Here is a 144179-nt window from a genome sequence, read left to right as displayed (position 1 = left end):
CCCCTCGGAGCATGTGCGTAGTACTTCATTTTGATAACTAATAGATTTTTGCAATAAGTATGTGAGTTATTTATGACTAATGTTGAGTCCATGGATTATACGCACTCTCACCCTTCCACCATTGCTAGCCTCTCTAGTACCACGCAACTTTCGCCGGTACCGTAAACCCACCATATACCTTCCTCAAAACAGCCACCATACCTACCTACTATGGCATTTCCATAGCCATTCCGAGATATATTGCCACGCAACTTTCCACCATTCTATTTATTATGACACACTCCATCATTGTCATATTGCTTTGCATGATCATGTAGTTGACATCGTATTTGTGGCAAAGCCACCGTTCATAATTCTTTCATACATGTCACTCATGAGTCATTGCACATCCCGGTACACCGCCGGAGGCATTCATATAGAGTCATATTTTGTTCTAAGTATCGAGTTGTAATTCTTGAGTTGTAAATAAATAAAAGTGTGATGGTCATCATTATTAGAGCATTGTCCCATGTGAGGAAAGGATGATGGAGACTATGATTCCCTCACAAGTCGGGATGAGACTCCGGATGAAAAAAAAAGAAAAAGAAAAAAAAGAGGCCATAAAAAAGAAGGAGAAAAGGCCCAAACAAAAAAAATAAAAAATGAGAGAAAAAGAGAGAAGGGGCAATGCTACTATCCTTCTACCACACTTGTGCTTCAAAGTAGCACCATGATCTTCATGATAGAGAGTATCCTATGTTGTCACTTTCATATACTAGTGGGAATCTTTCATTATAGAACTTGGCTTGTATATTCCAACGATGGGCTTCCTCAAAATGCCCTAGGTCTTCGTGAGCAAGCAAGTTGGATGCACACCCACTTAGTTTTCTTTTTGAGCTTTCATACACTTATAGCTCTAGTGCATCCGTTGCATGGCAATCCCTACTCACTCACATTGATATCTATTGATGGTTATCTCCATAGCCCGTTGATACGCCTAGTTGATGTGAGACTGTCTTCTCCTTTTTGTCTTCTCCACAACCACCATTCTATTCCACCTATAGTGCTATGTCCATGGCTCACGCTCATGTATTGCGTGAAGATTGAAAAAGTTTGAGAACATCAAAAGTATAAAACAATTTCTTGGCTTGTCATCGGGGTTGTGCATGATTTAAATATTTTTTGTGATGAAGATAGAGCATAGCCAGACTATATGATTTTCTAGGGATAGCTTTCTTTGGCCATGTTATTTTGAGAAGACATGATTACTTTGTTAGTATGCTTGAAGTATTATTATTTTATGTTAATATTAAACTTTTGTATTGAATCTTATGGATCTGAATATTCATGCCACAATAAAGAGAATTACATGGATAAATATGTTAGGTAGCATTCCACATCAAAAATTATCTTTTTATCATTACCTACTCGAGGACGAGCAAGAATTAAGCTTGGGGATGCTTGATACGTCTCCAACATATCTATAATTTTTTGTTCCATGCTATTATATTATCAACCTTGGATGTTTTATATGCATTTATATGCTATTTTATATGATTTTTGGGACTAACCTATTAACCTAGAGCCCAGTGCCAGTTTCTCTTTTTTCGTTGTTTTTGAGTATCGCAGAAAAGGAAAACCAAACGGAGTCCAATTGACCTGAAATTTTACGAAGATCATTTTTTGGACCAGAAGGAGCCCACGGAGTACCGGAGCTGGGCCAGAAGAGTCCCGAGGCCACCACGAGGGTGGGGGCGCGCCCTACCCCCTGGGCGCGCCCCCCTGCCTCGTGGCCGCCTCGAGGACTACTACCTCTTGAGCACTGCGTTGGTTTTCCCTTGAAGAGGAAAGGGTGGTGTAGTAAAGTAGCGTAAGTATTTCCCTCAGTTTTTGAGAACCAAGGTATCAATCCAGTAAGAGACCACGCGCAAGTCACCTCATACCTACACACACAAATAAGAACCTCGCAACCAACATGATAAAGGGGTTGTCAATCCCTTCACGACCACTTGCAAGAGTGAGATCTGATAGAGATGATAATAATAAGATCAATATTTTTGGTATTTTTATGATATAGATTGAAAGTAAAAGATATCAAAATAAAGTAGTTTGGAAACTTGTATGATGGAAAATAGACCCGGGGGCCATAGGTTTCACTAGTGGCTTCTCTCAAGATAGCATAAGTATTACGGTGGGTGAGCAAATTACTATCGAGCAATTGATAGAAAAGCGAATAATTATGAGAATATCTAGGCATGATCATGTATATAGGCATCATGTCCAAGACAAGTAGACCGAAACGATTCTGCATCTACTACTATTACTCCACACATCGACCGGTATCCAGCATGCATCTAGAGTATTAAGTTCATAAGAACAGAGTAACGCCTTAAGCAAGATGACATGATGTAGAGGGATAAACTCATGCAATATGATGCAAACCCCATCTTTTTATCCTCGATGGCAAAAATACAATACGTGTCGTTTCCCTTTCTGTCACTGGGATCGAGCACCGCAAGATTGAACCCAAAGCTAAGTACTTCTCCCATTGCAAGAAAGATCAATCTAGTAGGCCAAACCAAAATGATAACTCGAAGAGACTTGCAAAGATAAACCAATCATACATAAAAGAATTCAGAGAAGATTCAAATATTTTCATAGATAGACTTGATCATAAACCCACAATTCATCGGATCTCGACAAACACGCCGCAAAATAAGATTACATCGAATAGATCTCCAAGAGAATCGAGGAGAACTTTGTATTGAGATCCAGAGAGAAAGAAGAAGCCATCTAGCTACTAGCTATGGACCCGAAGGTCTGAAGTAAACTACTCACACATCATCGGAGGGGACATGGAGTTGATGTAGAGGCCCTCCGTGATCAATGCCCCCTCCGGCGGATCTCCGGAAAAGGCCCCAAGATGGGATCTCTTGGGTACAGAAGGTTGCGGTGGTGGAATTAGGATTTTGTGGTGCTCCTGAATGTTTGCGGGGTATATGGATATATATAGGAGGAAGAAGTAGGTCGGTGGAGCAATGAGGGGTCCACGAGGGTGGAGGGCGCGCCCAGGTCCCCCTGCCTCGTGGGCTCCTCGATTATTTCTTGATGTCCACTCCAAGTCTCCTGGATCATGTTTGTTCCAAAAATAACTCTCCCGAAGGTTTCATTCCGTTTGGACTCTGTTTGATATTCTTTTTCGGCAAAACTCTAAAATAGGCAAAGAACACAGCAATTTTGGCTGGGCCTCCGGTTAATAGGTTAGTCCGAAAAATAATATAAAAGTGTAAAAATAAGCCCATTAACATCCAAAATAGATAATATAATAGCATGGAACAATAAAAAATTATAGATATGTTGGAGACGTATCAAGCATCCCCAAGCTTAATTCCTGCTCGTCCTCGAGAAGGTAAATGATAAAAACAGAATTTTTGATGTGGAATTCTTCCTAACATATTTCTCAATGTAATTTTTCTTTATTGTGACATGAATGTTCAGATCCGAAAGATTCAAGATAAAAGTTTAATATTGACATAGAAATAATAATACTTCAAGCATACTAACTAAGCAATCATGTCTTCTCAAAATAACATGGCCAAAGAAAGTTATCCCGACAAAATCATATAGTCTGGCTATGCTCTATCTTCATCACACAAATATTAAATCATGCACAACCCCGATGACAAGCCAAGCAATTGTTTCATACTTTTGATGTTCTCAAACTTTTTCAATCTTCACGCAATATATGAGCGTGAGCCATGGATATAGCACTATGGTGGAATAGAATGGTGGTTGTGGAGAAGACAAAAAAGGAGAAGATAGTCTCACATCAACTAGGCGTATCAACGGGCTATGGAGATGCCCATTAATAGATATCAATGTGAGTGAGTAGGGATTGCCATGCAACGGATGCACTAGAGCTATAAGTGTATGAAAGCTTAACAAAAGAAACTAAGTGGGTGTGCATCCAACTTGCTTGCTCACGAAGGCCTAGGGCAATTTGAGGAAGCCCATCATTGGAATATATAAGCCAAGTTCTATAATGTAAAATTCCCACTAGTTTATGAAAGTGACAACATAAGAGACTCTCTATCATGAAGATCATGGTGCTACTTTGAAGCACAAGTGTGGAAAAAGGATAGTAACATTGTCCCTTCTCTCTTTTTCTCTCATTTTTTATTTGGGCCTTCTTCTTTTTTCTTTTGGCCTCTTTTATCTTCTTTTTTATTTTTTGTTCGGAGTCTCATACCGACTTGTGGGGGAATCATAGTCTCCATCATCCTTTCCTCACTGGGACAATGCTCCAATAATGATGATCATGACACTTCTTTTTACTTACAACTCAATACTTAGAACAAAATATGACTCTATGTGAATGCCTCCGGCGGTGTACCGGGATATGCAATGAATCAAGAGTGACATATATGAAAAAATATATGAACAGTGGCTTTGCCACAAATACGATGTCAACTACATGATCATGCAAACAATATGACAATGATGAAGCGTGTCATAGCAAACGGAACGGTGGAAAGTTTCATGGCAATATATCTCGAAATGGCTATGGAAATGCCATAATAGGTAGGTATGGTGGCTATTTTGAGTAAGGTATATGGTGGGTTTATGGTACCGATGAAAGTTGCGCGGTACTAGTGAGGCTAGAAATTATGGAAGGGTGAGGGTGCGTATAATCCATGGACTCGACATACTTATTGCAAAAATCTATTAGTTATCGAAACAAAGTACTACGTGCATGCTCGTAGGGGGATAGATTGGTAGGAAAAGACCATCGCTCGTCTCCGACCGCCACTCATAAGGAAGGCAATCAATAAATAAATCATGCTCCGACTTCATCACATAACGGTTCACCATACGTGCATGCTATGGGAATCACAAACTTCAACACAATATTTCTCAAATTCACAACTACTCAACTAGCATGACTCTAATATCACCATCTCCAAATCTCAAAACAATCATCTAGTATCAAACTTCTCTTAGTATTCAATGCACTTATATGAAAGTTTTTATTATGCCTAAAAGAAAATTTCCATGTTGTTCTAAAGGACTCTCAAAATAATATAAGTGAAGCATTAGATATCAATTATTTCTATAAAATAGAACCACCACCGTGCTCTAAAAGATATAAGTGAAGCACTAGAGCAAAAACTATATAGCTCAAAAGATATAAGTGAAGCACATAGAGTATTCTAATCAATTCCAATTCATGTGTGTGTCTCTCAAAAGGTGTGTACAGCAAGGATGATTGTGTTAAACTAAAAAGCAAAGACTCAAATCAGACGCTCCAATCAAAATACATATCATGTGGCGAATAAAAATATAGCTCCAAGTAAAGTTACCGATGAACGAAGACAAAAGAGGGGATGCCTTCCGGGGCATCCCCAAGCTTAGGATTTTTGGTGTCCCTGTATTTTACCTTGGGGTGCCATGGGCATCCCCAAGCTTATGCTCTTGCCACTCCTTGTTCCATAATCCATCAAATCTTTACCCAAAACTTGAAAACTTTGCAACACAAAACTTAACAAGAGAATCTCGTGAGCTCCGTTAGCGAAAGAAAACAAAACACCACTTCAAGGTACTGTAATGAACTCATTATTTATTTATATTGGTGTTAAACCTACTTTATTAAAACTTCTCTATGGTTTATAAACTCTTTTACTAGCCATAGATTCATTAAAATAAGCAAACAACACACAAAAAACAGAATCTGTCAAAAACAGAACAGTCTGTAGTAATCTGTAACTAATGCAAACTTCTGGAACCCCAAAAATTCTAAAATAAATTTATGGACGTTAGTAATTTATCTATTAATCATCTTCAAGAAGAATTAACTAAATATCACTCTCCAATAGAAAATGGCAGCAATTCTCGTGAGCGCTAAAGTTTCTGTTTTTTACAGCAAGATCAAAAAGACTTTCCCCAAGTCTTCCCGACGGTTCTACTTGGCACAAATACTAATTAAACACAAAAAAACACAACCAAAACAGAGGCTATATAAATTATTTATTACTAAACAGGAGCAAAAAGCAAGGAATAAAAATAAAATTGGGTTGCCTCTCAACAAGCGCTATCGTTTAACGCCCCTAGCTAGGCATAAAAGCGAAGATAGATCTAGGTATTGACATCTTTGGTAGGCAATCCATAAGTGGCTCTCATAATAGATTCATGTTGTAATTTAAATTTATTTCTAGGTAAGTGTTCCATGCCTTTCCTTAATGGAAATTGGAATTTAATACTCCCTTCCTTCATATCAATAATTGCACCAATCGTTCTAAGGAAAGGTCTACCAAGAATAATAGGACACGAAGGATTGCAATCTATATCAAGAACAATGAAATCTACGGGCACATAATTCCTATTTGCAACAATAAGAACATTATTAATCTTTCCCATAGGTTTCTTAATAGTGGAATCCACAAGGTGCAAGTTTAGAGAACAATCATCAAATTCACGGAAACCTAGCAAGTCACACAAAGTTTTTGGAATCGTGGAAACACTAGCACCCAAATCACACAAAGCACAGCACTCATGATCTTTAATTTTTATTTTAATAGTAGGTTCCCACTCATCATAAAGTTTTCTAGGGATAGAAACTTCCAACTCAAGTTTTTCTTCATAAGATTGCATCAAAGCATCAACGATATGTTTAGTAAAAGCTTTATTTTGACTATAAGCATGAGGAGAATTTAGCACGGATTGCAACAAGGAAATAAAATCTATCAAAGAGAAATTATCATAATTAAATTCCTTGAAATCCAAGATAGTGGGTTCGTTGCTATTTAAAGTTTTAACCTCTTCAATCCCACTTTTAACAATTTTTGCATCAAGATCTAAAAACTCCGAATTTTTGGGACGCCTTCTAACTAAGGTTGACTCATCTCCAGTCACATCATTATCAAGATTCATATTGCAAAGCAAAGATTTAATAGGGGACACATCAATAACTTTTAGATCTTCATCTTTATTATCATGAAAAGTAGAAGAACACACTTTTACAAAACAATCTTTCTTAGCACGCATCCTAGCGGTTCTTTCTTTGCACTCATCAATGGAAATTCTCATGGCTTTGAGAGACTCATTGATATCATGCTTAGGTGGAATAGATCTAAGTTTCAAAGAATCAACATCAAGAGAAATTATATCCACGTTCCTAACCAACTCATCAATCTTAAGCAATTTTTCTTCAATCAAAGCATTGAAACTCTTTTGCGAAGTAATAAATTCTTTAATACCATATTCAAAATCAGAGGGCATCTTATTATAATTTCCATAATAATTGTTGTAAGAATTACCATAATTATTAGAGTAATTACTAGGAAACAGCCTACAATTAAAATTACCTCTATACGCGTTATTACCAAAATTGTTCCTAGCAACAAAATTCACATCCATAGATTCATTATTATTCTCAATCAAAGTAGACAAAGGCATATCATTAGGATCAGCAGGAGCACTCTTATTAGCAAACAATTTCATAAGTTCATCCATCTTTCCACTCAAAACATTAATCTCTTCAATTGCATGCACCTTTGTAGATCTTTCAGTGTGCCATTGAGAATAATTAACCATAATATTATCTAGGAGTTTGGTAGCTTATCCTAAAGTTATTTCCATAAAAGTGCCTCCCGCGGCCAAATCTAAAAGATTTCTAGAAGCAAAATTCAATCCGGCATAAAATATTTGTATAATTATCCATAAATTCAATCCATGTGTAGGGCAATTACGTATCATTAGTTTCATCCTCTCCCATGCTTGTGCAACATGTTCATGATCATGTTGCTTAAAATTCATAATATCGTTTCTAAGAGAGATTATCTTAGCGGGAGGAAAATACTTAGAGATAAAAGCATCTTTGCACTTATTCCATGAATCAATACTATTTTTAGGCAAAGACGAAAACCAAGCTTTAGAATGATCTCTAAGTGAAAACGGAAATAGTTTAAGTTTAACAATATCATTATCCACATATTTCTTCTTTTGCATATCACACAAATCAACAAAGTTGTTTAGATGGGAAGCGGCATCTTCACTAGGAAGGCCAGAAAACAGATCTTTCATGACAAGATTCAGCAAAGCAGTATTAATTTCACAAGATTTAGCATCGGTGAGAGGAGCAATCGGAGTGCTAATAAAATCATTATTGTTGGTATTGGCAAAGTCACACAATTTAGTATTATCTTGAGCCATCGTTACAAGCAAGCAATCCCACACACAAGCAAACAAGAAATAGGCAAAAGAGGCAAATTGAAAAAAAAGAGAAGGGGAACGGAAAAAGAGGGCGAATAAAATGGCAAGGGTGAAGTGGGGGAGAGGAAAACGAGAGGCAAATGGAAAATAATGTAATGCGAAGGATAAGAGTTGTGATGGGTACTTGGTATGTCTTAACTTGGCGTAGATATCCCCGGTAATGGCGCCAGAAACTGCATGTTGGCGGGCAATCGAATCTTGACTTGACTTGGTGTAAGCCTCCCTGGCAATGACGCCAGAAATCCTTCTTGCTACCTCTTGAGCACTGTGTTGGTTTTCCCTTGAAGAGGAAAGGGTGGTGCAGTAAAGCAGCGTAAGTATTTCCCTCGGTTTTTGAGAACCAAGGTATCAATCTAGTAGGAGACCATGCGCAAGTCACCTCGTACCTACACACACAAATATGAACCTCGCAACCAACGTGATGAAGGGGTTGTCAATCCCTTCACGACCACTTGCAAGAGTGAGATCTGATAGAGATGATAATAATAAGATAAATATTTTTGGTATTTTTATGATATAGATTGAAAGTAAAAGATAGCAAAATGAAGTAGATTGGAAACTTGTATGATGGAAAATAGACCCGAGGGCCATAGGTTTCACTAGTGGCTTCTCTCAAGATAGCATAAGTATTACAGTGGGTGAACAAATTACTGTCGAGCAATTGATAGAAAAGCGAATAATTATGAGAATATCTAGGCATGATCATGTATATAGGCATCACGTCCAAGACAAGTAGACCGAAACGATTCTGCATCTACTACTATTACTCCACACATCGACCGCTATCCAGCATGCATCCAGAGTATTAAGTTCATAAGAACAGAGTAATGCCTTAAGCAAGATGACATGATGTAGAGGGATAAACTCATGCAATATGATGTAAACCCCACCTTTTTATCCTCAATGGCAACAATACAATACATGTCGTTTCCCTTTCTGTCACTGGGATCGAGCACCACAAGATTGAACCCAAAGCTAAGCACTTCTCCCATTGCAAGAAAGATCAATCTAGTAGGCCAAACCAAAATGATAATTCAAATAGACATGCAAAGATAAACCAATCATACATAAAAGAATTCAGAGAACATTCAAATATTTTCATAGATAGACTTGATCATAAACCCACAATTCATCGGATCTCGACAAACACACCACAAAAGAAGATTACATCGAATAGATCTCCAAGAGAATCAAGGAGAACTTTGTATTGAGATCCAAAGAGAAAGAAGAAGCCATCTAGCTACTAGCTATGGACCCGAAGGTCTGAAGTAAACTACTCACACATCATCGGAGGGGCAATGGAGTTGATGTAGAGGCCCTCCGTGATCAATGCCCCCTCCGGCGAAGCTCCAGAAAAGGCCCCAAGATGGGATCTCTTGGGTACAAAAGGTTGCGGTGGTGGAATTAGGTTTTCGTGGTGCTCCTGGATGTTTGCGGGGTATATGGATATATATAGGAGGAAGAAGTAGGTCGGTGGAGCAACGAGGGGCCCACGAGGGTGGAGGGCGCGCCCAGGGGTGGGCGCGCCCCCTGCCTCGTGGGCTCCTCGATTGTTTCTTGACGTCCACTCCAAGTCTCCTGGATCACGTTTGTTCCAAAAATAATGCTCCCGTAGGTTTCATTCCATTTGGACTCTGTTTGATATTCCTTTTCGGTGAAACTCTAAAATAGGCAAAAAACAACCATTTGGGTTGGGTCTCCGGTTAATAGGTTAGTCCCAAAAATAATATAAAAGTGTAAAAATAAGCCCATTAACATCCAAAATAGATAATATAATAGCATGGAATAATAAAAAATTATAGATACATTGGAGACGTATCAGGGACCCCCCCTGACTTGTCCCTGACTCCAACACATCTTATATAACTCAAAACTTCCAGAAAGAAACCTAGATCGGGAGTTCCGCCGCCAGAAGCCTCTGTAGCCACCGAAAACCAATCTAGACCCGTTCCGGCACCCTTCCGGAGGGGGATCCCTCTCCGGTGGCCATCTTCATCATCCCGGCGCTCTCCATGACGAGGGAGTAGTTCACCCTCAGGGCTGAGGGTATGTACCAGTAGCTATGTGTTTGATCTCTCTCTCTCTCTCGTGTTCTTGATTCGACACGACCTTGATGTATCGCAAGCTTTGCTATTATAGTTAGATCTTATGATGTTTCTCCCCCTCTACTCTCTTGTGATGGATTGAGTTTTCCTTTTGAAGTTATCTTATCGGATTGAGTCTTTAAGGATTTGAGAACACTTGATGTATGTCTTGCATGTGCTTATCTGTGGCGACAATGGGATATCACGTGATCCACTTGATGTATGTTTTGGTGATCAACTTGCTAGTTCCGTGACCTCGTGAACTTATGCATAGGGGTTGGCACACGTTTTCGTATTGACTCTCCGGTAGAAACTTCGGGGCACTCTTTGAAGTTCTTTGTGTTGGTTGAATAGATGAATCTGAGATTGTGTGATGCATATCGTATAATCATACCAACGGATACTTGAGGTGACATTGGAGTATCTAGGTGACATTCGGGTTTTGGTTGATTTGTGTCTTAAGGTGTTATTCTAGTACGAACTCTATGATAGATCGAACGGAAAGAATAGCTTTGTGTTATTTTACTATGGACTCTTGAATAGATCGATCAGAAAGGATAACTTTGAGGTGGTTTCGTACCCTACCATAATCTCTTCGTTTGTTCTCCGCTATTAGTGACTTTGGAGTGACTCTTTGTCGCATGTTGAGGGATAGTTATATGATCCAATTATGTTATTATTATTGAGAGAACTTGCACTAGTGAAAGTATGAACCCTAGGCCTTGTTTCCTAGCATTGCAATACCGCTTGTGCTCACTTTTACCACTTGCTACTTTGCTGTTTTTATATTTTCAGATTACAAAAACCGTTATCTACCATCCATATTGCACTTGTATCACCATCTCTTCGCCGAACTAGTGCACCTATACAATTTACCATTGTATTGGGTGTGTTGGGGACACAAGAGACTCTTTGCTATTTGGTTGCAGGGTTGTTTGAGAGAGACCATCTTCATTCTACGCCTCCCACGGATTGATAAACCTTAGGTCATCCACTTGAGGGAAATTTGCTACTGTCCTACAAACCTCTGCACTTGGAGGCCCAACAACGTCTACAAGAAGAAGGTTGTGTAGTAGACATCAGTTTCAAAGGGAAGGGGTGTTGTATCTGTGGACTAAACTTTTGGAATGCCAGAATAGAGGGGTAGGCCTAGCCTATCGAAGACTAGCATCTTGCAGCGTCTTGCAGCAACAGAAGAGAGTAGAAAATAACATAACATATAGTAACAAATATATATATTGCAAATGCCCAGAGATCCTTCCTCAACTCCCTGCGAGAAAGTGATCCCGGAGCCATCATATTTGTTTAGTATCACAAGTATCCAGATCTAGTTGTAGTAGATCGGGATACAACTCCAAGCGTCTGTTACCATGGCCACGGCTATTTGAATAGATAACTTCCCTTCAGGGGTGCACCAACTTACGCAACACGCTAGATTAACTCTGGACGCGCACACTTTTCTTGGTCATGCCCGGCCTCGGCTGATCGACACGTTGTAGTCCTACCTAGGCTCCGCAGAGAGGTCTCTATCGGTCTACATCCTAAGCGCTCAGGGGTATTGGGCCCATCGCCCTTTGCACTCTGGGTCGTTATTTGCAGGATGGATACCAACTCACCTCTCTCTTGGATGGAGCGATCCAACCATTCCACAATGCTGAACTGGACGTCTGACAGAGCTTTTGAAAGAAACGTACGATGTCGAGTGCCTAAAAATTATCCCGCATGGTGGTTAGTGCGAAAAGGACAAAGGCCTACTCAGATCTCATCTTCAAACTGTTAGTGTATTGGGAGCTCGCGGTGACGATCAGTGCTCATGTCGCCCTGTCTCAATGACTTACGGCAAGGGCCAGGACCTCCCCCTCCTGGGTAATTATCTTGCGGGTACCCTCACGGTCAACCCGACTTCACATCTCTTGCCGGTACCCCTCGAGGTCAACTTGTCTTCAACAAGGGACTGAAGGAAAAATATGGTTACCATGTGTCCATAACATCAAGGGGGAATCTGAGGAATCACCCTCGTTGGATTTCCACTTGATGTAACCGTCAAGGTGAACGTGGAGGAATCACCCTCGATGGGTTCACACGTGTGGGATTGCACAACAGAGGCATCATCGGAGGTGGTGAAAGAGGTATCACCCTCAGTAACCCAGAACCGACTGGCTACGCTACACAGATATCATCGGGAATGAGATAGGAGGTATCACCCTCGAAACTCAATAGTAGCTCTACAGATTCGTACAGCTAAGGGGGTGTGCGGTGATGTGTCGGTCTCAGCACATCGATCACATTGATCAAGCCATCGGTAACAAAGTAGGGCAATGAGGACAAGGGCGAGGGGTCACTGATGGATCACTAACCATCCTATACTAAGCATATAGGATAACAGGTAAAGTAATAATAGCATGTTACAAAAGCAGGCTATGCATCAGAATAGGAGGTATCGAACAACAGTAGCAAAATCTAATGCAAACTTGAGAGAGAAAGAATGGGCGATATAGGAATGATCAAGGGGTTTTGCTTTCCTGGAAGCTCTACTGAGAGGGGCTGGACGTCAGGGGCTTAGCCGTACTCGGGAGCAGCGTCAATGTCGGTCTCGGGGTCTATCGGAGAAGAAGAAGGGGAAGAAACAATAAATACAATGCACACAAATGCAGCACAATGCATGAAGTAACAATAAGATGTGCTAGAGGTGACCTAATGCAGTGCTACGCGTTATAGACGGAGCGGAAAAATATACGGGAATATTTTCCTGGCTCCACGCATTTATCAGCCAGACGATCTAGAGGGGAATGTTCCATGTTTGCTATGCTGGGGGCATGTGGTGTCGTGGATCTAAGACTGACAGTAGAATAGGGGTAGGTATGAGGAGGAAAGATCCTAGCTATGGAGTAGTTGTACACACGAGTTTTACGAGTTCAGGCCCTTCTCGGAGGAAGTAACAGCCCTACGTCTCGGTGCCCTGAGGCGATCGACTGGATTATATGTGTGTGTGTGTTTACAAAAGTGCGAACCCTTGTCCCGGAGGAGGGGGGTGGCTTATATAGAGTGCGCCAGGACCCCAGCTCCCCTCCATTACACAGGGTTCAATGTTCATAAAGGTGGGGCGTTACTGGTAACGTCTACAATAAAGTGTTATAAATGCCCATAATGCTATGGTTTAAGTCACGACCGTTGCAGAGTGGAGGGCTTCTCGTCTTCTGGTGGTCGAGTGTCTTCAAGGTGGTCGAGTGTCTTCAAGGAAGTCGAGTGAGCACATCTTCAAGGTCGAGTGGATGATGTTTTCTCTTCGACTGCTTCTGATTCTTTGTAAAGATGTCCTCGGGGAGGGTATGCTGGACAGGTCCATGACCCTACCCTAGGTACATAGCTTCATCATTAGCCCCCGAATGGATCAGGGTTCGAGTGAGGAAGGGGTTGAGAACACTTCTGACCCACTCTTTGTGCTATGAATATGCCTTGTCCTGAAACAATGAGTTGAGGAGACGACGTCGACTCCTTTCTCAGTCGCCTTGGTCCATTCTTGGTTGTTGTCGAGTGAACTTTCATGGTTGAATTCCGAATGAGGATGTAGAGGGTGTTTGTCTTCAGTCTGACAGGTTGTTCCGCTCTCCGCGGATCTCGCGGGATTTGAATTTTGGGAAGCGCGCCAGACGGGAGGAAACGAGGTTATCGGGACAGATTAGGTAATTCTCCTCGATCCCCGCGCCACCTTTTTTGCCACGTACTGCGCGCGCGACTGTTGCGGGATTTGTTTAGATTGATTGGGTCCACTAGTCAGCCACTCGGCGGAAGGTCTTATAAAAGGTCTCGGGCTAGGCCTCTGCTCCACACGCCCCCATTCTCTCTTCTCTTTCTCCCGATCTCTCCGCCACTCTCGCTTCCGCCTCGCCGCCGGACCTCCGCTCAAGCTCGATCTGCCACCATGGGGAAGGATAAGACGGCTGCGCTGGAACGCGCGAAGAAGGAGACCGCGAAGGCGAAGGGCAAGCGGACCAGCCGGGGCGAATCCTCGTCGAGGTCCGGCCTGCCGGCGGGCTAGATCCAGGGCGACTGGATCCGCTCGGCAATCACGCAGGACGACCTCAACGACCTGGTGGAGGGGGGATTGATCCCCCACAAGTCGGCTCGGCTCCCGGGGGATGAAACCGAGCCGCAGCCTAGAGAGGGTGAGTGTGTCCTCCTAGCAACCCACGTAGATCGCGGATTTTCGCTGCCTCCCCACCCTTTCTTCCGGGGTTTTTTGAACTTCTTTGGGGCTCAGCTCCACCATTTCACTCCGAACACCATAGTCTATCTGGCCGCTTTCGTGTCCATGTGCGAAAACTTCTTGGGCTGTCGACCGCATTGGGGGCTTTTCAAACACATCTTCACTTGCCGTTTCCAGTCGGTCAAAAAGGCCAAGTCAAGTGATGAGAGGACGCAGGTGATCCAGATGTGCGGTGGTCTGGGGATCCAGATGAGGAGCAAGAGTACTTTCCCAGCGATGATCCTTCCTGATTCGGTCCGGGGCTGGCAGTCGACTTGGTTTTACTGCAAGGATCAGCCAACCCCTGGCCAGTCGACTGGACTTCCTCCTTTCTCCTTGGCTCGAGTGGAGAAGCCTGCTCCCCTAAAGGTAGTTCCAGAAGAGAAGGCGCAGGTCAAGGAGCTGGTTGAACGGGTCGTCCAGCTTGTCCGCGACGGAGTGACCGGGATGGATCTGCTGGAGGTCTTTCTCGGTCGACGCATCCAACCTCTTCAGGCGCGCGATCATCCGATGTGGATGTACTCTTGGCTTGAAGATACCACTCGGATCCACCCGGAGGAGGTCAGCGAGGATATCTTGGAGAACTGGTTGAGGGGTGAGGGAGTCCTGGATTAGGGGGTGTTCGGGTAGCCGGACTCCAGGACTATGAAGATACAAGATTGAAGACTACGTCCTGTGTCCGGATGGGACTTTCCTTGGCGTGGAAGGCAAGCTTGGCGATGCGGATATTCAAGATCTCCTACCATTGTAACCGACTCTATTTAACCGTAACCCTATCCGGTGTCTATATAAACCGGAGGGTTTTAGTCCGTAGGACAACTTCATCAACTCCATAGACAACAATCATACCATAGGCTAGCTTCTAGGGTTTAGCCTCCTTGATCTCGTGGTAGATCTACTCTTGTACTACCCATATCATCAATATTAATCAAGCAGGACGTAGGGTTTTACCTCCATCAAGAGGGCCCGAACCTGGGTAAAACATCATGTTCCCTGCCTCCTGTTACCATCCGGCCTAGACGCACAGTTCGGGACCCCCTACCCGAGATCCGCCGGTTTTGACACCGACATTGGTGGTTTCATTGAGAGTTCCTCTGTGTCGTCGTCGTTAGGTCCGATGGCTCCTTTGATCATCAACAACGATGCGGTCCAGGGTGAGACCTTTCTCCCCGGACAGATCTTCGTCTTCGGCGGCTTCGCTCTGCGGGCCAATTCTCTTGGCCACTTGGAGCAGATCGAAAGCTACGCCCCTGGCCATCAAGTCAGGTTTGGAAGCTTAAACTACACGGCTGACATCCGCGGAGACCTGATCTTCGACGGGTTCGAGCCACGGCCAAGCGCGCCGCACTATCTCGAGGGGCATGATCTAGCTCTGCCTCCGGACAGTGTCCTGGAGGCGCGCACGCATCGGTTCCGACGTCTAACTCGGAGCCTATTGCACCAATCGAGGACGAGCGGTTGGACACCACCTCGGGGGCTACGATCTCAAAGGCGATCGAGCCGAACGCTAGCCCCGCACTCTGCATGACCCGAGGATCCGGACTCCGAACCCCCCGCGCCCCTGCCGATCGAATCCTATTGGGCGCCGATAATGGAGTTCACCGCTGCAGACATCTTTCAACACTCGCCTTTGGGCATCATCCTGAATTCTCTTAAGTCTCTCTCTTTATCAGGAGAGCCCTGGCTGGATTACGGTCAGCGAGGATGGGATGCAGACGATGAAGAAATTCAAGGCCCACCCACCACCCACTTTGTAGCCACTGTCGACGATTTAACCGACATGCTTGACTTCGGCTCCGAAGACATCGACGGTATGGACGACGATGTAGGAGATGAACAGGAACCAGCACCTGTAGGTCACTGGAAGGCCACCTCGTCATATGACATATATATGGTGGACACTCCAAAAGATGGAGATGGCGATGGAACAGTGGGGGATGACACCCCCAAGAAACAGCCAAAGCGCCGGCGCCAGCGGCGCCGCTCTAAATCCCGCCAAAGCAAAAACGGTGATTCCGGCACGGGAGATAATACTACCCCGGATAGCGCCGAAGAACACCCACCTCAGCAAGATTCAGCACAGGAAGATGGAGAAGCCAGCCCTCATGAGAGAGCGGCAGACCAAGAGGTTGAGGATGATAACTATATGCCTCCCTCCGAAGACGAGGCAAGCCTCGATGACGACGAATTCGTCATACCATCAGACCCCGCCGAACAAGAGCGTTTTAGACGCAGGCTTTTAGCCATGGCAAGCAGCCTCAAGAAAAAGCAGCAGCAGCTTAGAGCTGCCCAAGATTTGCTAGCTGACAGATGGACTGAAGTCCTTGCGGCCGAAGAGTATGAACTCGAACGCCCCTCCAAGAGTTACCCAAAGCGCAGGCCGCTACCCCGATCAGAGGAGGAAGCACCTACATCACCAGCGCATCACATGGCAGACCGGCCACCTCGCGGCCGCGACAGAGAGGCCTCTCGGCCCTCCACCCAAGCCATGCCCCGACGCCGCTCAACTAAGGCACGGGAAAATGCGCCAGACCTGCGAGACGTACTGGAGGACAAGGCAATACAAACAAGATCGATCTACGGATCGCGCAGGCGCCCTACGGCACGTGACGATGATCTTCACTCCGGATACAACAAATCCGGCTGGGCCGAACACAACAGACATAGCTCTTCCGAGCTATGTCGTGATATAGCCCAGTACAGAGGCGCCGCACACCCGCTATGCTTCACGAATGAAGTAATGGAGCATAAAATCCCAGAGGGTTTCAAACCCGTAAACATCGAATCATACGATGGCACAACAGATCCGGCGGTATGGATCGAGGATTATCTCCTTCACATCCACATGGCACGCGGAGATGATCTACACGCCATCAAATACCTCCCGCTCAAACTTAAAGGACCGGCCCGGCATTGGCTTAACAGCTTGCCAGCAGACTCAATCAGTTCTTGGGAGGACCTGGAAGCCGTATTCCTCGACAACTTCCAGGGCACTCACGTGCGACCACCGGATGCCGACGACTTAAGCCACATAATTCAGCAGCCAGAGGAATCAGCCAGACAATTCTGGACACGGTTCCTAACAAAGAAAAACCAGATAGTCTACTGTCCGGATGCAGAGGCCCTAGCAGCCTTCAAGCATAACATCCGCGACGAATGGCTTGCCCGGCACCTGGGACAGGAAAAGCCGAAATCTATGGCAGCCCTCACGACACTCATGACCCGCTTTTGTGCGGGAGAAGACAGCTGGCTAGCTCGTAGTAACAACTTATCAAAGAACCCTGGTAATTCGGATACCAAGGACAAAAGTGGCAGGACACGTCAGAATAAGAAAAAACGCCGCGTTAGCAGCGACAGCAATGAAGACACGGCAGTCAATGCCGGATTCAAAGGCTATAAATCCGGTCGGCGGAAAAAGCCATTCAAAAAGAATACTCAGGGCCCGTCCAGTTTGGACCGAATACTCGACCGCTTGTGCCAGATACATGGCACCCCCAAAAGGCCAGCCAATCACACTAACAGAGATTGTTGGGTGTTCAAGCAGGCAGGCAAGTTAAGAGCCGAAAACAAAGACAAGGGGCTGCACAGCGACGACGAGGAGGATCCCAAGCCACCGAACAACAATGGACAGAAGGGTTTTCCCCCACAAGTGCGGACGGTGAACATGATATACGCAACCCACATTCCCAAGAGGGAGCGGAAGCGTGCGCTACGGGACGTATACGCGATGGAGCCAGTCGCCCCGAAGTTCAACCCATGGTCCTCCTGCCCGATCACTTTTGATCGAAGAGACCATCCCACTAGCATCCGTCATGGCGGCTTCGTCGCATTGGTTCTCGACCCAATCATCGACGGATTTCATCTCACAAGAGTCCTCATGGACGGCGGCAGCAGCCTGAACCTGCTTTATCAGGATACGGTGTGGAAAATGGGCATAGATCCCTCAAGGATTAAGCCCACAAAAACGACCTTTAAAGGCGTTATACCAGGTGTAGAAGCCAACTGTACAGGCTCAGTAACACTTGACGTGGTCTTCGGATCCCCGGACAATTTCCGAAGCGAAGAGTTAATCTTCGATATAGTCCCGTTTCGCAGTGGCTATCACGCCCTGCTCGGACAAACCGCATTCGCAAAGTTCAATGCGGTGCCGCACTACGCATATCTCAAGCTCAAGATGCCAGGCCCTCGAGGAGTAATCACGGTCAACGGAAACACCGAACGCTCCCTCCGTACGGAGGAGCACACGGCGGCTCTCGCAGCAGAAGTGCAAAGTAGTCTTCTTAGGCAATTCTCCAGTCCGGCCGTTAAAAAGCCAGACACTGCCAAGCGCGCCCGGAGTAACTGACAGCAGGACCGCCTGGCACACTCTGAACAAGCGTAGCAATACGGCCCCAACCCCATCTCTCGCGACATAGCGAAACCAGTACCTCGCGTACATAACTACGCCCTTGAAATACCATGGGCACAGGGGAAGGGGCACAATAACGGCACGCCCAAAATACGGATTAAAACGTACAAGGGGCTGCCGGATTCTTTTTTTAATTTTTTCTTACTTTTAGGACTCCTTACTTCAGACGACCTGTTCGGCAATTCGACTGCCGCACAAACGATGCAAGATCCAGGGAGGCAGACAAGCCATGCCGCATTATGGAACTCCTAGGTGGTCTCTGTTACGAGCGGTATACCTGTTTTAAATACAATTCCGCGGCCTCCCCTTGTCAGGACATACTAAATAGTCCAATATCTTTTGCTTACCGCACTATTTGTATCATTCGGCTTTGATAAATAGCCTCTCTATAAACAATGCATAGCTTTCTGTCTATTTTTTGCATTATCATCTTTTCATATATATGTTTATGACATGTTGCACCCGTACACTGTGGTACGGCAAAATACGCCAGGGGCTTTGGTACCCATTAATATGGCGTGAGAAGTCCGTACACTTTCACAAGTGCGGCACCCCGAACTTATAGCACTATATGCATTGGCTCCGAATCATGATTTGGGTCAATAGTTGGGTTTGCCCGGCTCCTATGTTTTGGTGCCTTACGTTCCGCTATATCGGCTAAGGTAGCACTAGGAGAACCACTGCGATTGTGCCCCGGTTGAGCTGGGCTAAGCACCTTAGTGGAGAAAGCTAAAACTGACTGTCATGATGTGGCGAGAGACCGGTCACTGTTCGAGAGGTTTTTCGAGTCCCTAAAGGCTTATGCCGCTTCGAGCGAGGAGCTGGCTCCGTCCGACCAAGGCATGGATAGCGCCCCGAACTCGGTCTTCCGAACTAGGGGCTTCGCCGAAATTTAAAATTATAGAGTTCTATGGCTAAGTGAGAGTGTTCAAGCATTATAGTCTGATTGCCTGGTTCATTGTGCTGAGCGCCTCCCTCGAAGGACCCAACTATGGGAAAAAGAGCGCTCAGGTTTATCCCGAACACCCCAGCACTAGTGGCATGGGGGCAGAAGCCGACGACTGGCCATCTCTCATTTTTTGATAAACGGCCGCACAGAAAGTAATATTTTAAATTCAATAAGCATTGCTTAGCGCATATGAACAAGTTTTCAGCGCACAGGATAAACACGAGCGAGTTCATTCAAAAATTACATCCTTGGTACATTCATCCGGCACAAGGCGGGCACCCGCAAGAACATCCTTATAGTAGTTCTCGGGCTTGCGATGCTCCTTCCCCGGCGGCGGCCCGTCCCTCACAAGCTTCTCACCGTCCAGCTTACCCCAGTGCACCTTTGCACGGGCAAGGGCCCTACGGGCACCTTCGATGCAGACGGAGCGCTTGATAACCTCGAGCCTTGGACAGGCCTCCACCAGTCGTCGCACCAGCCCGAAGTAGCTCCCAGGCAGGGCCTCTCCGGGCCACAGCCGAACTATGAAGCCCTTCATGGCCTGTTTGGCCGCCTTGTGGAGCTCACCCAGCTGTTTCAGCTGGTCGCTCAAGGGCACAGGGTGTCCGGCCTCAGTATACTGAGACCAGAACACCTTCTCCGTCGAGCTGCCCTCTTCCGATCAGTAGAATGCGGCAGCGTCGGATATGCTGCGGGGAAGATCTACGAATGCCCCTGGAGAGCTCCGGATTCGGGTAAGTAACAAGTACTTTACTTTTATACTTCTGCTTTGCATAAAGAATGCCTTACCCGCCGCTATCTTTTTCATATCCTCCAACTCTTAGAGGGCCTTTTGGGCTTCGGCCTTGGCGGACTTGGCAGTCTCAAGGGCCGCCACGAGCTCGGACGCTTGCGTCTTGGACTCAAGCTCCAAACTCTCATGTTTTTTCATGAGAGCCTGAAGCTCCTGCTGCACCTCGCCAACCTGGCCCTCAAGTTTCTCTCACTCGGAGCACTCCGCGGCCGTTTTCTTTTTGGCCTCGGACAGCGCCTGCTTGAGGGTCGCCACCTCAGTCGTGGCCCCTACAATAAGCAGTACAATCCTGTTATTTTTTGCAATCAAGCCTTTCTATAGGCACTTTTTCTGTAAGGTATTTCTTACCTTCTTTCTCCTCGAGCTGCCGTTTGGCAAGGCCGAGCTCTTGCTCGGTCCGCTCGAGGCCCTGTTTCAGGGCACCCACCTCTGTAGTCAGTGCGGCGGTGGCTAGCAGCGAAGCCTGCATACGCATATTAACTCTTTGTTGTTAGACTCCTGCGAAATTTAATAGATCCTCTATTCGGCTTTTCTTTCCGAACGCCAAACAGAGCATCAGGGGCTACTGTCTATGTGGTTATATATTTACATATTTTTTTACTTACCTCGAAGCCTGTTAGAAGGCTAGCGCAAGCTTCACTCGGTCCGCTCTTGGCGGACTGAACCTTCTGGATCACCGTACTCATAATAGTACGGTGCTCCTCGTCGATGGAGGCGCCGTCAAGCACCTCCAGCAGATTGTCCGGCACCTCCGGTTGGACGGAGGCTGCCGGCTCAGAAGGCTTACTCCTCTTGGAAGGAGTTCGCCTACCGCGGACCGGAACTGTTGTAGATTCCGGTGCGGTGTCCGGCTCAAAGCCGGACTTGGAGCCCTGGGGGCCTTGTCCCCTTCACTCCGGGAGTCCGGGAGGTTGCCTTGCGGCTCCTCCGGGACCACCTCCTCCTGCCCCGGATCTCATCGCGACGCCACTTCGGCGTCATCCGCGGTGCGGGGGGAGACAGCGGGCGGAACTGAGTTCATGTCCAATGAATTCAGGGAGCCGCTCGACGACTCGTCGAGTCCGGTCCGGGGTGGGCTGCATAATTATATTCGACATTAGGGAAAGCTGTGCAACAAAGGAACGTCATGAGTTACTCTGATATCCGAACTTACAATTTTGCCGGACGCTTGGCCCTGTCTGGCCACTCCTCTTCGTCCTCTTCGGCGTCGGGGAGGTAGTCCGGCGGAGGGGTCTTCCTCTTCTTGGACCCTTCAGCCTCCCCCATTGGGGCGGCCTTCCTTTTCTTTCCTTCCCCCGCTGGAGGGGGAGAGGTTTCTTCTTCCTCCTCCTTGTTTTCACGGGAGGAGTACGTCTCGGACTCGTCAGATGACGAGTCCGACACCACCATATTACGAGCACTCTTTCGAGTCCCCGTGGTCTTCTTCTTCTTGGCCTTCTTCTCCGGCACCACATAAGGCGCCGGAACCAGCAGCTTCATTAGGAGAGCTGGGGCTGGGTCTTCGGGCAGCGGAGCCGGACAGTTAATCGGTCCGGATATCGCCCGCCAAGCCTGTCAAAGGTAAGGGAGTTTAGATCCCGCATAGAGTCAAACTATGGAAAAAGCTTAAACATCCTGTAAAAGGTGTAGATGGCTTACCTCGTTAGCATGACGCTGCGAGCTGTATCCGCGGTCCTCGGAAGCGGATGCAGGAGCCTCGGCACCCTTAAAAAGCAGCCTCCAAGCGTCTTCGTACATCGTGTCGAAGAGCCTGCTGAGGGTTTGATGCTGCGCCGGGTTGAAGTCCCATAGATTAAAATCCTGTTGTTGGCACGGGAGGATCCGGCGGACGAGCATAACCTGGATTACATTGACAAGCCGGACTGGCTTCTTCACCAGGGACTGGATGCATGTTTGCAATCCGGGTCACCTCTTTTTCGTTACCCCACGACAGGCCCGTCTCTTTCCAGGACATAAGCCGTGTGGGGGGTCCGGATCGGAACTCGGGGGCTGCGGTCCATTTCGGATCGCGTGGCTCGGTGATGTAAAACCACCCGGATTGCCATCCCTTCAGGGTCTCCACAAAAGAGCCCTCGAACCATACGACGTTGGCCATCTTGCCCGCCATGGCGCCTCCGCACTCCGCCTGGTTGCCGCGCACCACCTTGGGCTTGACATTGAAGGTCTTGAGCCAGAGGCCGAAATGGGGGCGGACGCGGAGAAAAGCCTCACACACGACGATAAACGCCGAGATGTTGAGGATGAAGTTCGGGGCCAGATCGTGGAAATCCAGGCCGTAGTAGAACATGAGCCCTCGGACAAATGGGTGAAGTGGAAAACCCAGTCCGTGGAGGAAGTGGGGAAGGAATACTACCCTCTCATGGGGCTTTGGGGTGGGGATAAGCTGCCCCTCCTCCGGAAGCCGGTGCGCGATGTCCTTGGACAGGTATCCGGCCTTCCTTAGCTTCTTAACTTGGCCCTTCGTAACGGAGGAGGCCTTCCACTTGCCTCCCGCTCTGGACATTGCTGGAGAAGGTTGAGGTGGGAAGTGCGGGCTTGGGCGCTGGAGCTCGAGAGCACAGGAGATGGATAGGCAAAGGAGGAAGAGGGTGTAGGTAAAAAGGTGGATCCTTATCCCCTTATATGGGCGGATGCGGTTGTGCGTCCCCACCAGCCTAGTAAAACTCGCTTGCCTCCCAAGCGCCGTGATAAGTGGCGCGGTTGGGTTACCCACGTCCGTATTGATGAGAATCCCGTAAAAGGGGGTACACGATCTCTGCTTCGACTAGACGTGCCAAGGAAACCGCCTCGCAAAACACGCTGAGGTGGAAAAGTAAAAAACGATTCGGGTAAAGGACTTGGCCGTAGTGTGATGGCGCACTGCGGAATACGTCAGCAGATTTGATTTGTGTTAATATTATTCTCTCTATGGCAATATGTGGAAGCTTATTTTGTAGAGCCGGACACTACTCTTGGTGTTTACAATCTTCTATGAAGGACTTGGAGGAGGAACCCGCCTTGCAATGCCGAAGACAATTTGCGCGCCGGACTCGTCGTCACTGAAGCCTGGTTCAGGGGCTACTGAGGGACTCCTGGATTAGGGGGTGTTCGGGTAGCCGGACTATACCTTCAGCCGGACTCCAGGACTATGAAGATACAAGATTGAAGACTACGTCCCGTGTCCGGATGGGACTTTCCTTGGCGTGGAAGGCAAGCTTGGTGATGCGGATATTCAAGATCTCCTACCATTGTAACCGACTCTATGTAACCCTAACCCTATCCGGTGTCTATATAAACCGGAGGGTTTTAGTCCGTAGGACAACTTCATCAACTCCATAGACAACAATCATACCATAGGCTAGCTTCTAGGGTTTAGCCTCCTTGATCTCGTGGTAGATCTACTCTTGTACTACCCATATCATCAATATTAATCAAGAAGGACGTAGGGTTTTACCTCCATCAAGAGGGTCCGAACCTGGGTAAAACATCGTGTTCCCTGCCTCCTGTTACCATCCGGCCTAGACGCACAGTTCGGGACCCCCTACCCGAGATCCGCCAGTTTTGACACCGACAAGGGGAATCACTGGCAACAAAGACAACCCTCGGGGATCCAGGAGGATGATTCCATTCGATAACTCGCGCCAGCCGGAGCAGGTATATTTCTGTTTTATCAAGTATCTTTCCGATTCACCACGTGATGTCCCATTTGTGGTCGACTGAATGTCTTTTGATTGTTATCCTTTCAGGCCCTCATTGAAATGTACTCGATTCCCAACGGAGTGCAGGACCCCGGCGCTGAAGAAGAAGGGAGCGGGGGCGAGAGCGGCAAGGAGCATTCGGAAGCCGAGGAGGACGAGGAGAGCGATGAATCGACCGATGAGGAAGAAGTCGACTTGCTTCCTCGCAGGGAGAGGAGGTCCAAGCACACTCATGACCCGGCACGCGCTCCGGACTTGGTGGCTGCGCCGATCGAGCAATCCTCGAAGCGCCCCATGACATCTTCCCCGACGCCGACTGAGAAGCCTCCAAAGCAATCCAAGGTCGCGCCGCTTCCAGCACCGAAAGTGCCGAAATCCATCTCTCAACCGCCCAAAGCTTTGCCTCGGATCAACGTGACCGTTCCTACTATCTCCGGGTAACCATCTGACTTGTCTTTTATGTGGATTCAATTAACTGGGTGTAACCGATTGAATGTGGGCCTTTGCAATGCTGCTACGTCAGGGACCTCTTCATACCAGTACCGGGACGAGGAAATGGAGGATGCGGTAACCTCTAACCCAGGTATGAACTCTTGAGATTTCGATTCTTGATCCTTTTAGGGTCGAGTGGTTCACTTGGGGTCGAATGTTCTGTCTTGCAGCTCCACCCAACATCATTGACCTTCCGGACGACGACGAAGATGTGGCTCCTAAGCCTAGGAAGAGCAAGAAGGTAACAGCTGGCAGGGTGGCTCGGCAGGAACCAACTGCAACGCCTCCCGTCTGTCAAGCTGAAGATGCGGGCAGGGCCGCTGTGACGTTCGCTGCACCCTTGCCGAGTGGGCATCCCACGCGTTCGACCGCGCCTGTGGTTCCTTCAACTATCCAACTCCACACCACGGAGCCTCAAGCAGCTGCACCTGGGTCGTCTGCACATTTTTTCACTAGCTACCCCGTCCCAGACAACCAATCGGAAGCGGCTGCGGAAGCCATCCAATAGGCTGATATGATGATGGAGCGGGTGAAGATAGTGCACGAGAGCAGTCAGGCTGCCTATGACGCTAGTGCTGCTCTTCGGGCCAACTTCCAGGTGAGTAGACTTTCCGACTATTTTTGTTCTCGAAAAATCTTCTTTTGCACAATCTCCTATTGTTCGCGTTGAATTAGAGCACCCACTGGGTGTTGCTATCATTTTTGTTAGTTTTGCTCTTCCACTCGATCTGGGCGAGTGGGATCAGAACCGGTGGGGGCACGCCAAGTGCACCCACTGTGTGTAGTCCCCGAGACCGTGGTCGACTGCTGGCAGTCGACTGTGGTCTGAGTTCTTCTTTTCTTGGCGACGCAATTGTTCTTTCTCTCTCTTTTTTTACTCCTTGCACTTGACTCCGGCGGGCCGGGCGAGTGGGATCAGAACTGGTGGGGGAACGCCAAGTGCACCCACTGGGTGCAGTCCCCGAGACCGCGGTCGACTGCTGGCAGTCGACTGGGGTCTGAACAGCTTGTTGTCCACTTCTTTAGGTTTTATTCACTCGAAAATGAACTGCTTTCGAACCTATGGATTGACCTGTCTCTTGCCTCCTGCAGAAGTCTTGTACTCTTATCTCCAAGTTTGCCGAACTCAAAGAGAAAGCAGAGGCAACTCAACTTAGACTTGGAATTGGCTCAGCAAAATCTGAAAAAAGCTCAAGACGAGGCCGCTGGTATGGAAGGTAACTGATTGCCGACTGAATTTCAATATATCTCTTTGATCTCTTTTTTGATTCGATTATTTCTTTTGCAGAGAAAATGAAGTTGGCTCTGGACAAGTAGGACTCGGACCTCGCCGCCGCGCAAAAAGCAGCCCAAGACAAAACCGCTCTCGCAGACAAGAAGCTTGCTTCAATTGGAACGCTTGAAGGAGAGGTGACTAGACTGACATCTTGTCTTAATGAAGCTAACCGCGAAGTGACCAGCCTGAAGAAGGATAAGGTTGCCCTGGATGAAAAGTTGGAGTCTGTGATCCGCAAGAGGAACGACACAGAAGCTTATCTGAGGACCCTCGCCAAGAAGCTTTATCTCGTGCTGGGAGGTATTTCTTTTAATCTGACTGTGTTGATGCTTGCCATCGGATTTTGCTCGGTTGATTGAACTGACTTTTGGCTGCAGAACTTTGTCAAGACTTTGCCGAAGAAACTGGAAGGGTCGAGACGGGTCTGGACCCTATCACTTCCCTGGTCTGCGACGAAACTGTGATGAACGTGCTCTGACTGGAGTCCTGTATCGCCAGCGCCACAAGCTACCTCGCACGCCTGAAGGAGGTTGTCTCTCGAATCGATTCGAGGCTTTGGCCGGAGGCGACGCTTCAGAATGATCTGGAATCTCTGATGACTCGACTGAACGAGATCCCTGACCGAGTGCAAGAATGGAAGAAATCCTCCGCCCAGTGTGGTGCTGACGTGGCGCTGTCCCTGGTGCGAGTCCATTGCAATGAGGTTTGTGAAGACAAGCTGGCTGCGATCAAAGTCGCTAACACCAAAAAGCACGACTTCCAGTCCTTCATGGAGACTTTCATTGCTGCCGCCACTCGGATCGTTGATGGGATCGATCTGGACTCATACGTGGAGCCTGCCAGTCCTCCTCCGGCTGAGCGAACAATCTTATGAAACTTGGATACGCTTTAAATTTGCCTCGGAACATCGAGTGGTTTCTGTAACCGTTAAACTCCTTCGGGCTTGGTGCCCGAGTACTTTTGATTCGCTGCTTGGAACCTTTTAGTATTTATCTGAATTTGGTTTATCTCCGAATGTGCTTGTGTTTGCCTTAGGATGGACTTTGCTTGCTGCACCTCTTCGTCCTTGCGGATAGGGATGGAGCGGACGTTGTATTTGTGCCATAGCTCTGAAGGAGAAGGTGGCAGTCGACCTGCACCTCGTCGTCCTTGCGGATAAGGATGGAGCGGACGTTGTATTTGTGGCGCAGCTCCGAAGGAGAAGGTTGCAGTCGACCTGCACCTCGTCCTCCTTGCGGATAGGGATGGAGCGGACGTTGTATTTGTGCCGCAGCTCCGAAGAAGAAGGTTGCAGTCGACCTGCACCTCGTCGTCCTTGCGGATAGGGATGGAGCGGATGTTGTATTTGTGCCGCAGCTCCGAAGAAGAAGGTTGCAGTCGACCTGAACCTCGTCGTCCTTGCGGATAGGGATGGAGCGGATGTTGTATTTGTGCCGCAGCTCCGAAGAAGAAGGTTGCAGTCGACCTGCACCTCGTCGTTCTTGCAGATAGGGATGGGTCTCAAACTTAGGCGAGTACTGGACTACGGCTAAGCCCTCGAGTGGGAGGATTGCTCTCCAGTCGGTAGGATTTTTCCAAACTTAGGCGAGTGCTGGACTGCCGTTAAGCCTCTTAGTGAGAGAACTTAGGCGAGTGCTCGACTACAGCTAAGCCTCCGAGTGGGAGGATTTCTCTCCACTCGGTAGGATTTTTTCAAACTTAGGCGAGTGTTGGACTGCCGTTAAGCCTCTTAGTGAGAGAACTTAGGCGAGTGCTCGACTGCAGCTAAGCCCCCCGAGTGGGAGGACTGCTCTCCACTCGGTAGGATTTTTTCAAACTTAGGCGAGTGCTGGACTGCCGTTAAGCCTCTTAGTGAGAGAACTTAGGCGAGTGCTCGACTGCAGCTAAGCCCCCCGAGTGGGAGGACTGCTCTCCACTCGGTAGGATTTTTTCAAACTTAGGCGAGTGCTGGACTGCCGTTAAGTCTCTTAGTGAGAGAACTTAGGCAAGTGCTCAACTGTAGCTAAGCCCCCGAGTGGGAGGATTGCTCTTCACTCGGTAGGATTTTTTCAAACTTAGGCGAGTGCTGGACTGCCGTTAAGCCTCTTAGTGAGAGAACTCAGGCGAGTGCTCGACTACAGCTAAGCCCCCCGAGTGGGAGGACTGCTCTCCACTCAGTAGGATTTTTTCAAACTTAGGCGAGTGCTGGACTGTCGTTAAGCCTCTTAGTGAGAGAACTTAGGCGAGTGCTCGACTACAGCTAAGCCCCCCCCCCCCCCCGAGTGGGAGGACTGCTCTCCACTCGGTAGGATTTTTTCAAACTTAGGCGAGTGCTGGACTGCCGTTAAGCCTCTTAGTGAGAGAACTTAGGCGAGTGCTCGACTGCAGCTAAGCCCCCGAGTGGGAGGACTGCTCTCCACTCGATAGGATTTTTTCAAGCTTAGGCGAGTGCTGGACTGCCGTTAAGCCTCATAGTGAGAGACCTTAGGCGAGTGCCTGACTGCAGCTAAGCCCCTGAGTGGGAGGACTGCTCTCCACTTGGTAGGATTTTTTCAAACTTAGGCGAGTGCTGGACTGCCGTTAAGCCTCTTAGTGAGAGACCTTAGGCGAGTGCCCGACTGGAGCTAAGCCCCCGAGTGGGAGGACTGCTCTCCACTCGGTAGGATTTTTTTCAAACTTAGGCGAGTGCTGGACTGCCGTTAAGCCTCTTAGTGAGAGACCTTAGGCGAGTGCCCGACTGCAGCTAAGCCCCCGAGTGGGAGGACTGCTCTCCACTCGGTAGGATTTTTTCAAACTTAGGCGAGTGCTGGACTGCCGTTAAGCCTCTTAGTGAGAGAGCTTAGGCGAGTGCTCGACTGCAGCTAAGCCCCCGAGTGGAAGGATTTCTCTTCACTCTGTAGGATTTTTTCAAACTTAGGCGAGTGCTGGACTGCCGTTAAGCCTCTTAGTGAGAGACCTTAGGCGAGTGCCCGACTAGAGCTAAGCCCCCGAGTGGGAGGACTGCTCTCCACTCGGTAGGATTTTTTTCAAACTTAGGCGAGTGCTGGACTGCCGTTAAGCCTCTTAGTGAGAGACCTTAGGCGAGTGCCCGACTGCAGCTAAGCCCCCGAGTGGGAGGACTGCTCTCCACTCGGTAGGATTTTTTCAAACTTAGGCGAGTGCTGGACTGCCGTTAAGCCTCTTAGTGAGAGAGCTTAGGCGAGTGCTCGACTGCAGCTAAGCCCCCGAGTGGAAGGATTTCTCTTCACTCTGTAGGATTTTTTCAAACTTAGGCGGAACGAATTCGCGACTAAGCCCACCCACTGGGGGATTTCAGGAGTAAATAAGAACAACACAATCGAATGAGAGAACCATAAGCTCTTGTCTTTGATAAGCGAATTACAAAAGGTGTTGCTTATTACATTTTATTCGAATGAGTGTTTAAGTATAAAAGGGGCGGAGCAGCTCCGTGTTCCAAGCTCGTGGCTTGTCTTTCTGATGCTCGATACTGTAAAGATGGTATGCTCCGTTGTGGAGAACTTTGGTGACGATGAAGGGGCCTTCCCAAGTTGGAGCAAGCTTGTGTGGTTTCTGTTGATCCACTCGAAGAACCAAGTCTCCTTCTTGAAAGGCCCGACCCCTCACATTCCTGGCGTGGAATCGACGCAAATCTTGCTGATAAATGGTCGAGCGGATCAAGGCCATCCCTCTTTCCTCCTCTAAGAGATCGACTGAATCTTGTCGGGCCTGCTCTGCTTCTGCTTCGGAGAAGAGTTCAACTCGGGGTGCGTTGTGGAGCAAGTCACTTGGCAGAACAGCTTCGGCTCCATAGACTAAGAAGAAAGGAGTTCTTCCAGTCGAACGATTAGGAGTTGTCCTTAAACCCCACAAAACTGACAGAAGTTCATCAACCCAAACACCTACTGCATGTTTGAGATCATGCATCAGTCGGGGCTTCAGTCCTTTGAGAATTAGGCCATTGGCTCATTCTGCTTGTCCGTTCGACTGCGGGTGAGCAACAGAAGCATAGTCGACTCGAGTGCCCTGAGAGGCGCAGAAAATTTTGAACTCATCGGAATCGAAGTTCGATCCGTTGTCCGTGATGATGCTGTGTGGGACTCCATATCTGAACGTCAATTCTCTGATAAAACTGGCAGCGGTGCTAGCGTCAAGGTTCTTGATGGGTTTGGCTTCGATCCATTTGGTAAACTTGTCGACTGCAATGAGCACGTGAGTGAAGCCGCTTCTACTGGTCCTCAGCGGTCCAACCATATCTAGTCCCCAAACAGCGAAGGGCCAGATGAGGGGAATGGTCTTCAGGGCTGACGCTGGCTTGTGAGACATATCGGAGTAAAATTGACAGCCTTCACATCTGTCGACTATATCTTTCACCATCTCATTTGCTCGTGGCCAGTAGAATCCAGCTCGGTATGCTTTAGCCACGATGGCCCGAGAGGACGCATGGTGGCCACAGGTCCTCGAGTGGATGTCATTGAGGATCATTCAACCTTCTTCTGGTGTTATGCACTTCTGACCGACTCCAGTCACACTTTCTCTGAACAACTGCCCTCTTATCACAGTAAAAGCTTTAGATCGGCGGACGATCTGTCGAGCTTCTTCTTCATCCTCTGGGAGCTCTTTCCTAAGGATGTACGCAATGTAGGGCACCGTGCAATCGGGAGTAATGGCCAGAACCTCCATGATTAGGTCGACCACAGCTGGGACCTCAAATTCAGTCGGATCCGTGGCGCTCTTGGGTTGTGGGGGCTCTTCAGTGAAAGGGTCTTCCTGAACTATCGGCGTGTGAATATGCTCCAAGAACACATTGCTGGGAATGGCTTCTCTCTTGGAACCTATCTTTGCCAATTCATCGGCTGCTTGATTTTTCAATCGGGGGATGTGGTGGAGTTCTAACCCCTCGAACTTCTTCTCAAGCTTTCTCACCGCGTTGCAGTAACCAGTCATGGCTGGGCTTCTGACGTCCCACTCCTTCATCACTTGATTAACTACCAAATCTGAGTCGTCGTAGACCATGAGGCGACGGACGCCGAGTGAGATGGCCATGCGCAACCCATATAGGAGTGCTTCGTATTCTGCTTCATTGTTGGAGGAATCGAAGTGAATCTAGAGGACATATCTGAGCTTGTCTCCTCGGGGGGATACCAGAACTACTCCAGCACCAGAACCGCTCAACATCTTGGATCTGTCAAAGAACATGGTCCAATGCTCAGAGTGAACTTGAGTCGGCAGTTGCCGTTCGATCCACTCGGCGAGGAAATCTTCTATTGCTTGGGACTTGATAGCTTTCTTTGCCTCAAACTTGATATCCAAGGGAAGGAGTTCAATCGCCCATTTTGCCACTCGACCAGTTGCATCCCTGTTGTGCAGAATCTCTGACAGTGGAGCGTTGCTGACGACTTTAACAGAGTGATCTGAGAAGTAGTGTGCAACCTTCTTCGTGGTCATGTAAATTCCATAGACAAGCTTCTGATAGTGAGGATATCTCTGCTTTGACGGGGTCAGGACTTCAGAAATATAATAAACTGGGCATTGAACCTTGTACGCTTTTCCTTCTTCTTCCCGCTCGACCGTAAGTACTGTACTGACGACTTGTCCAGTGGCTGCTATATAAAGCAAAATAGGCTCTTTGCTGATTAGAGCAGCAAGCACCGGCTGGGTGGAAAGCAGGGCTTTTAACTCTGCAAATGCTATATCAGCTTATGGAGTCCACTCGAATGTATCTGATTTCTTCATCAGTCGGTAAAGGGGCAGCGCCTTTTCACTGAGGCGAGAAATGAATCAACTTAGGGCAGCCAAGCAACCAGTAAGCTTCTGGACATCATGCACACGCACAGGGCGTTTCATTCGGAGTATAGCGCCTACTTTCCCTGGGTTAGCATCGATTCCTCATTCGGAAACAAGAAAACCGAGTAACTTTCCGCCTGGAACTCTGGACGTACACTTTGCTGGATTGAGCTTGATATCATACCTTCTGAGGTTGGCAAAGGTTTCAGCGAGGTCGGTCAGCAGGTCGGAACCTTTACGTGACTTGACCACAATGTCATCCATGTATGCTTCCACATTCCGACTGATCTGAGTGAGCAGGCACTCCTGAATCATTCGCATAAATGTGGCTCCGGCGTTCTTCAAGCCGAATGGCATTGTGACATAACAGAAGCACTCGAACGGGGTGATAAAAGTTGTCTTTATTTCGTCGGGTCCGTACAGATGGATCTGGTGGTACCCGGAGTAGGCATCCAAAAAGGACAAACGCTCGCACCCAGCAGTCGAGTCGACTATCTGATCGATGCGAGGGAGAGGGAAGTGATCTTTCGGGCAGGCCTGATTGATTTGCTTGAAATCAATGCACATGCGGAGTGAGTCATCTTTCTTTGGGACCATGAAAACATTGGCTAACCACTCGGAGTGGTAAATCTCTCAGATAAACTCAGCTGCCAAAAGCCGAGCCACCTCTTCGCCGATTGCCTTTCTTTTCTGGACGGCGGACCGTCGAAGATGCTCTTTGACTGGTTTCACTTTGGTCGACTCGCAAACGATGCTCAGCCAGTCCCCTAGGAACACCTGGCATGTCAGAAGGCTTCCATGCAAAGATGTCCCAGCTCTCACGGAGGAACTAGATGAGCGCTTCTTCCTATTTGGAGTCGAGTGTGGTCGAAATGTGGGTCAGAGCTGCATTGGGGTCCGTCGGGTGAATGTGAACAGACTTCGTCTCGCCAGACGACTGGAATGCTGAATCCGTGGCTGGCTTCTTGGCTCGCAACAAGTCACTTGGGTCTGCATTTTTCTGGTATTCTTGCAATTCTGCCACGGGCATCTGGGCATCGGCGATCTTTGAGCCCTTCTGGAAACACTCTTCCACCTTTTTCTAATTACCAGAGATAGTGATCACTCCTCTGGGACCAGGCATCTTCAGTTTGAGGTACACGTAACAAGGTCGAGCCATGAATCATGCATAAGCTGGCCTGCCCAGAATTGCATGATACGCACTCTGAAAATCCACGACTTCAAACGTCAACTTTTCTTTGCGGTAATTTTTGGCATCACCGAAAACCACGTCGAGTGCGATCTGACCGAGGGACGCAACCTTCTTGCCTGGGATGACCCCATGGAAACTCATATGGCTTTCACTGAGTCTGGACATCGGAATGCCCATTCCTTTCAACGTTTCTGCGTACAGAATGTTCAGGCCACTGCCATCGTCCATCAGGAACTTTGTCAGTCGAGTGCCTTCGACCACCGGGTCGACCACCAGCGCTTGCCTCCCAGGGGTGGCGATGTGCGCTGGGTGATCAGACTGGTCGAACGTAATGGCAGTCTGCGACCATTTCAAGTAATTGGGTGTCGCCGGAGCGACCATGTTCACTTCTCTGTTGATGACTTTCAATCGACTCTTGTTTTCAACATCAGCAAAAATCATCAGAGTGGAATTCATGTGAGGATAACCATCATCATCTTCCCCTTCACTCTCAGCCTTGTCTGCCTCCTTCTCCTTTTCCTTGTGTTGTTTCTCTCGGAACTGCTGGATCAGGAGCCGACACTGTCGAGTGGTATGCTTCAGGTAAATGAAATTACCTTCTTCATCTTTTTTGGTGTGGATATGGCACAGCAGATCCAACACGTCATTTCCATCTTGATCTTTTACTTTCTTGGGGTTCCACGGCCCTTTGGGCCTCCCCTTGAACTTTCCTTGAACCACAACCAAGGCCTCACCCGGAGCAGCTGGTTCGGCCTTGCGTTTTTGTTTTTGACTGGAGTTTCCTCCTCCGGCTTCGTGGGCGACTGCTTTGTGCTTGCCGCTCCGCAGTCGCTCCTCCTCTTCACCATTGGCATACTTGGTGGTGATTTCCAACATCTGAGTCAAAGTCATGTTCCCTGTCCGACCGAATTTCAGATTCAACTCCCGGTACCCGACGCCTTCCTTGAAAGCACAAATTGCCTGATGATCAGACACATCTTCCACCGTGTGGTGCAGGGTGATCCACCTCTGGATATAATCTCTCAAAATTTCATTCGGTTTCTAGACGCAACACTGTAATTCTGTCAAACCTGCTGGCCGCTTGCAAGTACCCTCAAACATTCTGACAAACACTCGGGCGAGATCTTCCCAAGTATAGATGCTGCCCGGCGCCAACTGATTCAGCCACACCCTAGCCGACCCTCCAACATCAGAGGAAGGTGTTTCATGGCCACCTCATCATTGCCGCCACCAGTCTGGACAGCCACTCGGTAGTCTTCGAGCCAGGTGTCAGGCTTGGACTCTCCGGTGAACTTACTGACTCCAGTCGCCAACCTGAAGTTGGGGGGAATCACTGCAGCTCTGATAGCTCTGCTGAAGCACTCTGGGCCAGATACATGCACCCTGTTGCTGGTTTGCGGGCCTCTGTCATGGCCATCTCGGTGAGCTCTGTTTCTGTCGACTAAGCCTTGTACGAGAATAGATCTCACATCAAAGCCTGGCTCCCTGGGGTCGACTGGAATACCTCTTCCGACGCTGTTAGGGCGCCTGTCCTCATGTGGCCGCGGCACGTACGACCCACTCCTTGGAGGAGGCGTGGGCACTCGACGGCGACCATCGCGATCGGCTCGACGATCATACTGCTCCTGGTTTCTGTACTGATCATGCCGCTCTCCACGTCCCTCATGCCTCGGGGGTGATCTCGGGCTATGGGCCAACTGGACCGTATCTGCGACCATAGATCTGCTATGGATCCTATCCCATGATTGAGACACGGCCGTATTCTGCTCTCCTGCTGCCCGGAGCAAGGCCCTGATCTGCGCCAGACCTCGGCCAGCTTCTGACTGGGAAGGTTGAATCGACTCTGCTATCCGGGCCGCAGCTGCCAGGTTTTGGATCGGTGTCCGGTATACCTGAGCCGGAGGTGGAAAACGTGGGCGTCGGCTGGACTCAGGAGCACGTTGACGAGCGCGATCGTCGAGTGCGCGCTGTAGGTTCTCCAGCGAGTGCGCTCAGCCAGATTGGCCAAGCGAGCCTGTTCCAAGGCCTGGGCCTCGGGCGTTTCTCCAACTATAGGAGTATGCAGGGCATCCATGTTTCGGCGACGAAGTTCTTCTCTCTACTGCGAGGAGAGAGGCTCGGGGCGGTACTCCTCGTGAACGCGCGACGGATCGCTGTTCCCGTCACCTCCGTCTTCACGATCGAAGCCAGGAGGACCGCGTGGTCCATTGACCATCAGGACTTCCGCTGCGGAGTCATTGCTGCCGCACTTGGATGCAGTGTCTACGGAGCCCATCGACAGATCGAACAGGCCGTAGAGAGACTCGTCGGGCTCGAGCGCCGTGACTTGAGGGGTGGCCGACTGGCGGGCCACCGCATGCTTCACCCACCGTTGAACCCTCGATCGACCGGTGCGCTTGTTCCGGCGGGTGGCATGAAGGGGGAAAGCCATTGGAGTCGACTGGTACTGGGTCGATGGTTGCCGCAGGAGGACGCCGCGGACGCACGCGTGAAAGTGCGTCGCCCCGCGGGCGGGGAGCGCATCGACGTCGAGTCGTGCCTCCTGAAGCCAAGCGGAGTCGTCGGCGACAAACACGAGCGCGCCGAGACGGATCTCGCGGCCCTCAGCCAAACCTCCGCCTGGAACCATGATGATGGGGATCGGAAAAATTGCAACTTCTCCAATAAGTCGCTAAGACACCTGCCCCACGGTGGGCGCCAACTGTCGTGGATCTAAGACTGACAGTAGAAGGGGGGTAGGTATGAGGAGGCAAGATCCTAGCTATGGAGTAGTTGTACACACGAGTTTTACGAGTTCGGGCCCTTCTCGGAGGAAGTAACAGTCCTACGTCTTGGTGCCCTGAGGCGGTCGACTGGATTATATGTGTGTGTGTGTTTACAAAAGTGCGAACCCTTGTCCTAGAGGAGGGGGGTGGCTTATATAGAGTGCGCCAGGACCTCGTTGGAATTGAACTGTTGCCTGTTCCATTTGAGGAGTTCTATCAGTTTTTCAATCAATTGGCCCTCGATAAAACAACGGTCGCCTGCTACTGTCTGTAAGTAGTACTACTTCTGTCATTAAGTCTCTCTATATAGCTCAGCTCTTTCATTGCATATATTTATAATCATCCTCACTATATTATGCAGATTGAAGATCGCCGAATTGAAGAAAAGACAAGTCGGTGATATTGGGTTCATTAACACATATCTCATAGATGCAACTCAGGTTAAATTTCATGCCGCAGCTACCGAGGCCAACTTGCTACGATCGTTGGTAATAAATGAAAACAAAGATATAATACTCTTTCCTTACAACTTCAAGTGAGTGTTATTGTCTTGTGCGTATTCGGTTTCCCTTATATATTAGTCAAGGTTATAGTAATGTAATTGATGAGTTATGCATGCGTGTGTAGTTTCCACTATATTCTCCTAGAGATTAAGCTTGAGCAGGGACTAGTAACCGTCTTAGACTCAAGACGAAAAGATCCCCAGGACTATGCAGACATGACTCAAATACTCGAGAAGTAAGTTAAATCGATCATTATCCACCATATCATCAACTTTGTTCATTTCCTGATATATCAAGTAATTGTTTTCTTTGTCCGGCAGGGTTTGGAGAAAATTCACCAGAAAAGCTCTGAGACTGCCGAAGGAGCTGCAATTTAGACACCCGAAAGTAAGTACTATAGTAGCATATTCTGCGCATCTACTAGTCATTCAAGCGCTAGTTTCATCAATACCATTTGGCATTCTTGCTTATCAGTTTGATTGACCTCTATTTCTTGTAAAGTGGTTGTGGCAGGAACAAGGGAATGATTTCTATGGATACTACGTTTGCGAGTCCATCTGCCACACGACCTGTGAGCGGGGCTACACTGACGAACAATATGAAGTACGTAAATAACAACATTCACAATTTTATTTTATTACCATCATTTGTGTTGAGTTTCATTCATGCATATATATATGTATTGACCCCCTTCTTTAAATTAGATATTTCGGAAGCGGGATGAACTCCTAGCACCAGCTCGCATGCGAGCAATTCAAGAGGAATTGGCGGCATTCTTTCTTGACCACGTGATCCCTGAAGACGGAGAATACTATGTGGACCCTGAGTCCGTATGATTATATTTGTAAGAGATAATTATTGTATATATGTAGCTGGTAGTGTCGGATAGATATACGAGAACTTGTTGTTCGACCAATCTCTCGGAGAAGGAGAGGTGGTCGATATCACTTCTCTCTGTATGCATATATGTTCATGACGATCTTCTGTTTCCTTCGTTTGCTTACTAGCTAGCTAGCGTGTCTAGTCCTCTCTATACGTATGTATAGTACGTAGCGTCGACCAAGCACGGACATAAGAGAGGACACTTCTCTCTATTAATTATAGCTAGCTAACACAATATATGAAACACCTAAATTAACCCCCCAAAACCCCCAAACCCCCCTCCTTCAAAAAAAAAACAAAAACCCCAACCACAGAAATGCTGACGCGTGGATGCCTATTGGTCCTGGTTGGTGCCACCAACCGGGACCAAAGGGTCTCCTACCTGGGCTCCGCGCACAGGCCACGTGGAGGCCCATCTGTCCCGGTTCTGGATTGAACCGGGACTAAAGGGACAGGGCATTAGTACCGACCCTTTAGTCCCGATTCCAGAACCGGGACAAAAGGCCCTTACGAACCGGGACAACAGACCCTTTTTCTACCCGTGCAACTAACCATGATGTACATGTCTATGCCGATTCTGATAGTATTCCGAGCCCAACATAATAGGTTGGTTACAGAAAAAAAAGAAACGAAAAAATTATAAACGTGTGCAGGCGCTAAATGGGCCAGCTAACTTTGATTATATTTGATGGGTTGGTAATATTTGATTTGATTTGGGTATGAGTAGTGAAAGGAAAGGAATTTTTTGGATTTAGTTGATATTTTTTAAGATTTGATTTGAATGAGTTAATGCACGACATTGTTTTGGGAAAGTGCCGATTTGATTGAGTTAATTCATGCGTTAAATGGGCCGGCTGTAAGACGCTCGCGGGCGTAATATAGTGTTTGTGGGAGTGATGCGAGACTATCAACTCCCCCTTTAAGAGTAGAGATTATTGGAAAAAGAAACGAAAAAAGGAGTAACAACATTTTTCCCGCGGGAATGACCCCAGGTCATATATTAAACAACACCAGTGGTACATGCACCCCAAATAAAATGTAAATTACAACCGGGTCCTTGGGGCTCCAACCCACCACAAACTCTGATGTGGGATGAAGGCGCGCCGCCACGCCACCGCCACTCCCACGTGGAGCCGGCAAGACCTTGTATACTGTGGGCGGGTTCTTAACGACTGGGAAGTCGTCAACCTCAATCCAGTAGGACAAGCACACTGGAGATGCAACAAGACGAAGAACCACCAGGGACGAGACATGGCCTCCCAACAAGGGAGATCTGGCGCCACTCCAACTCCTCAACTAGATTCTTAGGATTCACGGCGAGGACAAAGCACGCCCCGCCGCCATGGGGACGAAGCTAGGAAACAAAATTTCCCCATCATGGCTACCTTCTCCACCGCGATTACCATGCCCAGAGAGATCAAAGCTCAGCAGATCCAATAGATCCCGAGCACACAAATTTGCACGCACCTCACTGAGGTCCCAGAGTACGATGACGCAGAGGGGATGGAACGACAACAACTTTATTTGCATTGGCAGCACGTCCGCCTCCTTTGTAGAAAAGTTGGCACCGAGCATCCACATGGTTTTCCAAACAAAAAGGAAAAGAAAATCATACGTTGGTAGTAGTTGTGCCTTTTTGGTGTTGGTCTTTGGAATGTTGTATGTCAACTTGATCTTGAGGACGACATTTTTCTTATATCTTCTAGACATGAACCTTGCCATGTGATTTCGTTCTTCAATGAAAAATGGTAACCCTTTAGTTTTTCTCAAGATCATGTTTTAACAAGAATTCATATGATAATATGATACAATAATGTTCAAGTGATTTGTTAATCATCTCCCTTTCTTTGCCAAGGACTGAATCTTGGTGAACATGCTATATCACTGCAAGGTTAAGTACTGACACGTCAATCGTGCCACGCTCACTGGTAGGCTAGGTTCATGAGGCTTCCTATTGGTCGCTCCATGCTGCAGTATTTCGACCAAATTCACAAGGTCATGTCTTCATGGGCCTGCCTAGTCAGCGTCTTTATTATTGGGCGCACCTTTCCTCCAATTTTTCCAGCAAATTTTTCAGGTTTCTTTGATTTTTCAGCCACTTTCATTCTTTTCTCAATAAAGATATGAAAATTTTGTAAACTAAATTAATTTATTTTTAAATGAATATTTTTAAAAACATGAACATATCAAAATATACAAGAATACTTATAAAAATATGGGGACACTTTTTAATTACAAGAATATTATCATTTTCTAATTATATAAGTACATTATTTAATTAGATGAACATGTTTTCGAAAAACATGAATATTTTCATAGTATATAAACACTTTTCTCATTCGCATGAACATTTTTTAAGAATGTGTAGACATTTATCGAAAAGTTTATCGTGTAGTGAAAAAAATATGCACCATGTATAAGAAAATGTTTGTCCTGTATTTAAGAAATGTCTTGTATACACACAAAATAAAAAATAATTTTTTTAATAAAATAAACAAATGGGAAAGGGAGAAAACGTGGAGGAAACCCAGAAAGAAAACCCTAAGAACGATACCAGCCGGGACAGTAAAAGCAGACAAAAAAGCGGGAATAGAAAATTGGCAAAATGTGCCGATCCATTGGGCGCCCCTATGTCTCGCTTACAACTAGACAAAGGGAACCCGCGCCTCAAGGGAAGCGCGACATGCACCGGCACATGCGCGCTGGAGGCCACAATCTCATTTTTCTTTTTTAACTTTTGTTTGTATTTCCAAATATTATAAATAAAATATATTACAAAAAGCGCTTTACATAAAATATTTTGAAAAAAGTGTTAACCAAGCGTTTAGAAAATGTGAAATATGCCTAGCGAAAAAGTTTCTCATGTATATTAAAAACTATACAATGTTTATGAATATGTTGATCATGTATTTAATTTTTTAATCAAGCATTTGAAAAAACACTAAACATGTATTTGAAAAATATTAGTCAACTATTTGAAAAATATTAAATGTGTGTAGGAAAAATGTTGAACATGTATTCGAAAAGCATTTAATCTTGGATTTGACAAAATGTTTGTCAAGAATTTAAAAATGATGATTGTGTATCAAGAAATGTTGACCATGTATTCCAAAAGATTAATCTCATATTTGAAAAGTATTAATCAAGCATTCGAAAAATGCTCAAATGCGTACAGAAAACATGTTGACTATGCATTCAGAAAATATTAATCTTGTATTTGAAAAATGTTAGTCGTTTGAAAAATGCTTTAAATGTGTATAGAAAAATCTTGACCATGTACTAAGAAAATTAAACTTATATTTGAATAATGGTAAATGTCTACTAGAAAAATATATTTTATATCTACCAATAATGTACACTGTGTATGGGAAAAAGTTCGCATAAAAATTATATTCTCAAAAATTGTTAATCATTTATTTAAAAAATGTTAACCGTGTATATAAAAAATGTTCCAGATGTATATGATAAATTTTGAATGTGTACTTAAAAAAGTTAACATGTGTTGAACCAAAAAAGAAACCGATGAAAAAGACAAAATAAAATAAAATGAAGAAGGCCCAATAAAAACCAAATAGATAATCGAAGAAAAACAAGACAAATACAATTCAAAACCCCCGAAGAAACCAATTGAAAAGAATGGAAAGAGAGGAAGCTGAGAAAAAACAAAGAAAAACATAGCAAAAACTGACAAAGACCAAGAAACAAAAAAACTAAAGAAATATAGAAATAAAAGCAATAAAAAACAAGAAATAAATAAATAGAAATGAAAAAAGCTGGAAAACTGGTGAAAACCATTGAGCGAAACAAAGAATAATGATGAAAACATAAAAAATAGAAAAAACAAAAAAAGCAAAGAAACGAAAAAAAGACAAAAAGAAAAAAACGAACAAGAAACAAAACCCAGCGAAGGAAAAAAACAACGAAATCGGGTCGGCACAGTAGCCACAACGTGGTGGTAAAACCTTTAGCCAGACCTATTGTAGAGGAAGCCCCTATTTGGCGCTCTTTGCGTCAAATTGGCAGTGCCACGCACAGGTGATAGGCCGACTGCGCCGTAGCATCGAGCTATACCGCTCATGAAAAAGATAGCAAAAAACGAGGGACCGAAACAATTTGAGGTTTCGAAAGGGGATCTACTGCTTGCACTCCCGTGCTCATGGCCATCCCACTAAGTTAGTACTGCCGTCTATGTCCTGTCAAAAAAAAAACTACTGCCATCTGTAAAGAACTAAACCGGACTGGAGTATTGGTAGAGAACCAGAACCAGAACCGAATTATTGAGCATAGTGAACGTAAGTTTACTTTCTTTATGTGTAAATGTGGAAAAAGCGAGAACATTTTTTTAATGACTAAACAATTTATCAGAGAATTCAAAATAATATTATAAAATAGGAACATATTATGGAATCCACGAACATTTTTTAATACACGTTCCATCTTTTAAATCTGTGAACAACTTCTGATCTATGAGCAATTTCTTAAAAATGAGAATTTTTGTATTGGAAACACTAACAATCTTTCAAATTTTAGAACGCATTTTGGAATTCTAAAAAAATTATGAAAATGATATAAAAAATATCATTCCAAATAAATTTACAAAATACCAATTTTTTCAAAACTCTGAACTTTTTGAGAACTTGAACGAATTTTGTAATAGTGATTTTTAAATTGGAACGAATTCTGAACTCTGAACTTTTTTTTTGAAAAGCTGAAGAAAACATGAATATTTTTTGAAATGCAAGAAGCATTTTGTTAATAAACTACATTTTTTGTATGGGCGAACAATTTTTGAAAAGTGAGAACATTTTTCTAAACACGAATAATCGTTTATAAGATCGGAACACATTTTGAAATTCCCAAACATTTTTTTATTTGTGAACAGATTTTCCAAATGATGACATATCTTGAATTTCGCATTTTTTTATTTGTGAACTAATTTCGGAAACGGGAACATTTTTTGAAATTCGGTAACATTTTTCGTATTTATGAACAATTTTTTTTAAATGAGAACATTTTCCTAATTTCGAAAACTTTTTATGGCTCTGGAACAACTTTTTTAAATGCCCACATTTTTTGGAAAAGATAAAAACCAAAACAAAGATGAAAGAAAGAAAAGAAACAGAAACAGAAAAAAGTGAGAAAAGAAAAGGAAACAGAAACCAAAAGAGAAAAGTTTATGAGGAACCTTCTAGACGGCTCCCAAAACCGGCTAGAAACCTTCTAGAAGTTTTGGGAAATCGGAACTGACAAGCGATGTAAACAGTGGTTGATGGACCGGCCCAATTTGTCGGACACCTGTGCGGTTGCCCGACCCTTTGTTAAATATGGTTTCCCTTTGTTAGCACCCAACCTTGAAATAGGAATAGGAATCACCCAACCTTGAAATGGGAGCTCCTATATGCCGCTCTTTGCGGCAAGTAGTCGCCCAATCGCACAGAGCCAGTCTACTTGGGCCAGCCCATTGTGGTGCGGGGTAAAAATCGGAAAAATGGTTCGCGGTATGTGGGGTTCGAACCAGCGACAACGCGCTGCAGTGTGCTCGATCAAAGCCACTACGACCAGACTACTCTTGCGCCTAATAAGCATAGCGAAGGTAGAAGAACAAACTTAAATCTCGTTGAAAAAAAATCACAAACAAAATTTTAAATTTTCTGAAATCGTGAACTCCTCTTGAAATTCCAGCACTTTTTCCAGAAACATGAACATTTTTCAATTTTGAACAAATCTGACCACGGGAAGAATTTTTTGAGAAAAATAATTTTTGAGAGCACCAACACTTTAAAGAATTTAAGAACAAATTTTGATATTGAGAACAATTTTGAAATTCCCGAGAAAATTGGAAATTGCAAACATTTTTTAATATGTGAAGAAACATCTGAAAACCGGACATTTTTAGAAAACTTTGAACATTTTTTACAAAATGCGAACAATTTTTGGAACTTAAAAATCCGACCATTGTTTTGAGACACAAACAAATTATGAATTTTTGAATTAGTGAACAAAATTTGAGAACCAGAACGAACTTCTTAAAGAACGAACATTTTTTTGAATTTAAGAACAAATTTTGAAACTGAGAACAATTTTGAAAATCCCAGATAACTTGGAAACGTGAACAATTTTTGAATACATGCACAATTATTTTTGAAAACCGTAAAATTTTTGAAATCTTTGCACATTTTTTTATAAAACTGGATCAATTTTTTGAACTTCAAAATTACCGAGAAAAATTGAAATCGCGAACATTTTTTAATACGTGAACAAAGTTCTGAAAACTGGATATTTTTTTGAAAACGTTGAACATTTTTTACAAAACGTGAACATTTTTTTGAACTTCAAAATCGGAACATTGTTTGGAGACACAAACAAAATATGAAAATATTTTGAATTTGTGAAAAAAAATCAGAACTAGAACAAATCTCTAAAAGCATGAATTGTTTTTTGAATTTAAGAATTTTTTTGAAACTGAGAACAATTTTGAAACTCCCAGACGACTTTGCAAATGTGAACAATTTTTTAATACATGAACAATTATTTTTGAAAATCCTAACATTTTTTGATAGTTTGAACTTTTGTAAAATTTTGAAACTTTTGTTAATTTTTGAAATGAAAAAACGAAGATAAAATATTAAAAATAAACGGAAAAATAATGAAAATAAAACTACAGAAAAGAGACAAGGGAAAAAGGAAAGGAGAGTGAAGAAGAAAGAAATAGGAAAAAGGAAAGAAAAAACAAAGAAGAAACATAGAAAGGTTTCTAGAACCTTCTAGAAGGTTCCAAAACTAGAAGAAGAAAACACGGCTGGAAACCACCACGAAGTTTCCCAAAACCGTAATCGTAGAAACGTTTCATGGCCGGCTCACCCCCGCACGCTTGTCGATCTCCTATGCGGCAGCCCGACAACTTGCCGCAACGAGCGGCAAAGAGGGATTTCCAGAACTCCTATTCGCCGCGTTCTACGGCAAGTAGTCGTCCCTTCACACAGGGCGCGCGGCAACTGGGCCGGCCATGAAATTCTAGACCAGCTGCTTGTGCATGTATTGAGTTAACCAGTACACCAGGAGAATCTTCTTAACATACTGAGCAGAAGTAACTTAAAAGAACTTTCTTCAGTGGCGAAAACTGAACATTACTTAGAAAATTGCAAATAATGTTAGAAATTTCGAATGTTTTATTGAAGTTACGAATAAATTAAGAAACATGAATAAATTTATAAATGTCTCATCATCTTTTTAAACTACAAAGAATATTTCAAATTCTGGAACATTTTTCAAATTTGTAAACAAAACTGGAAAAAATGGAACATCTTCCAATAGTTTGAACAATTCATTTAAAACTCGATCATTTTCCAAATAACATGTTTGGAAACATGAACATTTCCCAGAACATTTTTTGAAAACTTAATTTTTTGGAACTGGTGAACAAAATTTTAAAATGGGGACAACTTTTTAAATTCAGAACAAGTTTTTTTTAACTGAGAACAATTTTGAAAAGGAGAACATTTTTTATATACATGACCAAACAGTTGAAACGGAAACTTTTTTCTAATGCTTCGAACATTTTTTGAAAGTGCAAACATTTTTTATATAGGTGAACATTTTTCGGCTGCGTAAACTGAACATGATTTAAAAAACTAAGAAATTTTTTTGAAAAATTTGAAAAACAAGAACATTTTTTCATACATGAATTTTTTTTGAAAATAAGAACATTTTTTGAAATTTGTGAACAATTGTTTTGGAATTGGTGAACAAAATTTTAAAATGGGGACAACTTTTTAAATTCAGAACAAATTTTTTTTAACTGAGAACAATTTTGAAAAGGAGAAGATTTTTTATATACATGACCAAACAGTTGAAACGGAAACTTTTTTCTAGTGCTTCGAACATTTTTTGAAAGTGCGAACATTTTTTATATAGGTGAACATTTTTCAGCTGCGTAAACTGAACATGATTTAAAAAATAAGAACATTTTTTGAAAAATTTGAAAAACAAGAACATTTTTTAATACATGAACAAAAATTTGAAAAATAAGAACATTTTTTGAAATTTGTGAACAATTTTTGAAAACAGGCATTTTTTTAAATCCATGCCATTAATTTTCAAATTTCAAAAAAATGAACAAATATAATTTGAACAATTTTTGAAAAAACAGGAACATTTTCTGAAAATTCGGAACAAAAATTTGAAAGCAGGAACATTTTTTGAATTTATGAAAAAATTTTGTGAAATGGGAACATTTTTTGAATTTTTGAACAAAATCTGAAAAACAGGAAAAAAATTGAAATTCGGATTTTTTTTGAAAATAAACTTGAAAAGAAAAAAAGGAAAAGAAAAAGGAAACAGAAAAAAATAAAAAATAAAAAGACGAGAAATAGAAAAACGAAAAACGAAAAAGAAACTGAAAAAGAAAAGGCCTGTTCAGGATTCTTCTAGAAGGTTCCCAAAACTGGAAAAAACTGGCTGGAAACATCATAGAAGGTTCCAAAAACCGGGGTCTGTAACGCTAAACGGGCCGGCCCACTCGGTCGCTCCCTCGCACCTGTCCTGTGCAAAGCGTCGACTACTTGCGGCAATGAGCGGCAAGTAGGATTTTCTCACGTCTTGGGGATGGTGCAGAGCACAAAACAGGTTGCGAGTTTGGGCGTGTATGGCTTTGACAATGACGGAGGCCGACCTGCGGAGAAGCAGCCCAATTATAGTGGGCTGAGCAGGTCATGCGACTAAGAGGTTAAAAATTAGCTACATGCTAGTGATGGAAGGACCATAAATCTGAATTGTGTGTAAATATATTCGGATGGCTGAGGACACACTAAATCACTATCTATATCTATATCTATATCTATACCTATACCTACTAATAAAGTAAGGTGCATTTCGCCAATTTTTTCATTCGTTCACCATCAAAAAAATAAAATTTCTATTCGAGTTGGTACTAAATTCTTATGTGTTCGTCTGCTAGAAAAAAAGGCTTTTCCAGAATTTCATACGTGGGCCGCGTGTTGTGGCCCAGCGAAGCCAGCCCACTTATTTTTCTGCCCACGTAGCTGGGAAAAATTCTACTTTCCGCACAAGCCGACAAATAGTCGGAGCTTCGCAAAGGACAACCAATAGTGGGCTGGTCCATTTTTCTTCATTTCAGTGTTTTACTTCTATTTTTATTCTCCTTCCCCTATCTCTTTTTTCACTTCCAAGTTTACTTTTCTTATAAAATTAATTTCATAGATTCAATATTCTCAAAAAACATTCAGAATTTCAAAGAAATCAGATTATAGAAAATGTTCATAATTCCAAAATTTTGTTGCTATTTTGAAAAATATTCAGAATTTTAAAAAAGTTTCCCGTTTTTTGAAAATGTTTTATTGTTTTCAATTCTTTTGAGATTTATAAAAAGGAAATTTCAATTTAAAAATGCTCCAAATTCGGAAAATATTCTTGTTTTAGTGAAATTTTCACAAGTCAAAATAATGTTAAAAGATACACATTTTCGAGAAATGTTATGAATTTTCAACACATGTTCCTGTTCTAAAAAAAGTCCAAAAAATCTAATGATGTTCATGATTTTATGAAAAAAGTTGGTGTTTCCAAAAAAATGTTTGCGAATTTTAAAAGATGTTCCTGTATCAAATTTTTTAAAAATTGATCGGAATTTAAAAGATATTCATGTTTCCTACAATATTTAAAAAGTTAATACCTTAAAATCTCCTCGATTGAAATGAAAAGTAGATTAAATAATTAATGGGCCTTCTCTGCCATACGATGACATAACAAAACTCTTAAATGCCCTTGATGAGTGACTGGAAAAATAGTGAATTGATTACTTCACACCTGGCGAAACCGAGAAGCTAAATGTTTTTTTTCACGTGCACACATGATTTTTCTTGCACATATAATTCTCACTAACTTTAAATACATACTATTTTTTCTCCCGTTATAGCACACGGGCATATGTGCTAGTGAAGGCTCATAGGAGGTTGAGTTTTCAAAAAATATATGAATCACTATATATCAAGTCGTCTATATAAAGTAAATATCGGAACAAAGAGGTATTTGTGTGTAACTACAGAAGTACTACTCTGTCCCAAAATAAGTGTGTCACGTTTAGTACAACTTTGTAATAAATTACTAAATTTAGTATAAAGTTGAGACATTTATTTTGGGATGGAGGGAGTATTTACATACTTAGGGCAAATGGAAACCTGTAAATTTCCTCCCGCATCCGTCCACGGACAAGGGGACTAGTCTACAGACATGGACGCGGGAGGGCACCATACAAGCATAGTGTAACGACCAGACCTCAAACAGTCTGATCTCTGTGCTCCGGTGTCATCCCTGGATCAGTAATGCTGACACCACACAGTACTCAAAGGATTTATAGCAGAGTAGCAATCACACACTTATTACATCGAGTGTCTCAAAAGAGAACTTATTACAATAAATATGCCTTAAGGCCATCTAATAACGATAACAACGGAAGGCTTGGAAGATAAGTGAGTCCATCAACTCCAACGGCATCACTGAGTATAGAACCACGACCTAAAAACTCCTTAATCGTCGTCTGAAAAGTCTGCAACATTAATGTTGCAGCCCGAAAACGGGTCAGCACATTAAATATGCTGGCAAGGTAACACATAGAGGGTAATGGAATGAAACAGCTATACTATATGCATATTTGGCTGGTGGAAAGCTCTATGGTTACAGTTTTTGCGTAAAGCCAATTTTTCCCTACTTCAAAGGAATAAATTTTATTTAACTATTATGGTGGTTGTTAAACATTGAGAATGGTTGACATCATTTTCAATCCCAATTAAGCATCATCATTAAACATCCCAACAAAATTAATTTAGAGTAACATGTTGAGATTCACATGATAATCCAGATACTAGATACTCAAGATGTCCATAACCGGGGACACGACTAACCATGATTAGTTTATTACACTCTGCAGAGGTTTGCGCACTTTTCCCCACAAGACTCGATCGCCCCCGTTGGATTTCTCGCACTACATGGTGTTTGAGAAACGGATGACCGAGACACAGTCTTTCAGAAGCACTAGCACCTTACGATGGATAGACCGGTGCACCTACTTTCCCCTACATCTGCTAGTCTACCCTGTAAGAGTTTGCACGACTTATTCAACTATGCCAGAGCCCATAATGGCTTGTGGCTGCACACGAAAGTTTCTAGTATGAATAATCTCATGATCCCTTTGAGCCTGGGTGGCGGTCCAAAAGAAAACAGGCATGTCCTGGAATACCCAGGTGCATCAATCCATCCAGATGTGTGTTTAAGTTGCCACCTTAGATAAACCATTAGTTATCAATCTCACATCTGTCATGGATATCACTCAGCCAATCCACGTCTACTAGCATAGCATGGCATAATAAGCAAACGTAGAAGTAACTCTCAAAGGTTTGACAATAAACAGGTAATAGGTACTACCTCATATACTTCCCATCCCACAGTTTAATTAGATCCTAATCATGCAATGTGTGAAGATTGATCTAATGCACAAAAAAACTAGGTTGTAGAAAAGGTATGATCAAAGTGTTACTTGCCTTGCTGATGATCCGCGAAACCTAATGATTCGAAGTAACAGGCGGCGCACTCTGGGTACTCTATCGCAAACAGACAAACAAGCATACAATAAGTACTCATGTAATGCACAGGTAAAACTCAAATAAGAGATTTAACCAAAAGGTTCAACTTATGAACTCCGGTTGGCAAAAGAAATCAAATCGAACGAAGCAAAGAAAGTTAAACGGCGAAAGAAAACAACTTCGTTCTAGTAATCTGAATCTAAGTCAAATTTTACAGTAGCAAAAACTTGTTTAAGTTGATTATTCGGATAGAGGGTTTCGAGACGAAACTCCAGGCGCTTGAATCGCCTGATTCCGATAAACAAGCGAAAAGATAAACTAAAACGAAAATCGGATCCGAAATCGCGATTAGAGAATAACCGCGGAAAATCCGACAAAAAAGAAAAATGATGAACGGAATTTTTTTTTAAAAAAACAGCACGGAAAACGAGGCGGCGACGAACCTCGGGCGGCGGGTCGCGGCGGCGACGGCGCTGGGGCTGGGGCGCGGCTAGGGTTTGGGGCGGGCTACTCGGGCCTCGGGCGCGCCTTATAAAGGCCCCGGCCAGGCGGAGTCCTGGCCGAGTACGGCCCAAAGTCGGTTCCTTTTTTTAAAATAATTACGCTCAGAAAAAAAAAGAAATACTAAACGGACTCCAAAAATCCCGAAATAAATTTTCCCAGGCTTCTAAAATCAAGCCCGACAAAGTGAACATTTATTTGGGCCCTAAATGCAATTTTGAAAAACGCGCATTTTTCCTAAATTCAAATAAAAATATCCAAAAACTCCGAAATAAATCTTATTTGATTTTATTATTAAATCCTCAATATTTCTATATTTTTGGGAAAATCATTTTATTCCCTCTCTCATATTTTTGTAATAGAAATAATTGATGATAAAATAAATAAAATCAATTGATCCTATTCTCAAAATTTGAGAAAACTCAAATATGAAAATAACGAAATCCCCAACTCTCTCCGTGGGTCCTTGAGTTGCTTAGAATTTTCTAAGATCAAAACCCAAAAGCAAATAAAATATGATATGCATGATGATCTAATGTATAACATTCCAAAATGAAAATTTGGGATGTTACAAACCTACCCCCCTTAAAATGAATCTCGCCCTCGAGATTCGGGTTGGCTAGAAAATAGGTGAGGGTGGTCTTTGAGAAAATCTTCCTCTCGTTCCCAGGTGGCTTCATCCTCCGTGTGGTGACTCCACTGAACCTTGCAAAACTTGATAACTTTGCTACGGGTAACTCGGCTGGCAAACTCGAGGATCTTAACTGGTTTCTCCTCGTAGGTCAAATCGTTATCCAACTGAAGGGTTTCCAAAGGCACCGTGTCTCTCAATGGTATGTCAGCTATCTCTGCGTGACACTTCTTTAACTGGGAAACGTGGAACACATCATTAACTCCTGACAATCCTTCGGACAATTCCAACTTGTAGGCCACTTCTCCCATACGCTCCAAAATTCGATATGGTCCTATAAATCGTGGCGCTAACTTCCCTTTAACTCCAAAACGCTTTGTTCCCCGAAGTGGAGATACTCGAAGATAAGCTCTATCTCCAACTTCATAAACTATCTCCTTGCGTTTAGAATCTGCATAACTCTTTTGTCTGGACTGGGCTACCTTGAGCCTATCGCGAATCAACTTCACTTTCTGTTCAGACTCCTTAATCAAGTCAGGTCCAAACAACTGACGGTCTCCAACTTCGTCTCACGACAATGGTGTCCTGCACCTCTTTCCGTACAAAGCTTCGAAAGGGGCCATCTTCAAACTGGTTTGGTAACTGTTGTTGTAAGAGAACTCTGCATATGGAAAATTATCGTCCCAACTAGATCCATAATCTAGCGCACAAGCTCTTAGCATATCTTCCAAAATCTGATTGACTCTCTCGGTCTGTCCATCTGTCTGCGGATGAAAAGCTGTACTGAATTCTAGCCTGGTTCCCAAAGTTTCGTGCAACTGCTTCCAGAACTTTGAGGTAAACTGGGTTCTTCTATCTGATACGATACTCCTCGGAACTCCATGCAGACATACTATTCTGGTCATGTATATTTTTGCCAACTTAGCACTGGTATAAGTGGTCTTTACTGGGATGAAATGAGCTACTTTCGTCAATCGATCGACTACAACCCAAATCGAGTCATAGCCTGAACGAGTCCTGGGCAATCCCGTGATAAAATCCATGCCTATCTTATCCCACTTCCATTCGGGTATCGGCAATGGTTGTAACAATCCTATTGGCTTCTGATCACTAGTAGAAAAAGGGCCTTTAGTCCCGGTTCATAAGGGCCTTTAGTCCCGGTTCTGAAACCGGGACTAAAATGTCGGTACTAATGCCTCTCCCTTTAGTCCCGGTTCAATCCAGAACCGGGACTAAAGGAAATTTTATGATTTTTTTTTTGAATTTTTTTTGAATTTTTTTTATTTTCAAATTTCTGAATTATTTTAACCTCTAGTCTGTAATCACCACCCCTTATCACTTCTCAATTTATCCTCTAATCACCCCTCATCATTCCAAATCATCTAACTTCCCGAACAGTCACCCATCCTCCCACTCCCCCAGCCTGAGCACGCTTAACTTCCGGGTTCTATTCTCCCTCGTTCCAAGTCTGCACTTGTTGTTTTCCTGACAATACTAAGATGTCAATCCTATTAACCTTCAGGAATTTTGCTTGAGCATGAAGTGACACATTTCATAGTTTTATTTTGAAACTATTGTTTTAAAAAACAATAATTATTTAGTAACACTAATATTTCTTGAATAATTAGTTTGACCATTGTTTGACCACAGTTTGACCAGATTTGACCAAATTTGAAATAACTGAAATAATTATTTAGTAACACTAATATTCTAGAATAATTAGTTTGACAATTGTTTGACCACAGTTTGCCCACTGTTTGAATTTTTTTTTATTTTTTTCACTCTAGATCTTAAAAGCCCCGTAACTTTTTTTCTATTAGGTTTTTGAGGATTTTGAAAATGTTTAACGGGGTTCCCCCGGTTAAATTCGGATGTAACTTTTCGAGTGGATGATTTTTCATATAAAAAACTTTTTCATTCGAGTTAGTATGCAAAAGTTATGCCCATTTTTACAAATTTCAGAGAGATTTTGCAAATAAAGTCAAAATTCACATTTGCAAATTTTCCCAACAACTAGACCACATATCACATGGGAAACTTATTTTCTTTTATTTTTTTGACATTTCCATCATTTTCTTTTATTTTTTTTAAAACTGAAAAGGCGATCCACAGGGGGGGTATAGTTTGAAAATGGGACCTTTAGTACCGGTTCGTGGCACGAACCGGGACTAAAGGTCTCATCCCCATTAGTCCCGGTTCGTGCCTCAAACCGGGACTAAAGGTCTAATCTTTAGTCCCGGTTTGAGGCACGAACCGGGACCAATGGTTGTGGGCCAGGAGCGAGGCCCATTGGTCCCGATTCATCCCACCAACCGGGACCAAAAGGTCTAGATGAACCGGGACCAATGGCCCACGTGGCCCGGCCGGCCCCCTGGGCTCACGAACCGGGACCAATACCCCCATTGGTCCCGGTTCTGGACTGAACCGGGACTAATGGGGTTACCCGGCCTGGACCAAAGCCCCCTTTTCTACTAGTGGATGCTCTGCCTTTACTCTCTAGCATACATCACAAACTGCTACATACTCCGCTATGTCTTTCTTCATTCCGGTCCACCAGAAAATATCCTTCAAATCCAGATACATCTTGGTATTCCCTGGGTGAATCGAATAGGGTGAATCATGTGCCTCTTGCAGAATTAACTTCCTGATCTCTGGGTCATTGGGCACATAGACACGGTCTTCAAACCATAGGGTATCGTGCTCATCCTCGCGAAATCCTTTAGCTTTTCCTTCTTTTATTTTCTCCTTTATGGAAGCAATCTCCTTGTCAGTCTTCTGAGCTTCCCTGATTCTGTCCATCAAAGTTGACTGAATTTCCAACGCTGCTACATAGCCTCTCGGAACTATTTCCAAACATAGTTCACGAAGATTTTCTGCTAACTCCTTGGGTATTTCGCCCGTCATTAACGTATTGACATGGCTCTTACGGCTTAATGCGTTAGCTACTACATTAGCCTTTCCGGGGTGATAATGCAATTTCATATCATAATCCTTGATGAGCTCCAACCATCTCCTTTGTCTGAGATTCAACTCCTTCTGTGTGAAAATGTACTTCAAACTCTTATGATCTGTGTACACCTCACAATGATTTCCAATGAGGAAATGTCTCCATGTCTTCAAAGCATGCACTACGGCTGCTAACTCCAAGTCATGCGTAGCATAATTCAACTCATGGGGCTTCAGTTGTCTTGAGGCATATGAAACGACTCTCCCTTCCTGCATAAGCACTGCTCCAAGTCCTCGACGTGAAGCGTCGCAATACACCTCATAATCCTTGGTCTGGTCTGGCAAAATCAACATTGGTGAGGTAACCAAGCGTTTCTTCAACTCCTGGAAACTAGCCTCACACTGCTCAGTCCATATGAACTTGGTATATTTCTTCAACAACTCCGTCATAGGCTTCGCAATCTTTGAAAAATTCTCAATAAACCTCCGGTAGTATCCTGCGAGTCCAAGAAAACTCCGGATCTCTCCAACTGTTGTTGGGGCTTCCCACTTGGTCACGGTTTCAACTTTAGCGGGATCTACTGCTATACCTTCTCCTGATATAACGTGTCCGAGGAATCCTACTTCCTTCAACCAAAACTCACATTTGCTGAACTTGGCATATAATTGATGTTCTCTGAGCTTTCCAAGTACCAAACGCAAATGCTCCTTATGCTCCTTTTCATTCTTCGAATAAACCAGGATATCATCAATGAACACTACGATGAACTTATCCAAAAACTCCATAAACACTTTGTTCATCATGTTCATAAAATAGGCAGGCGCGTTAGTCAGACCAAATGACATAACGGTATACTCATACAGCCCATACCTGGTGGTAAAAGCTGTCTTCGGAATATCCTGTTCTCGAATCTTCAACTGGTGGTACCCTGATCGCAAATCGATCTTGGAAAATACCTTAGCTCCTTGCAGTCGATCAAACAGATCATTGATCATTGGTAGTGGGTACTTGTTCTTGATTGTTACTTCATTCAATCCTCGATAATCAACAACCATCCTTAACGATCCATCCTTCTTCTCCACTAGTAGTACTGGTGATCCCCAAGGTGAAGAACTTGGGCGAATATATCCCTTATCCAGTAATTCTTTAATCTGTTTCTTAATTTCCACCAAATCCTTTGCTGGCATCCTATATGGTCTCTTTGATATTGGCCCTGTGCCTGGCAATAGCTCAATCAAGAACTCAATATCTCTATCCGGTGGCATGCCTGGCAACTCCTCTGGAAATACATCAGGGAATTCCCTTACCACTGGTACTTCCTCCTGCACAATTCCTGTTAATGAATTTACTTGTGTCTTGTTTGGCGCATGCCGGGATACATACTTGATCCTTCTCCCTTCTGGGGTGGTAAGAAAAATTGACTTACTAGCACAATCGATGTTTCCTCCATACATCGACAGCCAATCCATACCAAGAATCACATCCAGACCTTGAGATTCCAGAATAATTAAATTTGTTGGGAAAACATGCCGTCCTATACTTAATGGCACTTGAAAGCATCCTTGACTGGCCATGTACTCTGCTCCTAGTGAGCTTACTAGCATAGGTGTTTTGAGAACCCTAGTGGGTAGGCTATACTTTTCCACAAATCCCCTTGATATGTATGAATGCGATGCACCAGTATCAAAAAGAACGAGGGCAGTAAATGACTTAACCAAAAACTTATCTATTACTGCATCGGGCTAACGTGGTTCACCTGTTCCCTGTTGAAAGGGTTCGGCTTCTTTCCAGAGCTTCCATTGCCGTTTTGGCCTTCAGGACATTCATTGGCATAATGTCCGGTCTTGGAACACTTGAAACAGGTGACTTGACTCAGATCTCTCTTGGCTGGGGTTGATGGGGTGTTGCGGTTCTGGCCATTGCTTCCTCCATTCCCATTACCATTCTTGGTGCCATTGTGATTGTGCGAGCTACCTACTCCATGGATATGCTAAAAATGTCCTTCCGGGCTAGGGGTAAAACGTGGCTTCTGCTGAGCTCCTGAATTATACTTTCCTTGTCCATACTTCCTCTTGCGGTTCTCAATTTGCTGCTGCTTCCCTTCAATCATAAGAGCACGATCTACCAACTCCTGGTAGTTGTTGAAGGTGGCTACCATCAACTGCATACTCAACTCATCATTCAGTCCTTCCAAGAACTTCTCCCGCTTAGCTGCATCTATAGCAACGTCATCTGGGGCATAACGTGCTAGCTTACTAAACTCCTCCACATACTGGCCAACTGTCCGTCCTCCTTGGCGCAAGTTACGAAACTCACGCTTCTTCATGGCCATTGCTCCTGATGAAACATGGGCAGTACAGAAAGCCTGCTGAAACTGGTCCCATGTGACAGTGTCGACTGGGAAGGTGGCTGTAAAATTCTCCCACCATGATGCTGCGGGTCCTTCTAACTGATGTGCGGAAAACTTCACCTTCTCCGCATCTGTGCATCCTGCTGTGGTCAACTCCCTAGCTGTCTTGCGGAGCCAATCATCTGCTACTATCGGCTCGGTGCTACTGGAAAACACTGGCGGATTTAGCCTAAGAAAACGGGCTAAGTGATCAACGGGTGGTGGTGGTGGTGGGTTGTTGTTGTTGTTGTTGTTCCCCTGATTCTGATTCTGGACTAGCAACTGCATCAAGGTGTTCTGCTGCTGGATCAACTGGGTGAGCTCCGGCGGAAAGGCAAATCCGGGGTTACGTCTCGGAGGCATCTGAGGGTTTAGAAAAGATGAGATATAAGATTAGAGGGGGTCTAAAGAGGAAACACTACCCATATGCACATGAGGCAAAAGCAAACAATTCACTTCATTCAATCAAACAAAGGCATACAATCGATCTAGCTATCGCAAAGTGCTCGGACTACTATATTTACATGGTGGACTACTACTACTGATGAGGTGGTCTACTAGAAATATTCTACGGTTGTAGACTCCATGATATCTGCTCCTGCTTCATCAACATAGTCATCATCGCTACTATCTGCTTCCGAGTCGGTGCCGTCGATGATGATGTAGTCTTCCGGGCTAATCTCCTTGGGTTCTTCGTCTTCATCTACTGGTGTTGGGCCTCCCATAAATATTCCAATCTTCTTGATCAGGTCGTCATTCTTCTCCACCAATACTTCAATTTCTTCTTCATAATCTTCACGTGTAGCCTTGAGTTCTTCCTCCAGTTCCTTGATTCTAGCCTTAGCCTTCTTCAAATCTATCATGTCGGCGCACATCTGATTCTCCTGTCGTCGAATGTGCTGGTTTAACTCTTGGATAAAAGCTGCAATTGATCTATCCTTCCTGGTGCTAATCATCTCCCAGTGTTCATCTCGGCGCCCACAAGTCTGGTAGATAGTATCCTTGAGATCCTTGCGGTAGACTTCTCCAATGCGTCCCATGGCGACGTGAGTTGCCATACTCTTTCCTAGACTCCAAGTTGGTGCATCAAAAGAAAACTCTATGGGCTCAGTGACTGGCATGAACGTCCTTCCTGGAACTTGAACTTGAATCATCCATCGCTCTTCTTCAGGTAAAGTGGCGTTGTAGGTTCCTGTGAAGCTTGGTACTCCTATGTTCAGGTATCTAGTGACTTCCTTCAAGTGGCGTCCAAAGGGTGTATGTTCGTCCGGTTGGGTGAACTTGTTCCTTGCATCCGCCATCCTAAAGGGTAGAAAAGATGAGAGGTCAGAAGAGAAGAGAGTGAGTAGTGATCTAGGTCTTTAGCTTAGTGGTCGTGTCCTACAGTCAGCGTGTGCTCTGATACCATCTCTGTAGCGACCAGACCTCAAACAGTCTAATCTCCGTGCTCCGGTGTCATCCCTGGATCAGTAATGCTGACACCACACAGTACTCGGAGGATTTATAGCAGAGTAGCAATCACACACTTATTACATCGAGTGTCTCAAAAGAGAACTTATTACAATAAATATGGCTTAAGGCCATCTAATAACGATAACAGCGGAAGGCTTGGAAGATAAGTGAGTCCATCAACTCCAACGGCATCACTGAGTATAGAACCACGACCTAAAAACTCCTTAATCGTCGTCTGAAAAGTCTGCAACATTAACGTTGCAGCCCGAAAACGGGTCAGCACATTGAATATGCTGGCAAGGTAACACATAGAGGGTAATGGAATGAAACAGCTATACTATATGCATATTTGGCTGGTGGAAAGCTCTATGGTTACAGTTTTTGCGTAAAGCCAATTTTTCCCTACTTCAAAGGAATAAATTTTATTTAACTATTATGGTGGTTGTTAAACATTGAGAATGGTTGACAACATTCTCAATCCCAATTAAGCATCATCATTAAACATCCCAACAAAATTAATTTAGAGTAACATGTTGAGATTCACATGATAATCCAGATACTAGATACTCAAGATGTCCATAACCGGGGACACGGCTAACCATGATTAGTTTATTACACTCTGCAGAGGTTTGCGCACTTTTCCCCACAAGACTCGATCGCCTTCGTTGGATTTCTCGCACTACATGGTGTTTGAGAAACGGATGACCAAGACACAGTCTTTCAGAAGCACTAGCACCTTACGATGGATAGACCGGTGCACCTACTTTCCCGTACATCTGCTAGTCTACCCTGTAAGAGTTTGCACGACTTATTCAACTATGCCAGAGCCCATAATGGCTTGTGGCTGCACACGGAAGTTTCTAGTATGAATAATCTCATGATCCCTTTGAGCCTGGGTGGCGGTCCAAAAGAAAACAGGCATGTCCTGAAATACCCAGGTGCCTCAATCCACCCAGATGTGTGTTTAAGTTGCAACCTTAGATAAACCATTAATTATCAATCTCACATCTGTCATGGATATCACTCACCCAATCCACCTCTACTAGCATAGCATGGCATAATAAGCAAACGTAGAAGTAACTCCCAAAGGTTTGACAATAAACAGGTAATAGGTACTACCTCATCTACTTCCCATACCATAGTTTAATTAGATCCTAATCATGCAATGTGTGAAGATTGATCTAATGTAAAAAAAACTGGGTTGTAGAAAAGGTATGATCAAAGTGTTACTTGCCTTGCTGATGATCCGCGAAACCTAACGATTCGAAGTAACAGGCGGCGCACTCCGGGTACTCTATCACAAACAGACAAACAAGCATACAATAAGTACTCATCTAATGCACAGGCAAAACTCAAATAAGAGATTTAACCAGAAGGTTCAACTTAAGAACTCCGGTTGGCAAAAGAAATCAAATCGAACGAAGCAAAGAAAGTCAAATGGCGAAAGAAAACAACTTCATTCTAGTAATCTGAATCTAAGTCAAATTTTACAGTAGCAAAAACTTGTTTAAGTTGATTATTCGGATAGAGGGTTTCGAGACGAAACTCCAGGCGCTTGAATCGCCTGATTCCGATAAACGAGCGAAAAGATAAACTAAAACGAAAATCGGATCAGAAATCGCGATCAGAAAATAACCGCGGAAAATCCAACGGAAAAGAAAAACGATGAACGGATTTTTTTTTTAAAAAAAACAGCACGGAAAACGAGGCAGCGACGAACCTTGGGCGGCGGGTCGCGGTGGCGATGGCGGCGCAGCGCGACGGCGGCGGCGCTAGGGCTGGGGCACGGCTAGGGTTTGGGGCGGGCTACTCGGGCCTCGGGTGCGCCTTATAAAGGCCCCGGCCAGGCGGAGTCCTGGCCGAGTACGGCCCAAAGTCGGTTCCTTTTTTTTAATAATTACGCTCGGAAAAAAATAAAAAGAAATACTAAACAGACTCCAAAAATCCCAAAATAAATGTTCCCGGGCTTCTAAAATCAAGCCCGACAAAGTGAACATTTATTTGGGCCATAAATGCAATTTTGAAAAACGCGCATTTTTCCTAAATTTAAATAAAAATATCAAAAAACTCCAAAATAAATCTTATTTGATTTTATTATTAAATCCTCAATATTTCTATATTTTTGGGAAAATCATTTTATTCCCTCTCTCATATTTTTGTAATAGAAATAATTGATGATAAAATAAATAAAATCAAATGATCCTATTCTCAAAATTTGAGAAAACTCAAATATGAAAATAACGAAATCCCCAACTCTCTCCGTGGGTCCTTGAGTTGCTTAGAATTTCCTAGGATCAAAACCCAAAAGCAAATAAAATATGATATGCATGATGATCTAATATATAACATTCCAAATTGAAAATTTGGGATGTTACACATAGCCACATACGTTTCAAACTCTTTTTAACAAATCGGATGAAATTCATGAAAATAAGGTGGATTTCATATAAACATGACGGATTCCATACAAGTCGGACTGAAACAGTTACATTTTGGATATATATTCAAATAAAAAGGTTAAACTATGTGCATGTACGGTTGCGCGAAGCTCTACTCCAACGACACAGATACACTACACTAGTCTATGGCGACTGCGGCGGATCTATTTGTCTTCCCCATATTCGACAGCCCGCTAACTGGACTGTCGGGAGCCCCAGAGGCATATTCTTTCCCCATATTTTCCCTATGTCCGGCTACGTCGCTCATTGGAGTGGTAAAGAGGGTGCTTCAGCCGGAGGGGAAGGGTGCTTCCATGGAGCTCATGCGGGTGAACCGGCCAAGCCTCAATGGGATACAACCGGCGGTGGCCTCCATGGTATACAAGCGGCGGCGGCCTCCCGTGTTCTACTTCTCCTCGATGAGGATGGCGGGCGCGGACGCGTCGGCCGCCACCTCGTCGACATCCGTGCAGTCGGCTACTTTCTCTGCATGCATGGCGTGGCTATGCGTGCGCCGACGACTGATTGCGCGGTCTCAGGCATTGGAAGCGGCGATGCCCGTGCCGCCGTGCTCCCCGCCATGCCGGCGTGGAGCAACTCGCCACTCCTCATCGAGCTGGCCTGGTTTGGCGAGTTGTTGAACCACGCGCTGGCTTGGGGCAGTAACTGGCTCCGTTGGGCTAGGCAAGGGAGGTGGAGCAGCGAGCTGCCTCGCTCGTATCTGGTGGGCTCGGCGGGCCATCCAACCGACTTGTATGCTAGAGAACTGCTCTTCAGAAGCCATCAGAAGAGTGAAGAAAAGGGTGAATGAGGAGATGAGGGAGCAGTGGAGGGGTGCGATTCTTGTCTGGTGTCTGGCCTCTTTTAAATAGAGGGTGGACGGGAGGAGCTCGGCCAGCGTTGCATTTAATGTCGGCCCGCTCATGAACGGGTGTGTGCCCAATGTAGGTTTCTTGGCTTCCACGCGGGTTTAATGGAGGCATTTGAATGCGGCCAGGAGGCGTGTTCAGCCAGGAGTGCAGCGGGCGGCGCCCTCAGCTGAAGCGTTGCTTCAATGGTGGAGGCAGTTGATACGTCTCCAACGTATCTATAATATTTTATTGTTCCATGCTATTATATTATCCATCTAGGATGTTTTATATGCATTTATATGCTATTTAATATAATTTTTGGGACTAATCTATTAACCTAGAGCCCAGCGCTAGTTTATGTTTTTACTTGTTTTTGAGTTTTACAAAAAAGGAATACCAAACGGAGTCCCATTGACGTGCCAATTTTTGATAATTTTTTATGGACCAAAAGAAGCCCCCGGAGTAAAAGAGTTGGGCCAGAAGTGTTCTGAGCCATCCATAAGGGTGGGGGGCGTGCCCTACCCCCTAGGCGCGTCCCCCTATCTCGTGGACAACTCGCAGACCCCCTGACGTGAGACCTACGCCAAAAATTCCTATAAATACAGAAACCTCCAGAAAATAACCTAGATCGGGAGTTCCGCCGCCGCAAACCTCCGTAGCCACCGAAAACCAATCTAGACCCGTTTCGGCACCCTGCCGGAGGGGGGAATCCCTCACCAGTGGCCATCTTAATCATCCCGGTGCTCTCCATGATGAGGAGGGAGTAGTTCATGAAGGAAATATGCCCTAGAGGCAATAATAAAGTTATTATTTATTTCCTTATATCATGATAAATGTTTATTATTCATGCTAGAATTGTATTAACCGGAAACATAATACATGTGTGAATACATAGACAAACAGAGCGTCACTAGTATGCCTCTACTTGACTAGCTCGTTAATCAAAGATGGTTATGTTTCCTAACCATAGACAAAGGAGTTGTTATTTGATTAATGGGATCACATCATTAGTTGAATGATCTGATTGACATGACCCATTCCATTAGCTTAGCACCCGATCGTTCAGTATGTTGTTATTGCTTCCTTCATGACTTATACATGTTCCTATGACTATGAGATTATGCAACTCCCGTTTGCCGGAGGAACACTTTGTGTGCTACCAAACGTCACAACGTAACTGGGTGATTATAAAGGAGCTCTATAGGTGTCTCCAAAGGTAAATGTTGGGTTGGCGTATTTCGAGATTAGGATTTGTCACTCCGATTGTCGGAGAGGTATCTCTGGGCCCTCTCGGTAATGCACATCACATAAGCCTTGCAAGCATTACAACTAATATGTTAGTTGTGAGATGATGTATTACGGAACGAGTAAAGAGACTTGCCGGTAACGAGATTGAACTAGGTATTGGATACCGACGATCGAATCTCGGGCAAGTAACATACCGATGACAAAGGGAACAACGTACGTTGTTATGCGGTCTGACCGATAAAGATCTTCGTAGAATATGTAGGAGCCAATATGGGCATCCAGGTCCCGCTATTGGTTATTGACCGGAGATTTGTCTCAGTCATGTCTGCATTGTTCTCGAACCGTAGGGTCCGCACGCTTAACGTTACGATGACAGTTATTATGAGTTTATGCATTTTGATGTACCGAAGTTAGTTCGGAGTCCCGGATGTGACCATGGACATGACGAGGAGTCTCAAAATGGTCGAGACATAAAGATTGATATATTGGACGGCTATATTCGGATACCGGAAGTGTTCCGGGTGATTTCGGATAAAACCGGAGTGCCGGAGGGGTTACCGGAACCCCCCGGGGAAGTAATGGGCCTTATTGGGCCTGAGGGGAGAGAGAGGGCAGCAGCCCAGGAGGTGGCGCCCCCCCATGGGGAGTCCGAATTGGACTAGGGAGGGGGGGCGCGGCCCCTCTTTCCCTCTCCCTCTCCCTCTCTTTCCTTCCCCCTTAAGTTTCCTAATTGGAATCGGAAAGGGGAGTCCTACTCCCACTAGGAGGAGGACCCCCCCTCCCCTTGGCGCGCCCCATAGGGCCGGCCGGCCTCCCCCTTGCTCCTTTATATACGGGGGCAAGGGGGCACCCTAGAACACACAAGTTGATCCTCGTGATCGTTCCTTAGCCGTGTGTGGTGCCCCCTGCCACCATATTCCACCTCGGTCATATCGTTGTAGTGCTTAGCCGAAGCCCTGCGTCGGTAGAACATCATCATCGTCACCACGCCGTCGTGCTGACGAAACTCATCCCCGAAGCTTTGCTGGATCGGAGCCCGGGGAGCGTCATCGAGCTATACGTGTGCTAAGAACTCGGAGGTGCCGGAGTAACGGTGCTTGGATCGGTCGGAACGGGAAGACGTACGACTACTTCCTCTACGTTGTGTCAACGCTTCCGTTGCGATCTACAAGGGTACGTAGATCATACTCTCCCCTCTCGTTGCTATGCATCACCATGATCTTGCGTGTGCGTAGGAATTTTTTTGAAATTACTACGTTCCCCAACAGTGGCATCCGAGCCTAGGTTTTATATGTTGATGTTATATGCACGAGTAGAACACAAGTGAGTTGTGGGCGATATAAGTCATACTGCTTACCAGCATGTCATACTTTGGTTCGGCGGTATTGTTGGACGAGACGACCCGGACCGACATTACGCGTACGCTTACGCGAGACCGGTTCTCCCGACGTGCTTTGCACATAGGTGGCTTGCGGGCGACAGTCTCTCCAACTTTAGTTGAACCGAGTGTGGCTACGCCCGGTCCTTGCGAAGGTTAAAACAGCACCAACTTGACAAACTATCGTTGTGGTTTTGATGCGTAGGTAAGATTGGTTCTTGCTTAAGCCCGTAGCAGCCACGTAAAACTTGCAACAACAAAGTAGAGGACGTCTAACTTGTTTTTGCAGGGCATGTTGTGATGTGATATGGTCAAGACATGATGCTAAATTTTATTGTATGAGATGGTCATGTTTTGTAACCGAGTTATCGGCAACTGGCAGGAGCCATATGGTTGTCGCTTTATTGTATGCAATGCAATCGCGATGTAATGCCTTACTTTATCACTAAGCGGTAGCGATAGTCGTAGAAGCATAAGATTGGCGAGACGACAACGATGCTACGATGGAGATCAAGGTGTCGCGCCGATGACGATGGTGATCACGATGGTGCTTCGAAGATGGAGATCACAAGCACAAGATGATGATGGCCATATCATATCACTTATATTGATTGCATGCGATGTTTATCTTTTATGCATCTTATCTTGCTTTGATTGACGGTAGCATTATAAGATGATCTCTAACTAATTATCAAGAAGTGTTCTCCCTGAGTATGCACCGTTGCGAAAGTTCTTCGTGCTGAGACACCACGTGATGATCGGGTGTGATAGGCTCTACGTTCAAATACAACGGGTGCAAAACAGTTGCACACGCGGAATACTCAGGTTATACTTGACGAGCCAAGCATATACAGATATGGCCTCGAAACACGGAGACCGAAAGGTCGAGCGTGAATCATATAGTAGATATGATCAACATAGTAATGTTCACCGATGAAACTACTCCATCTCACATGATTATCGGACATGGTTTAGTTGATTTGGATCACGTGATCACTTAGAAGATTAGAGGGATGTCTATCTAAGTGGGAGTTCTTAAGTAATATGATTAATTGAACTTAAATTTATCATGAACTTAGTCCCTGATAGTATCTTGCTTGTTTATGTTGATTGTAGATAGATGGCTCGTGCTGTTGTTCCATTGAATTTTAATGCGTTCCTTGAGAAAGCAAAGTTGAAAGATGATGGTAGCAATTACACGGACTGGGTCCGTAACTTGAGGATTATCCTCATTGCTGCACAGAAGAATTACGTCCTGGAAGCACCGCTGGGTGCCAGGCCTGCTGCTGGAGCAACACCGGATGTTATGAATGTCTGGCAGAGCAAAGCTGATGACTACTCGATAGTTCAGTGTGCCATGCTTTACGGCTTAGAATTGGGACTTCAACGACGTTTTGAACGTCATGGAGCATATGAGATGTTCCAGGAGTTGAAGTTAATATTTCAAGCAAATGCCCGGATTGAGAGATATGAAGTCTCCAATAAGTTCTATAGCTGCAAGATGGAGGAGAACAGTTCTGTCAGTGAGCATATACTCAAAATGTCTAGGTATAATAATCACTTGATTCAATTGGGAGTTAATCTTCCAGATGATTGCGCCATTGACAGAATTCTCCAATCACTACCACCAAGCTACAAGAGCTTCGTGATGAACTATAATATGCAAGGGATGAACAAGACTATTCCCGAGCTCTTCGCAATGCTGAAAGCTGCGGAGGTAGAAATCAAGAAGGAGCATCAAGTGTTGATGGTCAATAAGACCACTAGTTTCAAGAAAAAGGGCAAAGGGAAGAAGAAGGGGAACTTCAAGAAGAACGGCAAGCAAGTTGCTACTCAAGAGAAGAAACCCAAGTCTGGACCTAAGCCTGAAACTGAGTGCTTCTACTGCAAGCAGACTGGTCACTGGAAGCGGAACTGCCCCAAGTATTTGGCGGATAAGAAGGATGGCAAGGTGAACAAAGGTATATGTGATATACATGTTATTGATGTGTACCTTACCAATGCTCGCAGTAGCACCTGGGTATTTGATACTGGTTCTGTTGCTAATATTTGCAACTCGAAACAGGGACTACGGATTAACCGAAGATTGGCTAAGGACGAGGTGACGATGCGCGTGGGAAACGGTTCCAAAGTCGATGTGATCGCGGTCAGCACGCTACCTCTACATCTACCTTCGGGATTAGTATTAGACCTAAATAATTGTTATTTGGTGCCAGCGTTGAGCATGAACATTATATCTGGATCTTGTTTAATGCGAGACGGTTATTCATTCAAATCAGAGAATAATGGTTGTTCTATTTATATGAGTAATATCTTTTATGGTCATGCACCCTTGAAGAGTGGTCTATTCTTATTGAATCTCGATAGTAGTAATACACATATTCATAATGTTGAAGCCAAAAGATGCAGAGTTGATAATGATAGTGCAACTTATTTGTGGCATTGCCGTTTAGGTCATATCAGTGTAAAGCGCATGAAGAAACTCCATACTGATGGACTTTTGGAACCACTTGATTATGAATCACTTGGTACTTACGAACCGTGCCTCATGGGCAAGATGACTAAAACACCGTTCTCCGGTACTATGGAGAGAGCAACAGATTTGTTGGAAATCGTACATACAGATGTATGTGGTCCGATGAATATGGAGGCTCGTGGCGGATATCGTTATTTTCTCACCTTCACAGATGACTTAAGCAGATATGGGTATATCTACTTAATGAAACACAAGTCTGAAACATTTGAAAAGTTCAAAGAATTTCAAAGTGAAGTTGAAAATCATCGTAACAAGAAAATAAAGTTTCTACGATCTGATCGTGGAGGAGAATATTTGAGTTACGAGTTTGGTGTACATTTGAAAAATTGTGGAATAGTTTCGCAACTCACGCCACCCGGAACACCACAGCGTAATGGTGTGTCCGAACGTCGTAATCGTACTTTACTAGATATGGTGCGATCTATGATGTCTCTTACTAATTTACCGCTATCGTTTTGGGGATACGCTCTAGAGACGGCCGCATTCACGTTAAATAGGGCACCATCAAAATCCGTTGAGACGACGACTTATGAACTGTGGTTTGGCAAGAAATGAAAGTTGTCGTTTCTGAAAGTTTGGGGCTGCGATGCTTATGTGAAAAAGCTTCAACCTGATAAGCTTGAACCCAAATCGGAGAAATGTGTCTTCATAGGATATCCAAAGGAAACTATTGGATACACCTTCTGTCACAGATCCGAAGGCAAGACTTTTGTTGCTAAATTCGGAAACTTTCTAGAGAAGGAGTTTCGCTCGAAAGAAGTGAGTGGGAGGAAAGTAGAACTTGACGAGGTAACTGTACCTACTCCCTTACTGGAAAGTAGTACATCACAGAAAACTGTTTCAGTGACACCTACACCAGTTAGTGAGGAAGCTAATGATAATGATCATGAAACTTCAGATCAAGATACTACTGAACCTCATAGATCAACCAGAGTGAGATCCATGCCAGAGTGGTACGGTAATCCTGTTCTAGAAGTCATGCTACTAGATCATGATGAACCTACGAACTATGAAGAAGCGATGGTGAGCCCAGATTCCGCAAAATGGCTTGAAGCCATGAAATCTGAGATGGGATCCATGTATGAGAACAAAGTATGGACTTTGGTTGACTTGCCCGATGATCGGCAAGCGATTGAGAATAAATGGATCTTCAAGAAGAAGACTGACACTGACGGTAATGTTACTGTCTACAAAGCTTGACTTGTCGCAAAAGGTTTTCGACAAGTTCAAGGGGTTGACTACGATGAGACCTTCTCACCCGTAGCGATGCTTAAGTCTGTCCGAATCATGTTAGCAATTGCCGCATTTTATGATTATGAAATTTGGCAAATGGATGTCAAAACTGCATTCCCGAATGGATTTCTGGAAGAAGAGTTGTATATGATGCAACCAGAAGGTTTTGTCGATCCAAAGGGAGCTAACAAAGTGTGCAAGCTCCAGCGATCCATTTATGGACTGGTGCAAGCCTCTCGGAGTTGGAATAAACGCTTTGATAGTGTGATCAAAGCATTTGGTTTTATACAGACTTTCGGAGAAGCCTGTATTTACAAGAAAGTGAGTGGGAGCTCTGTAGCATTTCTGATATTATATGTGGATGACATATTACTAATTGGAAATGATATAGAATTTCTGGATAGCATAAAGGGATACTTGAATAAGAGTTTTTCAATGAAAGACCTCGGTGAAGCTGCTTACATATTAGGCATAAAGATCTATAGAGATAGATCAAGACGCTTAATTGGACTTTCACAAAGCACATACCTTGACAAGATTTTGAAGAAGTTCAAAATGGATCAAGCAAAGAAAGGGTTCTTGCCTGTGTTACAAGGTGTGAAGTTGAGTCAGACTCAATGCCCGACCACTGCAGAAGATAGAGAGAAAATGAAAGATGTTCCCTATGCTTCAGCCATAGGCTCTATCATGTATGCAATGCTGTGTACCAGACCTGATGTGTGCCTTGCTATAAGTTTAGCAGGGAGGTACCAAAGTAATCCAGGAGTGGATCATTGGACAGCGGTCAAGAACATCCTGAAATACCTGAAAAGGACTAAGGATATGTTTCTCGTATATGGAGGTGACAAAGAGCTCATCGTAAAAGGTTACGTTGATGCGAGCTTTGACACTGATCCGGACGATTCTAAATCGCAAACCGGATACGTGTTTACATTAAACGGTGGAGCTGTCAGTTGGTGCAGTTCTAAACAAAGCGTCGTAGCAGGATCTACATGTGAAGCGGAGTACATAGCTGCTTCGGAAGCAGCGAACGAAGGAGTCTGGATGAAGGAGTTCATATCCGATCTAGGTGTCATACCTAGTGCATCGGGTTCAATGAAAATCTTTTGTGACAATACTGGTGCAATTGCCTTGGCAAAGGAATCCAGATTTCACAAGAGAACCAAGCACATCAAGAGACGCTTCAATTCCATCCGGGATCTAGTCCAGGTGGGAGACATAGAGATTTGCAAGATACATACGGATCTGAATGTTGCAGATCCGTTGACTAAGCCTCTTCCACGAGCAAAACATGATCAGCACCAAGGCTCCATGGGTGTTAGAATCATTACTGTATAATCTAGATTATTGACTCTAGTGCAAGTGAGAGACTGAAGGAAATATGCCCTAGAGGCAATAATAAAGTTATTATTTATTTCCTTATATCATGATAAATGTTTATTATTCATGCTAGAATTGTATTAACCGGAAACATAATACATGTGTGAATACATAGACAAACAGAGTGTCACTAGTATGCCTCTACTTGACTAGCTCGTTAATCAAAGATGGTTATGTTTCCTAACCATGAACAAAGTGTTGTTATTTGATTAACGAGGTCACATCATTAGTTGAATGATCTGATTGACATGACCCATTCCATTAGCTTAGCACCCGATCGTTTAGTATGTTGCTATTGCTTCCTTCATGACTTATACATGTTCCTATGACTATGAGATTATGCAGCTCCCGTTTGCCGGAGGAACACTTTGGGTGCTACCAAACGTCACAACGTAACTGGGTGATTATAAAGGAGCTCTACAGGTGTCTCCAAAGGTAAATGTTGGGTTGGCGTATTTCGAGATTAGGATTTGTCACTCCGATTGTCGGAGAGGTATCTCTGGGCCCTCTCGGTAATGCACATCACATAAGCCTTGCAAGCATTACAACTAATATGTTAGTTGTGAGATGATGTATTACGGAACGAGTAAAGAGACTTGCCGGTAACAAGATTGAACTAGGTATTGGATACCGACGATCGAATCTCGGGCAAGTAACATACTGATGACAAAGGGAACAATGTATGTTGTTATGCGGTCTGACCGGTAAAGATCTTCGTAGAATATGTAGGAGCCAATATGGGTATCCAGGTCCCGCTATTGGTTATTGACTGGAGATTTGTCTCAGTCATGTCTGCATTGTTCTCGAACCGTAGGGTCCGCACGCTTAACGTTACGATGACAGTTATTATGAGTTTATGCATTTTGATGTACCAAAGTTAGTTCGGAGTCCCGGATGTGATCATGGACATGACGAGGAGTCTCGAAATGGTCGAGACATAAAGATTGATATATTGGACGGCTATATTCGGACACCGGAAGTGTTCCGGGTGATTTCGGATAAAACCGGAGTGCCGGAGGGGTTACCGGAACCCCCCGGGGAAGTAATGGGCCTTATTGGGCCTGAGGGGAGAGAGAGGGCAGCAGCCCAGGAGGTGGCGCCCCCCCCCCATGGGGAGTCCGAATTGGACTAGGGAGGGGGGGCGCGGCCCCTCTTTCCCTCTCTCTCTCCCTCTCTTTCCTTCCCCCTTAAGTTTCCTAATTGGATTAGGAAAGGGGAGTCCTACTCCCACTAGGAGGAGGACTCCCCCTCCCCTTGGCGCGCCCCATAGGGCCGGCTGGCCTCCCCCTTGCTCCTTTATATACGGGGGCAAGGGGGCACCCTAGAACACACAAGTTGATCCTCGTGATCATTCCTTAGCCGTGTGCGGTGCCCCTTGCCACCATATTCCACCTCGGTCATATCGTTGTAGTGCTTAGGCGAAGCCCTGCGTCGGTAGAACATCATCATCGTCACCACGCCGTCGTGCTGACGGAACTCATCCCCGAAGCTTTGCTGGATCGGAGCCTGGGGAGCGTCATCGAGCTGTACGTGTGCTAAGAACTCGGAGGTGCCGGAGTAACGGTGCTTGGATCGGTCGGATCGGGAAGACGTACGACTACTTCCTCTACGTTGTGTCAACGCTTCCGTTGCGATCTACAAGGGTACGTAGATCATACTCTGCCCTCTCGTTGCTATGCATCACCATGTTCTTGCGTGTGCGTAGGAATTTTTTTGAAATTACTACGTTCCCCAACAGTTCACCCTCGGGGCTGAGGGTATGTACCAAGTGAAGGAAATATGCCCTAGAGGCAATAATAAAGTGATTATTTATTTCCTTATATCATGATAAATGTTTATTATTCATGCTAGAATTGTATTAACTGGAAACATGATACATGTGTGAATACATAGACAAACAGAGTGTCACTAGTATGCCTCTACTTGACTAGCTCGTTGATCAAAGATGGTTATGTTTCCTAGCCATGGACAAAGAGTTGTCATTTGATCAACGGGATCACATCATTAGGAGAATGATATGATGGACTTGACCCATTCTGTTAGCTTAGCACTTGATCGTTTAGTTTGTTGCTATTGCTTTCTTCATGACTTATACATGTTCCTATGACTATGAGATTATGCAACTCCCGTTTACCGAAGGAACACTTTATGTGCTACCAAACGTCACAACGTAACTGGGTGATTATAAAGGAGCTCTACAGGTGTCTCCGAAGGTAATTGTTGGGTTGGCGTATTTCGAGATTAGGATTTTTCACTCCGATTGTCGGAGAGGTATCTCTAGGCCCACTTAGTAATGCACATCACTATAAGCCTTGCAAGCATTGTAACTAATGAGTTAGTTGCGGGATGATGTATTATGGAACGAGTAAAGAGACTTGCCGGTAACGAGATTGAACTAGGTATTGAGATACGGACGATCGAATCTCAGGCAAGTAACATACCAATGACAAAAGGAACAACGTATGTTGTTATGCGGTTTGACCGATAAAGATCTTTGTAGAATATGTAGGAGCCAACATGAGCATCCAGGTTCTGCTATTGGTTATTGACCGGAGACGTGTCTCGGTCATGTCTACATAGTTCTCGAACCCGTAGGGTCCGCACGCTTAAAGTTTGATGACGGTTATATTATGAGTTTATGGTTTTTGATGTACCTAAGGTAGTTCGGAGTCCCGGATGTGATCATGGACATGACGAGGAGTCTCGAAATGTTCGAGACGTAAAGATCGATATATTGGACGACTATATTTGGATACCGGAATGGTTCCGGGTGAGATCGGGATAATACCGGAGCACCAGAAGGTTATCGAAACCCCCCGGGAGGTATATGGGCCTTAATGGGCTTTAGTGGAAAGGAGCAAGGGAGGGGGCGCCCCCCAAGCCCAATCCGAATTGGGAGGGGGGCCGCCCCCCCTTTCCTTCCTCTTCCTTCCCTCTCCCTCTCCAAATAGGAAAAGGAGGAGTCCTACTCCCGGTGGGAGTAGGACTCCCCCTTGGGCGCGCCTCCTCCCCTTGGCCAGCCCTCTCCTCCCATCCTTTATATACGGAGGAGAGGGGCACCCCATAGACACAACAATTGATCTCTTGGATCTTTTAGCCGTGTGCGGTGCCCCTCTCCACCATAGTCCACCTCGATAATATCATAGCGGTGCTTAGGCGAAGCCCTGCGACGGTAGAACATCAACATCGTCACCACGCCGTCATGCTGACGGAACTCTCCCTCAAAGCTCGGCTGGACCGGAGTTCGAGGGACGTCATCAAGTTGAACGTGTGCAGAACTCGGAGGTGTCATGCGGTCGGTACTTGATCGGTCGGATCGTGAAGACGTGCGACTACATCAACCGCGTTGTGCTAACGCTTCCGCTTTCGGTCTACGAGGGTACGTGGACACACTCTCCCCTCTCGTTGCTATGCATCACCATGATCTTGCGTGTGCGTAGGAATTTTTTTAAAATTACTACGTTCCCCAACAGTGGCATCCGAGCCAGGTTATTGCGTAGATGTTATATGCATGAGTAGAACACAAGTGAGTTGTGGGCGAGACAAGTCATACTGCTTACCAGCATGTCATACTTTGGTTCTGTGGTATTGTTGGATGAAGCGGCCCGGACCGACATTACACATACGCTTACGCGAGACTGGTTCTACCGACGTGCTTCGCACACAGGTGGCTAGCGGGTATCAGTTTCTCTAACTTTAGTTGAACCGAGTGTGGCTACACCCAGTCCTTGAGAAGGTTAAAACAACACTAACTTGACGAACTATCGTTGTGGTTTTGATGCGTAGGTAAGAACGGTTCTTGCTCAGCCCGTAGCAGCCACGTAAAACTTGCAACAACAAAGTAGAGGATGTCTAACTTGTTTTTGCAGGGCATGTTGTGATGTGATATGGTCAAGACGTGATGAGATATAAGTTGTTGTATGAGATGATCATGTTTTGTTGAAGTTAACGGCAATTGGCAGAAGCCTTATGGTTGTCTCTTTATTGCATAAGATGCAAGTGCCAAATAATTGCTTTACTTTATCGCTATGCGATAGCAATAGTTGCAAGAGCAATAGTTGGCGAGACGACCATGTGATGACACATTGATATAGATCAAGATGATGGAGATCATGGTGTCATGCCGGTGACGTTGGAGATCATGACGATGCTTCGGAGATGGAGATCAAAGGCACAAGATGATGATGGCCATATCATGTCACATATTTTTGATTGCATGTGATGTTTATCTTTTATACATCTTACTTTGCTTAGTTATGATGGTAGCATTATAAGATGATCTCTCACTAAATTTCAAGATAAAAGTGTTCTCCCTGAGTATGCACCGTTGCCAAAATGGGAGTTCTTAAGTAATTTGATTAATTGAACTTTAATTTATCATGAACTTAGTCCTGGTAGTATTAGCATATCTATGTTGTAGATCAATAGCTCGCGTTTAGCTCCCCTGTTTTATTTTTGATATGTTCCTAGAGAAAACTAAGTTGAAAGATGTTAGTAGAAATGATGCGGATTGGATCCGTGATCTGAGGATTATCCTCATTGCTGCACTGAAGAATTATGTCCTTGATGCACCTCTAGGTGACAGACCTATTGCAAGAGCAGATGCAGACGTTATGAACGTTTAGCTAGCTCAATATGATGACTACTTGATAGTTTAGTGCACCATGCTTAACAGCTTAGAATCGCGGGACTTCAAAGACGTTTTGAACGTCTTGGATCATATGAGATGTTCCAGGAGTTGAACTTAATATTTCAAGAAAATACCCGAGTTGAGGGAGATGAAGTCTCCAACAAGTTCTATAGCTAAAAGATGGAGGAGAATAGCTCAAGCAGTGAGCATGTGCTCAGATTGTCTGGGTACTACAATCGCTTGAATCAAGTGGGAGTTAATCTTCCAGATAAAATAGTGATTGACAGAATTCTCTAGTCATCATCACCAAGTTAGTAGAACTTCGTGATGAACTATAGTATCCAAGGGATGACGTAAATGATTCCCGAGCTTTTCATAATGATGAAATCTATGAAGGTAGAAATCAAAGAGCATCAAGTGTTGATGATTAACAAGACCACTAGTTTCAAGAAAAGGGCAAAGGGAAAGAAAGAGGAACTTCAAGAAGAATGGCAAGCAAGTTGCTTCTCAAGTGAAGAAACCCAAGTCTGGACCTAAGCCTGAGACTAAGTGCTTCTACTGCAAAGGGACTGGTCACTGGAAGCGGAAATGCCCTGAATATTTAGTGGATAAGAAGGATGGCAAAGTGAACAAGGGTATATTTGCTATACAGGTTATTGATGTGTACAATACTAGTATTTATAGTAGCCCCTGGGTATTTGATACTTGTTCGGTTGCTAAAAATTAGTAACTCGAAACAGGAGCTACAGAATAAATAGAGACTAGTTAAGGGTGAAGTGACGATGTGTGTTGGAAGTGGTTCCAAGATTGATATGATCATCATCGCACCCTCCCTATACTTTCGGGATTAGTGTAAAACCTAAATAAATGTTATTTGGTGTTTGCGTTGAGCATGAATATGATTTGATCATGTTTATTGCAATACGATTATTCATTTAAAATCAGAGAATAATTGTTGTTCTGTTTACATGAATAAAACCTTCTATGGTTATACACCCAATAAAATTGGTTTGTTGCATCTCGACCGTAGTGATACACATATTCATAATATTGAAGCCAAAAGATGAAAAGTTAATAATGATAGTGCAACTTATTTGTGGCACTGCTGTTTGGGTCATATTGGTATAAAGCGCATGCATGAAGAAACTCCATGCTGATGGGCTTTTGGAATCACTTGATTATGAATCAGTTGATGCTTGCAAACCATGCCTCATGGGAAAGATGACTAAGACTCCGTTCTCCGGAACAATGGAGCGAGCAACAAATTTGTTGGAAATAATACATACTGATGTATGCAGTCCAATGAGTGTTGAGGCTTGCGGTGGGTATCATTATTTTCTGACCTTCACAGATGGTATGAGCAGATATGAGTATATCTAATTGATGAAACATAAGTCTGAAACATTTGAAAAGTTCAAATAATTTCAGAGTGAAGTGGAAAATCATCGTAACAAGAAAATAAAGTTTCTACGATCTGATCGTAGAGGCGAATATTTGAGTTACGAGTTTGGCCTTCAATTAAAACAAGGTGGAATAGTTTCACAAACTCATGCCACCTGGAACACCACAGCGTAATGGTGTGTCCGAACGTCATAACCGTACTTTATTTGATATAGTGCAATCTATGATGTCTCTTACCGATTTACCACTATTGTTTTGGGGTTATGCATTAGAGACAACTGCATTCACATTAAAAAGGGCACCATCTAAATCCGTTGAGACGACACCATATGAACTGCGGTTTGGCTAGAAACCTAAGCTATCGTTTCTTAAATTTTGGGGCTGCGATGCTTATGTGAAAAAGTTTCAACCTGATAAGCTCGAACCCAAATCGGAGAAATGTGTCTTCATAGAATACCCAAAGAAAGCTGTTGGGTACACCTTGTATCACAGATCCAAAGGCAAGATCTTTGTTGCTAAAAGTGGATCCTTTGTAGAGAAGGAGTTTCTCTCGAAAGAAGTGAGTGGGAAGAATGTAGAACTTGATGAGGTAATTTTACCTTCTCCCGAATTGGAAAGTAGTTAATCACAGAAATCAGTTCTAGTGATCTCTACACCAATTAGTGAGGAAGCTAATGATGATGATCATGAAGCTTCAGATCAAGTTACTGCCGAACCTCGTAGGACAACCAGAGTATGTTCCGCACCAGAACGGTGCGGTAATCCTTTCTGGAAGTTATGTTAATAGACCATGATGAACCTACGAACTATGAGGAAGCAATGATGAGCCCATATTCCGTGAAATGGCTTGAGGCCATGAAATCTGAGATGCGATCCATGTATGAGAACAAAGTGTGGACTTTGGTTGACTTGCTCGATAATCGGCAAGCCATAGAAAATAAATGGATCTTCAAGAGGAAGACAGACGCTGATAGTAGTGTTACTATCTACAAAGCTAGAATTGTCGCAAAAGGTTTTCGACAAGTTCAAGGTGTTGACTAGAATGAGAGTTTCTCACTCGTATCTATGCTTAAATCTGTCTGAATCATGTTAGCAATTGCCGTATTTTATGAAATCTGGCAAATGAATAAACAAAACAACATTCCTTAATGGATTTATTAAAGAAGAGTTGTATATGATGCAACCAGAAGGTTTTGTCAATCCTAAAGGTGCTAAAAAATATGCAAGCTCCAGCGATCCATCTATGGAATGGTGCAAGCATCTCGGAGTTGGAATATACGCCTTGATAAGTTGAACAAGGCATATAGTTTTATACAGACTTGCGGTGAAGCCTGTATTTACAAGAAAGTGAGTGGGAGCACTACATCATTTCTGATAAGTATATGTGAATGACATATTGTTGGTCGGAAATAATGTAGAATTATTCTGCAAAGCATAATGGAGTGTTTGAAAGGAGTTTTTCAAAGAAATACCTCGGTGAAGCTGCTTACATATTGAGCATCAAGATCTATAGAGATCGATCAAGACACTTGATAAGTTTTTTTAATGAGTACATACCTTGACAAGATTTTGAAGTAGTTCAAAATGAAACAGTCAAAGAAAGAGTTCTTGCCTGTGTTACAAGGTGTGAAATTGAGTAAGACTCAAAGCCCGACCACGGCAGAAGATAGAAAGAGAATGAAAGTCTTTCCCTATGCCTCAGCCATAGGTTCTATAAAGTATGTCATGCTGTGTACCAGATCTATTGTATACCCTACACTGATTTTGGCAAGGGAGTACAATAGTGATCTAGGAGTAGATCACTAGACATCGGTCAAAATTATCCTTAATGGAATAAGGATATGTTTCTCGATTATGGAGGTGACAAAAAAGGTTCCTCGTAAAGGGTTACGTCGATGCAAGTTTTGACACTGATCTAGATGACTCTAAATATCAATCTGGATACATATTGAAATTGGGAGCAATTAGCTAGAGTAGCTCCGTGCAGAGCATTGTTGACATAGAAATTTGCAAAATACATACGGATCTGAATGTGGTAGACCCGTTGACTAAACTTCTCTCACAAGCAAAACATGATCACACCTTAGTACTCTTTGGGTGTTAATCACATAGCGATGTGAACTAGATTATTGACTCTAGTAAACCCTTTGGGTGTTGGTCACATGATGATGTGAACTATGGGTGTTAATCACATGGTGATGTGAACTATTGGTGTTAATCACATGGTGATGTGAAATAGATTATTGACTCTAGTGCAAGTGGGAGACTAAAGGAAATATGCCCTAGAGGCAATAATAAAGTTATTATTTATTTCCTTATATCATGATAAATGTTTATTATTCATGCTAGAATTGTATTAACCGGAAACATGATACATGTGTGGATACATAGACAAACAGAGTGTCACCAGTATGCCTCTACTTGACTAGCTCATTGATCAAAGATGGTTATGTTTCCTAGCCATAGACAAAGAGTTGTCATTTGATTAACGGGATCACATCATTAGGAGAATGATGTGATTGACTTGACCCATTCTGTTAGCTTAGCACTTGATCGTTTAGTTTGTTGCTATTGCTTTCTTCATGACTTATACATGTTCCTATGACTATGAGATTATGCAACTCCCGTTTACCGGAGGAATACTTTGTGTGCTACCAAACGTCACAACGTAACTGGGTGATTATAAAGGTGCTCTAGAAGGTACTTGTTGGGTTGGCGTATTTCGAGATTAGGATTTGTCACTCCGATTGTCGGAGAGGTATCTTTGGGCCCACTCAGTAATGCACATCACTATAAGCCTTGCAAGCATTGTAACTAATGAGTGAGTTGCGGGATGATGTATTACGGAACGAGTAAAGAGACTTGCCGGTAACGAGATTGAACTAGGTATTGAGATACCGACGATCGAATCTCGGGCAAGTAACATACCGATGACAAAAGGAACAACGTATGCTATTATGCGGTTTGACCGATAAAGATCTTCGTAGAATATGTAGGAGCCAATATGAGCATCCAGGTTCCTCTATTGGTTATTGATCAGAGATGTGTCTCGGTCATGTCTACATAGTTCTCGAACCCGTAGGGTCCACACGCTTAAAGTTCGATGACGGTTATATTATGAGTTTATGGTTTTTGATGTACCGAAGGTAGTTCGGAGTCCCGGATGTGATCATGGACATGACAAGGAGTCTCGAAATGTTCGAGACGTAAAGATCGATATATTGGACGACTATATTTGGATACCGGAATGGTTCCGGGTGAAATCGGGATAATACCGGAGCACCGGGAGGTATATGGGCCTTAATGGGCTTTAGTGGAAAGGAGGGGAAAGGAGCAAGGGAGGGGGCGCCCCCCAATCCCAATCCGAATTGGGAGGGGGGCCGGCCCCCCTTTCCTTCCTCCCTCCTTCCTCTTCCTTCCCTCTCCCTCTCCAAATAGGAAAAGGAGGAGTCCTACTCCCGGTGGGAGTAGGACTCCCCCCTTGGGCGCGCCTCCTCCCCTTGGCCGGCCCTCTCCTCCCCTCCTTTATATACGAAGGAGAGGGGCACCCCATAGACACAACAATTGATCTCTTGGATCTTTTAGCCGTGTGAGGTGCCCCTCTCCACCATAGTCCACCTCGATAATATCATAGCGGTGCTTAGGTGAAGCCCTGCGACGGTAGAACATCAACAGTCACCACGCTCGTGCTAATGGAACTCTCCCTCAAAGCTCGGCTGGATCGTAGTTCGAGGGACGTCATCGAGTTGAACGTGTGCAGAACTCGGAGGTGCCGTGCGTTCGGTACTTGATCGGTCGGATTGTGAAGACGTACGACTACATCAACCGCGTTGTGCTAACGCTTCTGCTTTCGGTCTATGAGGGTACGTGGACACACTTTCCCCTCTCGTTGCTATGCATCACCATGATCTTGCGTGTGCGTAGGATTTTTTTGAAATTACTGCGTTCCCCAACACTAGAAGCTATGTGTTTGATCTCTCTCTCTCTGGTGTTCTTGATTCGCCACGATCTTGATGTATCGCGAGCTTTGCTATTATAGTTGGATCTTGTGATGTTTCTCCCCCTCTACTCTCTTGTAATGGATTGAGTTTTCCCTTTGAAGTTATCTTATTGGATTGAGTCTTTAAGAATTTGAGAACACTTGATGTATGTCTTTCATGTGCTTATTTGTGGTGACAATGGGATATTCACGTGATCCACTTGATGTATGTTTTGGTGATCAACTTGCGAGTTCCGTGACCTTGTGAACTTATGCATAGGGGTTGACACACGTTTTCTTCTTGACTCTCTGGTAGAAACTTTGGGGCACTCTTTAAAGTTCTTTGTGTTGGTTGAATAGATGAATCTGAGATTGTGTGATGCATATCGTATAATTATACCCACGGATACTTGAGGTGACATTGGAGTATCTTGGTGACATTAGGGTTTTGGTTGATTTGTGTCTTAAGGTGTTATTCTAGTACGAACTCTGGGATAGATCGAACGGAAAGAATAGCTTCGTGTTATTTTACTACGGACTCTTGAATAGATCGATCAGAAAGAATAACTTTGAGGTGGTTTCGTACCCTACAATAATCTCTTCGTTTGTTCTCCGCTATTAGTGACTTTGGAGTGACTCTTTGTTGCATGTTGAGGGATTGTTATATGTTCCAATTATGTTATTATTGTTGAGAGAACTTGCACTAGTGAAAGTATGAACCCTAGGCCTTATTTCAACGCATTGCAATACCATTTGTTCTCACTTTTATCACTAGTTACCTTGCTATTTTTATATTTTTATATTATAAAAACCTAAATCTACCATCCATATTGCACTTGGATCACCATCTCTTCGCCGAACTAGTGCACCTATATAATTTACCATTGTATTGGGTGTTTCGGGGACATAAGAGACTCTTTGCTATCTGGTTGCAGGGTTGTTTGAGAGATACCATCTTCATCCTACGCCTCCGACGGATTGATAAACCTTAGGTCATCCACTTGAGGGAAATTTGCTACTGTCCTACAAACCTCTGCACTTGGAGGCCCAACAGCGTCTACAAGAAGAAGGTTGTGTAGTAGAGATCAAGCTCTTTTCTGGCGCCGTTGCCGGGGAGGTTAGCGCTTGAAGGTATATCTTTAGATCTTGCAATCGAATCTTTTAGTTTCTTGTTTTATCATTAGTTTTGGCTATAAAAGAAAACTAGAAAAAATGGAATTAAGGTTGCCTCATATGCTTCATCTTTTTAATGTCTTTCGTGAAAATAAGGATTCCGATAATTGTGCCAAAGTGTTAGAAGAAGAATGTATTAAAATGTTTGGCACTAAATCTTTGGATGATGAGCATGATTGCAATGTTGTTAGTATGAATTCTTTGAATATCCATGATGCTAATGATATGCAAAGCCAGAAGCTTGGGGATGCTATGTTTGATGAAGATGATACTTTTTGTCCCCCAAGTTTTGATGAGCAAATTTACTATGATGAAAGAATTCCTCCTATCTATGATGATTATTGTGATGACACGTATGCTATAGAGAATAATGATAACAATGAAACTTGTCATCTTGATTTCAATTTTCAACCCCATGATAGTTATTTTGTTGAATTTGCTCCCACTATTCCGAATGAGAAGAATTTTGCTTATGTGGAGAGTAGTAAATCTTCTATGCTTATGAATCATGAAAATAATTCTTTATGTGATGGTTATATTGTTGAATTCATTCATGATGCCACTGAAAATTATTATGAGAGAGGAACATATGCTTTTACATATTGCAATAATATCAAGTTTCCTCTTTATGTGTTGAAAATCTTGAAGTTATCATTGTTTTACCTTCCTGTGCAAGTTGATTCTTGTTCCCACAAGTTGTTTTCTCACAAAATCCCTATGCACAGGAAGTGGGTTAGACTTAAATGTGCTTGTCATATGCTTCATGATGTTCCTGTTATGTTTCAATTCTTATCTTTTATGTGAGCATCATTGAAACCATCATGCCTGGCTAAAAAGGCATTAAAGAAAAGAGCTTGTTGGGAGACAACCCAATATTTACCTTTACTATTTTTGTGTGTTCACATGATTAAACTATTGTAGTAATCATGTTTTATAGCTTTTTGTTTCAATAAAGTGTCAAGTAAGACCTTTGGGATGATCTATGGTGATAGTTGTTTGATCTTGCTGATAAAAACAGAAAGTATGCGCTCACGAAAATAATTATCAATATACTTTTTATCCTGGTCGTCCTAATGTTTCAGAATTTTTGGAGTTAGAGAAGTATTCGAAACCTCCAAATTACTACAGACTGTCCTGTTTTTGACTGATTCTGTTCTCGATGCATAGTTTGCTTGTTTTCTAGTTTCTATGGCTTATATTGCTTAATATAAATTGTAGAAATGATAGGGAACAGTAGGCATCATGTGAGAAAAATTATGAATCTTGTCTTGACAGTACCTAAGTGGTGATTTGCTTTCTTATACTAGCGGAGCTTACGAGTTTTCTGTTAAGTTTTGTGTTGTAAAGTTTTCAAGTTTTGGATAAAGATTCGATGGACTATGGAATAAGGAGTGGCAAGAGCCTAAGCTTGGGGATGCCCAAGGCACCCGAAGGTAATATTAAAGGACAACCAAGAGCCTAAGCTTGGGGATGCCCCGGATGGCATCCCCTCTTTCGTCTTCGTTCATCGGTAACTTTACTTGGAGCTATATTTTTATTCACCACATGATATGAGTTTTTCTTGGAGCGTCATTTTGTTTTATTAGGATTTTCTTTATGTTATTTAGAGTAATGTTTTGCATCTTTTAGTTCAATAAAAAGGTCAAGTATAGCCTTTACCATGCTTATTTTTCAAGTCTATATGTTGCTGTTTTAAAAACAGAAAGTTTGCTGCTATGTTTTGAATATTTGTGAATAGTCAGAACATGATAAAATCTTGAAATTTTTACACAATGAGAAAAAACAAATTATCTACAGTGTGGTAATTTTTTAGAATTTTTGGAGTTAAAGAAGTATGATTCCTCTTGCATTCTTTACAGACTATCCTGTTTAGACAGATTGCTGTTATGATTGCATTGTTTGCATATGTTTGCTTGTTTAATGATTCTATTTGAGGATATGAGTGTTAAATATGCAGAGGCAATTAGTAGGCAATGTTGAATAATAATTTTAGTGATTTGCTACAGTAGAGAATGATAAGGTTTAGCATGGATTTACACTAACTTATCTCACGAGTTCTTGTTGAGTTTTGTGTGGATGAAGTTTTTAGTATTTAGGAAAACTGCGATATGAAAGGAATTAAGGAGACACAAAAGCTCAAGCTTGGGGATGCCCAAGGCATCCCTAATTAATATTTCAAGAAGTCTCAAGAATCTAAGCTTGGGGATGCCCCGGTTGGCATCTCACCTTTCTTCTTCAACAACTATCAGTCAGTTTTGGTTGAGCCTAAGTTTTTGCTTCTTTACATGATATGTGCTATCCTTGCAATGTCATTTTATTTTTTTTGCTTGCTGTTTGAATAAAATACCAAGATCTGAAATTCTTAAATGTTAGAGAGTCTTCACATAGTTGCATAATTATTCGACTACTCATTGATCTTCACTTATATCCTTTGGAGTAGTTTGTCATTTGCTATAGTACTTCACTTATATATTTTTTAGAGCATGGCGGTAGTTTTATTTTGAAGAAATTGTTGAACTCTCATGCTTCACTTATATTATTTTGAGAGTCTTTAACGGCATGGTAATTTGCTTTGGTTATGAATTTAGTCCTAATATGATAGGCATCCAAGAGGGATATAATAAAAACTTTCATATAAAGTGCATTGAATACTATGAGAAGTTTAATTCCATATGATTGTTTTGAGATATGAAGATGCTGATATTAGAGTCATGATAGTTGAGTAGTTGTGAATTTGAGAAATACTTGTGTTGAAGTTTGCAAGTCCCGTAGAATGCATGTATGGTAATCGTTGTGTAACAAATTTAAAGCATGAGGTATTTCTTTGATTGTCTTCCTTATGAGTGGCGGTCGGGGACGAGCGATGGTCTTTTCCTACCAATCTGTCGCCCTAGGAGCATGCACGTAGTGCATGGTTTTGATGACTTGTAGATTTTTGCAATAAGTATGTGAGTTCTTTATGACTAATGTTGAGTCCATGGATTATACACACTCTCACCCTTCCACCGTTGCTAGCCTCTCTAATACCGCACAACTTTCACCGGTATCATAAACCCACCATTTACCTTCCTCAAAACAGCCACCATACCTACCTATTATGACATTTCCATAGCCATTGCGAGATATATTGCCATGCAACTTTTCACCGTTTCATTTATTATGACACGCTTCATCATTGTCATATTGCTTTGCATGATCATGTAGTTGACATTGTATTTGTGGCAAAGCCACCAATCATAATTCTTTCATACATGTCACTCTTGATTCATTACACATCCCGGTACACCGCCGGAGGCATTCATATAGAGTCATATTTTGTTCTAAGTATCGAGTTGTAATCCTTGAGCTGTAAATAAATAGAAGTGTGATGATCATCATTATTAGAGCATTGTCCCGTGTGAGAAAATAAAAAAAGGAGAAAGGTCAAAAAAAAGAGAAGGCCCAAAAAAACAAAAAAAATGAGAGAAGGGGAAATGCTACTATTCTTTTACCACACGTGTGCTTCAAAGTAGCACCATGATCTTCATGATAGAGAGTCTCCTATGTTGTCACTTTCATATACTAGTGGGAATTTTTCATTATAGAACTTGGCTTGTATATTCCAACGATGGGCTTCCTCAAATGCCCTAGGTCTTCATGAACAAGCAAGTTGGATGCACACCCACTTAGTTTTCTTTTTTAGCTTTTATACATTTATAGCTCTAGTGCATCCATTGCATGGCAATCCCCACCCACTCACATTGATATCTATTGATGGGCATCTCCATAGCCCATTAATACGCCTAGTTGATGTGAGACCATCTTTCTCCTTTTTGTCTTCTCCACAACCATCAATTTATTCCACCTATAGTGCTATGTCCATGGCTCACGCTCATGTATTGCGTGAAAGTTGAAAAAGTTTGATAATACTAAAGTATGAAACAATTGCTTAGCTTGTCATCGGGGTTGTGCATGATCTGAATATTTTGTGTGACGAAGATGGAGCATAGCCAAACTATATGGTTTTGTAGGGATGAACTTTCTTTGGCCATGTTATTTTGAGAAGAGATGATTACTTTGTTAGTATGCTTGAATTATTATTATTTTTATGTCAATATTAAACTTTTGTCTTGAATCTTATGGATCTGAATATTCTTGCCACAATAGAGAAGATTACATTGATAAATATGTTCCGTAGCATTCCACATCAAAAATTCTGTTTTTATCATTTACCTACTCGAGGACGAGCAAGAATTAAGCTTGGGAATGCTTGATATGTCTCCAACGCATCTATAATTTTTGATTGATCCATGCTATTATATTATCCATCTAGGATGTTTTATATGCTATTTTATATGATTTTTGGGACTAACCTATTAACCTAGAGCCCAGTGCCAGTTTCTATTTTTCCTTGTTTTTGAGTTTTACAGAAAAGGAATACCAAACGGAGTCCAATTGACGTGCCAATTTTTGATGATTTTTTATGGACCAAAATAATCCCCCGGAGTAAAAGAGTTGGGCCAGAAGAGTCCCGAGCCATCCATGGGGGTGGGGGGCGCGCCCTACCCCCCTGGGCGCGTCCCCCTATCTCGTGGACGACTCGGAGACCCCCCTGACGTGAGACCTACGCCAAAATTCCTATAAATACAGAAACCTCCAGAAAATAACCTAGATCGGGAGTTCCGCCGTCGCAAGCCTCCGTAGCCACCGTAAACCAATCTAGACCCATTTTGGCACCCTGCCGGAGGGGGGAATCCCTCACCGGTGGCCATCTTCATCATCCCGGCGCTCTCCATGAAGAGGAGGGAGTAGTTCACCCTCGGGGCTGAGGGTATGTACCAGTATCTATGTGTTTGATCTCTCTCTCTCTCCCTCGTGTTCTTGATTCGGCACGATCTTGATGTATCGCGAGCTTTGCTATTATAGTTGGATATTATGATGTTTCTCCCCTTCTACTCTCTTGTAATGGATTGAGTTTTCCCTTTGAAGTTATCTTATCGAATTGAGTCTTTAAGGATTTAAGAACACTTGATGTATGTCTTGCATGTGCTTATTTGTGGTGACAATGGGATATTCACGTGATCCACTTGATGTATGTTTTGGTGGTCAACTTGCGAGTTACGTGACCTTGTGAACTTATGCATAGGGGTTGGCACACGTTTTCGTCTTGACTCTACGGTAGAAACTTTGGGCCACTCTCTGAAGTTTTTTGTGTTGGTTGAATAGATGAATCTGAGATTGTGTGATGCATATCGTATAATCATACCCACAGATACTTGAGGTGACATTGGAGTATCTGGTGACATTAGGGTTTTGGTTGATTTGTGTCTTAAGGTGTTATTCTAGTACGAACTCTAGGATAGATCGAACGGAAAGAATAGCTTCGTGTTATTTTACTACGGACTCTTGAATAGATCGATCAGAAAGAATAACTTTAAGGTGGTTTCCTACCCTACAATAATCTCTTTGTTTGTTCTCCGCTTTTAGTGACTTTGGAGTGACTCTTTGTTGCATGTTGAGAGATTGTTATATGATCCAATTATGTTATTATTGTTCAGAGAACTTGCACTAGTGAAAGTATGAACCCTAGGCCTTGTTTCAACGCATTGCAATACCGTTTGTGCTCACTTTTATCATTAGTTATCTTGCTATTTTTATATTTTAAGATTACGAAAACCTAAATCTACCATCCATATTGCACTTGTATCACCATCTCTTCGCCGAACTAGTGCACCCATACAATTTACCATTGTATTGGGTGTGTTGGGGACATAAGTGACTCTTTACTATTTGGTTGCAGGGTTGTTTGAGAGAGACCATCTTCATCCTACGCGTCCCATGGATTGATAAACCTTAGGTCATCCACTTGAGGGAAATTTGCTACTGTCCTACAAATCTCTGCACTTGGAGGCCCAACAACGTCTACAAGAAGAAGGTTGTGTAGTAGACATCAGCAGTGAGAGGTCGCGTCCGCCCCGAGCCGCCTTCATTGCGGAGCGGCACACCCTACAACGGCATGAATACGGGTAGCTGGCGCCGAGCGGAAGGCGCACGAGAGGAGGAGGGGTTTTTGGTGGACCAGGGCGGTTAGAAGCGGGCTTGAGATCGGTCCGGACTCGCACAAACCTCCCCTATATTTCTCTCCGGTTTGCAGAAGAAATCACATCCACACTGCGACATGAACCGATACATGACTGTGTTGGATGGCTTTCATGGTCCAGACAGTTTCGAAAGATTTGAGGGTCGGCATTAAAGATGTCCTTACTTCCTCCGTTTAAAAATAGATGAGAAGTATTAGTTAAACTTAGCTTTAGACTATGAAGCTCAGAAAACAAGTTCATTATATATACTGGAACCTGAAGAGGCATGTAAAATCCTAACAGTACCGTATAGCCGTTGTCTTCTTTCTCACCATCGAGGCACATTTCTTTTAAAGACACGTCTAACAAGAAAGAAAATGTACAATATTACTAACTAACTAACTAGAGCAACACAATTTTTTTACAAGGTAACACATTAAAGTTAGTAATTAACCAGACAAGCTAAATACCCGTGCGTTGTGGAGACAACTTTACTCTAGTGGTTCACAACAACAACAACAACAACAACAATAACGACGACAACAACAACAACAACAACAACAACAAATTTAGTAATTAACCAGACAAGCTAAATACCCGTGCGTTGTGGAGACAACTTTACTCTAGTGGTTCACAACAACAACAACAACAACGACAACAACAACAACAGAGCCTTTAGTCCCAAACAAATTAGGGTAGGCTAGAGGTGAAACATATAAGATCTCGCAACCAACGCATAGTTCTGGCACATAAATAACAAGCTTCCATTCACCCCCCCGTCCATGGCTAGTTCTCTGGTGATACTCAAGTTCTCCAGATTTGTCTTGAAGGACTCCTTCCATTATCGTCACGCTTTAGCCGTCCGCTATGCACTAGCGCTTCTAGAGGCCTATGTTGAATATGTCCAAACCATCTCAAATGATGTTCGAGAAGCTTCTCTTCAATCGGCACTACCCCAAGTCTATCTTGTATATCATCGTCCCGGACTCGGTTTTTCCTTGTGTGGTCACGCATTCATCTCAAAATACGCATCTCTGCCACACCTAAAGGTTGAACATGTCACATTTTAGTCAGCCAATACTCAGCGGCATACAACATAGCTGGTCGAACTATCGTCCTATAGAACTTGTCTTTTAACTTTTGTGGCACTCTCTAGCTTGTCACGGAGAGTACCAGAAACTTGACGTCACTTCATCTATCTGACTTTGATTTGACTAATTCACATCTTCATTGATATCCTCATTCTTCTACAGCATAGACCCCAAAGGCATGGAAAAAATTAATTGGGTTGAGATTGAGATATGCTCTGGTGGGTGAATCCATGAGTGAATTGCAAAAAACCACCACATTTGAAGTTGAAGCATCCAATTGCCACCACATTTGTTGCGCGTCCCAAAAATCCACCACTTGACTTGTAAATTTTCTCAATAAAAACAAATGATCGGTTTGCCGCAGTTAACACGATTTCTGACTAGGTTGGCCCACCCGTCAGGTGCCACGTGGGCGAGGCCAGACGACGAGTGGGTTGACGGCCGTTAGGGCACGCGCGTGGTCAAAGCGCTCGCGGCTCTGACTGCTTGGCCCATTCTCCCTTATTTCCCCCGTCACTCTCTCTGTCCTGCGATGGCGGCGGCGGCTAAACCTAGCGGCGGCGGCGGCGGCGAGTCAGCAGGCGGCGGAGGGACTGGAGGCGATGGTGATGGGTTCTCGGAGGTGGACAACTGGTTCGGAAGCAGTAGCTTGCCGACGCAGCAGGCTCCTTCACCGGAGCGATCCCCTTCGCCCCCTCGCCACCGGAGTGGGACATTGAGCGCCGTGCGGCAGCGGCCCTAGCACGCAAGATCAGGGCTTCAGGCGTTGGAGAAGGCCATCAGTGGGCTTCATGGTTCGGTGGCGTGTGGTAAGATTTCTTCCCCCTCCACCCCTCTCTTCATTGGATTCACTGGAAATTTTAGGGTTGTTAGATTGCATATAAACCTATCATGTTACAGTAGGGCTGTTAGATTTTAGGAAATTTTAGGGTTGTTAGATTTTAGGAGATTTTAGGGCAGTTTGATTTTAGGGCTTTGTTTACTGAAGATTATTGTTTGTTTACTCAAGTGTTGTAGCTGATATAGTTAATATATTTTCTGTATAACATGTTTCAGTAGGAAATATAGCTCTGGGTTTATAGTTTTATGCATGAATGCTTTGTTTACTCCTTATTGACAGTGAAGATAGTGCTAATATCTTGTCTGAATATCTTGTCTGAATAACATGTTACATTATAAAAACAGAATCAATCAAGCACTAATTCTCCTCAATTTTATGTAGTTTGGATGATGAGATATGGGAAATAAGGTACCATTTTCAAGGGAGAGACAACTTGGAGAGGACCATTTCTTTGTCAGAAATTACTTTTATGAACATGTTAGCACTGCTAGAGACTGAAGAGGGATATACTGAAGCTGACTACATGTTCTATATTAAAGAAGAAGGAAAGGGGGCAGCAGGAATGCAGGTTATTGACAGTGAAGATAGTGTGGAAGAGATGCTAGACTATTATGCTGAGCAGAAGGTGCTCAACATAACTGTAATTAAGGCTAATGAGCCTAATCCAGGAGAGTTTAACAGGTCAAATATTGTGGAGGAACAAGTGCCTATAAGTAATGTGGGGGATTCCAACATTATTTCTATAGATGAGGCAGGAGTATTGTTCCCTATTGCTATTGAAGACACAGTTGAAGAGTTGTATGCTGTGCCTATTGCTGTTGTAGAGCCAGGTCAAGAGTCTGCATATATTAACACACAACAGAGCATGAATTTGAAGAAAGCAAAGGGCAAAGAGAAAGTACAGGAAGATGTTGGCCCCTCTGATGATGAAGTGTTTGTTGATTTGAACTGCTGTGAGGAGGAAGATGAAATCATTGAGAAGGAAGATGAAATCATTGAGGAGGAAGAGCATGACATAGGTAATGAGGAGGAAGATGAAATCATTGAGAAGCTGAAGCAGAAAAGGAAACAAAGAGAGGATCCTATGCATCACTTTGAAGGAGACACAGAAGTGGAAGAGATGTGTCCAGAGGCATAGGACTCAGACACAAAACCTGAGACACCTCTTCCTCAAACATTCAAGAAAGTAGGCAAAGCAGGCCCCACTGCAAGATCACACCATGAAGCTGACATTGAGGTAATTCCTCATTTCATTCCATCTGATGATTCTGCTTGTTTCCCTGGGGACTATGGAATTAGTGATTCAGATGATGAGTCAGGTCTACCACTCCCTTGTGGAAGGAAGAGTCAAGCCAAGAGGGCCAGGACTAGGATCTGGTATGATGAGAGCAAGCCAGATGCTCATGACCAAATTTGCTTGAGTATGTGCTTCACTGATGTGTATCAGTTTAGAAGAGCACTTAGGAATTTTCATATCAGAATCCTTAGAAATTTCCAGTACCATAGGAACTGCAAGGATAGGATCATTGTGCATTGCACAGAAAGGGACAATGGGTGTCCTTTTTTCATGACTGCATCCACAATTGCTCATGAGAAGACATTCTGCATCAAGAAGATGCAGTTGTTGCACACTTGTGGTGCACATGGAGAAAAAGCCAAAGTGATAGTTGACTGGATGGCCAGAACATGTGAGCAGCAACTGAGAGATAATCCAAGGGCTGGTGTTGATGCAATTTTAAAAAGAACAAAGACTAAGTATGGGCTGGAAGTGCCAAAGACCAAGGCCTACAGGGCAAGGTCATTAGCCATTGAAGTGGTGGAAGGTGACATGAAGGGACAATACACAAGGTTTAGGGATTATCTTCAAGTTGTGCTTGATACCAACCCTGGGAGCAGATGCATTATGACTACCAGAGAGCTTGAGCTCCATCCTAGCCCAAATCCTAGGTTCCACTACATGTTCTACTGTCTGAATGCTTCAAAAGAAGGTTTCTTGAATGGGTGTAGGCCCTTTATAGGTATTATATGTATTCCAAATTACTCCAATTCATTGCCCATATCTTGTACTTAATAATGCACTGATTTCACTACCCAATGCTTTAATACAGGTTTAGATGGTTGCTTTATCAAGCTTTCTACTGGGCAACAAATACTTGCAGCCACTGGTAGGGATGGGAATAACAACATATTCCCTATTGCAATTGGTATTGTTGATAAGGAGGACAAGGAAAGTTGGACTTGGTTTCTTAGCCAATTAAGAGCTTGCATTGGAGAGGGGAACAAGTGGGGCACATACACAATCATATCTGACAGACAGAAGGTATATTTTTCATTTCACAATTGAATAAGCAATTTCTAGAAATAATAATTTGTTATACTTGCTGCAATTGTGAAGTAATATGATTAATAATTTGTAATACTTGCTGCAATTATGAAGTTATATGATTAATAATCTATATAATGACTTAAACAGGGGCTGTTGAATGCAATTCAAGCTGTGTTCCCACACTCACCTCAAAGATATTGTCTTAGACATATCTATGCAAATTTCCAGTCAGCTGGCTTCAGAAGTGAGGAGTTGAAGAAGCATATGGACAATGCTGCATATTCATACACCAAGAATGGTTTTGAGGTTGCAATGAATGAACTGAGAAAGGAGGATAAAGATGCTTGGAAGTGGCTTTCTAATATCCCTAAAGAGACTTGGGCAAGGCATGCTATGGATCACACATGCAAGACAGACCTAGTAGTCAACAATCTTAGTGAAGTATTTAACAAGATGATACTAGATGTGAGGAACAAGCCAATAAGGAGCTGTGTAGATGGATTCAAAACTAAGTTGATGGTTAAGTACCAAGCAGTTAGAGAGAAGACAGAGAAGAGTAAGTGGGAGATAACACCCACTTATATGGAGAAGTTGGAGGAGTCAAAGAAGTACTCAAGGCAATGCACTACATACATGGCAGGTCCTGGTATTTGGCAAGTCACTAGTGGGGAGTCTACCTACTGTGTGAACCTTGATAAGTGGACCTGTGACTGCAAGAAATGGGACCTATGTGGTTGGCCATGTAACCATGCAGTTTCTGCCATTACAAGAGTGAAGGGACAGCCAGAAGACTATGTGCATGAGTTCTTCAAAAAACCAATGTATAAGGAAACATACAAGCACATCATCTATCCTGTACCAGGGCCTGACTGTTGGCCTAGGACACCAACTGTTGACATAGATCCACTAGTGTTCAAAGAGAAGAAGGGCAGGAAGCAAACAACTAGGAGGAAGGGGCAATTTGAGGTCCCAACAAAGAAGGATACATCAAGGATGGCAACTATCACCTGCAGCAACTGCAATATGCAGAAACATAGGTACACCTACTGCCCTCAGCCCTTGAAGCCTCATCTTCAGGCAAGAAAGGACAAGCACAAGGTATGGAATATGCACACTATTGTCATTGTTTTAATCATTTGATTCATCCTAATTGTTGGGCTATGATGTGTGCTTTCTTAGACAACCAGAACTCACTACCATGGAGCTGGGGGAAGTTCTATTGCTACTGCACAGCCTGCAACCAGTGCACCACCTGCTGCATCTACTAGGGTTAGAAGAACAACTGCTACTGTTCATTCCCAGCCTGCTACATCTACCAGGGGAAGAAAATCAACTGCTACTGGTCATTCCCAGCCTGCTACATCTACTAGGGGAAGAAAATCAACTGCTGCTTCTACTGGTCTTGCCCAGCCTGCTGCTTCTACTGGTCCTGCCCAGCCTGCTACTTCTACAAGGCCAAGAAGAACAACTACTGCTTCTAGAAGGGCAAGCATCACTAGTGATACTTCTACTACTCCTTCCCAGGCTGCCACAAGAGCTTCAGGTTCAAGCAATGCAGCCAGCAGGAGAGGTGGAAGGCCCTACATGGCACCTAGGGCTGCAACTACAATAGAGGGAGCAACAGTAGGGTCTAAAAGGAAGAGGTTCCAGAGCACCAGGATGAGGGGTTACTTTTATGCCAGTGGCAACTAGTCAGTGCACAATTTGGCTGTTGTCTTTTGAACCGCCTGCCTTAAGTATTTCTAAATTTTAGAAACTATGCCTGAGAACTGCTATGTGTGAACTGCTATGTGTAATCAGTATTTAGCCTGAGAACTGCTATGTGTGAACTATGCTTGAGAACTTGTTTGTGTTACCATGCTAAGTTTGAGAACTTGTATGGATGATGAATCTTATGGTTTAGGGTGGCTTTGTCGAGCCCAAGCCACCCTAAAGCCTAAATGATTGTTTTAGTTGGCTTGGGTTAAAATTCAGTTTAGTTAAAATTCAAAGCCAATTAAGGAGGACAAGGAAAGTTGGACTTGGTTTCTTAGCCAATTAAAAGCCTACCTAACACCATTAATCTATTTCCTACCTACCAGCCACCATTTCTACTATATAAGGCACCCCCCCAATTGCCACACACAACATTCAAACCCAAACACAATCACTTCTCCTCCCCCAGCCGCCAGAGCAAACCCTTTGAGAGATGGATCTTGGAGAGGTTGTCAATGAAGAAGAACAGGTGCCCAGGGCCAGGCGTAGAGAGGCAAGAAGGAGGGAGAGAAGGCAACTAGCTCAGAGGATCCTTGCAGCACACAACCGCAAAGACATGGAGCAGTTCGTGTAGGCATTCCCAGTTGGCTCCAACCCTACTGATGATGATATCATCTACTGGGCAAGGAGGAGGGCCAATTTCCATCCTTTTCAGGTTACTAGGATGAGGTGGAGTAGGATTCTGTACCCAGATGAATGATATGTTAAGTTTCACTGCTCCTAGATCTACCTTGCTATCTATCTATGTATCAAATCAGTTGATGAGTGCAATGTAATAAATCCTAGATGGTGAGTGCACTATGCATATTTTTGGATTATTAGGATTCTGTACCCTATAGGTTAAATGCATATCTTTGTGCTTTATGTGATCAACAATTTACATCATGTAAGCATTTGCCCAATTTGGCCATGCCCAGTTGGTCTTAACCATTCATCATGTAGTCCAAAGAAGCAGATTCATAATAGCATAGCTCTTACTATAGAAAGCTAACAACATTACATAACTGGGGTAGTTTTGCAGCTAGTCATTACATACATTACATAAATTAACTGGAGGTAGTTTTGCAGATAAACATCACAGTCATTACATAACTAGGGGATTCCCAAAATATACAACCCCAAGGCCAGCTATATTGTTCCAAGGCCACATATTAGCTTAACATAACTGAGGTGATGAACAACATTGTTCGCTCATCAAGGATTGACTTGATCTTGGCAAGCTTGTCCTTGTTGCCATGACCAGCTTTCATAAGATCACCCACCAGAAACTCCAGCTTCTTCTTCTCCTCTATCAGCCAGTCCCTCTCTTTCTTCATCTCATCCCTCTCCTTCCTTGTGTTCCTAATGATCTCCCCCTGAGACCTAAGAATGCACTTCATCTCCTTTAGCTCCTGAGCCTGCTTCTCCATCTGCTTCATCTTGCCAAAGTCAGCAATATCCTTCTCCTTGCTGATAGCTAGCTTCTCCATGTCCTTTTCCACATCCATCTGCTTCTGCTTGAACTCTTCATCACTCATGACCCTGTTGTTCTGATCTTCCCAATCAAACATCTTGGTGACTTACTCAACCAACTAACTGTACTGATCCCCAAGTGTATCCAACTACTTGTTCACCTTGTCCAACTCTTTCTTATACTTAGCATGGTCAATCACTCTGCCACAATTCTCCTCATGAAACATCTCCCATATCTTCTCCAAACATCTTTGCAGAATAGAAGGCCATGGGGCATCAACCCACTGAGCAACTCCACAGTCAATATCATCCTGCATCAAGTATTAGAAAATAAAGATGCTAACTTCAAAAATAAAATAGATGAGATATCCAGTGATTCAGTCATACTTGCAGATACAATAGACATTCAGGAAACTTCAAGTTCAAATCAATGTCCTAAACATGTTTCAATTACTCAATTTACTGACACAAACTGATGCTTGCAAAATCACTGTTAAAAACATGTTTCATCAACTACAGACAGTCCAAAATGACTGAATTTACTGAATTTACTGCAGACTAACTAGCACTAACACAATTAACTGAATTTACTGACAGCAACTACAGACAGTCCAAATTTACTACATACTAACTACCAAATTTACTCGAAACAGTGCAAATTTACTGCATACAAACTAACATTTCATTGTTGCAACTACAGATAGCCCAAATTAACTGAATTTACTGCAGACTAACTACCATTAACACAATTAACTGAATCTGCAAACTAACTACCACTGAATTTACTGACCTGAGGAACATCACATCCATAGAACCTCCTCCCAGTGTCCCTTCCTTCAAATGCAACATATTTCATGCATGGGGCCAAGTGCAGTCTACATGTGATGCTTGCATCTGCAACTCTACCACAGAAGGATGCATCTATAGTGGTGCCAGGGTTTGCCTGCATTGTAGCACACTAGTGAACCGCAGAAAAGATAGGAACTGCTCCAAACATGGTCTCAGATGAAAGATAGGAACTGCGCCTGCTCCAAACATGGTCTCAAATCGAAGAACACTTGAACCCTAACCCTAACCCTAGGTGCAAAGCAGATATCTTACCCCACTACAAGAAATATGTCAACTTATGACCTTCTGTCAGTGACCCTCGAAGAATTGGTCATAAATTTATGACCATTTTAGACCAATTGGTCAAAAGCTGTTCAGAGGGCTCCAAACCCTAAACCATTGCGACCATTTTGGTCAGAAAGGTCGTAATTTCCTTACACGAAATGGTCACAAAGCAAACAGTGCTAGTCCGCTGCCTTATTTCTAGTTGTTAATGACCAATATAGATGGTCATAGCCTTGTAGATTGTGGTGGGTTGTGATGACTAGGCGCCATCTCATCAGTTTTGCCTACGTGTCATGTCCATGTGGCAGTTTTTGCCCTAGGTTGTGAAGCAACCTATATTTCTATCATTCCCAAAATTCCCAAAAAAATCTCATAAATTCTTTGGGGCATATCTTCATCAAATATGTAAAATTCCTTCCTTGCCTAGTTCAAAACTAATTCAACAATATTCATTTTCCTATTCTGTTCACAACAACACTTTATGAAGGAAGTGCTATTTATATATTCTTGATTGCCCTCGGAATTTTTGGGCACTCTTTCCTATCCAAATCATTACCGCATGACAAAATTCAGCTCCATTTTCCTAGCAAATCTTCTTCGGCAAATTTCCAAAGTTTTTGTCCACCTAGAAGCATTATGAAGGAAGTACCTTTTTTATATCTCTAAATGACATGAAATTTATACAGTTCCTTCATATGCCGAAATTATCACCCTCCTCCAAATTGCAGCTCAGTCAAATCATCTATGTGAGCCCAGGTTCAATTTATATTTATGGCCAAATTGGCACGTTGCAAAGCAAGTGTTATATAGACCCCTCCTATTACCCTCAAACTTTTCGGGCACTCTTCCATACCAAAATCATTGCCACATGATAATTTTCAGCTCAATTTTCCTAGTAAATATTTCTCGGGAAATTTCCAAAGTTTCTACCTCGAGAGAAGCTTTGTGAAGTAAGTACTAGCTAGGCTTACCGAAATGATCTGAAAATTTACCAGCGCATGACCATACCCAAGTAACTTACTTACACCAATTTTGAGCTCATTTCATTCATCCAATCTCTCTCACTAGTTTTCCCAAGTTTCTGTCCATAGAAGAGCATTGTGAAGGAAGTACTACTTTGGCATGTCCAAATAGTATCCATTTTCTACAGTGCTTTCCTATGCCCAAATAACCATCCTCCACCATATGCCAGCTCAATCCATTTATTATTTTGAGCCGAGCTTCAACATTCGTAGTCATGTCCAGTGTGGTAGTTTGCAAAGCAAGTACCACCTAGGCTCCTCCTTTTGAGCTGAAAATTTGTGAAGACGGTCTCCTTAGTAACTGATCATCCTCAGCCAAAACTCACGCCCATTAGCCATGTACATTTCCCGTACCGCTAATCAAACACTTGGCTGCTAATTCATGTTTGAGCATCGATCGGTCTCCTTGTGAGAATCTTATGTTGTAATTTTCTTCCTAGCACCTACCTGGGGAGTGTCCAACCCACTAGACATGCCTAGGCCGCCCAGAACACATGGCAACACCACAGTCACGCGGTGACCACGCGGCGGGCATGCGAGTTTACGCGCTCTAGAGTTGGGGCCCTCGGCCACCACCCAAACCTCGACGTATCGCCACCAAACCATGTATTTGTGATTAAATAGGTACTTATGTAACTAGAAATGATTTTTGGAAAAAATAAATAGAAAACTATGAGGCAGTTGCAGTTCAAATTTGACCCGCTTCCATCTGAATCGGCGGAAATTTGTCTTTTTCACGAGAGGTGGATAAAAACATTTTACACCCAACCATTTTGTCAATTGTGCATTAAATATGGCCTAGTATTTTATAAAAATGATTTGGTCCAATTTTGCAACAATTATTTGGTAGTTCCTTCACAAAAAACCTCCTTTTGGGCACTCAAAAATGGAAAATGGTTTTTTCGTCCAAAGAAAATGAAAACTTACTTAGGCAACATTGTTTGCCATTCCAATATGCACCCTTGTGCACAATATGAGATCATTTGAACAAACTATTCCATGGATGTGGCCATAAGATTGATCATTTGGCTTGAAAGCCATTGATCTCCACACATGATAGCTCATTTCTGAGAACACTTTTTTAAAATAATTGCCGTATTACAAGTTTGTTATTTTTCCTAGGAACTTGGCCACATATGATGACACAATGCGAAGGTTTCCCAATTTTTTGATTTTTTTTGAATTTTTTATGCCCGTTTCAAAATGCGGTCAAAACGGCGGGAATGACCGTTCCTAGCTAGTGGTTGAATCTTGGAATTTTATTGGTGTTTCTCTGATAAAAAAGATACTTATGTACCTAGAAATTATTTTTGGAAAAAATAAAGAGCAAACTACAAGGCAGCTACAGTTCAAATTTGACCCACTTCCAACTGAATCGGCGGGAATTTGTCTTTTTCACGAGAGGTGGATCAAAATTTTGTACACCCAACCATTTGGTCAATTGTGCATTAAATATGGACTAGTATTTTAGAAAAATGATTTGGCCCAATTTTGCAACAATTATTTGGTAGTTCCTTCACAAAAAAACCTCCTTTCGGGCACTCGAAAAATGGAAAATGGTTTTTTCGTCCAACGAAAATGAAAACTTCCTTAGGCAACATTGTTTGCCATTCCAATATGCACCCTTGTGCACAATATGAGATACTTTGAACAAACTATGCCATGAATGTGGCCATAAGATTGATCATTTGGCTTGAAAGCAATTGATCTCCACACATGATAGCTCGTTTCTGAGAACACTTTTTTAAAATAATTGCCGTATTACAAGTTTGTTATTTTTCCTAGGAACTTGGCCACATATGATGACACAATGCGAAGGTTTCCCAATTTTTTGATTTTTTTGAATTTTTTATGCCCGTTTCAAAATGCGGTCAAAACGGCGGGAATGACCGTTCCTAGCTAGTGGTTGAATCTTGGAATTTTGTTGGTGTTTCTCTGATTAAAAAGATACTTATGTACCTAGAAATGATTTTTGGAAAAAATAAAGAGCAAACTACGAGGCAGCTACAGTTCAAATTTGACCCGCTTCCACCTGAATCGGCGGGAATTTGTCTTTTTCACCAGAGGTGGATCAAAACTTTTTACACCCAACCATTTGGTAAATTGTGCAATAAATATGGCCTAGTATTTTAGAAAAATGATTTGGTCCAATTTGGCAACAATTATTTGGTAGTTCCTTCACAAAAAAACCTCCTTCCGGGCACTCGAAAAATGGAAAATGGTTTTTTCGTCCAACGAAAATGAAAACTTCCTTAGGTAGCATTGTTTGCCATTCCAATATGCACCCTTGTGCACAATATGAGATCATTTGAACAAACTATGCCATGAATGTGGCCATAAGATTGATCATTTGGCTTGAAAGCCATTGATCTCCACACATGATAGCTCATTTCTGAGAACACTTTTTTAAAATAATTGCCGTATTACAAGTTTGTTATTTTTCCTAGGAACTTGGCCACATATGATGACACAATGGGAATGTTTCCCAATTTTCAATTTGTTTTGAATTTTTTATGCCCGTTTCAAAATGCGGTCAAAACGGCGGGAATGACCGTTCCTAGCTAGTGGTTGAATCTTGGAATTTTGTTGGTGTTTCTCTGATTAAAAAGATACTTATGTACCTACAAATGATTTTTGGAAAAAATAAAGAGCAAACTACGAGGCAACTACAGTTCAAATTTGACCCGCTTCCAGCTGAATCGGCGGGAATTTGTCTTTTTCACCAGAGGTGGATCAAAACTTTTTACACCCAACCATTTTGTCAATTGTGCATTAAATATGGCCTAGTATTTTAGAAAAATGATTTGGTCCAATTTTGCAACAATTATTTGGTAGTTCCTTCACAAAAAAACCTCCTTCCGGGCACTCGAAAAATGGAAAATGGTTTTTTTGTCCAATGAAAATGAAAACTTCCTTAGGCAACATTGTTTGCCATTCCAATATGCACCCTTGTGCACAATATGAGATCATTTGAACAAACTATGCCATGAATGTGGCCATAAGATTGATCATTTGGCTTGAAAGCCCTTGATCTCCACACATGATAGCTCGTTTCTGAGAACACTTTTTTAAAATAATTGCCATATTACAAGTTTGTTATTTTTCCTAGTAACTTGGCCACATATGATGACACAATGCGAAGGTTTCCCTATTTTTTGATTTTTTTTTGAATTTTTTATGCCCGTTTCAAAATGCGGTCAAAACGGCGGGAATGACCGTTCCTAGCTAGTGGTTGAATCTTGGAATTTTGTTGGTGTTTCTCTGATTAAAAAGATACTTATGTACCTAGAAATGATTTTTGGAAAAAATAAAGAGCAAACTACGAGGCAGCTACAGTTCAAATTTGACCCGCTTCCAGCTGAATCGGCGGGAATTTGTCTTTTTCACCAGAGGTGGATCAAAACTTTTTACACCCAACCATTTGGTCAATTGTGCATTAAATATGGCCTAGTATTTTAGAAAAATGATTTGGTCCAATTTTGCAACAATTATTTTGGAGGTCCTTCAAAAAAACCTCCTTTTGGGCACTCGGAAAATGAAAAATGGTTCTTTCCTCCAAAGAAAACGAAAACTTCCTTAGGCAATATTGTTTGCCATTCCAAGATGCAAACTTGTGCGAAATATGGAATCATTTGAGCAAACTATGAGGCAGCTGTAATTAAAATTTGACCCGCTTCGTAGTGAATCGTCGAAAATCCCACCTAGTATGAAACTACCTCTAGTTATTTGAGGGAACCGCACTTAAACATTGTCATAAAAAGAGAAGGGAACTTACCGCCGAGTGTCATGGTGCTGCGTTGGATCTCCTCGACGCTGCAATGGAGCTTTTTCATGCTCGGTGCTGTCGTGACATATTGATGTGATCGAATGATAGCCAATGCGCAGATCGGGCGGCTAGCTAGGCGGATGATTTCTAGACAAAATCATTTGGCTGACTCATAGTTCTTTGCTTATTGTTAATCGATTAAGACCAATTTACATGGTCATAACATCATCAAAGCCTATACTTCCTTCTGATTGGTCCTGGACATGTTCACGCGGATCAAGCATCAGAGACCGTCAGATACTCACAGATCCAACGGCCCACACCCACCTCACCCTCTCATCCCTCGTCCCACCCGCAGTCCAACCACCCAAACCCTAACTCAGATCCCCGCCCACTCCAGCCGCCGCTGCCCCCTTCTCCCTCCCAGATCCAATCCAAGTCAGAATCACTCGCCCTCCCGCCCCCGACCTCCATCTCCATTCTTGCGTGCGTCGGCCACCTCCCTCCGGCGGAGCTCGAGCCCCACCCCCAAGCGCCGCTGCTCCACCCTCTCCCGCGCCCATCCACTGCGCGCGTCGTCGGACTCACCATCCTTCGCTGCACCGTGGAGATGGGCGCGTGTGTATCCGCCCTCTCGGTGGAGGCAGGGGGCGCCGCGGCGGTGATGGGGAACAAGATCGCGTCACCAAATACATCCACCGAATCCTCGAAACCCTAGCAGCGAAATCGACTCGATCAAAAAAGTTTTTCGTCTTCCTTGATTTGGTGCTGATTGTGGTTTGTTGGCGTGCGCGTAGGAGGATGTGACGGTGGAGAGGACGCCCGAGGAGGAGGAGGCCAGGCTGAGGTAGCTCGAGTTCGTGCAGCAGGCGGCCGCGCAGGCTGTCTTGCTGGTCGCCGCGGCCTACGCGTACGCCAAGCAGGGCGCCGGCCCGCTCCGCCCCGACGTCGACTACGTCAGGGGACCGTCAAGGCCATCGTCGGCCCCGTCTACGACCGCTACCACGCCGTGCCGCTCGATCTCCTCAAGTTCCTCGACCACAACGTGAGAACCTCAACTTTATTTCTTAGCTGTATGCAAGGATCTATTATCCGATTCTGTTCCTGGCCGTTGCTTTTCGCCACTGGAGCACCTAGGTGTTCTCTGTTTCTTAATTTCCCGCCGCATCTGCATAGTGTTATAAGTTGTTCCCGTCGCGCGGATTTGAGTCCTGCGTAGCTCAATTCCACTGAGCTATGTGTGCACGCGTCTCGTTCGGAATCAGCAGTTTACTGCTCCCAAATTCGGATCGAAGCCTCGTTTGGGCCTTACTTAGTCGTGCCATTAGTTCAGCAATTCGTAGAATTAGTTGAGGTGTACATGTGGAGAAGTTGGAGCCTATGACAATCACTAGTTCCATTTACAGATAATTTTTAGGGGTTTCCAGTTTATTCAACTTGGTTGCACGATTGCCACTGATTGCTACTGTGGTATAGAGTATATGCTACAGTCATATTTGCGCCAAGGTTTATTGGTGCGAGTGTGGTTGGCATGTAAGGGAGCCACTATGAAGATGGATAAGACAAATTCCACCTGCACAGGGGATGTGGATATGTGATGGTGAAATGAGGAAATGTGGTTGTAGTATTTTCTGCACATTTTCCTCGTGACTCCATCACGGCCTCTTTGCAGGTTTAATTTCCTTGAGACTCCATGTAGCTTCCTTCTGAAGGATGGCAATGTTGCACACATCTTAGAATGAAAGCTGAACCATTCTTATACACTTTTAAGTCCTGTTAATAACTATTCAGGGGGGCATATTCGTTTCATGAATCATCTATAAATATCATTCACATGGTACTGGGTCAGTTTCTAGCTACCATTTCTATACACATTATCTGTGTGTGGGCGCCAGTAGCTTCATGACTTGCTATTCAGTTTGCATTCTGCTATGCCAAAGCCGGCAATATGAGCATCACTGTACACTTTTCACCACTCCACTCCCTCCCATGCAAAATCATCCTCTCAGCTCTCACCCGTCGATGGGGAATTTTCCAATCGACACTTCATTTCGTTGCTAGTACGTATTACACACACATGCTCCACAGCAAATCCAACTGCATGCTCCCAAACTTTCTTCTATTCTTGTGTTTGAAATGAGTTTTTTTAGTAACTAGGGGTCATGTATCTTAATGGCTAAGCATGGAGCATAACATCAGTTATCAAATTGTGTACATTCTCACATGTGAAGCATGTACCATTTGCTAGTACTACGTAGTTGCTAGCGATGGCTAGCCTGTGTCTGGTCTTTTTGACTAGATCACATCCATATGCTCCGGTCCAATGCGCCCAGCTATAGCCTCATTTTTAAATACGTTATTTTTATTTTCCAGCATTTGTTTTTTAGCTACGGCAGCATTTCTTGAAATGATTTTTATTCTAAGCATTTTTGTCATACTCAATAAGCTAGTTCCTGAATCAAATTTGTTAATGAAATGTTTTTGTAGCATGCTATAGTTAATTAGTTGGCAAGTCTGATGTCCATTCGCCTGATTCCGTCGCCTGATTCCAGACACCTCCTCTGTTTTTTGCAGGTCTGGCAGCACCGCCGCATCGACGAAGAAGGTGGTGACCGCGGCGGCGAGCGGCGCGAGTTGGTGGCTGCGGGACTCGACGGCACGGCTCATATATGTGCTTTCGACTAATCCAGCTTTTGGTCTAGCTGGGCATTACTTTCGGTTAATTAGCTTTCGGCTCATATATGTGCTCTCTATGATACTGATGGTTCCCTAGCTAATAATATGATGATTTAATCCCCTAAGCATTGATGCATCCCATATCACCATGGCTGTTGTTTGCTGTCAAGATTTGCTTAGCCTGAATACATGGTTATGTTTTTGTGTACTGCTATCCTGTTGTCTCTGTTGGATGGACAGCATCCCAGTACAAGTACTTGCTAGGTTTTACCTGTTCGTGCAAATCTTGTTGTGTGTTGCAAGTCATTTTAGTACTACCTAATTAAGTCATCTACTGTCATGTGCCTGCGCAATGTTTCCTCCTTATATCACCTTTAATCCAAGGCAAAATCTGGACCAACGAGTACCTATTGCACTAATGGGTGATTAGTACGCTGACAGAGATATTTGGAAATAGGAATTCTAAAGCGCATACTATTCAGAGCAGAACGGTAATTTCCTTAATGAAGTAGGTGACTGTAATTTGTATAATAACCACACAGGCTACTTTAATTAATGTTTCCACTTTTCTTTGATGAAATGGTTTAGTTTTGATTAATAACTCATTGGATTTTAAATATGGTAGTAAGAAGTTGCAACAGCGCTATGTGGCGTTTGCACAAATTCCTTGATTTTCTAGCATAGCAGGTGCTGGGACTTGTCAAACAAGAGCTTAGTTTCCATAGAAGTATACTCAGTTATATGAGATACTTGGTTGGCATAGTAAACCAAACCATGTTACTGATAATTTTTTTGTTCCTTCTCAGGACTGCTCCCGTGTGGTGGCCTCCTTGAGACTTGGCACTTAGCAGCAGAATCTAATTAATTATACTGATTTTTTTGTTCTTCCAGAATCTTGGCACTTTGCTTGTCTATGGATCATCTTCCACTTGAGAGCTGGCAGGAGGTCATTATTCCGTTGCTGCCTCATCACTTACCTCCAGTTCTGAATTTGTGTGATAAATGCTTCTGAATTCCAATGACAAGTGCTACTGAAAATTTTCTGTTCTTGTTCCTTTAATACGCATGTTCATGAATAATTGCTTCAGTTATTTGTTCTTCTGAAAACTTTAGTATGCAAGTACCTATTCCTGGTACAGCAAGTACCAGTTCTTGAGCATTTGCACAATTTTCATTATTTGTTCTGAAAATTTGCTCTAGTGTGAATCATAGTAGTATGCACTAGCAGCAATCTGTCAATGTTTGATTCAAGCCTACTCTCGTTATAATGTATTGTGTAGTTGTTGTTTCAAACTGTTTTGCTACAAGTACCATAATTTGCATTGAAGATATTGTATTCTGTTGCTGTATCATTGTTTAATAAAACCACAGCATGATGCTCACATGAGATATCCACATGTTTCTGTGCTGTTTCTTTCCAGCATGATGCTCTCGTTATAATGTATTCTATTACTGTTTTGCTACAAGCTGTGTGTTGATTTGATAACAGGAGGTTCCTTGTCCTGGTCCTATACTGCATTTTGACTCCTATGTTTCTGTGCGCGTGTGTTTAATTGATGTTGTTTCAACTTTGAACTGCTTCTGCATATGGCCTATACTGCAATTGAGATTTAAATTTGTGGTTGTTCCTCTTTTACAGATGCTCAAGTGTGAAGTGTGAAGCAAGTGTGAAGCCGTGAAGTGTGAAGCCGTCAAGTTCTACTTAGTGAAGAGTAGCATATTGTTAGCATATATGTGTTGTAAAGATTGTAATAGATTTATTTAGTGGTATATTTGATGAAATTTATGTGTTCTTTTTGATTATGTATGTGATCTGAAAACTTGTGAAATGGAAACTTGACCAATGGGTCCACTTATGAAAATAATCTGTCAAATTTGTACATTTCTGACATGTGGGACCAATTTGAGAGATGATCATGACAAGTGGGAACCATCTGACTAGTGGGACCAGCTTGAATATATAATGGCTGAAAATAGAAAAGCAATAAATAATAAAAGGTCACGGGCCAACAATAAAAAAGGCTACAACGTTGGGCTTGGCCAATGAAGCCGACCAGAATTACCAAGGAAAAAAATAATAAAAGGTTGAATTAATGGGCTCAACCCATGTAAAACACCTAATCAGACCGGGCTGAATCTTGTGCCACATCAGCTTGCCACGCTGGATGCCTACGTGGCCTGGGGAGGTTGCTAGTGACCAAAACGCCACAGTAGATGTATTTTGGTCATAAACGTCTACGACCATTCCAGAAGAAATGTCGCTATAGTCAGTTTACGACGGCCAGCTTTTGACCTTATGTTTTTGGTCACAAAAAGGTCACAAATGGAAATTTGTGACCATTCAGTGACCAATAGTGGTGGTCACAAGTTGACATATTTCTTGTAGTGCCCAGTGCTGCTCCAGATCCATGCCGAGCAGCTCCTCCTCATCGCTGCTCTCCTCTCCATCCTTCCACGACGGCATCTTCTACGGCGGGGAGGGAACCGTGCCTCCGGCGGCGGTGAAGAACTCCGGCAGCGGCAACAGGGGACAGAGCAGAGGAGTGAGAGTGAGAGAGTGTGCGAGTGGAGTGGAGTGTGAGCGGCGGGGAGTGGGGGCTCTGTTTTGTACCGCGTGCCCTAACAGCCGTCAACCCACTCGCCGTCTGGCCTCGCCCACGTGGCACCTGACGGGTGGGCCAGCCTAGTCAGAAATCGTGTTAACTGCGGCAAACCGGTCGTTTGTTTTTATTGAGAAAATTTACAAGTCAAGTGATAGATTTTTGGGACGCGCAACAAATGTGGTGGCAATTGGATGCTTCAACTTAAATGTGGTGGTTTTTTGCAATTCACTCGTGAATCCATAGGCAAAGATTGAGATTGAGATATCACAGACGGCATCCAATTCCAGCATACCAGCCAAAGACTCGGTCATGCACCATGCATGCAAATGGCAATATTTAACGTCATGTGGCCGTTGGAATATCATTTGGGCGGTCGACGCTACAACTTAAGCATTTTTTTCTTTTGCGGGTAACAACTTAAGCATTGACATTGATCATGTTGTTGCGTCTAGCCATGGAGGAAGAACGGATCAACAGCCGGAAGGTTTTGTACGCCCAGGAAATTTCGCCATCGCGTGGCTAGCGATGTAGCTACCCCTCTGCCACGGCTATGTTTCACCTCGCTCGCCACGCGGCACGCATCAACATATATACACGACGGACCGGTACATGCACGCCACACCAACTCGATCAGCAAGCACGTTACACCGAATCAGTACGCAGCGAGAACTCAACCGCGGGCGCGCTCTCATGGAGGGGCCGGCAGCTGTGCTCGTGCTCCTCTCTTTGCTCGCGCTCTGGAGCAGCGCCGGCGCCGTCGCATCGTTGCCTGGGGCGGTGGTGCCGGCGCCGGTGAGGGTGGGCGTGGTGCTGGACCTGAGGAGCGACGTGGGAAGGGAGAGGCGCGCCTGCATTTCCATGGCGCTGGACGACTTCCACGCCGCTCACGCCGGCTCCGGCGATGCGCGGGTCGAGCTGCGTGTGCGGGACTCGCGCGGGGATCTCGCCACGGCCGCACATGCTGGTAAGTTTAAATCTTTATACCATGAGCTGAATAAAAGCATGACATACAAGTTTATTCTCAATACACAACTTGTTTCCTGCGATAATTGCACTTCCGGACAAGGGCCTTAAATTAGCTGAAATGATAAAATCTGAATGTCAGGTTTTTTTACCATGGCAAATCAAACTTCTTTATGGCAATTTTAGTTGACACGAAGATGACAAGTTTAGTTGGCAGGCACACTAATTTTCTAGCAAGAAACAAACTGAGGACGCTTTTTATCATGCTTACTAACTAAACTTGCCATGGTCAATAAATATAAATTACCACAAAAATTGTTGGATTTGTCATGGTCAAATCCCGAACATTCGGGACCCAACGGCGTCCTAAATTTGTGGTATCACTAAGATAGAATTTCTTAATGCCGTACTTGTATCAGCATGTATCAATAAGGGCATCTCTAGCCGATCCTTTAAAACCAATTAGAGAATGTTTACTCTTCTAAACTCGACCTAGTTAATCATCTAAAATCGTTAGAATAGTAAAATATTTACTCTATGTTGCATCCAAGGAGAAAAAGTACTCCGTCTCTCGGCCACAGAGTAAACATTTTCCCTCCCACACGCCACGCAAACCATCGCCCCTATAGCCCAATCCACACACCCGCTCCACCTTGCCGCCCATCCACCCACCCCCGCAGGCGACATGGCCGGATCCGGGGCCGCCGCTCCCCACCGCCCATCCGCAGCGCGCGGCCAGTGGATCTACGTTGTGGCGCCTCAGCCTCCTCCTCCCGTGTCGGCAGCTCACCCGTCATCCCCGACCTCCCACCGCTTCTGCCACCGGTGCCAAAATACCTCGGTGTGCGGCAGTGCCAATAGAGGACTTGGGGCGGAAATAATGACTGCGACACTCGGAAGACCCACTAGGAACATCAGGTTGGGAACATCAATTCTAGATGTCGACCCAACATGTAGTTGATTGTTCGGTTGCCCTCTATCAAAAGTATTAGTGTTGGGAGTAGCGGGGGAAGTAGGATGCGGGGAGGAGGCGGGGGGATGGTCATAGGGAGGGTTGTCTGACCTTGGTGGCAACTGACACCAGTGAGTAACACAAGAACTCCAAGATTAGAGGGATTCACTAGGGCACTGACCAAATAGATCCAGTGGAATAGGGAATATGGAGCGTCGCGATGGTGGAGCTAGTGAGAGGAGGTGAAGTAAGGGAGGAGAAAGAATGAATGGATGTGGTCTTGGAGAGAAGGAATGAAGGATAGCATGAGGAAGAAGCAATCAGGCGAGGAGAGGAAGGAAGGTCGGACTCTGGTGCTTGATCTCTTAGGACCTCTTTATACAGATTGCGGAGCGCTTCATTCTTTGGGAATTTTTCCCGTGGAGCATGTTTTGGTTTATGGCTACTTTGCACTCCCCTCGTCCAGAATTACTTGTCTCAGAAATAAATGCACCTACATGTATTTTAGTTCTAAATACATTTATTTTTATTCATTTCTGCGACAAGTAATTCGGGACGGACGAAATATGTAATATCATAGGAGAATTTCCATTGAATACGACGTCAAGATTATTATTATTTGTTTCTATGACAACCATGGCATGCACCTACCTATACAAAAATTTCCTGCATTTTCCCTGCAACCAAATAATTTCTTAAATTTTACAAAGGGATATAATTGAGTCATGATGTTGATTCCTCCACACAACAATTTGTTAACGTGTAGCAAGCAGCAAGAGGAAGAAAAAACCGACTAGAACCATTGGGAGTCAATCTGAAATCCGTAACCGGTTTTTTTTTGGGTTAATCCAAAATCCTTAAACAGTTCGGCCAGTGCAAAGCCGGCCCGTGCAACGCACCAATCTAGGGCCCAGGCCCAAACACCCACTCGCTTCCGCAGCCGCTCTCTCGGCTCCTCGCAAAGCAACGCACTCCGTCCGTCCAGCCGCCATAACCCCAGCACCGGCGGCCGTCGCCGGCCTCCGGTGGGCGGCGTACACGGCACGACATCGCCTCAGTGTCCGTCGCCTTGTTCCCGCCCAGCGCCGATATGCGGAGTCCTTCCTCCGTCTGCGGCCCTACCACCACTCGGATGGCCATGGGCGATGTCTGTACCAACCTACTGCCGCTCTGATCTATGTTGATCCAGTGCGCTGCCATGACCTCCATCTTCGCTGCAGCTAGCACCCATGCCCCCTTCGCTCTCGCCCAGTAGACCTGAGAACGGTTTGAAGATCCCCACCTTCAGCCATGGATTGACTCAATGCAGCCAGTGTTTCAAATCAAGGGTCGTCACACAATTCGTGATGATGCAGTGAAGATGTATAAGGGAATGAAGAAAGATATCGAATTAGAGCTACAAAATTTGGATTCTCGCATTTGCTTAACATCTGACATGTGGACATCATCACAGGACTTGGGCTACATGTGCATCACCGCCCATTATATCAATGCAGAATTCAACTACAAGAAGAAGACCATAAGTTTCGCAGAAGTGAAGTATCCCCACACAGGCTATGCGATAGAGGAAGAAATAGTTCGCTGCTTAACAGAATGGGGAATAAGAGGCAAATTATTCACTTTGACACTAGATAATGCCAGCAATAATACTAATGCATGTGAGGAGTTAATAAAATATCACAAACATGAGCTGCTCCTTGAAGGTCAACATTTGCATGTCAGGTGTTGTGCGCACATTCTTAATATCTTGGTTCAGAATGGAATGAAAATAATCCATGAAGCTATTGACATGATACGTGAGCTGATGAAGTATATTGACTCTTCTCCTTCAAGAATTCAAGATTTCAATACAATTGCAAGTGGGATGGGTCTACGTGCAAAGAAAGGCATCTCTATTGATACACCAATCAGATGGAACTCAACCTGGAAAATGCTTGTAGAAGCATTGACGTACAAATCTGTTCTCACTAGTTATGCCAACAGAAAGATGATAGATTCTCCAAGTGAGGAGGAATGGGAGAAGGCAAAAGCTATTTGTGAGTTTCTAAAAGCTTTTGAAGAGCTTACTTTGATTGTTTCAGCTCATAGGAAGCCAACTTCACATAAGTTTCTGCCAGTTGTGCTTTCTATTCGCCATGCATTGAAAGATCCGGGTTGGCAGACCTCTGATGTGTTGAAGGAATTGGCGGCAGTGATGCAAACGAAGCTTGATATTGGGATCCCGAGGAGAAGGAGAATGCAGATCCTAACCGTAGTAGAAAAAGCAAGGGCATTGAGTTTAACCATGCACTTGTCATTGCTACATTCCTGGATCCAAGGAGGAAAGAAGATTACTTGGATTTCTTCTATTGCAAGTTGTCTACCGACGGGGAGCAAATTACAAAACAAGTGGAGATTGATTTAGAATGGGTGAGAAAGTATGTCAAGGAATATGAGCTACTTGCAGCGACAAGCACTGCACACTCGACACCTTCTAGTCAAGGCAATACCATTATTGGATCACCTGTTGCAGGGAAAAGGAAGTTGGAAGAAGAGTTTGCCCAGCACAAGTCTCGTCGGAGGTCACGTGTACACAAATCCGAGCTTGATGCATACTTGGAAGAAGCATCCGAGAAGGTCGGTGATGACTTTGATGTCTTGGGTTGGTGGAAGAGGCATGGCGAAAAGTTTCCTATATTGGCATCTATGGCCCGTGACTTTCTTGCAATTCCTTTGAGCACAGTGGCATCTGAATTAGCCTTCAGTTGTGGTAAGAGGATACTAGGCGACAAGAGAAGCTCTTTGAACCTTGATATGCTGGAAGTTCTTGTTTGTGCTAAAGATTGGTTGTTCAAACCAAAGGAGGGTGAGTTAACCGCTTACATTTTGGTTCTACTACTTGTGTAGAATGGGATATATAAAACTTGCAGTATAGAAGTGTTCATATGCCTTTAAATTAATCCTTTGTTTCATTTGCAGGAGATGGACAGTAAGCACACGGCTAAAAACATGAAACCAAGAAAAGGTAAAAATATGATCCTGATCATCGATTTACCTTTGCCTTGCTCCTTTTTTCCGTTATAGTGATTGGACAAGCAAAACCACTGTCGCTAAGCGAGTAAACATTGCCAAGACTAGTCTGTAGAACTATTGGACTTTGGTTTGATATGACACTCTTGACAAGAAGTGAGTGATGAATAAAGGAGTGATGAATCAGCTAGTCCATAGGCATGTGATAAGTTCATTGAATTTGTTGGCTGGAACACAGCCGGGTCTTGTTGCCCTATTTCTTCCTCTGTTCTTGGAATGAGTGTTCATTTCGTCTAGCACGTAATAAATCCACCAAAACCTGTAATAGGAGTTTCCAGCACTATTTTTCGTTGATATATATATATATATATATTCTAGGCTTCCAGTGATAAGCAAGTGTTTTCGAAGTGAAATGATGTCCATGTTATTTTGCAGGTCATGGCCATTCTCATGTTCTCGGGTGCTTGTGTCGGGGCCAGCGTGATGATCTTTTTCATGAAGGATGTGAACTTCTGCGCCGAGTACTAGCGGCTGCCGTAGCCATGGCCAAGCTTGTTACATAGATTGTCTATTTGATAGCCCATCTTTGTTTAGATGATGTGGATTCCTGATGCTCTGGTTACTTGTGTTGTTTCTTTGTTAATTTCATTTCTTTAGAGGTCCGAGGAGTACAACTAGAACCCCGTCTCTGGATGCCCGGTCTGCCTGCATGTCTGGTTTAAACCACACACTAACTGAAATCCACTACCCCGTAGAGTTGAACTGTCAGTCTTAAGTGCAGGACACAGTCATTGCGCTATGTTATGTGAACGTTCTGAATTTCTGCTCACTCTTTTATAATCTGCAACTCATTTTTCTCTTCCTTTTTCCTGCTAGTTCTGTTACAATCTGTATTTCTCTTTGCCTTTAAGTATGTCTGTCTGTCTGTAAACATTCTGAATTTCTGCTCGATCTTTCTATGATCTGTGGCCCATGCTTTTCTTCTTCTGCTCATTCTGCTATAATCTGAATTTCCTTTGGTCTGTCTCTCTTAGTCTGTACTCCCTCCGTTCCATAATCCGTGTCCGTGGTTTTAGATCAAACTGAACTAAAACCACGAATAACAGAGCTTCTATCTGTGCCTCTTCATCTCTTCTTCACATCATTGAGGGGATGATCCTGTTTGGGGCTACATCTGCAATCTGTGAGGCTAAACCCTTACGTTGCTCTTTCCGCATTCTGCAATTTTCTTCTTCTGTTCAGGCTTCAGGCTGGAGAGGGTCTGAACCTTTCCATAGTTCACTGAATCTGCTAACCTTTACAAGATCAAGGGCGTCCATTGACAACCTGCCCGAGGTCAGCATCACCGAGAGCAGTAAGTTGGTTCAGTGTGCTTGTTGTTTTTTGGTTGACTGTTAATATAGTGCTTAACCCATTTACAAACGGTTCTGAACCCATTTATGCAAACAGTTTCAACCCATGGTTGAAGGCTTGGTTTAGTTTGGTTTGGTTAAAATTCCCAGCAAGTTTGGTTTTGGTTGGGTGGCAAGAGAGCTATCGTGGGTTTAGTTTAGGTTCAAGTGTCAAGCTAGCTCACGTGAGTTTGGTTGAGTTATGGTTCAGTTATCAAACTTTTCTCAGATTTATCGCCCACAAGGTATTTTTTCTTGCTTCTCCACTGGCTGGTATAGAGCGGCTGGCCCAAATTTTCTCTTCCGTTATTTTTGTAGGGGACGAAGTTAGGAAATCAGACTAGGATCCCTAACTGATGCGGATGCACGACACCTAGTGCCTCACGTTGCATACGAATCTTCAATGAGTGATGCAAAAAACTTTGATGAATATTGCGAAAACTTTGATGAATAAGAATAATGCATTAATAGACCTATAGTATTGTTTTTAGATTATATGTTATTTGCCTGTCTAATTTTGTGACCTGTATGTGTTTCGCAGCCGAGGACCTGATCAAGAATGGGCAAGTGCAGGCCATCATATGGGGCCCTGGGACACTGAGCAAATCAGATCACGCCGCACACCTAGGCCACCGCTACAACCATGTTCCGGTTCTCTCCTTCTCTGGTGTTTCTCCAGCATTGTGTGCCTTCTGGACAGAAGATCCTGTAGCAGCCTCAGGAGGCCATGCCATGTTCGGATTTACACTTGGAAGTGACACTATAACCTTTCCTAGTCTGAGAACAGGCAGAAGAATTAGCAGAAAACTAGCTACAAGGAAATCAAGGAAGAAATGCAGAGGCAAGACGGGGCTTAAGATTGCCGTGCCGCTGAAACTGGGCTTTCAAGTTTTTGTGAATGTTATTGATCCTGTTTCCAAGAAACAAAACGTCACTGGCTACAACATTGATATCTTCGAAGCTGCTATGAGGAATTTGCATCCTCGTCCATGCTATAATTTTTTTGTCTTCGGTGGTACTTATGATGAGCTAGTAGGCAATGTGTCTTTCGGGGTAAGTGTCGGTGTCAAAACCGGCGGATCTCGGGTAGGGGGTCCCGAACTGTGCGTCTAGGCCGGATGGTAACAGGAGGCAGGGAACACGATGTTTTACCCAGGTTCGGGCCCTCTCGATGGAGGTAAAACCCTACGTCCTGCTTGATTAATATTGATGATATGGATAGTACAAGAGTTGATCTACCACGAGATCAAGGAGGCTAAACCCTAGAAGCTAGCCTATGGTATGATTGTTGTCTATGGAGTTGATGAAGTTGTCCTATGGACTAAAACCCTCCGGTTTATATAGACACCGGATAGGGTTAGGGTTACATAGAGTCGGTTACAATGGTAGGAGATCTTGAATATCCGCATCGCCAAGCTTGCCTTCCACGCCAAGGAAAGTCCCATCCGGACACGGGACATAGTCTTCCATCTTGTATCTTCATAGTCCTGGAGTCCGGCTGAAGGTATAGTCCGGCTACCCGAACACCCCCTAATCCAGGACTCCCTCAGTAGCCCCCGAACCAGGCTTCAATGAGGACGAGTCCGGCGCGCAGATTGTTCGGCATTGCAAGGCGGGTTCTTCTCCAAATCCTGTGTACCTATAGGAATAATGTCCGATTTTTGTAATGCAGTGCTCCTCGGCTTCTACGCCCAATAATGGCCGTCTTCCACGTGTCAAACAAATGCGAAAAGCCGGGGCGTTTTTACATCCACACCCCTAGCTGTATAAACGAGTCGCCTATTTAACGGGATGAGGATTTAGGTCCAAACCACATCTTCTCCTCTCCGCAAGTTATCATCCGAGCGCTTTCAGCAACGGTCCATTCCAACATGTCCAGCCGTCGCAGCTCCTCCCCTTGCCCCTCCGGCACCAAACCCGGGGACTGAGAGAGTTGCACCATCCCGCATAGCGAGTTAGTGTCGCTTCAGGCCAAGGGATTTCTCCCTCAGGCATACATGGTCCCGGTCCGAGCCGGTCTCGCCACGTATAATGGCGGAAAACAAGCGGAGAGCACCCCTAATCCTTCTAAAGGAGAGCGGGTGTGCCTCGTCCCCTATCTAATAAGGGGACTGGGATTTCCAATTCATCCATTTCTCCGCGGGCTTCTGGAGTTCTATGGCCTCCAGCTGCACAATCTCACGCCCGCCTCCGTATTACATATTGCGGGTTTCGTCGCCCTTTGCGAGCCATTTTTAGGCGTTGAGGCTCATTTCGCGCTGTGGAAGAGGTTATTCTGCCTGGTGCCCCGTTCTCAAGAGGGGTCTATATACCAAGTGGGCGGAGCCGAAGTATGGCGCATCGCCGGGACCGGATACCTATCCGGAACCCCAAAGAAGGCGTCCGAAGACTGGCCTTCGGAATGGTTTTACATAGATGACGTTCCGCTACCGGACCCTATCCGGGTCAGTCTCCCTGAGTTCAACAGTGCTCCATTGAAGAAACGCTTGAGCTGGCGTCCGCGGAGCTGTCAGAGAGAAAGCGACAGAGACGTCCTTTACCTGATGGGCCGGATAAGACTGTTGGCTCATTTCGGACTAACCATGATTGGAGTCATGGCCACATGCATTATGCGGGGGGTGCAGCCGCTTTAATATAGAGGCCACCCCATGTGGGATTTCAACGGGGAGGATGATGCCACCCGTTGCGGTCGTAAGGGGCTGGCCTCAGCCGCCGCCTTAGTAAAGATCTTATCCTCTTTGTACAAGGGAGAAAAGGAGGAATTCCTCCGCGTCAACCCGCGGGCCGGATTCAGTATGTACGATCCTCCAAGTTGGGTAAGTGAACAATTGCGCTTGCCTGTTTGTTTTATACTCCCACGGTTAGGTAGTCTAACGACTTCAATGCAGGAACTGCGGCAGGAGGTAAAGGATATAAACAGCCGTCCTCCACAACCCGAGGACCCAGAACGGTCCCTCGATCCGGACTCCGAAGAGGATCCGGACATATCGGTGGAGCTTATCGACGGGGTGTTCCATCAGCTAAGCAAGGACAATACCTTGGTGGCCATTACGGCGGATTACCCAGGGTTAATCCCGGCCTCCCAGGTGATGGAAACCGGAGTCCCATTCCCTTGAAAGAGATTCCACTCTTATGTATTTCGGTGTTTCTGACGACAACCGCGTTTTGCAGGGGAGATTTACGAGGCAGGAGGCCGAACCTGCGGCGGCTAGCCAACGAGGGGCCACAGGGCCCCGTGGGGCAAAAAGGAACGCAGTCCGGACTGAGATGCCGGCGCAAAGGTATAGCGCACCCTCTGTTTCCCTGGAGTTATTCTGTCAGGGCATATTAACGTTCGTGCTATCTTCAGAACGAAGAGACCTCGCCGGACTACATCCGGAGAGGCTGCCAATCGCGCCTCCACCAGCCAGGCTCCAACGTCTGGCCAGGAAGCGGATGCAAGCACAAGGCGCGCACCAGACGCTCCTCCGACAGAGGATGCGGACAGGCTGTCTGCCACAAATTCTAAAGTGGAGAGTGCCATGAACCACAGGCGTCGCCGGACAGTTCTACGCGACGCTTGTTTCTCCCAAGAGGCTTTAGATGCCTTTAATACGGTAGATGCGTACCTCCGTGCCGCTCAAAATGGTTTAGCCAGAGCCACGGAGCAGTATGTAAAAGACATACGGGTAAGAAAATTTTGGTTAAATATATATATATGCTAGTAGCCCCCGAGACTTGAAGCAGTTAGAGCAACTGATTTAAGGATCATTTAACATGCAGGTTCTTACAGAGAAGAATACCGTACTGTCCCAGGAGCTGGAAAAGTGCAAGGCCCAACTAGAGGCCGCACTAGCCGCAGCAGGGGAGCCCAAAGAGACCCCCTCAGGTAAGATACACTTCGAAAGATTAGTATTATGCGGTGTGGGTGCAAATCTGACAGATCATATTGCAGATGGCGCCGGACTCGATCCGGACAAGCAACAACTCTTACGCCGGCTAAAGGCTGGTGAGAGTGTGTTGACAAAGGTGAGGCGGGAGAAGAATGATCTTCAGGATGCCAACACCAAGCTGGACGTCGAACTTAAAGATGTTCGTGTCCAGCTGTCGGACTCCACGAAGGAGAATCAGCGGCTTCGACGCGGCATATTTAGTAAGTGCTTGAACGAACTTTGAAAAAAAGTTCGGCGAGGAAGTCGACTAATAGAGTAATGTCTGTAGGTATGCTCACAGGTCGTCCTGCAGAGGAGATGCCCGGTTCAACGGGTGACCTTCTTCCCGAACTCTTGCAACTGCACGAGCGAATTCGGCAGGCGATGCGAGGTATTGCCCAAGCCTTATGGCCTGCCCACTCCGTGCCCGAGGGCCTTGGAGAGCTTGCGGAGAAGCTGAAGGGAGCTCGGCGGCGCTTCTGGTTGTGGAAGATATCAACCTGCCGACAAGGCGCTAGGGAGGCCTGGGCTATGGTGAAGACCCATTTTACGAAGTCTGACCCAAACCACATGGCCGAGGTCGGACCAGTGGGGCCTGACGGGAAGGAGATCCCTGTAAGCTTAGTATACGGCCAAGTAGAGTTGGCCGCAAAGTATTCCCAGCAGGACTGTAAATTAGACAGCCTGTTAGATGGTATAGAAGAGGAATACAATCAGTCAGAATGACTGTGTAATTTTAAATTAACATGTGTAATGCCTTCTAGCCGGATTGTAGATCGTTTGTCGTTGCCGACCTTTTCGCTTCAACCTCAGGACCTGACGGTCCGCAGTGTGTCCGAATACCCTAGCGGTTATATAAGAACCGGGGTATGCGTGGAGACCAGGCGTAGGGGTCATCAGTGCTTTATCAGACAAGTGCCCAACTAGTTATGTTATATTACATGGTTAGTAAGAAACATCTTCCAGAGAGAATAGTTCCGTTAAGGGTTCCTTTCGCTGGGAGGCATGCCCTAAGGTGCATGTCCGGACTGCGTGAAGAGACGCAGAAAAAAGCATCTGGAGGCGCATAAAATGAGTAAAAAGATCATATTTTATTTGACCGACCGAATATTCCCTTAAGAACGCTAGCTTTCGGCTTCACCCAGTCTGAGGTACACATCCGGCTGACCCGGCAGTAACAATCGCAGAGGTGCTCCCTTTACCGCCTAGCCGAACAATCGGGAACGTAGGGGTAAGCACAGGAGCCAGGCAACCCAGCTTGGCCAAAACTTAAGTCATATCGATGCATATAATGGTGAAGAAAAAGGTACATGCGGAAGTTTAACGCATGTGTTGGGCGTGAAGCCCTTATAAATAAGCTTCTGTTAAAGAAGCCCCCAGGTTTAATGAGCGCGGGTTGCACGTCACTAGATGAGCCTTTAAGGGCTATAGAAGAAAAATGGGAAGGAGAGAAATGTAAGAAAGAAAAATTCAAAAAAGAATGGACAGAGGAAGGAGACGAACACAGAGTCCGGCGCTAGGCATAGAATCTTCGGAGACAGGCGGCGTTCCACGGGTTCGACTCGAGTCAGTTGTTCGACGCATCTCGCAGGCGGTACGCCCCACCAGTCAGGACTTGGTCGATTATGAATGGACCTTCCCACTTGGGCTTGAGTTTGTCCTTTTTCTTATCCGGCAGGCGTAGAACTAGTTCGCCAACATTGTAATTTTTGCCCATACTTCTCTGCTTTGATATCTTCGGGCCTGCTGTTGATAAAATGCGGAACGGGCTTTTGCCACGTCACGCTCCTCCTCCAAGGCGTCCAAGTTGTCCTGCCGATCGAGCTCGGCTTCTCTTTCTTCGTACATGCGCACTCTAGGTGAGTCATGAATTATGTCGCAGGGCAGAACTGCTTCTGCGCCGTACACCATAAAAAATGGTGTGTATCCGGTGGTGCGATTTGGCGTGGTCCGTAGCCCCCATAGCACGGAGTCGAGCTCCTCTACCCAGTGCGTGTTAGATTCCTTGAGGGACCGCACTAGTCTGGGTTTAATGCCGCTCATGATAAGACCATTTGCACGTTCGACCTGGCCGTTGGTTTGTGGGTGATAGACGGAAGCATAATCGAGCTTGATGCCCATGTTTTTGCACCAGAGTTTTACCTCGTCAGCGGTAAAGTTTGTGCCGTTATCGGTTATGATGCTGTGGGGGACGCCATAATGGTGTACAACCCCGGATATGAAGTCTATCATAGGTCCGGATTCGGCCGTTTTAACAGGCTTGGCTTCTATCCATTTGGTGAACTTATCCACCATGACCAGTAAGTATTTATTCTTATGGGATCCACCTTTGAGGGGTCCGACCATGTCAAGCCCCTAGACCGTAAAAGGCCAGGTGATGGGTATAGTTTGGAGTGCGGTGGGTGGCATATGGCTTTGGTTGGCAAAAAGTTGGCAACCAGCGCATCGTTGGACTAGGTCCTGAGCGTCTTCCCGGGCCGTCGACCAATAAAAGCCTGTACGAAAAGCCTTGCTAACAAGGGACTGAGCAGCGGCGTGGTGACCACCGAGTCCAGCATGAATTTCAGCCAGAAGGTTCCGCCCTTCCTCTTCGGAGATGCATCTTTGAAGGACTCTGGTAGTGCTTTTCTTATAAAGCTCTCCCTCATGGACTCTGTAGGCTTTAGATCGCCGCACTATGCAGCGGGCCTCGTTTTGGTCCTCCGGGAGTTCCTGCCTAATGAGGTAGGCTAGGAATGGTTCTGTCCACGGGGTGATAACCGCCATTATTATGTGGGCTGAAGGTGTAATTTCGTTGGCAGAGCCTCTGATTGTGTCAGATTGTTCGACGTCGAGTGGTGCGGCTGGCTTCGGGCTGTTGTTTGCAGGTTCCCCCTCCCATGCTACGGATGGCTTGAACAATCTTTCCAAAAAGATGTTGGGGGGGACTGCATCGCGTTTTGCTCCGATGCGTGCTAGGACGTCCGCCGCTTGATTGTTTTCTCGGGCTATATGGTGAAACTCCAGCCCTTCGAACCGAGCTGACATTTTTAGGACGGCGTTGCGGTAAGCTGCCATTTTTGGGTCATTGGCGTCGAAGTCTCCATTTATTTGGGATATCGTGAGGTTTGAATCCCCGCGTACCTCTAGGCGCTGGATACCCATGGATACTGATATCCGAAGGCCATGTAGGAGGGCCTCATATTCGGCTGCATTGTTGGAATCCGTGTACATGATCTGGAGCACATATTGGACTGTGTCTCCTGTGGGGGACGTCAGGACGACGCCGGCCCCCAGTCCGGCCAACATTTTGGAGCTGTCGAAATGCATGATCCAGTTTGAATATGTGCCGTACTCTTTAGGGAGCTCGGCCTTCGTCCATTCTGCGACGAAGTCGGCCAAACTTGCGATTTAATAGCTCGCCGTGGCTTATAGGTTATATCGAACGGGAGAAGCTCGATGGCCCATTTTGCAATCCGGCCCGTTGCATCGCGGTTGTTGATAATATCGTTGAGTGGTACTTCCGAGGCTACTGTTATGGAGCACTCTTGAAAGTAGTGTCGTAGCTTCCGGGATGTCATGAATACCGCGTATGCAATCTTTTGATAATGCGGGTACCGTGATTTGCATGGAGTGAGGACAGTGGACACGTACTAGACCGGCCTTTGAAGGGGGAATTTGTGTCCGTCCGTTTCCCGCTCGACAACGAGCACTGCGCTGACAACTTGGTGTGTTGCTGCAATGTACAATAACATTGGTTCGCCGGTGTTTGGCGTGGCCAGGACTGGGTTTGTTGCCAATATGGCTTTTATTTCATCAAGTCCGGCCGTCGCGGCATCCGTCCACTCGAAGTGTTCGGTGCGCCGAAGGAGGCGATAGAGGGGTAGTGCCTTTTCTCCCAAGCGGGAGATGAAGCGGCTTAAAGCCGCCACACATCCGGTTAATTTTTGTATTTGTTTAAGGTCCTTTGGGACATCCAATTGTGACAAAGCTCGGATCATGGCTGGATTTGCTTCAATTCCTCTACCGGATACAATGAAGCCCAAGAGCTTTCCGGCTGGAACGCCGAAGACACATTTTTCTAGATTGAGCTTGATGTTGTATATTCGGAGGTTATCGAATGTAAGCCTCAAGTCGTCTACTAGAGATTCGACATGTCTTGATTTGACGACCACATCATCCACGTACGCCTCCACTGTTTTGCCGATTTGGTTTGCCAGACATGTCTGGATCATGCGCTAATATGTTGCGCCGGCGTTTTTCAGCCCGAAGGGCATTGTGTTGAAGCAGAATGGGCCGTATGGTGTGATGAATGCTATTGCAGCTTGGTCTGATTCTGCCATCTTGATTTGATGGTAACTGGAGTATGCGTCGAGGAAACACAACGAATCGTGTCCTGTAGTGGCATCGATAATTTGATCGATACGGGGGAGGGGGAAGGGATCCTTTGGGCAAGCCTTGTTAAGGTCTTTAAAATCGACACACAAGCGCCAGGATTTGTCCTTCTTTGGTACCATCACCAGGTTTGCTAGCCAGTCCGGATGTTTTATGTCTCTGATGAATCCAGCCTCCAATAGCTTGGCTAGCTCCTCTCCCATAGCCTGTCTCTTGGGTTCGGAAAAACGCCGAAGGGCTTGTTTGATAGGTTTAAATCCTTTTTGGATATTTAAGCTGTGTTCGGCCAGCCTGCGTGGGATCCCTGGCATGTCTGAAGGGTGCCAGGCGAAGATTTCCCAGTTCTCTCATAGGAACTCTCGCAGTGCGGCATCTACATCAGGGTTCAGTCGTGCCCCGATGGAAGCTGTTTTATTGGGGTCCGTTGGATGGACCTGGAATTTGACTATTTCGTCAGCTGGCTTGAAGGATGTGGATTTGGATCTCTTGTCGAGTATCACGTCATCCCTGTTAACCGTGGAGCGCAGCGCAGTCAGTTCCTCGGCAGCTAAGGCATCGGATAGTGCCTCAAGGGCTAATGCAGCTGTCTTGTTTTCGGCGCAGAGTGCTATGTCCGGATCACTAGCTAGAGTGATAATTCCGTTCGGCCCGGGCATCTTAAGCTTCATGTACCCGTAATGGGGTATTGCTCGAAAGATTATGAATGCTTCCCGCCCTAGTAAAGCGTGATATCCGCTCTTAAACGGGGCCACCTGAAACGTAACTTCTTCGGACCTGTAATTATCCGGCGTGCTGAACACCACATCTAGTGTGATTTTTCCTGTGCAGCGCGCTTCCCGACTAGGGATTATTCCTCTAAAGCTTGTGCTGCTTCGCTCGACGCGGTTCCAGTCTATTTCCATTTTTTGAAGGGTTTCCTCATAAATGAGGTTCAGTCCGATGCCTCCATCCATGAGCACCTTGGTGAGGCGAAAGCCGTCCACTATGGGACTGAGGACCAATGCGGCTGGTGCTCGGGCTGTTCGGAATCTAGGTTCATCACTTGCGTTGAAGGTAATGGCAGTGTCGCTCCATGGATTTATTTTTGCAACTTGATAGACTTCGGCGAGGCTGTGGAGTGTTCTTTTTCGCACATTGTTTGATGCGAAAGTCTCGAAGACTGTGAGAACAGTACTGGTGTCCTTGGGCTGGCTTTCTGCGGCCTCCGGAATTAAGAGGTCCTCGCCGATCTTGGCCACTTGCCGGAGTATCCAACATGCTTTAAGGCTGTTAGTTGGTGTGGCGTCCTCTGTACTGTGAATTCTACAGGGTCCATTGAGCCATCTTTCCAGTACGGTTCCATGCCCTGTAGAGGGTTTTGGCTTTTTGGTGTTTATCCCGGGTGTCCTATGATGATGCACCCTCTTAGTTCGGACGGGGTTACTATTCAAGGCCGGATTATCCCAAAATTTTATTTCAGTTTTCCAGGCGCTTTCCATCGCACAGTATTTTTGTACTATGGACGCCAAGTCAGCGAAGCGTGTAATATCACGACGACTTACGGCGTTAAGGATTCCCTTGTCCGTGCAATTACTGCAGAAAATTGAGATTGCGTCTTCCTCGCGGCAATCCTTTGTCCTGTTCATAATCAGGAGGAATCTGGTCCAGTAATGATGTAGTGTTTCGTCGGGCCTCTGCCTGATTTGGGAGAGATCGCTTATGATCGGGTGGGCGGGTGTCGTTAAATCTGAAACCTTACCCAATCCAAGATTCGGAGGCCGAAGAGTTTCCGAACTCTGAAGTTCGGATTCTTGGATGTTGTCTAATGAATCTGGCCCGTTGCCTGATCCTAAGCTCAGGTCTTGAGTTACATCTCCCCCTCCGCGGGTATCCGGCTTGGAAGGGTCGGGATTTCGGACGTAGCTAGTCCTTAAAATAGATGAAGGGTCGCCGCACTGCATCTCTACCACGGCAACGTGGTGGGTGACCTGGGGAGAGTTAATTTCTCTTAGATCGGGTTTAAGCCCAACCTGGTCGTAATCCGTAGCGACCCCCAGGGCGGCGATGCGATCCAAGAGCTCGTTTACGGAAGAGCGCTCCATTGGATCTAGCTGCTCGACGAGCTCCGAGCTAACGTGTAGGTTGCTTTTGATGACCCGAGAGGTCACCGTCGGCGCAATAGCCGAACATGCGGTCATGAGGAAACCACCTAGCCGGAGAGTCTGGCCGACAGCCAAGGCTCCCTTAGTAACGGCGCCGTCTTTAAAGACGGGAGGAGGCATCCTTCCTGATTGCGACGGCATAGAGGAACTCTCAATGAAAGCACCAATGTCGGTGTCAAAACCGGCGGATCTCGGGTAGGGGGTCCCGAACTGTGCGTCTAGGCCGGATGGTAACAGGAGGCAGGGAACACGATGATTTACCCAGGTTCGGGCCCTCTCGATGGAGGTAAAACCCTACGTCCTGCTTGATTAATATTGATGATATGGGTAGTACAAGAGTTGATCTACCACGAGATCAAGGAGGCTAAACCCTAGAAGCTAGCCTATGGTATGATTGTTGTCTATGGAGTTGATGAAGTTGTCCTATGGACTAAAACCCTCCGGTTTATATAGACACCGGATAGGGTTAGGGTTACATAGAGTCGGTTACAATGGTAGGAGATCTTGAATATCCGCATCGCCAAGCTTGCCTTCCACGCCAAGGAAAGTCCCATCCAGACATGGGACGTAGTCTTCCATCTTGTATCTTCATAGTCCTGGAGTTCGGCTGAAGGTATAGTCCGGCTACCCGAACACCCCCTAATCCAGGACTCCCTCAGTAAGGCTTATCCTACACCACTTTCATCTCATCCTTATACGAGTACTATTTTGTCAACATTGTAATTTCTTGTAGTACCTAAATACCTTCTCATCTCTGCTAATTTTCATCTATCCTAAACAGGTGTATGACGGTGCAGTAGGCGATGTGACCATAACCGCAAAACGAGTCACTACCACAGACTTTAAATGCCATACACACAGTCAGGTGTGTCTATGCTTGTGCTTGCCGAGGATGAACCGGATACAATCCATTGGACATTTGTAAATCCACTAAATGGGAGGCTTTGGTTTGCAACAATTGTCTTCTTCTTCTATACTGGCTTTGTTGTGTGGATGATTGAACTGCCCAAAAATCAGGAGTACCAAGGATCAAGATCAAGACAATGTAGCACTGCCCTCTACTTCATTTTCTCAACTTTGACATTTTCTCATGGTGAGTACTTTAAGCTTAAACTTCCTGACAGAATTAATTTGAGGCTTTATAATAAGTATTTTAATTAGTTTCTCATCATAGTTCTAAGATTATATAATCTTTTGGTTATTCCATGCACAGGTCCTATTATTAAAAGCCCCTTGTCAAAAATTGTTGTGGTGGTATGGTGCTTTGTGGTGCTGATTCTTGTACAAAGCTACACAGCAAGCCTGTCATCCATACTGACCGCAAAGAGGCTCCGTCCTTTGATGACAGATCTACACCAGCTCAGGAGCAGTGGTGACTTTGTAGGATACCAAGATGATTCATTTGTGCGGTCCTTCTTGGTCAATCATAATTTCAGTGAAAGCAGGTTAAGGAACTACACAACGAAAGAAGAATATGCTGCTGCTTTGAGGATGGGGTCCAAGAATGGAGGGGTGTCAGCTATCATAGATGAGATCCCTTATTTAACTTCTTTCCTCTCTGACCGTCGGTACGAAAATGATTTTAGGATGCTTGGATCCATATACAAGACTCCAGGATTTGGCTTTGTAAGCTACTCAACCTTAATGCCTTGGTATATTCCTGATTTGTTCTTGCAGTGCTATGCTACAATCTAGATACAAAATAAGTTGCTGACATCGTGTTCTTATCTCCAGGCATTCTGTCTAGGTTCTCCGCTAGTGCACAATCTTTCGACTGCTATCCCGCACCTAGCAGGAGGGGATGAGGGCTCACGAATCGAAAGAAAATGGTTCGGCTCAGCTTCACCTCCAATGGGTCCTAGCATGGTCCCTGACATGGGCTCCACGCCTCTGACTTTCCAAAGCTTCTCAGGTCTCTTCATCATCACAGTATCCATTTCAACTCTAATGTTGTTGATAAGCATTATGAGGTCAATTCATGCCAAATGCACTGGGTTGACAAAGGCCAAAGATGAGTCTCGTCTGTTGCAGAATACCATGGGTGGCGACCCCAGCCCTGTTCCACAACCCTTCCCTGTAGATGGCAGTGATAATTCCAGGGGTGTTGAAGGAAGCAGCGAAAATGTTGGGGGCATAGAGCCTGACCCGGTGCAGCAGAATGGCATCCAGGATGCATCTGTGCATGCAGGACACATTCAGATTCAAATTGAGTTGAGCAGTGTGTGAGGTGAAGGGGAGTGCCAGATGCTCGCGAGTATGTCTCTCGTCATTGAAGTGATGCTGCATTCCAAACGTTGGACTAGGTAGATTAGTTATTTCTCTCGTTCCCTCTATTTTGGAAAAGAAGAGACAGATGTTCAGTGTGCATATTCTCTTTAGACTGATAATTCTTATGCTTTTGAAGTAGTACATTCTTTAACCCCATTTGTAAATTGATGGTGATTTAGACATAGGTATAGTCCTCAACATGCAAAGGTAGTATTTGTATTGCACAACTGACCTGAATGTTTGAAGTTGGAGTAGTTCATGATTTCTCTACCGTCTCCTGTAATTCGAACAGAAACAGTATTGCATATGAAGTGTATCAAAAGGTTTTTTTGTTCATGTCCATATTTTACCGAGCCTACATGGTCACAAACTTAAGGTAATCACGATCTGCTAAGTGTTACAAGGATGAGAATAATAAGTATATATTTGTGAAATAGTTTCACTGATATTCAGAATAGTTTCGAAAGGAATCGAAAGCGTTTCAGGGTCATCGGAAGGGTTCAGAGTTTACCGGGCAAAACCGGTTATTACCGATAAATAATATATAGGTGGAAAATGTTTTTAGAGATGTTAAATTAATAATAAAAGGCTCTAATAATATTTAGGACGCTTTTAGACTTAATTAAATATCAACGGGCCTTAAAAAGCCAAGTGGTGGAAGGAGAATTGGACCACAAGGGCCCAGCAGGGGGAGCCCCCCCGCTTTCCCACTTGGTAGGCTGAATTGGAGTGGGACAGGACTCCTCCTCCCTAGGCCGGCGCAAGGAGGGGAACTCCTTCCCTCTTTGTGGCGCCCCCCGTTGGAAATATGCCCTAGAGGCAGTAATAAATTGGTTATTATCATATTTTGCTATTCATGATAAATATTTTTTTTGCGGGAATTGTATTGACTGGAAACTTAAATACATGTGTGAATACATAAACAAATACTATGACCCTAGTGAGCCTCTACTAGACTACCTCGTTGATCAAAGATGGTTAAGGTTTCCTAACCATAGACATGAGTTGTCATTTGATAACAGGATCACATCATTAGGAGAATGATGTGATGGACAAGACCCAACCATAAGCTTAGCATTCGATCACATCACTTGAGTTTATTGCTATAGCTTTCTTAATGTCAAGTATCTATTCTTAAGACCATGAGATCATGCAACTCCCGGATACCGGAGGAATACCTTGTGTGCTATCAAACGTTGCTTCATAACTAGATGATCATAAAGATGCTCTACAGGTATCTTCGAAGGTGTCTATTGGGTTGCACGGATCGAGACTGGAATTTGTCGCTCCGTGTGACGGAGAGATATCTCTGGGCCCTCTCGGTAATACAACATCGTAAAGAGCTTGCAAGCAATGCGGCTAATGAGTTAGTAACCAGACATTGTATTACGGAACAACTAAATAGACTTGTCAGTAACGAGATTGAACAAGGTATGAAGATACCGACGTTCGAATCTCGAGCAAGTAACATATCGCTGGACAAAGGGAATTGCATACGGGATTAACACAATCCTTGGCATCGTGGTTCAACCGATTAAAGATCTTCGTGGAATATGTAAAAACCAATATGGACATCTAGGTTCTGCTATTGATTATGGACCGGAGAGGTGTCTCGGTCATGTCTACATGATTCTCGAACCCGTAGGGTCCGCACGCTTAATGTTCGGTGACACTAGAGTAATATTGGGATATGCATGTTGGTGACCGAATGTTGTTCGGAGTCCCGGATGGGATCCAGGACGTCATGAGGAGCTCCGGAATGGTCAGAAGGTAATGATTTATATATGGAAAGTTGTTTTCAGGGTTCTGGAAAAAGTTACAGTTCTTTCGGGATTGTACCGGGAAGCTTCCAAAAGGTTCCAGAAACTTCCGGAGGAGTCCGGAAGTCCACCAAGGGTTCCACCACGTTCCAAGGGTCAGCATGGGCTAAAGGGAGGCGCACAAGTCTCTCACGGCCCTGTGGCTTGGGAGAGGTGGAAAGTCCACTGGTGTATGGAAAAGGATGGAATTGGACTAGGAGTCCAACTCCCCGCTTGGTGTGCCCCTAGGGCTTGGAGGGCTGGCTAACATACCCCTCCACCTATATATAGAGGAGAGGGGGTGCCCCCAAGAGCACACACAAGCCCTTGGCCCCCTCTCCCTCCCGTTACTTTGTAACTCCTCCGTCTTCGTTGTTTCGATAGCGCTCGGTGTAGCCCTGCCGGAATCACTCCACCGCCATCACCGTCCCGCCCTCATGCTGCCGGCAATCCCATCTACTTCTCCTCCCTCGCTTGCTGGATCAGGGAGGAGGAGACATCATCGAGCCGTACGTGTGCTAAACGCGAAGGTGTCGCCCGTTCGGTACTTCATCGGCTTGGATCGCGATTGGATCATGACAAGTACGACTACATCAACCGCATGATATACACTTCGCTTAACGGTCTACGAGGGTACGTATACACACTCTCCCCTCTCTTTGTTATGCTTCTCCTAGATAGATCTTGGGTGTTCATAGGAATTTTTTTTGATTTCATGCAACGTTCCCCAATAGTGGCATCATGAGCTAGGTTTATGCGTAGATGTATATGCACGAGTAGAACACAAAGAGTTGTGGGCATTGAAGCTCAAATTGTTTACCTCTCTTGTATTATTTGGATTCGGCGGTATTGTGGGATAAAGAGGCTCGGACCAAATTTACATGTCCTCGCACATGAGACCGGTTCCACCGACTGGCATGCAACTTGTTTTGCATAAGGTGGCTAGCGGATGTCTATCTCCCCTACTTTAGTTTAATCTAATTTGACAAAGGCGATCCTTGTAGAAGGTTTAAAGGAAAATTTATTATCACCGTTGTGGCTTTGCATAGGTGAGAATAGTTCTTGCTAGTTGCCCATAGCAGCCACATAAAATTAGCAACAACAAAGTAGAGGACATCTATCTTATTTTTGCAGAGCATGTTGTGATGTGGTATGGCCAAAAACGTGATGTGATATATGTTGATGTGTGAGATGATCATGTTTTGTAATAGGTGAACGACTTGCATGTCGATGAGTTCTACAACCGGCAGGAGCCATAGGGTTGTCTTTAATTTATTAATTGTCATGTAATTGCTTTACTTTATCGCTACACGTTAGCAATAGTTGTAGAAGCAATAGTTGGTGAGACGACCACGTGACGACACGATGATGGAGATCATGGTGCCATGCTGGTGACGATGGAGATCATGTCGGTGCTTTGGAGATGGAGATCAAAGGCATCAGATGATAATGGCCATATCATGTCACATATTGATTGCATGTGATATTTATCTTTTTATACATCTTATTTTGCTTAGGACGACGGTAACATTATGATATGACCCCTTCACTTAATTTCAAGAAATCGTGTTCTCCGTAAGTATGCATTTTTGCAGAAGTTCGTCGTTCTGTAGCACTTCATGATGATCGAGTGTGATAGACTCTACGTTCGCATACAACGGGTGTAAGCCAGTTTTACACATACAGAATACTTGGGTTCAACTTGATGAGCCTAGCATGTACAGACATGACCTCAGAACAAAGGAGACCGAAAGGTCGAACATGATTCAAATAGTAGATATGATCAACATGGAGATGTTCACCATTGATGAGTACCCCATCTCACGTGATGACCAGACATGGGTTAGTTGATTTGGATCATGTATCACTTAAACGACTCGAGGGATGTTGATTTAAGTGGGAGTTCATCAGTAATTTGATTAACTCAACTAATTATCATTGAACTTAGTCTTAACTGTCTTTGCAATTGTGTTGTAGATCAACGGCCCGCGCTGTAATTCCCCTGAATTTTAATGCATTCCTAGAGAAAGCTAAGTTGAAAGATGATGGAAGCAACTATGCGTATTGGATCCGTAACTTGAGGATTATCCTCATTTTTTCACAGAAGGCTTATGTCCTTGATGCACGTCTAGGTGCCGCACCCCCTTCAGCATCGTCTGTGGATGTTGTGAACATCTGGCAGGCACGTTTTGACGACTACTCGATAGTTCAGTGCGCCATGCTTTACGGCTTAGAACCGGGGCCCCGAGGACATTTTTAGCACCATGGAGCATATGAGACGTTCCAGGAGCTTTAATTGGTATTTCAAGCTCACGCCCGGGTTGAGAGGTATGACACCTCCGACAAGTTCTTTAGCTGCAAGATGGAGGAGAACACTTCTGTTAGTGAGCATATACTCAGAATGTCTGGATTTCACAATCTCTTGACTCAGTTGGGAGTTAATCTTCCAGATGACACGGTCATTGACAGAGTTCTCCAGTCACCGCCACCAAGTTATAAGGGCTTTGTGATGAATTATAATATGCAAGGGATGGAGAAAACGATTCCCGAGCTCGCGATGCTTAAGGCCGCGAAGGTAGAATTCAAAAAGGAGCATCAAGTGTTGATGGTTAGAAAGACCACTAGTTTGAAGAAAGGCAAGGGAAACTTCAAGAAGAATGGCAAGACAGTTTCCACTCCCGTGAAGAAACTCAAGGCTGGAACCAAACCTGAGACTGGGTGCTTCTACTGCAAGGGGAATGGTCACTGGAAGCGAAACTGCCCCAAGTACTTAGCAGATAAGAAGGCTGGCAACGTCAACAAAGGTGTATTTGATATACATGTTATTGATGTGTACCTTACTAGTGCTCGTAGTAGTGCCTGGGTATTTGATACTGGTTCAATTGCTAATATTTGCAACTCTAAACAGGGGCTATGGAATAAACAAAGACTGGCTAAGGACGAGGTGACGATGCGCGTCGGAAATGGTTCCAAGGTTGATGTGATCACCATCGGCACACTACCTCTACATCTACCTTCGAGATTAGTTTTAAACCTAAATAATAATTATTTGGTGCCTGCATTGAGCATGAACATTATATCTGTATCTTGTTTATTGCGAGACGGTTATTAATCTAAGTCAGAGAATAATGGTTGTTCTATTCATATGAGTAATATCTTTTATGGTCATGCACCCCTTGTGAATGGTTTATTCTTGTTAAATCTTGATCGTAGTGATACACATATTCATAATATTGATGCTGAAAGATGCAAAGTTAATAATGATAGTATCACATATTTGTGGCACTGCCGCTTAGGTCATATTAGTGTAAAGTGCATGAATAAACTCCATGCCGATGGACTTTTGGAATATATTGATTATGAATCATTTGAGACATGTGAACCATGCCTCATGGGCAAGATGACTAAAACTCCGTTCTCCGGAACAATGGAGCGAGCTAGTGACTTATTGGAAATAATACATACCGCTATATGCAGTCCGATGAGTGTTGAAGCACGCGGTGGATATCGTTATTTTCTTACCTTCACAAATGCTTTGATTATATATGGGTATATTTACTTAATGAAACACAAGTCTAAAACATTTGAAAATTTCAAGGAATTTTAGAGTGAAGTGGAGAACCATTGTAACAAGGAAATAAAGTTTCTATGATCTGATCGTGGAGCTGAATATTTGAGTACGAGTTTGGTATGCATTTAAGACAATGTGGAATTGTTTCACAGCTCACGCCACCTGGAACACCAAAGCATAATGGTGTATCCGAACGTCGTAATCGTACTCTATTGGATATGGTGCATTCTATGATGTCTCTTGCCAATTTGCCACTATCGTTTTGGGGTTATGCATTAGAGACAACCGCATTCACTTTAAATAGGACACCTTCTAAATCCGTCGAGACGACACCGTATGAGTTGTGGTTTGGCAAGAAACCTAAGCTATCATTTCTTAAAGTTTGGGGATACGACACTTATGTCAAGAGGCTTCAGCCTGATAAGCTCGAACCCGAAGCGGAGAAGTGCTTCTTCATAGGATACCCTAAAGAGACCATTGGGTATACCTTCTACCACAGATTTGAGGGCAAGATCTTTGTTACCAAGAATGGGTCCTTTCTAGAGAAGGAGTTTCTCTCGAAAGATGTGAGTGGGAGGAAAGTAGAACTTGATGTGGTAATTGTACCTTCTTTCAATTTGGAAGGTAGGACATCACAGAGAGCAGTTCTCGTGATGCCTACACCAACCAAAGAGGAAGCTAATGATGATGATCATGAAACTTCGGATCAAGTTACTACTAAAATTCGTAGGTCGACCAGGGTAGGTTCCGCACCAGAGTGGTATGGTAGTCTAGTCCTGAAAATCATGTTGTTAGACAATAGAGAACCTATGAACTATGTAGAAGCTATGATGAGCCCGGATTCTGACAAATGGCTTCAGGCCATGAAATCCGAGATATGATCCATGTATGAGAACAAAGTATGGACTTTGGTTGACTTGTCCGATGATCGACAAGTCACTGAGAATAAATGGATCTTTAAGAAGAAGACAGACGGTGATGGTAATGTCACCGTCTATAAAACTCGACTTGTCGCAAAGGGTTTTCGACAAGTTCAAGGTGTTGACTACGATGAGACTTTCTCACCCATAGCAATGCTTAAGTCTGTTAGAATTATGTTAGCTAGTGCCACATTTTATGATTATGAGATCTGGCAAATGGACATCAAAGCAACATTCCTTAACGGGTTTCTTAAGGAAGAGTTGTATACGATGCAATCAGAAGGTCTTGTCGATCCTAAGGATGCTAACAAAGTATGCAAGCTCCAACGATCCATCTATGGACTGGTGCAAGCATCTCAGAGTTGGAATATTCGCTTTGATGAGGTGATCAAAGCTTTTGGTTTTATACAAACTTACGGAGACACTTGTATTTACAAGAAAGTGAGTGGGAGCGATGTAGCATTTCTAATATTATATGTGGGTAACATATTGTTGATTGGAAATGATATAGAATTTCTAGAAAGCATAGAAGGATATTTGAACAAGAGTTTTTCATTGAAAGACCTCGGTGAGCTACTTGCATATTGGGCATCAAAATCTATAGAGATAGATCAAGATGCTTAATAGGACTTTCACAAAGCACATACCTTGATAAAGTTTTGAAGAAGTTCAAAATGGATCAGTCAAAGAAAGGGTTCTTGCCTGTATTGCAAGGTGTGAAGTTGAGTAAGACTCAAAGCCCGACCATGACATAAGAACGAGAAAGGATGAAAGTCATTCCCCATGCCTTAGCCATAGGATCTATAATATATGCCATGCCGTGTACCAAACCTGATGTGTGCCTTTCCGTAAGTCTCCATGGAGGTAACAAAGTGATCTAGGAGTAGATCACTAGACAACGGTGAAGAACATCCTGAAGTTCCTGAAAAGGACTAAGGACATGTTTCTCGTTTACGGAGGTGACGAAGAGCTTGTTGTAAAGGGTAACGTCGATGCTAGCTTTGACACAGATCTGGATGACTCTAAGTCTCAAACCAGATACGTATTTATATTGAATGGTGAAGCGGTCAGTTGGTGCAGTTCTAAGCGGAGTGTTGTGGAGGGATCTACATGTGAAGCGGAGTATATACCTGCTTCGGAAGTAGTGCAAGAAGGAGTCTGGATGAAGGAGTTCATATCTGATCTGGGTGTAATAACTAGTGCATCGGATCCAATGACTATCTTTTGTGACAACACTGGAGCTATTGCTGTTGGGTAACGTAGTAATTACAAAGAAATTCCTACGCAGACACAAGATTATGGTGATGCATAGCAACGATAGGGAAGAGTGTTGTCCACGTACCCTCTGATACGTCTCCAACGTATCAATAATTTTTGATTGCTCCATGCTATATTATCTACTGTTTTGGACATTATTGGGCTTTATTATCCACTTTTATATTATTTTTGGGACTAACCTATTAACCGGAGGCCCAACCCAGAATTGTAGTTTTTTTTGTGCCTATTTTAGGGTTTCAAAGAAAAGGAATATCAAACGGAGTCCAAACGGAATGAAACCTTCGGGAACGTGATTTTCTCACCGAACATGATCCAGGAGACTTGGATCCTACGTCAAGAAACAAAGGAGGAGGCCACGAGGTAGGGGGGCGCGCCTACCCCCCCAGGCGCGCCCTCCACCCTTGTGGGCCCCTGTTGCTCCACCGATGTACTCCTTCCTCCTATATATACCTACGTACCCCCAAACGATCAGATACGGAGCCAAAAACCTAATTCCACCGTCGCAACTTTCTGTATCCACGAGATCCCATCGTGGGGCCTGTTCCGGAGCTCCGCCGGAGGGGGTATCCCTCACGGAGGGCTTCTACATCAACACCATAGCCTCTCCGATGAAGCGTGAGTAGTTTACCTCAGACCTTCGGGTCCATAGTTATTAGCTAGATGGCTTCTTCTCTCTTTTTGGATCTCAATACAATGTTCTCCCCCTCTCTTATGGAGATCTATTCGATGTAATCTTCTTTTTGCGATGTGTTTGTTGAGACCGATGAGTTGTGGGTTTATGATCAAGTTTATCTATGAACAATATTTGAATCTTCTCTGAATTCTTTTATGTATGATTGGTTATCTTTGCAAGTCTCTTAGAATTATCAGTTTGGTTTGGCCTACTAGGTTGATCTTTCTTGCAATGGAAGAAGTGCTTAGCTTTGGGTTCAATCTTGCGGTGTCCTTTCCCAGTGATAGTAGGGGCAGCAAGGCACGTATTGTATTGTTTCCATCGAGGATTACAAGATGGGGTTTTATCATATTGCATGAATTTATCCCTCTACATCATGTCATCTTGCTTAAGGTGTTACTCTGTTTTCATGAAGACTTCGATGCCAAGGATCCAAAAATGGCATCTTACCGCAACGCCGTCCTAAAAATGTCAGCTCGGTTCGAGGGGCTTGAATTTCACCATATAGCCCGGGAAAATAATCAGGCGGCAGATGTCCTGGCACGCATCGGCGCAAAATGCGATGTAGTCCCCCCAACATCTTCTTGGAGAGGCTGTTCAAGCCATCCGTAGTATGGGAAGGGGAGCCGAACAATAACAGCCTGGACCCAACCGCACTGCCCGACACCGAGCATTCTGACACAATCGGAGGCTCTGCCAATGAAATAACACCCTCAGCCCATGTAATAATGGCCCTCATCGCCCCGTGGACAGAACCATTCCTCTCCTACCTTACTAGGCAGGAACTCCCCGAGGACCAAAATGAGGCACGCTGCATAGTGCGGCGATCCAAAGCCTACAGAGTCCACGAGGGAGAGCTTTATAAGAAAAGCACTACCGGAGTCCTTCAAAGGTGCATCTCCGAAGGGGAGGGGCGGAACCTCCTGGCTGAAATTCATGCTGGACTCGGCGGTCATCACGCTGCAGCCCGGTCCCTTGTAAGCAAGGCCTTCCGTACGGGCTTTTATTGGCCGACGGCCTGGGCAGACGCTCAGGACTTAGTCGAACGATGCACCGATTGCCAGCTCTTTGCAAACCAAAGCCATATGCCACCCACCGCCCTCCAAACTATCCCCATTACTTGGCCCTTCGTGGTCTGGGGGCATGACATGGTCGGACCCCTTAAAGGCGGAACCCACAAGCAAAAATACTTACTAGTCATGGTGGATAAGTTCACCAAATGGATAGAAGCCAAGCCTATTAAGACGGCCGAATCCGGACCGGTGATAGACTTTATATCCGGGGTTGTACACCGTTACGGCGTCCCCCACAACATCATCACTGATAACGGCACGAACTTCACGGCCGACGAGGTAAAACTCTGGTGCAAAACCATGGGCATCAAGCTCGATTATGCTTCCGTCTATCACCCACAAACTAACGGCCAGGTCGAACATGCAAATGGTCTTATCATGAGCGGCATCAAACCCAGATTAGTGCGGCCCCTCAAGGAATCTAACACGCACTGGGTAGAGGAGCTCGACTTCGTACTCTGGGGGCTGCGGACCACGCCGAATCGCACCACCGGGTACACACCATTCTTTATGGTGTACGGCGCAGAGGCAGTTTTGCCTTGCGACATAATTCATGACTCACCTCGAGTGCGCATGTACAAAGAAAGAGAAGCCGAGCTCGATCGGCAGGGCAGCTTGGACGCATTGGAGGAGGAGCGTGATGTGGCAAAAGCCCGTTCCGCATTCTATCAACAGCAGGCTTGAAGATACCAAAGCAGAGAAGTACGGGCCAAAAATTACAACGTTGGCGAATTAGTTCTACGACTACCGGAAAAGAAAAAGGACAAACTCAAGCCCAAGTGGGAAGGTCCCTTCATAATTGACCAAGTCCTGACTGGTGGAGCGTACCGCCTGCGGGATGCATCGGATAACCGACTCGAGCCAAACCCATGGAACGCAGCCCGTCTCCGAAGATTCTATGCCTAGCGCCGGACTCTGTGTTCGTCTCCTTCCTCTGTCCATTTTTTATATTTTCTGTCTTACATTTCTCTTCTTCTCTCCCTCTCTCTCTCTCTCTCTCTCTCTCTCTCTCTTATAGCCTCTAAAGGCTCATAAAGTGACGCGCTATCTGCGCTCATTAAACCTGGGGCTTCTTTAAACAGAAGCTTATTCATGCGGGCTTCATGCCCAACACATGTGTCACACTTCCGCATGTACCTTTTATTCACCATTATATGCATCGATATGACTTAAGTTCTGGCCAAGCTGGGTTGCCTGGCTCTTGTGCTTACCCCTACGTTCCCGATTGTTTGGCTAGGTGGTAAAGGGAGCACCTCTGCGATTGTTACTGCCGGGTCAGCCGGATGTGTACCTCAGACTGGGTGAAGCCGAAAGCTAGCGTTCTTAAGGGAATATTCGGTCGGTGAACTAAAGATGATCTTTTTTTATCTATACGCCCCCAGATGTTTTTCCTACGTTTCTTTTCGCAGCATGGACATGCACCTTAGGGCATGCCTCCCAGGGAAAGGAACCCCTAACGGAACTATTCTCCCTGGAAGATGTTTCTTACTAACCATGTAATATAACATACCTAGTTGGGCACTTGTCTGTTCACGCCCTAATGACCCCTACGCCTGGTCTCCATGCATTCCCCGGTTCCTATATAACCGCATGGGAATTCGGACACACTCCGGACCGTCAGGTCCCGAGGCTGAAGCGAAAAGGTCGGCCATGACAAATGATCTACAATCCGGCTAGAAGGCATTATAAATGTCAATTAAATTACATAGTCATTTTGACTAGGTGTATTCCTCTTCAATACTATCTAACAGGATGTCTAATTTACAGTCCTGCTGGGAATACTTTGCGGCCAACCCCACTTGGCTGTATACTAAGCTTAAAGGGATCTTCTTCCCATCGGGCCCTATAGGACCGACCTCGGCCATGTGGTTGGGGTCAGCCTTTGCGTACCGCATCTTTACCATGGCCCAGGCCCCCCTAGCGCCTTGACGGCAGGCTGATATCTTCCACAATCGGAAGCGCCACCGTGCTCCCTTTAGCTTCTCCGCAAGCTCTCCAAGACCTTCGGGCATGGAGACGGATGGCCACAGGGCCTGGGCGACGCCTTGCATCACCTGCCGAACTCGATCGAGCAGTTGTGAGAGCTCGGGAAGAAGGTCACCCGTAGAACCGGGCATCTCCTCTGCAGGACGACCTGTTAGCATACCTACAGACATTGCTTTGTTAGTCAACTTCCCCGCCGAACCTTCTTTCAAAAGGTTCGCTCAAGCACTTACTAAATATGCCGCGGCGAAGCCGCTGATTCTCCTTCACGGAGTCTGACAGCTGGGCACGAACATCTTTCAGCTCGACGTCCAGCTTGGTGTTAGCATCTTGGAGATTGTTCTTCTCCCCCATCACCTTTAGCAGCACCCTCTCACCAGCCTTTAGCTGGCGTAGGAGGTGTTGCCTTTCCGGATTCAATCCGGCGCCATCTGTAATTTATTTGTCAGATTCGCACCAAAGCCGTGCTTCGCAAAATACTTATCTTTCGAAGTGTATATTACCAGAGGGGGTCTCCTTAGGCTCCCCTGCCGCGGCTAGTGCGGCCTCAAGTTGGGCTTTGCACTCTTCTAGCTCCTTGGACAGTAGGGAATTCTTTTCCGTAAGAACCTGCATCACAAATGATCCTTAAATCAGTTATTCTAACTGTTTCAAGTCTCGGGGGCTACTGGTATATATATATAATTACCAAAATTTTCTTACCCGTATGTCTTTTACATATTGCTCCGTGGCTCTGGCTAGACCATCTTGAGCGGCACGGAGGTACGCATCTCCCGACTTGAAGGCATCTAATGCCTCTTGGGAGAAACAAGCGTCGCGAAGAATTGTCCGGTGACACCTATGGTTCATGGCACTCTCCACCTCAGAGTTGGTGGCAGACAACCCGTCCACATCCTCCATAGGAGGAGCGTTCGGTGCGCGCCTTGTGTTCGGCCCCGTTTCCGGGCCAGGCTTTGGAGCCTGGCTGGTGGAGGCGCGATTGGCGATCTCTCCGAATATAGTTCGGCGAGGTCTTTTTGTCCTAAAGAGAGCACAAGTGTTAATATGCCTTGAAGGTATAACACCTGGAATAAGAGGGTGCGCCATACCTTTGCGCTGACGCCCCGGTCCGGACTGCACCTCTTTTCTGCCCACAGGGCCCTACGGCCCCTCGTTGGCTTGTCGCCGTAGGTTCGGCCTCCCGTTTCTGGGAGGCCGGAATTAGCCCTGGATAATCAGCCGTAATGGCCACCAGGGCGTTGTCCTTGCTCAATTGATGGAACACTCCATCAATCAGATCCACCGAAAGGTCCGGATCCTCTTGAGAGTCTGGGTCGAGGGACCATTCTGGGTCCTCGGGTTGTGGAGGAGGGCTGTCTATGTCTTTGACGGCCTGGCGCAGTTCCTGCATCGAAATCACTAAGATGGAATATTTAACAACGGGGATATAAAACGGATGGGCAGGATGTGACCACTCACCCAGCTTGGAGGATTGTACATGGAAAATCCACCCTTTGGGTCGACACGGAGAAAATCCTCCTCTTCTCCCTTGTACAAAGCAAACAAGGTCTTTATTAGAGCCGCAGCCGAATCCGGACCCTTACGGCGGTAGCGGGTGGTGTCGTCCTCCCCGTTGAAATCCCACATGGGGTGGCTTCTATACTGTAGCGGCTGCACCCCTTGCATGATGCATGCGGCCATGACCCCGATCATGGTTAGTCCGGAATGAGCTAACAATCTTATTCGGCCCATCAGGTAAATGATGTCCCTGTCACTTTCCCTCTGAGGGCTCCGTGGGCGCCAGCTTAGGCGCTTCTTTAAGGGAGCATTGTTGAATTCAGGGAGGCCGATCCGGACAGGATCCGGCAGCGGGACGCCTTCTATATAGAACCATTCTGAGGGCCAGTCTTCGGACGCCTTCTTTGGGGTTCCGGACAGAGATCCAGTCCCGGCGATGCGCCACACTTCGGCTCCTCCCACTTGATACATTGACCCCTTATTGGAACGGGGCATGAGGCAAAACAACTCCTTCCACAGTCCGAAATGAGCTTCAACACCCAAGAATAGCTCGCAGAGGGCCACAAAGCCCGCGATGTGCAATATTGAGGAAGGCGTGAGATGATGTAGCTGGAGGCCATAGAACTCTAGCAGCCCCCGGAGAAACGGGTGGATTGGAAATACGAGCCCCCTTATTAAGTAAGGGACAAGGCACACCCGCTCTCCTTTGGAGGGATTAGGGGCATTCTCTGCTTGCTCTCCGCCGTTGTCGACGGCAAAACCGGCTCGAACCGGGACCATATAGGCCAGGGGGAGAAATCCCTTGGTCTGGAGCGTCACTAGCTCGCTATGCGGGGTGGAACATCTCTCCCAATATCCAGGCTTAGGGCTGGAAGGGCGAGGGGAGGAGTTGCGACGGCTGGCCATGGTGGAATGGACCTTTGTCGGATGCGCTCTGATGAACACTCGCGGAAGGGAGGAGGTGTGGATTGGATCTAAATCCTCGTCCCCTTAAATAGGGCGGCTCATTTACGCGGCTAGGGGTGTGAATGTAAAAACACTCAGACTTTTCATATTCGTTTGACACGTGGGAAGCGGCCATTATTGGGCGTAGAAGCCAAGGAGCGCAACATCTACAAGAAACCGGACTTTATTCAGACAGGTGCACGGAATTTGGAGGAGAACCCGCCTTGCACTGATGAAGGCAATCTGCGCGCCGGACTCATCGTCATTGAAGCCTGGTTCGGGGGCTACTGAGGGAGTCCTGGATTAGGGGGTGTTCGGATAGCCGAACTATACCTTCAACCGGACTCCTGGACTACGAAGATACAAGATTGAAGACTCCGTCCCGCGTCCGGAAGGGACTTTCCTTGGCGTGGAAGGCAAGCTTGGCGATACGGATATGAAGATCTCCTACCATTGTAACCGACTTTATGTAACCCTAACCCTATCCGGTGTCTATATAAACCGGAGGGTTTTAGTCCGTAGGACAACATACACATCAACAATCATACCATAGGCTAGCTTCTAGGGTTTAGCCTCCTCGATCTCGTGGTAGATCTACTCTTGTACTACCCATATCATCAATATTAATCAAGCAGGACTTAGGGTTTTACCTCCATCGAGAGGGCCCGAACCTGGGTAAAACTTCGTGTCCCTTGTTTCCTGTTACCATCCGGCCTAGACGCATAGTTCGGGACCCCCTACGCGAGATCCGCCGGTTTTGACACCGACACTAGGTGCTACAATCACTTAAATCAAGTGGGAGTTAAACTTCCAGATAAGATAGTGATTGATAGAGTTCTCTAGCCACTATCACTAAGCTACTAGATCTTCGTGATGAACTATGACATGCAAGGGATGGAGTTGATCCCGGAGCTGTTCGCGGTGCTTAAGACCGTAAAAGGTAGAAATTAAGAAGGAGCATCAAGTGTTGATGGTTTAACAAGACCACTGGTTTCAAGAAGGGCAAGGGCTAAAAGGGAAACTTCATGGATGGCAAACCAGTTGCCGCTCCAGTGAAGGAACCCAAGGTCGAACCCAAACCCGAGACTAAGTGCTTCTATTGTAAGGGGAACCGTCACTGGTAGCGGAATTACCCCAAATGCATGGTAGATAAGAAGGTTGGCAACTTCAACAAAGTATATACGTGTTATTAATGTGTACCTCACTAGTACTCCTGGTAGCACCTGGGTATTGGATACCGGTTCAGTTGCTATTATTGGTGACTTGAAGCAAAAGCTATGGACTAAACGGAGACTGGCTAAGGGCGAGGTGAGGATGTGTGTTGGAAGTGTTTCCAAAGTTGATGAGATCACCATCGCACGCTCCATCTGCCTTCGGGATTAGTATTGAACCTAGATAAATGTTATCAGGTGTCTACGTTGAGCATGAATATGATTAGATCATGCTCATTGCAATACGGTTATTCATTTAAGTTAGAGAATAATGGTTATTCTGTTTACATGAATAATACCTTTCATGGTCATGCACCCTATGTGAATGGTTTAGTGAATCTCGGTCGTGGTAATACACATGTTCACGCCAAAAGATGTAGATAGTACCACTTTCTTGTGGCACTGCCGCTTAGGTCATATTGGCGTAAGATGCATGAAGAAACTCCATGTCGATGGATGTTTGGAGTCACTTGATTTTGAATCGCTTGACACATGCGAGCCATGCCTCATGGGCAGGATGACTAAGACCCCGTTTTCAGGTACAATGAAACGGGCAAGTGACTTGTTGGAAATCATACATGCTGATGCATGTGATCCAATGAGAATTGAAGCGTGCGGTGGATATCGCTATTTTCTCATCTTCACTGACGATTTGAGTAGATATAGATATATTTACTTAATGAAGCACAAGCCTGAAACATTTGAAAAGTTCAAGCGGTTTCAGAGTGAAGTTAAGAATCATCATAACAAGAAGATCAAATTCCTACGATCTGATCGATGAGAATTTCTGAGTTATGAGTTTGGCAATCACTTAAGACATTATGGAATTGTTTCACAGTTGAAGCCACCTGGAACACCACAGGGTAATGGTGTGTCTGGACATCGTAATCGAACCTTATGAGATATGGTGCGATCTATGATGTCTCTTACCGATCTACCATTTTCATTTTGAGGATATGCGTTAGAGACAGCTGCATTCACTTTAGATAGGACACCATCTAAGTCCGTTGAGACGACGTCGTATGAATATGGTTTGGCAAGAAACCAAAGTTGTCGTTTCTTAATGTTTGGGGCTGCGGTGCTTAAGGCTTTAGCCGGAGAAGCTCGAACCCAAAAGCGAACAAACACATATTCATAGGATACCCAAAGGTGACGGTTGGGTATACCTTCTATCTCAGATCCGAGGGCAAATTGTTTGTCGCTAAGAACGGGTCCTTTCTCGAGAAGGAGTTTCTCTTGAAAGAATTGAGTGGGAGGAAGATAGAACTTGATGAGGTTGTCGAACCTTTACTTCAACCAGAGAGTGATGCAACACAGAAAGATGTTTTCTGTGGCGCCTACATCTGTTGAATAGGAAGTTAATGATAGTGATCATGAAGCTTCGGATCAAGTTGCTATTGAACCTCGTAGGTCGACAAGGATATGTACTACTCCTGAGTGGTACGGTAATCCTGTCTTAGATATCATGTTGTTAGACAACAATGAACCTACGAGCTATGGAGAAGCAATGGTGGGCCCGTATTCCGATAAATGGTTAGAAGCCATGAAATCTGAGATAGGATCCATGTATCAGAGCAAAGTATGGACTTTGGTGGACTTGCCCGATGATCGGCAAGCCATTGAGATAAATGGATGTTTAAGAAGAAGACGGACGTGGGCGGTAATGTTACCGTCTATGAAGCTCGACTTGTGGGAAAGAGTCTTTTCACAAGTTCAAGGAGTTGATTACGATGAGAATTTCTCATCCGTAGCGATGCTTAAGTCCGTCGGAATAATGTTAGCATTAGCCGGAATATATGCTTTGATGGAGTGATCAAAGCTTTTAGGTTTATACAATGTTTGCTAGAAACTTGTATTTACAAGAAAGTGAGTGGGAGCACTACAACATTTCTGATAAGTATATGTGGATGACATATTGTTGATTCGAAATAATGTAGAATTTCTGGAAAGCATAAACGGTTGTTTGAAGAGTGATTTTCAAAGGAAGACCTGGATAAAGCTGCTTACATATTGGGCATCATGATCTATAGAAATAGATCAATACGCCTGATGATACTTTCAAAGAACGCACACCTTGACATGTTTTTGAAGGAGTTCAAAATAGATCAGTCAAAGAAGGGGTTCTTACCTGAGTTGTAAGGTGTGAAGTTGAGTAAGACTCAAAGCTTGACCACGGCAGAAGAAAGAGGAAGGACGAAGGTCGTCCCCTATGCTTTTGTCATAGGCTCTATACGGTATGTCATGCTGAGTACCGCAGCTGATGTGTGCCTTGCCACATGTCTGGCAAGAGGGTACAAAGGTGATCTAGGAGTGGATCACCAGATAGCAGTCAAAATTATCCTTAGAGGAATAACAAAATGTTTCTCGGTTATGGAGGTGATAAAGAGTTCGACGTAAAGAGTTACGTCGATGCAAGCTTAACACCTATCCGGATAGCTCTGAGTAGAGATACTGGATACATATAATGGAGCAACAATTTGGAATAGCTCCAAGTGGAACGTGGTAGCAGCATCTACGATATGACATAAAGTTTTGCGAGTTACATAGGGATCTGAATATTGCAGACACGTTTACTACAACCTCTCTCACAAGCATAACATGATCAAACCCAGAACTCATTGAGTGTTAATCATATAGTGATGTGAACTAGATTATTGACTCTAGTAAACTCTTTGGATGTTGGTCACATGGCGATGTGACCTGTGAGTGTTAATCACATGGCGATGTGAACTAGATTATTGACTCTAGTGCAAGTGGGAGACTGTTGGAAATATGCCCTAGAGGCAATAATAAATTAGTTATTACTATATTATATTTCATTGTTCATGATAATCGTTTATTATCCATGCTAGAATTGTATTGATAGGAAACTCAGATACATGTGTTGATTCATAGACAACACCATGTCCCTAGTAAGCCTCTAGTTGACTAGCTCGTTGATCAATAGATGGTTAAGGTTTCCTGACCATGGACATTGGATGTCGTTGATAACGGGATCACATCATTAGGAGAATGATGTGATGGACAAGACCCAATCCTAAGCCTAGCACAAGATCGTGTAGTTCGTATGCTAAAGCTTTTCTAATGTCAAGTATCATTTCCTTAGACCATGAGATTGTGCAACTCCTGGATACCGTAGGAGTTCTTTGGGTATGCCAAACGTCACAACGTAACTGCGTGGCTATAAAGGTGCACTACCGGTATCTCCGAAAGTGTCTGTTGGGTTGGCACGAATCGAGACTGGGATTTGTTACTCCGTGTAAACGGAGAGGTATCTCTGGGCCCACTCGGTAGGACATCATCATAATGTGCACAATGTGACCAAGGAGTTGATCACGGGATGATGTGTTATGGAACGAGTAAAGAGAGTTGCCGGTAACGAGATTGAACAAGGTATCGGGATACCGACGATCGAATCTCGGGCAAGTATTGTACCGATAGACAAAGGGAATTGTATACGGGATTGATTGAATACTTGACATCGTGGTTCATCCGATGAGATCATCGTGGAGCATGTGGGAGCCAACATGGGTATCCAGATCCTGCTGTTGGTTATTGACCGGAGAGTTGTCTCGGCCATGTCTGCATGACTCCCGAGCTCGTAGGGTCTACACACTTAAGGTTCGATGACGCTAGGGTTATAGGGAAAGTATGTACACGGTTACCGAATGTTGTTCGGAGTCCCGTATGAGATCCCGGACGTCACGAGGAGTTCCGGAATGGTCCGGAGGTAAAGATTTATATATGGGAAGTCCCGTTTTGGTCACCGGAAAAGTTTCGGGTGCTATCGGTAACGTACCGGGACCATCGGGAGGGTCCCGGGGGTCCACCAGGTGGGGCCACCAGCCCTAGAAGGCTGCGTGGGCCATGTGTGGGAGGGTACCAGCAAGGGAGAGTGGGAGGGGGCAAACCCTAGGTCCAGATGGGCCTTAAGGCCCACCCTAGGTGCGCCCCCTCTCTCCCCCCTTGGCCGCCACCCTAGATGGCTTTTGGGGCTGCCGCCACCCCTAGGGAGGGAACCCTAGATGGGGGTGCAGCCCCTCCCCTTCCCTTATATATACTTGAGGTATTGGGGGCTGCAAGACACACGAGATCATCTCCCTCTTGGCGCAGCCCTACCTCTCTCCCTCCTCGTCTCTCGCAGTGCTTGGCGAAGCCCTGCTGGAGTTCCGCGCTCCTCCACCACTACCACGCCGTCGTGCTGCTGCTGGACGGAGTCTTCCCCAACCTCTCCTTCTCCCCTTGCTGGATAAGGGCGTGGGAGAAGTCACCAGGCTGCATGTGTGTTGAACGCGGAGGCGCCGTTGTTCGACGCTTAGATTGGAATCAACCGCGATCTGAATCGTTGCGAGTACGACTCCTTCATCCGCGTTCTTGCAACGCTTCCGCTTAGCGATCTACTAGGGTATGTAGACGCACTCCCCTTCCCCTCGTTGCTAGATTACTCCATAGATTGATCTTGGTGATGCGTAGAAAATTTTAAATTTCTTCTACGATCCCCAACAATAGTAGTAGATGCAGGCAGGAGTCGGTCTAATTGTCTCGGACGTGATGCCTATATACATGATCATACCTAGATATTCTCATAACTATGCTCAATTCTTTCAATTTCTCAACAGTAATTCGTTCACCCACCGTAAAATACTTATGCTCTTGAGAGAAGCGACTAGTGAAACCTATGCCCCCGGGTCTATCTTCATCATATTAATCTTCCAATACTTAGTTATTTCCTTTGATTGTTTACTTTGATTTTATTTTACTTTGCATCTTTATCACAAAAATACCAAAAACATTATCTTATCATATCTATCAGATCTCACTCTCGTAAGTGACCGTGAAGGGATTGACAACCCCTTATCATGTTGGTTGCGAGGAGTTATTTGTTTTGTGCATGTACTAGGGACGCGCGCGCAACCTCCTACTGGATTGATACCTTGGTTTTCAAAAACTGAGGGAAATACTTACGCTACTTTCCTGCATCATCCTTTCCTCTTCAAGGAAATCCAACCCAGTGCTCAAGAGGTAGCAAGAAGAATTTCTGGCGCCGTTGCCGGGGAGGTTCGTGCAAGTCAAGATTTGACTCCCGACAATGAGCCATTTCTGGCGCCGTTGCCGTGGAGTCTACGCAAAAGTCAACATACCAAGTACCCATCACATACCCTTATCTCCCGCATTACATTATTTTCCATTTGCCTCTCGTTTTCCTCTCCCCCACTTCACCCTTGCCGTTTTATTCGCCCTCTCTCTCTATCCTCCCTCTCTTTCTCTATTTGCCTCTTTTTACCCGCTTGCTTTTTGTTTGCTTGTGTGTTGGATTGCTTGCTTGTCTCGATGGCTCTTCCCCGATTTGGTGATCTTCACCTTAAAAGGTTAGAAGAAATCGAAAACAATGTTAGGAGTTTTATGGTCCTGCAATTTGAGCATAATAGTTTCTTTAGAAATGAGCTTAAGGAACAAAAAAGTTTTATGAGTTTTATGAATAAAGAGCTCGATGACATGTCTAAAGAATTTGATGGTTTAAGATCCCAAATTGCTTGTCTTGAGAAATTGACTGCTGAAATTTCGGATAAGCAGGCTACCTTAGTTAATAGGATGGCTGCTAAACCGGATTTCTATGAAAATAAAGATGAAGATCTAAAAGTTATTGATGTGTCCCCTATTAAATCTTTGTTTTGCAATATGAATCTTGATAATGTTATTGAATATGATCCACCTTTACCTAGAAGGCATTCCAAAAATTTGGAGTCTTTAGATCTTGATGCTAAATTTGATGAAAGTGGGATTGAAGAAATTAAAACCCTAGATGTTGCTAAACCCACTATTTTATATTTCAAGGAATTTAATTATTAAAATTTCTCTTTGATTGATTGTATTTCCTTGTTGCAATCCGTGCTAAATTCTCCTCATGCTTATAGTCAAAATAAAGCGTTTACTAAACATATCGTTGATGCCTTGATGCAATCTTATGAAGAAAAACTTGAGTTGGAAGTTTATATCCCTAGAAAACTTTATTATGAGTGGGAACCAACTATTAAAATTAAGATTGAAGATCATGAGTTCTATGCTTTATGTGATTTGGGTGCTAGTGTTTCCATGATTCCAAAGACTTTGTGTGATTTGTTAGGTTTCCGTGATTTTGATGATTGCTCTCTAAACTTGCACCTTGCGGATTCCACTATTAAGAAACCTATGGGAAGAATTAATGATGTTCTTATTGTTGCAAAAAGGAATTATGTTCCCGTAGAGTTTATCGTTCTTGATATAGATTGCAATCTTTCATGTTTTATTATTCTTGGTAGACCTTTCCTTAGAACGATTGGTGCAATTATTGATATGAAGGAAGGAAATATTAGATTCCAATTTACGTTAAGGAAAGGCATGGAACACTTTCCTAGAAATAAAATTAAATTACCTTATGAATCTATTATGAGAGCCACTTATGGATTGCCTACCAAAGATGGCAACACCTAGATCTATC

General features: G+C 44.5%; 4 pseudogenes; 3 read left to right on the top strand and 1 right to left on the bottom strand.

Annotated features, from left to right (window-relative positions):
* The first annotated feature begins 87408 nt into the window (after positions 1-87408).
* Positions 87409-89100, top strand: LOC147958481 (uncharacterized; annotated as a pseudogene).
* Positions 89101-92261: 3161 nt separating this feature from the next.
* LOC147958480 (uncharacterized) lies at positions 92262-92789 on the bottom strand (annotated as a pseudogene).
* Positions 92790-99073: 6284 nt separating this feature from the next.
* LOC147958479 (REF/SRPP-like protein OsI_017815 pseudogene) lies at positions 99074-101148 on the top strand (annotated as a pseudogene).
* A 3231-nt stretch (positions 101149-104379) lies between these two features.
* LOC125518491 (glutamate receptor 2.8-like) lies at positions 104380-122709 on the top strand (annotated as a pseudogene).
* The last annotated feature ends 21470 nt before the right edge of the window (positions 122710-144179 follow it).

The sequence above is a fragment of the Triticum urartu genome, chromosome 7A, assembly GCF_056163025.1.
Source record: "Triticum urartu cultivar PI428250 chromosome 7A, HENAU_Tu73, whole genome shotgun sequence".
NCBI lineage: Eukaryota > Viridiplantae > Streptophyta > Magnoliopsida > Poales > Poaceae > Triticum > Triticum urartu.
Note: the sequence above shows the minus strand (reverse complement) of the source record. Positions and strands in the feature narration are given on the sequence as shown.